General features: G+C 40.8%; 14 protein-coding genes across 18 annotated transcripts; 11 read left to right on the top strand and 3 right to left on the bottom strand.

The window, feature by feature from the left end:
* Positions 1–2,068: 2,068 nt before the first annotated feature.
* On the top strand, positions 2,069–3,471 carry LOC106600962 (interferon a3-like). Its single transcript, XM_014192769.2, has 5 exons — positions 2,069–2,218; positions 2,374–2,445; positions 2,874–3,026; positions 3,169–3,267; positions 3,385–3,471. The coding sequence occupies exons 1-5, from the start codon at positions 2,069–2,071 to the stop codon at positions 3,469–3,471; spliced, it is 561 nt and encodes a 186-aa protein (XP_014048244.2).
* Positions 3,472–6,221: 2,750 nt separating this feature from the next.
* On the top strand, positions 6,222–10,430 carry LOC106600865 (interferon a3). Of its 2 annotated transcripts, XM_045714987.1 has the most exons (6): positions 6,222–6,653; positions 6,827–6,914; positions 7,209–7,283; positions 7,414–7,563; positions 9,702–9,779; positions 10,111–10,429. In XM_045714987.1, the coding sequence occupies exons 2-6, from the start codon at positions 6,828–6,830 to the stop codon at positions 10,198–10,200; spliced, it is 480 nt and encodes a 159-aa protein (XP_045570943.1). In that variant the 5' UTR covers positions 6,222–6,653; position 6,827; the 3' UTR covers positions 10,201–10,429. The 2 variants fall into 2 exon arrangements, with proteins under 2 accessions (XP_045570943.1, XP_045570942.1); XM_045714986.1 differs by having other exon boundaries at positions 6,222–6,914; positions 10,111–10,430.
* Positions 10,431–24,067: 13,637 nt separating this feature from the next.
* On the top strand, positions 24,068–25,204 carry LOC123741840 (interferon alpha-3-like). The gene is made up of 5 exons (XM_045716051.1): positions 24,068–24,228; positions 24,387–24,458; positions 24,617–24,769; positions 24,908–25,006; positions 25,121–25,204. Exons 1-5 carry the CDS (start codon positions 24,079–24,081, stop codon positions 25,202–25,204), a joined length of 558 nt encoding a protein of 185 aa, XP_045572007.1. The 5' UTR covers positions 24,068–24,078.
* Positions 25,205–33,225: 8,021 nt separating this feature from the next.
* LOC106593350 (interferon a3-like) lies at positions 33,226–34,625 on the top strand. Its single transcript, XM_045716178.1, has 5 exons — positions 33,226–33,375; positions 33,532–33,603; positions 34,028–34,180; positions 34,323–34,421; positions 34,539–34,625. Exons 1-5 carry the CDS (start codon positions 33,226–33,228, stop codon positions 34,623–34,625), a joined length of 561 nt encoding a protein of 186 aa, XP_045572134.1.
* Positions 34,626–37,370: 2,745 nt separating this feature from the next.
* On the top strand, positions 37,371–41,581 carry LOC106590949 (interferon a3-like). Of its 2 annotated transcripts, XM_045714985.1 has the most exons (6): positions 37,371–37,802; positions 37,976–38,063; positions 38,358–38,432; positions 38,562–38,711; positions 40,851–40,928; positions 41,260–41,579. In XM_045714985.1, the coding sequence occupies exons 2-6, from the start codon at positions 37,977–37,979 to the stop codon at positions 41,347–41,349; spliced, it is 480 nt and encodes a 159-aa protein (XP_045570941.1). In that variant the 5' UTR covers positions 37,371–37,802; position 37,976; the 3' UTR covers positions 41,350–41,579. The 2 variants fall into 2 exon arrangements, with proteins under 2 accessions (XP_045570941.1, XP_045570940.1); XM_045714984.1 differs by having other exon boundaries at positions 37,371–38,063; positions 41,260–41,581.
* Positions 41,582–55,113: 13,532 nt separating this feature from the next.
* LOC106593349 (interferon alpha-3-like) lies at positions 55,114–56,238 on the top strand. The gene is made up of 5 exons (XM_014184681.1): positions 55,114–55,263; positions 55,422–55,493; positions 55,653–55,805; positions 55,944–56,042; positions 56,155–56,238. Exons 1-5 carry the CDS (start codon positions 55,114–55,116, stop codon positions 56,236–56,238), a joined length of 558 nt encoding a protein of 185 aa, XP_014040156.1.
* An 8,025-nt stretch (positions 56,239–64,263) lies between these two features.
* LOC106598185 (interferon a3-like) lies at positions 64,264–65,662 on the top strand. Its single transcript, XM_014189245.2, has 5 exons — positions 64,264–64,413; positions 64,569–64,640; positions 65,065–65,217; positions 65,360–65,458; positions 65,576–65,662. Exons 1-5 carry the CDS (start codon positions 64,264–64,266, stop codon positions 65,660–65,662), a joined length of 561 nt encoding a protein of 186 aa, XP_014044720.2.
* Positions 65,663–68,382: 2,720 nt separating this feature from the next.
* Positions 68,383–72,603, top strand: ifna2 (interferon alpha 2). 2 transcript variants are annotated; one of them, XM_045714233.1, is made up of 6 exons: positions 68,383–68,814; positions 68,988–69,075; positions 69,370–69,444; positions 69,575–69,724; positions 71,863–71,940; positions 72,268–72,603. In XM_045714233.1, the coding sequence occupies exons 2-6, from the start codon at positions 68,989–68,991 to the stop codon at positions 72,355–72,357; spliced, it is 480 nt and encodes a 159-aa protein (XP_045570189.1). In that variant the 5' UTR covers positions 68,383–68,814; position 68,988; the 3' UTR covers positions 72,358–72,603.
* Positions 72,604–88,596: 15,993 nt separating this feature from the next.
* LOC106596190 (interferon alpha-3-like) lies at positions 88,597–89,717 on the top strand. Its single transcript, XM_014187504.1, has 5 exons — positions 88,597–88,746; positions 88,905–88,976; positions 89,135–89,287; positions 89,426–89,524; positions 89,634–89,717. The coding sequence occupies exons 1-5, from the start codon at positions 88,597–88,599 to the stop codon at positions 89,715–89,717; spliced, it is 558 nt and encodes a 185-aa protein (XP_014042979.1).
* A 7,199-nt stretch (positions 89,718–96,916) lies between these two features.
* LOC123741679 (interferon a3-like) lies at positions 96,917–98,318 on the top strand. Its single transcript, XM_045714983.1, has 5 exons — positions 96,917–97,066; positions 97,223–97,294; positions 97,720–97,872; positions 98,015–98,113; positions 98,232–98,318. The coding sequence occupies exons 1-5, from the start codon at positions 96,917–96,919 to the stop codon at positions 98,316–98,318; spliced, it is 561 nt and encodes a 186-aa protein (XP_045570939.1).
* A 3,674-nt stretch (positions 98,319–101,992) lies between these two features.
* Positions 101,993–105,781, top strand: LOC123741678 (interferon a3-like). The gene is made up of 5 exons (XM_045714982.1): positions 101,993–102,262; positions 102,557–102,631; positions 102,762–102,911; positions 105,038–105,115; positions 105,451–105,781. Exons 1-5 carry the CDS (start codon positions 102,128–102,130, stop codon positions 105,538–105,540), a joined length of 528 nt encoding a protein of 175 aa, XP_045570938.1. The 5' UTR covers positions 101,993–102,127; the 3' UTR covers positions 105,541–105,781.
* Positions 105,782–115,375: 9,594 nt separating this feature from the next.
* On the bottom strand, positions 115,376–119,393 carry LOC106600963 (interferon a3). Of its 2 annotated transcripts, XM_014192771.2 has the most exons (6): positions 118,959–119,393; positions 118,698–118,785; positions 118,329–118,403; positions 118,049–118,198; positions 116,017–116,094; positions 115,376–115,685 (listed from the first exon to the last, which is right to left on the bottom strand). In XM_014192771.2, the coding sequence occupies exons 2-6, from the start codon at positions 118,782–118,784 to the stop codon at positions 115,596–115,598; spliced, it is 480 nt and encodes a 159-aa protein (XP_014048246.2). In that variant the 5' UTR covers position 118,785; positions 118,959–119,393; the 3' UTR covers positions 115,376–115,595. The 2 variants fall into 2 exon arrangements, with proteins under 2 accessions (XP_014048246.2, XP_014048245.2); XM_014192770.2 differs by lacking the exon at positions 118,959–119,393 and having other exon boundaries at positions 118,698–118,922.
* A 3,238-nt stretch (positions 119,394–122,631) lies between these two features.
* LOC123741675 (interferon a3-like) lies at positions 122,632–124,128 on the bottom strand. Its single transcript, XM_045714978.1, has 5 exons — positions 123,883–124,128; positions 123,654–123,725; positions 123,076–123,228; positions 122,836–122,934; positions 122,632–122,718 (listed from the first exon to the last, which is right to left on the bottom strand). The coding sequence occupies exons 1-5, from the start codon at positions 124,030–124,032 to the stop codon at positions 122,632–122,634; spliced, it is 561 nt and encodes a 186-aa protein (XP_045570934.1). The 5' UTR covers positions 124,033–124,128.
* Positions 124,129–130,958: 6,830 nt separating this feature from the next.
* LOC106593342 (interferon alpha-3-like) lies at positions 130,959–132,143 on the bottom strand. The gene is made up of 5 exons (XM_045714979.1): positions 131,994–132,143; positions 131,764–131,835; positions 131,452–131,604; positions 131,215–131,313; positions 130,959–131,105 (listed from the first exon to the last, which is right to left on the bottom strand). The coding sequence occupies exons 1-5, from the start codon at positions 132,141–132,143 to the stop codon at positions 131,022–131,024; spliced, it is 558 nt and encodes a 185-aa protein (XP_045570935.1). The 3' UTR covers positions 130,959–131,021.
* Between the last annotated feature and the right edge of the window lie 9,208 nt (positions 132,144–141,351).

Here is a 141,351-nt window from a genome sequence, read left to right as displayed (position 1 = left end):
GCGTAGCAGGCACAGGGTACACTGGGCCTTGGAGGCGCACTGGAGGTCTGGCGCTTAGGGCTGGCAGAACACGCCCTGGCTCGATCTTATCCATAGCCCAGCAAGGGCGGGGAGCTGGAATAGGCTGCACTGGGTTGAGCTGGCGAACTGGGGTTACCGTGCGTAGAGCTGGCGCAGGATAACCTTGGCCGAGGAGACGCACCGGAGACCAGATACGTTGAACCGGTGCACTTCTCCCTGGCTGCCGGCCAACTCTAGCACGGCAACGGTGAGGAGCTTGCACTGAGCGCACGGGGAGTTGGCTCAGGTCTTAACCTCACCTTTGCCAATCTATCCATGTGCCCCCCCCAAAAAAAAATGTTTTTGCTGCTGCCTCTCGGCCTCTTCTTGCCTACCGAGCTGTTCCTCCCAGTATCGTCGTTCTGCCTTCGCTGCCTCTATCTCCCACTGCGGACAGCGATACTCCCCAGGGCTTGTCCAGGGTCCTGCCCCATCTAAGATCTCCTCCCAGGTCCACTCCTCAGAACCATACTGCTGGGTCCTGCTCTTCCTCCCCGAGAATGCACGCTGCTTGGTCCGTTGGTGGTGGGTAGTTCTGTCACAGGGGTCGGGAAATGGAGACCAAGACGCAGCGTGGATAGTGCTCATTTTCAATCTTTTAATGATGACACTTGACTAAATAACAAAAACGACCAACACAGTCCCGTCAGGTACAAAGACTAAAACGGAAAACAACTACCCACAACCCCATAGAAAAACAGGCTGCTTAAGTATGGCTTCCAATCAGAGACAACGAAAGACACCTGCTTCTGATTGGAAACCATATCCCCGGCCGAACATGAAAACCAACACATAGAAAATGATAACTAGAACAAACCCACATAGAAAAAGAAAACCCAAAATACCTAAAAAAAAAATTAAAAACCCTGCCACTCCCTGACCACTCTACTATGGCAAATGACCTCTTTCACTGGTCAGGATGTGACAATACTGGATATTATGCAACATAATTATTATAATCATTTGAATATTAGTTCAATGGAGTATACCAATCGCTCTTCAAACCAAGCCTCTACTCTTCAGTCCCTGGAGAGGAAAGGAAATAGTTTCAGAGGTCCCTTCAACTTACATAACTGGATGAATAAATAAAATATGTATTTACAAGTCGATTAAAGACAAGAATATTGAATACTTTGACAGATGATCGACGTGAAAGACCTATTTTACACACACATTCCTATAGGCCCAGATTTAAAAGCCCCCGCAATATAGGCTCCAATTGAAGCAGTATTCCCAAGGTCTGTACTGTCTGTGCACTTCATAGGATACCAGTGTCTTTTTCTGAAATCCGGGAGCATATAGAAGGGGGTCTACCAAAATATTTCAGACCACCCAAACCTGTTTCTAAAACGTTATAAAGCCATGTTGAGTGTGTAATTCATTCAACCCATACAAGGTTGATCTGTATCTTTACATAAGCAGTTGGGGTCCACAAACCACAATTACCCTTTAAGCAGGTGGTTACAACGTAGTTGACACCAAAGTTGCTGTGTGCAAATGAAAAGGTGTTGCGTTTTCAAACATGAAATACTGTGGTTTTCGAAGTGAAAGGCCAAACAAAAATGTTCTATATGGTGATATTTATTTAGGCCATAGTCCGATGGATTCACATGTTTATTTTTTTATCAACAATATCCTGGTTAAAAGGCCAATATTTCATGATAAAACAGCAAATAACTCAAGATGTAACAATTCTTCGAGCGATACACCTTTCCTTTCCCTGCATTTTCTCCAGACGTAAAACAACACTCAGGTATGAAAGTGTAAGGGAACTTCCACCTTTCACTTTTGGAATACCTTGCAGACTCTTTGTATAAAGGATCGACACAGGTTGGAGCATGGCAGAACTCGGATATTCGAGAAATTGATCGATCAGGAAGAACACGTTATCTCTTTATCCGTTGCGGAAGACTCACTTTTGTCGGAATTAGACGAAGTAGGCTATCTTTCGGAAGGGCATTAACGTTGATTGCGGACAGAACGAGAACTACAGTTTACCAACTCTAAAATGGGTTCAATCAGCTTTTGGATGTGCTTGGTCATGACGATTTGCACCTGGAATAAAACCATCGGATGCACGTGGATGAAGACACTGCCTCGGTCTCCGAGCATGTTCCAAGTGTTCAGCAACAACATCATAACGATGCTTCAGAAAATGGTAGGATATAGGGTCATGTTTATACACTGCCTGGTCATTGAGCAGTTGTCATCTTTTCAACATTTCATGAGCTGCAATGTTTTATTTAAATTACCTGACTCCTTTTGGTACAGTAATAATAATGCAAGATTTTGTTAATATTTTTGGCAATTCAGGGTCATGAAGTCTCTCGAGATCCTCAGATCACTTTCCCTGACAAACAATACAGACAAGTCAATCATTTCAAGGTAAGAAATATGCATAAAAAGGGTTTTGTTCTATCCATAACCTTTCTTTCTGAGATTGGAATAAACACTGAATTCGGAAAGTATTCAGACCCTTTCACCTTTTCCACATTTTGTTACAAAAGTTACAGACCATTTCTAAAATGGCAAAAAAAGTATTTTGCTTTTAATAAGTTAGCCAAAAAGTCGAATAACATGTTTTGGCTTGGTCATTATGGGTTATTGTGTGTAGATTGATGAGAGAAATCATATTTATTCAATTTCAAAATGAGGCTGTAACGTACAAAATGTGCAGATAGTGAAGGATTCTGAACACTTCCCGAATGCAGCGTATATAATTAGGTTATAACGAATATGCAATTTGCTCAAATTTTCTGATATTTGCCATCAATTCACAAGGCATATGCTAATACAGTTCACTCTTCTTCTAGGCTGAGGAACAGATGGCCTTCATTTCGCATACTCTGAACGCTATAAAGAAATTGTACAGCAGTGGTAAATATGAGTCCACCGCCTGGGACCAGAAAGGAGTTGACAAGTTTATGAATGACCTCTATCGCCAGACCTCGGAGCTGGACCAATGCGTATGTCATTTGTGATTTTCGCCTCTTAAACATTAATGCAAAAAGGAAAAACATTATACTATCCTACTAGATTATAATATAAGTGGTTACATGTTAATCAAATCATAATATTAAATGAATTATTTGTATTTTGTTCTAACAGGTAAAGTCTATGAAAACTAGACTATCAAAATCTGTCAAAAGAGTGAACAAAAAGATGAGCCTTCACTTCAAGTTCCTGAAGAATTACTTGAAACGCGAGGTAGGTTGATCCATTTATCTTACAAAGAGAGTACATTCACCAAATCTGGATGTATTTATATGATGATACAGCATGTGTCTATTCTCAAATCTTAACAAGTCTATTTCATTTATGCAGGAATACAGCGCAAGCGGCTGGGAAGACATAAGGACAGTGGTGCTGGCACACCTACAAAGACTAGACACAACATTAAGTAGCCAATGAGCGTTATGTGTGTGTTGTGTAGATATTATTTATTTATTTATATATCTATTTATCTATTAATATATCTAACTATTTATTTACATGTTTACTTATCTGTTTTTTTATGCATTTATTTATTGTGTAGTAATGTATTCACTACTCTGTGGAGTAAATAATTCTTTATACTGAATAATTCTGTGATTGACTTAAGTTATACATAGCCTAATGTATCAATGTTTCCGTGCATTTTGTTTTGTATTCATGAAGGAGATTGCATACTATATTTATTATTGCAACATGATAGGAAATGTTTGTTATTGTAATAATGAAGTATATTTTCATTAAATAAATGTGTCCTCTACCGCTGTAATCTTTTTAATCAAATACATTTTAATTTATGGCATATACACATTTAGCAGATGTTTTAACGGGTGTAGCGATATGCTTGTATTTCTAGCTCTACCACTGCAGTAATATCTGACAATACACAACAATACACACAAATCTAAAAGTAAAATAATGGACATAAGAAACATAGAAATATGTCGTAGTCCAGAGTGTACATAAATACAGTACCAGTCAAAAGTTTGGACACATCTCAGGGTTTTTCTTTATTTTTACTATTTTCCACATTGTAGAATAATAGTGAAGACATCAACACTATGAAATAACACATATGGAATCATGTAGTAACCAAAAAAGTGTTAAACAAATCAAAATATATGTTGTATTTGAGATTCTTCAAAGTATCCACCCAGCTTTGACGTCAGCTTTGCACACTCTTGGCATTCTCTGAACCAGCTTCAGGAGGTAGTCACCTGGAATGCATTTCAATTAACAGGTGTGCCTTGTTAAAGAATTTCTTTCCTTCTAAATGCGTTTTAGCCAATCAGTTGTGTTGTGACAAGGTAGGGGTGGTATACTGAAGATAGCACTATTTGCTAAAATACCAAGTCCATATTTCTGGAAGGAACAGCTCAAATAAGCAAAGAGAAATGACAATCCATCATTACTTAAAGATATGAATGTCAGTCAATGCGGGAAATTTCTAGAACTTTGAATGTTTCTTCAAGTGCAGTTGCGAAAACCATCAAGCGCTGTGATGAAACTGCCTCTCATGAGGACAGACACAGGAAAGGAAGACACAGAGTTACATCTGCTGCAGAGGAGAAGTTCATTAGAGTTACCAGCTTCAGAAATTGCAGCCCAAATAAATGCTTCACAGAGTTGGAGTAACAGACACATCTCAACATCAAGTGTTCAGGGGAGACTGCCTGCCTTATGGTTGAATTGCTGCAAAGGAAACACTACTTGTGTGTGTGTGTGTGTGTGTGTGTGTGTGTGTGTGTGTGTGTGTGTGTGTGTGTGTGTGTGTGTGTGTGTGTGTGTGTGTGTGTGTGTGTGTGTGTGTGTGTGTGTGTGTGTGTGTGTGTGTGTGTGTGTGTGTGATGGGATGTATTTACATTATGGACAGTATGTGGTTAGAATTATGACCAAATAAAGAAGGCCGGTCCAGACAGCACCGTGCTCAGTGGGTAGGCACGATGTATCCTGTATACATTGGGATGATGTAGTTTAGACATTGTTTGTTCATTGACGTCTTACACATTCTAAATTCTACAGTTCTACATCCTTTATATGTCGGCTAGACATCAACATTCTATTATGATATCTTGGCGACATCTTCTCAATGTGCAAACGCTCTTCAAACTACATATTCCCTACCCAATTCGATACCTCAGCCAAAAGTGTCTATGGTTACTGGGGAGAAGACTCAGGTGAAACTGATGACATCACACAACTTGTGTAAAACAGCTGGGAAAACTCCAAAATGCTTCCACCACAGACGTGTCATGTGACATAAGAAGACGTTTCAGCACCATTGACATGTATCACTACTGGAGCTAAAACGCATGAAGACGTCAGCCGCTTCAGCACATTGGACGTTGCCACAATGTCAAAGATTCTATCAGTTGTCCTGTGCTGTGGCTGCAGCCCTGTTGCTAATGTTATTGCCATGCTTGTAAAACTATAGGCAATAAATGTATGATATATGTGAAGGGAAATATAGCTCTCTGACTCTTTGGTATCACGTTTCAAGTGTCACTATTATGATTCCTCACTGCTGATCCTATTAAGGCTATATCGAATAACACCAAGGCCAGTATTTATAAAGCATCTCAGAGAGTTAGAGTGTATAAATGCAGCAGAAAAATTAGGCTACATCTGACATTTTTGCCTATAACATGACATTTTCAATATGAAACCACCTATGACATCTTATCAAGACCCTGATGGAACAGGTGTGTTTGTACTGGGTTGGAACAAAAGCCTGCACCTCCTCCTGCTGTTCTCCAGGACTGTGCAGACAGTTTTGGTGACCACTTCTCTACACTATACGATCTTTACAGTTGAACAGGCTTTGTATATGATGAATTAATCCCAATATTATATAGAAAAAGGGAGAAATGAACCAATGCCAAGATTTGACCTTGTATAGTCAAAAACGTGCACAACACTATGACAAACACTCACACACAAAACACACACACAGCCCTGTCAAAACTATTGACTCTGTAGGGAAAATATCCCTGATATCGTAGCCTATACCAAGGAACTTTTGTCACATTCTTTTTCATTTTCCCCTTGTAAAATAAACGACAAATAGAAAGTTCCATAAAATCATGTTGTCGTTGCTTGTCAACGTTGCATCACCAGCAGACAACAGTAGGGTGAAAGTTGGTTACGTCATTGTGAAAATGAAAGTTGAGAGATATGGGTAGTGAAGCGACGTCTCCCATTCACTTTTCATTTGTAGCGCAACAGCAGAAGACTACGGAACAATATTTCGGACTAACTTTGAACGAAACCCACTAAATTAATGTCTAATATGGCTACATTTCTTAAGAAGTGTGGGTTTTATTTCGACTTCGACGATTTTGTTATCAGACTCATTTTATCGGTTCACGCGAAGTTATTAGCAGTTGAAAGCAAAGCTCGCGAATAGCCTTTTCTCGCTATAGTAATAGTCTAGCCGATATCTAAATGGAATAATCTTATCTTGTGGTTCAACTATAATTTAAAGCTGATTTCAAGGAGAATGTGTATAGATTTACTGTGATTTGTTCGTCCAGGAGAAGGAGCAGGCATGGAATTCATACTGCTGCATGTGCTAGTCTGGAAAATGAAAGTTCCCGCCTCCGGTAGGTTGATCAGGGGAAATTCTCCATACAGTTTTCTCTTTCCTAATTCCACATAAAACTACTTAACACAGCCAAGATGTTCAAACTCATCTGGAAAACTAACAGCGAAACAAACTGCTATTTACAATGTATACAATGCAGAGTTGGACGTGTATTTTTCTTATTATTTGCAGTATGCAGAGCGTGTGTCATTGCTGTGACTGGATCCGACACCACTACGGTCACTTGAGCTCAGAATACCTTTCCCTGCTGGACCAGATGGTGAGTTATCAGCACACTGTAAGAGGAGACTGAATGCATGTATTAAGGACAGCAAAACAACCAACCAAGTAAAATAGTCATATGTTTCATGTTTAGCATCTGTGTTAGAAAACTGTTAGCCTATATTCGAATATACATTGTAAAAGGGCGCTAAGGCTATAATGACAGCGATCAAGAGAGTATATCTACATTAGACCTACTGTACTTGCAGTATAAGCTATACTTTATGTCTGTCTTGATTGGTCTTGAAGTATTTGACACGTGACTTAACATACTATATTGGTTGTATTCCAGGGAGGAGATATCACAAAGCAGGATGCCCCAGTCTTTTTCCCAACATCCCTTTACAGACACATAGATGATGCCGAGGTAAAGACTAGAATTATGACTTATCATGTTCTGATATGCTTTGGTATGGCGGTCTTAACCCAATGTTATATTGATGCCATAACCAAAGCCTATACTGTTTCTAATCTTCTTTTTATATCTTCCTGTGTAGGTTGAGGACAAAGTCAGATTCCTGAAAGAGACCATCTATCAAATCACAAAACTGTTTGATGGGAATATGAAATCTGTCACCTGGGACAAGAAAAACCTGGACGATTTCCTCAACATTCTAGAACGCCAATTGGAGAACCTTAATTCCTGTGTAAGTAACGGGTCTATTTAAAGTATAATCCCTGTTTAGGTCAGGGCTCTCCAACCCTGTTCATGGAGAGTTACCTTTCTGTAGGTTTTCACTCCAACCCCAGTTGTAACTAACCTGATTCAGTTTATCAACCACCTAAGTAAGTTTTAATCAGGTGTGGTAGATTAGAGTTAGAGTGAAAACCTACAGGAAGGTAGTTCTCCAGGAACAGGGTTGGAGAGCCCTGGTTTAGGAGTAGCCTACTCCACTACAAGTGGAGAAATCTACTTATAAAGTACATATAAAGTATTCAACCCCTTGACATTTTCCACATTTTGTTACGTTACAGCCTTTTTCTATAATTGATTAAATAGATTTCCCCCCTCATCAATCGACACACAATACCCCATAATGACAAAGCAAAAACCGTGTTTTAGACAATTTTGCTAAATGAATTAACAATGAAAAACAGAAATATCACATTTACATAAGTATTCAGACCCTTTACTCAGTAATTTGTTGAAGCACCTTTGGCAGTGATTAGAGCCTTGAGTCTTCTTGGGTATCATGCTACAAGCTTGGCACATCTGTATTTGGGGAGTTTCTGCCATTCTCTGCAGATCCTCTCAAGATCTGTCAGGTTGGATAGGGAGCGTTGCTGCACAGCTAATTTCAGGTCTCTCCAGTAATGTTTGATCAGGTCAAGTCTGGGCTCTGGCTGGGCCAGTCAAGGACATTCAGAGACTTGTCCCAAAGCCACTCCTGTATTGTCTTGGCTGTATGCTTAGGGTCATTGTCCTGTTGGAAGGTGAACCTTCGCCCCAGTCTGAGGTCCTGAGCGCTCTGGAGCAGGTTTTCATCAAGGATGTCTCTGTACTTCGCTCCGTTCATCTTTCCCTCGATCCTGAAAAGTCTCCCAGTCTCTGCCAATAAAAAACATCCCCACAGCATGATGCTGCCACCACCATGCTTAACCGTAGGGATGGTGCAAGGTTTCCTCCAGACGTGATGCTTGGCATTCAGACCAAATAGGTTTCATAAGACCAGAAACACTTGTTTCTCATGGTCTGAGAGTCCTTTAGGTGCCTTTTAGCAAACTCCAAGTGGGCTGCAATGTGCCTTTTACCGAGGAGTGGCATATGTTTGGCCACTTTACCTTAAAGGCCTGATCGGTGGAGTACTGCAGAGATGGTTGTCTTTCTGGAAGGCTCTCCCATCCCCACAGAGGAAATCTGGAGCTCTGTCAGAGTGACCATCGGGTTCTGGGTCACCTCCCTGACCAAGGCCCTTCTCCACTGATTGCTCAGTTTGGCCGGGCGGCCAGCTATAGGAAGAGTCTTGGTGATTACAAAGTTCTTCCATTTAAGAATGATGGAGGCCACTGTTTTTTTGGGGAGCTTCAATGCTGCAGACATTTTTTGTTTCCCTTTCCCAGATCTGTGCCTCGACACAATCTTGTCTCTGAGCTCTACGGAGAATTTCTCAACTTCATGGCCTGGTTTTTGCTCTGACATGCACTGTCAACTGTAGGACCTTAAATATACAGGTTTGTGCCTTTCCAAATCAAGTCCAATCAGTTGATTTTACCTAATTTGGACTCCAATCAAAGTGTAGAAACATCTCAAGGATAATCAATGAAAACAGGATGCACCTGAGCTGAATTTTGCGTCTCATAGCAAAGGGTCTGAATTCGTATGTAAATAAGGTGTTTCTGTTTTTACATTGTCATTATTGGGTTTTGTGTGTTGATTGATGAGGATTTATTTTCTTTAATCCACTTTAGAATAAAGCTGTAACTTAACAAAATGTGGAAAAAGGGAAGGGGTCTGAATACTTTCCGAACGCACTGTATATGGGTTATAACAGATTTTGATCCAGTTCGCGACATCACATAAATAATACTGCAGCAATGAGAAATGTAAATTATTGTGGATTATAATTAATGGACATTTTTTGTATGCTTTGATACATTTTTCATTATGGCAAATCAAGTCTGATATTTTAAAGTGGAAATTACAATCTTTAGACTCCTTTTCAAACATTGAATACATGTTAAGGTTCCATTTCCTGCCGTGCAGGAAAATTCTCAGAAAAAAAGTGATCAAGTGAAGATCCTACATCTGTATGATGCTAATGTTTTGTTTAATTTTGTCCAACAGCTATCACCTGCCATGAAACCTGAGAGGAGACTGAAACGCTACTTCAAGAAGTTGAATAAGAATGTTCTGAGAAAAATGGTGAGTTTGGTTTCGTATGGAAACATGTTTAATACTTGTAATCAAATGAATATAAACTAGGCTAGGCTAAACAGGAGCAGTGTTCTTTAAAAAGAACGTGGGTTCTGGGGACATATGTATCAAACATCTCAGAGAAATGCTGATCTAGTATCAGGTCTCCTCTGTCCTTATAGTTGTCTAAAATACAAAACTGATCCTAAATCAGCACTCCTACTCTAAGAAGCTTAATACATACGGCACCAGTTCTTTCTTTGTTGTTCAAGACAACATGGTCATTATTTCGCCAAGAAAGTTCACCCCACTAATATTTCAAATGTTCTGTGTTTTTCAGAACTACAGTGCACAGGCGTGGGAGCTCATCAGGAAAGAGACAAAACGTCATCTGCAAAGATTGGATATCCTTGCAGCACAGATGTACTGATCATCCAGACTCATTTCAGAAGCTACGCCCTTACCAGTTTATAAAGCTTGAATACAATCATGTGGGACCCTGTCAGTCTATTTATTATATTTAAATCCATAAATTATTGTTTTTTATTTGTATAATTTATTATTTATATTTTGTATTTCCCTTTTGTACCTGTGTTGAACTGAACTGTATTGCCGGTCTACTATAAAAACCAATGAAAAAATTATATTCAAAATGTGAATAAAAACTTATTTTGTATAAAATGTCCAAATTTCGTTCTTGTCTGAAACCAATGAGAGTGGATTTATAAAATCTTATCTAACCATCAGAGGGGATGCACATTAAACCTGTTGCTGATCAGTCACATGATCATTTCTACTTTAAGTTGATGTATGCTTGTAGTTTTGTTTCTTTATGTAACTTATTTTTAATGTGTTTTTGTACTTTGTGAGGGTTGCTGTTCTTTTTGTTTTTCCTGTTTGTTTTTGTGTGGTAACCACACTGGGGCAGTGGGCTGAAGGGGGTGGGGAGATCTGGGTGAGGAGTAGAGGATAATCTGGGGGACCAGGAACATTTAGCTCCCACTTGACATTGTGGATGTTTATTTATAAAGTCTGTCCAATGTATTAAACACCTGTATGTCTTACTATGATTGGAGGAGAAATCACAAAAAGACATGGAAAGACAAAATGGAAAAAGAGACAAAAAACAAGCAATACCTTTAATGGATAATAGTTTAGTTCCCTGAATGAGGCAGGGTGCTGGTGGGCAAATAATAAAAACAAATCATTTATATAGCTTAGTTATATACATATAACTTTTTAAGTGGCATCGTGGGGATCCTCCAAATAATTCTCAATGGATTACTGAGGTCAGTAATTGAATGACATTTGACAAAGTGTGTATTATATAGGCCAATGTGGCAGTACACAGTCCTTTCATAAGACTGGGAAATCCTGGATAGAATAGAGTTATTGTAGATATACTGTATATCCATTTGTATAATGGTATGTGGTTATTATTTAACATCTATAATGGTGTGTATGTGTGTTTACACTGTATGGTAAAGTACTAAGAGACCCACCTGTTTCATGCCCCACCTGTTTAGCAAGAAATATAGTTTTATTGTTGTTGTTGTTGCCTGTTTTGCATGTCATTTTGGTATTAATACGTGTCACACATCACTTTGCAAACAATGTTAAAAAAAATCTTCATAAAGCTGCGTACAAACATGGTCTGTTGAGTAAGGCATCTCCAAGGTGCAGGTGTTTCAGCCTTGCTCAGTGCTTTCTGTGGTGGTGGGGCAGCCATCGGAGAATGCAGAGCATAGGGGTTGGTAATATTCTCTAGTTGTGCCTTGATTGTCTCAGTGTTCTGTCACTCATTGGGACACACCGCAAAATCTACATGGAGAGCTTGAAAATTCAAGAACATTTTGAAGATAAATAAACAACTCAGAGGATGAGAGGACAAAAAAATGTGAGTACCAATGTTCAATAGCGAATTGGAAATAGGAGTTGGGTTTCAGTTCAACATCTGTTCAGAATCTGTGGAATGTCACTCCTGAACTCAAAGTGACTTGTGCTACGTGTGCCACATTGTCATTGGTCTGTACATTGAGTCGGGGGCAGAAACTTGATTTTGCCATCATGACTCACGTTCACAATCTACTGTCAAATCCTTTTCAAGCCTTGTCATATGAAGAGATATTATAGATAAAACGTGTAAGTGCTCATCGGCCATTGGACATGAACATTACACAACAAGTTGGAAACTGCAAATTCAACAATGAGCGGTTTGGAAGGAATCAGTGGCTAATTTCAAATAACTAGCCTGCTATTCAGTAGACTTGTGTGTGTTCCAAGTCTGGGTTTAACCTGTTTGGGATAGGGGGCAGTATTTTCACGGCCGGATAAAAAACGTACCCCATTTAATCTGGTTACTACCCCTGCCCAGAAACTAGAATATTCATATAATTAGTCGATTTTGATAGAAAACACTCTAAAGTTTCTAAAACTGTTTGAATGGTGTCTGTGAGTATAACAGAACTCATATGACAGGCCAAAACCTGAGAAGATTCCATACAGGAAGTGCCCTGTCTGACAATTTGTTCTCCTTCTAGGGCATCTCTATCAAAAATACAGCATCTCTGCTGTAACGTGACATTTTCTAAGGCTTCCATTGGCTCTCAGAAGGCTCCAGAAAGCGGAATGACGTCTCTGCAGTCTCTGGGCGAAAAAAAGCAGGAGTTTTTGTGAGTGGTCAGGCAGGGAACAATGACAGTGGGGTGCGCGTGCACGAGACGACTCCATGTTTTTCTTTCAGTCTATGAATGAATATAACGTCGCCCGGTTGGAATATTAGCGCTATTTTACGAGAAAAATAGCATAAAAATTGATTTTAAACAGCGTTTGACATGCTTCGAAGTACGGTAATGGAATATTTTGAATTTTTTTGTCACGAAATGCGCCCGCGCGTCACCCTTCGGATACTGACATGAACGGACGAACAAAACGGAGCTATTTGGATATAACTATGTATTATTTCGAACCAAAACAACATTTGTTGTTGAAGTAGAAGTCCTGGGAGTGCATTATGACGAAGAACAGCAAAGGTAATCCAATTTGTCTTATAGTAAATCTGAGTTTGGTGAGCACCAAACTTGGTGGGTGTCAAATTAGCTAGCCTGTGATGGCCGAGCTATCTACTCAGAATATTGCAAAATGTGCTTTCGCCGAAAAGCTATTTTAAAATCTGACACCGCGATTGCATAAAGGAGTTCTGTATCTATAATTCTTAAAATAATTGTTCTGTTTTTTGTAAACGTTTATCGTGAGTAATTTAGTAAATTCACCGGAAGTTTGCGTTGGGTATGCTAGTTCTGAACATCACATGCTAATGTAAAAAGCTGTTTTTTGATATAAATATGAACTTGATTGAACAAAACATGCATGTATTGTATAACATAATGTCCTAGGAGTGTCATCTGATGACGATCATCAAAGGTTAGTGCTGCATTTAGCTGTGGTTTTGGTTTTTGTGACATATATGCTTGCTTTGAAAATGGCTGTGTGATTTATTTTTGGCAGGGTACTCTCCATATATAATCTAATGTTTTGCTTTCCTTTTTGAAATCGGACAATGTGGTTAGCTTAACGAGAGTCTTGTCTTTAAAATGGTGTAAAATAGTCATATGTTTGAGAAATTGAAGTTATAGCATTTTTAAGGTATTTGTATTTCGCGCCACGCTCTACCATTGGATATTGGTGAGGAGTTCTGCTAGCGGAACGTCTGTCCCTAACAGGTTTAAGGGTCTCTTTCCAAGATGAATAGGATAAACTTTTAACACCAAGGGCCAGAAAAGGTTGAATACATTTGGCATGTTGTCAATCCAGCATGGCGTTTGCCGTGTTCAAAACAACTGGAAATTCGGAACTGGGAAGTCTCAGACTTCAGTGAGTTCAAACAACTAGGAATTCTGGAAAATTAAACGAACTCCGACAGGGAAAATAAGTTTTGAACAGTCATCCAACTCGTAATTTCAAGTCGGGATCTCTAGAGTTCCGACCTGAAGACTACTGACGTCATTGTCACGTCCTGACCAGTAGAGGGAGTATTTGTATTGTAGTTTGTTCAGGACGTGGCAGAAGGGTATTTGTTTCATATGGTTCGGGTTGTGTGTGTAGTATTAACCTGTTATTGATAGGTGGCAGTATTTTCACAGCCGGATAAAAAACGTACCCGATTTAATCTGATTTTTACTCCTGCCCAGAAACTAGAATATGCATATAATTATTAGCTTTGGATAGAAAACACTCCAAAGTTTCTAAAACTGTTTGAATGGTGTCTGTGAGTATAACAGAACTCATTTGGCAGGCCAAAACCTGAGAAGATTCTGTACAGGAAGTACCCTGTCTGACCATTTCTTGGCCTTCTTTGCCATCTCTATCCATTACAAAGGATCTCTGCTGTTACGTGACACTTCCTACGGCTCCAATGGGCTCTCAGAAGGCGGCAAAAAGCTGAATCGTGGCTTTGCAGGCTCTGGCTGAAAAAAAGTAGCGCGTTTGGGTAGTGGCTGGTTACAGTACTGTGAGACTCAGGCGCGTGCCCGCCTCGACCGACTTCTTTGTTTTCTTTCCTCTGTTCACCTAAACGCAGATTCCCGGTCGGAATATTATCGCTTTTTTACGAGAAAAATGGCATAAAAATTGATTTTAAACAGCGGTTGACATGCTTCGAGGTACGGTAATTGGATATTTAGAAATCTTTTGTCACGAATTGCGCCATGCTCGTCACCCTTATTTGCCCTTTAGGATAGTGTCTAGAACGCACGAACAAAACGCCGCTATTTGGATATAACGATGGATTATTTTGGACCAAACCAACATTTGTTATTGAAGTAGCAGTCCTGGGAGTGCATTCTGACGAAGACAACAAAAGTAATCAAACTTTTGTAATAGTAAATCGGAGTTTGGTCAGGGCTAAACTTGGTCGGTGTCTAAATGGCTAGCCGTGATGGCTGGTCTATCTACTGAGAATATTGCAAAATGTTCTTTCACCGAAAAGCTATTTTAAAATCGGACATATCGAGTGCATAGAGGAGTTCTGTATCTATAATTCTTTAAAAAATTGTTATGTTTTTTGTGAACGTTTATCGTGAGTAATTTAGTAAATTCACCGGAGGTTTGCGGGGGGTATGCTAGTTCTGAACGTCACATGCTAATGTAAAAAAGCTGGTTTTTGATATAAATATGAACTTGATTGAACAAAACATGCATGTATTGTATAACATAATGTCCTAGGGTTGTCATCTGATGAAGATCATCAAAGGTTAGTGCTGCATTTATCTGTGGTTTTGTTTTTTGTGACATTATATGCTAGCTTGAAAAATGGGTGTCTGATTATTTCTGGCTGGGTACTCTGCTGACATAATCTAATGTTTTGCTTTCCCTGTAAAGCCTTTTTGAAATCGGACAGTGTGGTTAGATTAACGAGAGTCTTGTCTTTAAAATGCTGTAAAATAGTCATATGTTTGAAAAATTGAAGTTTTCGGATTTTAGAGGAGTTTGTATTTCGCGCCACGCCCATCATTGGATATTGGAGCAGGTGTTCCGCTAGCGGAACGTCTAGATGTAAGAGGTTAAAGGGGTGTTTGGTTTATGTATTCCGGGGTTTTGGTGTATGTTCTGGGTTTTTGTGTTCTAGGTTTCTAGTTTGTATATTTCTTTGGTCTGTGTTGCTCTCAATCAGGAACAGGTGTTCATCGTTGTTCCTGATTGTGAGTCATATTTAAAGTGCTTGTTTTCACCTGTTTAGTGGTGGGTAGTTGTATTTTGCACTGCTGCGTATAGCCTGTAAAACTGTCGTCTGCCGTTCTTTGTTTTGTTGTTTTTTTCGTGTTCTCTTTATTTAATAAATATAAAGATGAACATCCACATTCCCGCTGCGTTTTGGTCATCTCTACACAATGACACCAGTGACAGTCATGATTCAACCAGTTTTTTTTTCTTGAGTTCCCAGTTGTCTTGGAAGCACCATAAATCCAGAGAATGCCAGACTTTGATGACAAAGTTTGATGACAAGATGTGCCCAAAAGATGGACCACCGCGCCTCCTTCCAGTTCAATTGAGCATAGCACCACAAGGTGAGTTCAAAAATGTTTTGTATGCTGCTGCATAAATTATGTGATATGTATACTCTAGCTAAGAAAGTTATACTAAGTGTATGTTGTGTAGTAAGCTGTTAGTAGCCCATATGCCTCACCTTAATAAGTTGGTCCATTTCCCTGTAATAATTTTGCCTAATGTTCTGACTTGGTGGTGCATATGTAGCCTATAGCCTGTTGTAAAGAAACATAATCACTGAATATTGTAAGAGCTTTCAATGTCTGCTTACATGCTCTCTTTTTTTTATCCTACGGTTCTGACTTGGTGTACAGGGAGATTACTGTAAGAACGGCCCATGTTCTGAATTCTGTCACTGTACATTTCAAAAGTGCTGAACAAATAGTTATATTGACTATGTCCTTATAAGCTCGCTAATGAATGTCTTCATAAAAATTATGGATTGCCTCTTGGCCATTCGTAGTCCCCTTATTTTGTAGTTTGTACATCTCAATTATCAGTAGAAATCACATTTGTTTAAGCAAGTTAGCCATAACAGCTATGTTTTTTTAAGGCAGAAAATGAGGCTGAATTAACTGTTTCCCTGCCAGACAAGGCTCCGCTGATAGCCAGGTGTAGCAACGGTAAGGATTCACTCCATGGTGCTGAAAAGAAAGCTCTGCTGTTGGGACAGCTTTTTGTAGGCCCTAGCAGTTTGTGGGGACCGTTTGTCACCGTTAAAGTGCAATTACTGTACTGTTTAGTGTTGTGTTGTATTGGCTTTGCTGACATGCATAAACATTTTTGGGGGAGTTTGCCCCACCGAGATTTAGATGCTAAAAGCCGACCATCATGATAACCAGTTTGACTTGGTGGAGTGTTTCATTGTGCACATGTATGATTGGATGAACATGGAAGGACGCTCCTCTAAAATTCATAAATAAGCACAACATCAAACTTATTCAGGATTTTGTGAGTAGGCTGTTGTGGCTAGGGGGCAGTATTTTCACGGCCGGATGAAAAACGTACCAAATTTAAACAGGTTACTGCTCTGGCCCAGAAAACATAATAATCATATTTTTAGTAGATTTGGACAGAAAACACTCTGAAGTTTCTAAAACTGTTTGAATGGTGTCTGTGAGTACAACAGAACTCATATGGCAGGCCAACACCTGAGAAGATTCCATACAGGAAATTCCCTGTCTGACAATTTGTTATCCTTCTGTTGCATCTCTATCAAAAATACTGCATCTCTTTTGTAACGTGACATTATCTAAGGCTCCCATTGGCTCTTAGAAGGCACCAGAAAGTGGAATGATGTGTCTCCTGTCTCTGGGCGAAGAACAGCAGGAGATTTTGTGAGTGGTCAGGCTGGGGACAGTGACACTGGAGATGCGCGTTCATGAGAATTCTAAATTTTTTTCTTTCAGCCTTTGAATGAATACAACGTCGCGCGGTTGGAATATTATTGCTATTTTACGAGAAAAATAGCATAAAAATTGATTTTAAACAGCGTTTGACATGCTTCGAAGTATGGTATTGGAATATTTTTTTTAAATTTTGTCACGAAATGCGCTCGCGCGTCACCCTTCGGATTGTGAGCTGAACGCACGAACAAAACGGAGCTATTTGAATATAACTATGGATTATTTGGAACCAAAACAACATTTGTTGTTGAAGTAGAAGTCCTGGGAGTGCATTATGACGAAGGACAGCAAAGGTAATCAAATTTTTCTAATAGTAATTCTGAGTTTAGTGAGCACCAAACTTGGTGGGTGTCAAATTAGCTAGCCTGTGATGGCCGAGCTATCTACTCAGAATATTGCAAAATGTGCTTTCGCCGAAAAGCTATTTTAAAATCTGACACCGCGATTGCATAAAGGAGTTCTGTATCTATAATTCTTAAAAGAATTGTTCTGTATTTTGTGAACGTTTATCATGAGTAATTTAGTAAATTCACCAGAAGTTTGCGGTGAGTATGCTAATTCTGAACATCACATGCTAATGTAAAAAGCTGGTTTTTGATATAAATATGAACTTGATTGAAAAAAACATGCATGTATTCTATAACATAATGTCCTAGGAGTGTCATCTGATGAAGATCATCAAAGGTTAGTGCTGCATTTAGCTGTGGTTTTGGTTTTTGTGACATTATATGCTTGCTTTGAAAATGGCTGTGTGATTATTTTTAGCAGGGTACTCTCCTGACATAATCTAATGTTTTGCTTTCGCTGTAAAGCCTTTTTGAAATCGGACAGTGTGCTTAGATTAACGAGACTCTTTAAAATGCTGTAAAATAGTCATATGTTTGCGAAATTGAAGTTATATCATTTTTGAGGTATTAGTATTTCAAGCCACGCGATTCCACTGGCTGTTGACTAGGGTGGGACGCAAGTGTCCCACCTAGCCCATAGAAGATAACAGTGGCGTGCAGAACGGCATCTCAGAAATAACAATTAGTGGCTCCTTGTCATGGATGGGCTATTGCAACAGACGACCAAAAAGGGTTCTACTCCTACCAGCTAAAAACAAGAAGAAGCGGCTCCAGTGGGCACACAATCACCAAAACTGGACAATTGAGAAGTGGAAAAAGGTTGCTTGGTCTGATGAGTCCCGGTTCCTTTTACATCATGCTGATGGCAGTCAGGATTGGTGTACCTAATTAACTGACCGCTGAGTGTATTTTACATGTTGATTACTGTGAGGTTGGGGGCATCTCTAAATATAATGTCCAAATATATAAAACAATATTATTATACATTTTTTATTGCTTAATATTGTTATTATTATTTGTTTTGTTTTTTATAAATTTTTACCACTTTCCATAATGTTTGTGTTGTGTCACTAATTCTTATTTAACCAAAGTCCAAAGGGATGTTTTGATTTAGAGCTTTACACTTTAGTGGGGTTCACACTAAAATGTTAAATAGTGCTTCCTTCTGGTGGACGGTTAGGGTACATGAAATACTGGGAAATGAAATGTATTCCATAGACTAACTAAAAACAACAGCTTTAGTGAACTAATCATCTGGCAACCACAGCACGGTGTCAGCAGAAGGGGAAGGCCAGAGAACACATACTTGGACTAGCTAAGTACCAACACCAGACTGGAGGAGGAGATTGTATCTGCAATGGAGGACAGGCACCTCTGGAGGACCCACCTTTCATCCCGTCGACCCAAATCCACGAGGTGAAGACTGTATATATATAAATAATGTTGTTGGAGAAGAAAGGATGATGTTTTTTTTATCACACTCATGAATAACAAGTTGTTTGAATGGTTTCTATTACACAGATGAAGGACATTGCAATAAATGAGTCACACACCCATCTTTTAACCCCCCTGTGACAACGATTATGAAGCACTTGACTAACAAACCAATGTTTTAGCAGTGAGGAGATGCAGAAATAGGGAATATTACATACAGTAGATTCCATCAATAGATTTGTAAGTCAGACAAGGCACAGCAGTGGGCTGAATTCCATTAGGGAAAAGACGGCAGGTGGAAATGGCGGTCCTGTCCAGAAACAACCCCTACCCACTACACACATATAGATCTGAAAGGCTTGGATAGGTACAAGCTATGTTCCCTCAAAGCTGAGCACAGCTCCCCTCGGGCTGCCGAGCAGAAGAAATATCAGCCTGAGCAGAGAAGCACCAGATTGAACGTCCCTAAACTTTCTAGAATTTTCCATTTTAGTTACCACTATCAGCGTTTCACTCTACTGTGGGAATTCTCGAATCAACTGAGTATTATCCACTTCAATGTAACATACCGAAACACAACTAACTATGCAAGACTTAGTATGCAAAACCAACTGTGCAAGAGATGTTCTTGTAGGCAGAGCGCATTGGAGTAGGAATCTATTGTAAAGACAGGCACGACTCAGGACCATACACTACGCAGACCAGTGCGCCATAACCAATCAGAGCTGCAGTAGACCTATATGCAAATAGCTATTGCCATACATAGATCTGAGCCGTTCACTTTGAACTGGGGTAAATGCTCTTGCTTTGATATCAACGTGAGAGATGCAAGTAGCCACCTCTGTACATGTGTTCATATTATTTTTTAGTTATTGAGTTATTATCCCAGTTATAGACAATGTCTGGTCAACAAAGGCGGATTGGTTGCTTCCTACAGGAGCACAAAATGTTTGCATTTCTAGCCATCTTTGAAAATCCAGTCAGGCACAGAGATATTTGTACATTACATTTACATTTACGTCATTTAGCAGACGCTCTTATCCAGAGCGACTTACAAATTGGTGCATTCACCTTATGATATCCAGTGGAACAACCACTTTACAATAGTACATCTATATCTTAGTACATATACATCTAGATCTTTTTTTTTGGGGGGGGGGGGGTTAGAAGGATTACTTTATCCTATCCCAGGTATTCCTTAAAGAGGTGGGGTTTCAGGTGTCTCCGGAAGGTGGTGATTGACTCCGCTGTCCTGGCGTCGTGAGGGAGCTTGTTTGTATGCCTTGGGGCGGTGTTGTATTTTGAGACTGTCTTGAATAAGCTAAGTAGCCAATAGGCGGAGGGTAGCATAATTTGTCTGTTTCTCTCTAATAATGGTATGGGAATAATAATGCATTTTATTTTTTATGTAACAACACAACATTTTCAGTCACCTCCTTGTCTGATGGACATGTGGATTGATGTTAACGTCAAGCCTTGCATGCTTTTTTCAAAAGTCTCATGGAATGTTGTCCTACATTGAACACATTGGCTGCTACTAACAGAACATGCTTATACATGCAATAAGCATGTAATAATAATGTTGAGTGAGCTAGCCTAGCACGCAAGCAATGTTCTACCTGCTGTGGTAGATGGGATAGATGACGAAATGCAGTAATGTGTAAAAACGTTGGTTTTCGAAAGTGAAAGGGATTTATGGTGTGTAATTACAGACGTCATCATCTGCCGAGACAGAGGCTGACCCACAGTCACGGCTATAAGGGTTCCTAATTGTCAAATGAATGTACAACGTTTTGGGGGGCATTTTACCTATCCCTAACTCTTTTCCTAAACGTAACCTAATTATCCTAAACTGCTACGTTAATTATCCTAACCTGCTGCGTAATTTCGGTTAATCTGCTACGAAAAGTCAAAACGGACGTTATTTTGGCAAGAGCTGGGTCCCTTCTAGTCATGACCCTGTCCCACGTGCAGTTATACAAAATAACAAAGGACTTTAATCTGTATAGCAGCTCGCTGACAGTGAGCACTGAGCAGTCATTGTTCACGTTATTTTATTTGGCCTATAGAAACTGTAATAAAACACCTTCATGACATTGTATCTAGCTCTTAATAATAAATCAGGTCCACAACAAATGGTTTGAATTACCTTTTTATATTCCAATGTAACTTTGTTTTACAACAAATAATGAAATGCCATGGATGCTACATGTAGTACATTAAGATAACTGCAGTGGAGCAGCTGTGTGGAGTCCAACTATTATCATCGTGTTCTTCTTTCTGTAACAGAGTAGCTATGCAATTAGTTACACGTTCCATCCCTTGGGAGAGGATATAAAAAGTATGCCTTTAAACTCTTGTACTGTAGGCTATCAAGCCTACTCAATAAATATAACATTGAACTACAAAAATAGATAGGCTACTGTATTGAAAATACACTGCGTGAAGGGCATTGTGTATCTGCACACAGAAGACAAGAACGCAAAATGTCGTCAACAGCTATGCAAGGTGAAGGAATGAGTTTAACGCTCTTTCGCTTTCCCCACTTGAACTTTCCTTGTTTTACATATTACCTCATCCATGGCATATCAATGAGGGAGACTATACAGGTGGGGCACGTAGGACCATCGTTTAGAAGTAGTGTTCAGGGATTTATCAACTCACCGGACACATGGGAACTCTTAACGTGTCCTTTGTGGTACATCTTCTGTGTGTAATTGTTCTTTACCCGGTTGTCTATGCTAAATGCAGTGACCAAAAGGAGCAAATGTATTATCTTTCTCAAACTCGCCAGACCCTCAATGATCTTTCCATGGTAGGTCAATTTCTTTAACCTGTTACAAATTGATCATATAGGCAGAGACATATTTAGAAATATGGCTCTGAATCTAGGCTGTAGCATGCGTACTGTGATATCACAAGTTATTTATTCTAGTTGAAAATTAGAATAAATATATTCATATATTCAGTCGTTTTATTGAGATATGGTGTATTTTGTGTGTGGTATAGGAGAGGAGACCAAGAGGCTGTATCCCAGAGGCGGAAAGGTTAAGGGTCCAACGTCCAACGCTTTCATTAGAGGTGATGCTCAGGAGATCATGAGTGGATACAATTTCTGTGTTTGTCTAGTTCAATCGCATGGTTAAACGGGGTGTTATTGTGATTACAGGAGGGGGAAAGCTTTGGACACTGAGACTTGCGTTTCAACTAGCCAGCGAGCTCTTCCAACAAAACCTAACACTTGTGAAATGGAATTCCATCAAACTCAGGGATCTCCAAGACCTTCTTGCTCGACAAAATATGACCTATTCGGAATGTGTACGTTCTTGGTTATGTTTAATTTGTTAACTGTAACTTGGTAAACAATTGTGATTATTTATACTATTTGTATTCATGTAATCACGTGGATATTGATATTAATGTTGTTTGTTGTTTACAATTTCAGGTCAGAGACATGCGTCTGCGTCAAAACCTTCTGATTGGTGATATGGTTAAGAACTACTTCAAACAGCTGGACGACTTTCTTTCACGTGAGGTAAAGCATCTCATAGGTTGCATTTTGTTGAGAGGGGTGGAGTGGGCCTAGCCTATACCTATGGAGTATAATGTATTCTTTTCACCTAAAACATGTTATTTTTCCGTGTTGCAATGAATTTCCATGTAGGCTATAATATTTAAATGAAGATACAAACACGCCTTACATTGGTTGAAATTGTGATAGCAATTTTGTAAAATTCTGTGGTGTGATGCAACCTTGAAATACTACGACTTTTTCGTTTAAATGTTTTCCTAAATGAGATGTTATTCCTACTAACAATTACATATCAACATCATCTTCAATGAAAAACAATAAACTCCTTTACAATACTCTGAATTCCAGCCATACTTTCCCGCCCTTTAAGACATCATCATATCACTGTAAAACATTGTTGATTCGCATAGTTATTAATTCTATCAAGTACACATTTACTGGATACCATGCAGCATAATTATAACTCCACATTCTGAATGTTAGTTCAATGGAGTATAGCAATGCTAACCATGCTGTTACTCTTCAGTCTCTATAGTGGAAAGACAACAGATGAAGAGGTCCCATCAACTCACATATCTGGATAGAAGTCCAATAAAAGTCCAATAAAAACACACCAATATGGAATACTTTGACAAATGATCTATGTCATAGACCTATATTTTACTCACAAGTGCCTGTAGGCCCAGATTCAAAAGCACCCGAAATATAGGCTCCAATTTAAGCACTAATGTCAAGGTAAGCATTATTGCCAAGGTCTATACTGCCTGTGCGCTCCATAGGCTACGAGTGTCTTATTCTGAAAACCGGGAGCATAAAGGAGCGGGTCTACCAAAATAAATCAGACCACTTAAACCCGTTTCTAAAACGAAATACAGTCTTGTTGAGTGTGTAATTCATTCAACCCATACAACGTTGAAATGTATCTTTAAATAGGAAGTTGAGGTCCAGAAATGGTTTCAACGTAGTTGGATACCATAGTTTCCGGGTGTAAATGAAAAAGGTGTTGCGATTGCGAAGACGAGATTCAAACGCTATTGTTTCCGAAGTGAAAGGACAACGAAATGTTTGCAAATAAATGCATATCAATTTAAGCTGTCGTCTGACTAAAGTGGATTCACAAGTAAATGTTTTTCATCTCAAACATGTTCCTGGTTGGTAATCCAATATTTCAGAATAAAATAAGAAATTAGTTAAGGTTTTAACAAGTCTTCGAGAGATGCACCTGTCCTTTCCGTGCGTTGTCTCCAGGCCGAAAGATATACTGTCAGGTATGAAAGCGCCTGTCTACCGGGACTTCCACCTTTCACTTTCGGAACACCTTTCAACATCTTTGTATAAAATATCGACACAGATTGGAGCATGACAGAACTCTGGATTTCGAGAAGTGGATCGATCAGGAAGAACACTTTATCTCTTTATCCTTTGAGGACAACGTCTTCTTTTTCGGAATTCTACAAAGTATAGGCTGTCTTTCTGAAGTGTGCCTAATTTTGCACCTCGGTTGATAGTGAACAGACAGAGAACTACAGTAGACCTACGATAAAATGGGTTCAATAAGCTTTTGGATGTGCTTGATCCTGACGATTTGCACCTGGAATAAAACCATCGGATGCACGTGGATGAGGACACTGCCTCGGTCTCCGAGCATGTTCCAAGTGCTCAGCAACAACACCATAACGATGCTTCAGAAAATGGTAGGATACTGTAATGTTTATTTACTTGTTCCTGGTCATTGAGCAGTTGTCATCTGTTCAACATTTAATGTGCTGCTGTGTTTCATTTGATTCAGTTACTCTTATATGTATACAATAATAATATTGCAATCATTTGTTTCTATTTTTTGGCATCTCAGGGTCATGTGGTCTCTCGGAAATCTCAGATCACTTTCCCTAACGAGCAATACAGACAAGTCGATAATTTCACGGTAAGACATATGCATAGCCTACACTATTTTAAAAAAAGGTTTTGGTTCAACGTTTTTTCTAAGAGTGTAGGCCATATAATTCGTTTTTAACGAATACGCAATTTGCTATACTTTTCTGATATTCATAAGGCATGTACTAATACAAATCACTCTTCTAGGATAACGGCCGGATTGTCTTCATTTCGCAAACTCTGAACGCTATAGAGAAATTGTACAGCAGTGGTAAATATGATTCCACCGCCTGGGACCAGAAAGGAGTTGACGAGTTTATGATTGGTCTGCATCGCCAGACCTCGGAGCTGGACCAATGCGTAAGTCTATGTGATTTGTGATTTTCTCTGAACATTAATGCAAAAAGGCAAACATTATCCTATCATTTTAGATTGCCATATAATGTGATTTAAACGAATCATAATATAACATGATTACTTTATATTTTGTTCCAACAGGTAAAGACTATAAAACCTGGACCATCAACATCTGTCAAAAGAGTGAACAAAGGTATGAGCCTTCACTTCCAAATCCTGAAGAATTCCTTGAAACTCGAGGTAGGTCAATTTGTCTTACCAAGAGAGGGCATTGACCAAATAGGGATATATTCATATGTGTTTACACAACATGTGTCTATTCTAAAATATGACATGTGTGTTTCGTTCATGCAGGAATACAGCGCAAGCGGCTGGGAAGACATAAGGAACGTGGTGCTGTCACACATGTTAAGACTAGTCACGATACCAATTGACTAACCAATGAGTCTCATGTGTGTGTCTACAGATTATTTATTTATACGTCTATTTTTTCAACTATTTATTTACACGGTTATTTTTTATGTATGTTTTATTTATTTATTATGTGTATTCACAACTCTGCGAAGTAAAACACATTTTATACTGAATAATGAATTATGTGCTAGGTATTTTTAGGCTGTAGAAAATGTAACAATGTTTTCATGCATTGATTTTTGTATTTATGACGGCCATTGCGTACTGTATTTATTATTGCAACATGATTTTGTTATTGGAAGGATTAAATACATTTTAATTAAATAAATGTGACCTCTAACAGCTGAAATCTATTTTAATCTAACATATTTACCTATAGGCCTAATAAATATGTCCTTAGATAGTCCTGATAATGTCACACGGTGTTGTTGTGTCTTAACTTGAAGACTCACTGATGATATCACACAACCTGTGTAAAACGGCTGGGAAACCTTTAAAATGCGTCCGCAGTGGAGGCAAGAGAAGAAGACCTTTCAGCACCATGGCAAACAAACAGACCGGATCTGACAGGATTACAGCAATCCTGAATGAATCGTGAATAATGATTAGTGAGAAAGTTAAAGACGCACAAATATCATATCCCCAAGACATGCTAACCTCTCAGCATTACAGTAACTGCCGAGGTTTGCATTTTTTGGAGATGGGGTATGATATTTCAAATCAAATCAAACTTTATTTGTCACATGCACCGAATACAACAAGCGTAGACCTTACCGTGAAATGCTTACTTACAAGTCCTTAACCAACAGTGCAGTTCAAGAAGAGTTAAGAAGATATTTACCAAATAAACATAATTAAAAGCTACACAATAAAATAACAATAAGGGGGTACCGGTACCAGGGGTACAGGTTAGTTGAAGTAATTTGTACATGTAGGTAGGGCTGAAGTGACTATGCATAGATTTTAAACAGCGAGTAGCAGCAGTGTACAAAACAAATGGAGGAGGGGGTGTCAATGTAATTAGCACGGTGGCCATTTGATTAATTGTTCTTATGGCTTGGGGGTAGAAGCTGTTAAGGAGCCTTTTGGTCCTAGACTTGGCGCTCTGGTTCCACTTGCCCTCCTGTAGCAGAGAAAACAGTCGATGACTTGAGTGACTGGAGTCTCGGGCAATTTTATGGGCTTTCCTCTGACACTGCCTATTATTATTAGTCCATGATCAGCCCTTTGTCTTGCTCACATTGAGGGAGAGGTTGTTGTCTTGGCACCACACTGCCAGTACTCTGACCTCCTCCCTATTGGCTGTCTCATCGTTGTCGGTGATCAGGCCAACCACTTTGTGTCATCGGCAAACTTAATAATGGATTTGGAGTCGTGTTTGGCCACGCAGTTTTTGGGTGAACAGGGAGTACAGGAGGGGACTAAGTACACACCCCTGAGGGGCCCCAGTGTTGAGGATCAGCGTGACAGACGTTTTGTTGCCTACCCTTACCACCTGTCTCTCACTGTTCAAATAAACCTACCATTAAAATTATAGACTGATCCTTTCTTTATCAGTGGGCAAACGTACAAAATCAGCAGGGGATCAAATACTTTTTCCCCCACTGTATTATAATCGTCCGGATTAGTGTCCCGCTCCTTGAAAGAGGCAGCTCTAGGCTTTAGCTCGATGCTGATGTTGCCTGTAATCCATGGTTTCTGGTTGGGATATGTAGGTACGGTCACTGTGGGGACGACGTCGTCGACGCACTTATTGATGAAGCCGATGACTGAGGTGGTATACTCCTCAATGCCATTGGATGAATCCTGGAACATATTCCAGTCTGTGCTAGAAAAACAGTGCTGCAGCGTAGCATCCATGTCATCTGACCACTTCCGTATTAAGCGAGTCACTGGTACAACCTGCTGTAGTTTTTGTTTGTAAGCAGGAATCAGGAGGATAGAATTATGGTCAGATTTGTGAAATGGAAGGCATGGGAGAGCTTTGTATGCATCTCTGTGTGTGGAGTAAAGGTGGTCTAGAGCTTTTTTTCCTCTGGTTGCACATGTGACATGCTGGGAAAAATTTGGTCAAACTGATTTATGTTTCCCTGCATTAAAGTCCCCAGACACTAGGAGCACCGCTTCTGGATGAGCATTTTCTTGTATGCTTATGACCTTATAGAGTTGGTTGAGTGGCGTCTTAGTGCCAGCATCGGTCTGTGGTGGTAAATAGACAGCTACGAATTAAATAGATGAGAAGTCTCTTGGTACATAGTGTAGTCTACAGCTTATCATGAGGTACTCTACCTCAGGCGAGCAGTACCTCGAGACTTCTTTAATATTAGACATCGCGCACCAGCTGTTATTGACAAAAAGACACACACTCCCACCACTCGTCTTACCAGACATAGCTTCTTCTCTGTTCTGTCGGTGCATGGATAATCCCGCCAAATTCTATATTATCCGTGTTGTCGTTCAGCCACGACTCGGTGAAACATAAGATATTACAGTTTTTAATGTCCCATTGGTAGGATAATCATATAATAGGTCATCAATTTTATTTTACAATGATTGCATGTTAACCAGTAGAATGGATGACAGTGGGAGTTTACTCGCTCGTCTACGGATTATCAGAAGGCAGCCCGACCTGTGCCCCCTTTTTCTCCATCTTTTCTTCACGCAAATTAATGGGGATTTGGGCCGTTCCTGGGAAATCAGTATGTCTTTATCGTCAGACTCGATAAAGGAAAAAGCTTCTTCCAGTTCGTGGTGAGTAATCGCTGTTCTGATGTCCAGAAGACATTTTCAGTCGTAAGAGACGGTAGCAGCAACCTTACTAATAAAATTAATAAATAAATAAATTACAAACTACGCAAAAAAACAATCTATTTGTGCGTCTGGGTAGGCATATAACGCGAACGTCTAGCAACCGAAAGACAGCGAGTTCGTATCTCATCACAGACAACTTTATCATTTAAGGTAAAGTTGTAATGGTGAGAGTTTAGCATGTCCTGGTGGTATAATATTTGTGCTTCTGTAACTTTATCACTTATTATTCAAAGATTCATTCAGGATTATCAGAAATGATGGTAGAATCCACATGAATGTAGAAGTGCTTAGAAGCATATTCCTCTCTTGTTTACAATAAAAGTGACTCCAAAATGACACAAAACATAATCTACCATTAATTTGTATTGGACACAAAATAAATCTGAAACACAACCAAAACAAACAGCAAATGCATCCAACAAGTTTGTAGAGTCGCAAACTGGATTTCGTCATTGGGTGCTATCAAAATGGGACCAAATACTTGTTACTACTTCAATACACATATAAGTGAATTTCTCCCAATGCTTTTAGTCCCCTATCTACAAAAAGTGCTGTAATTTCAGTTCAACCGATATGGATGAAAATACCCTCAAATTAAACCTGACAGTCTGCACTTTAACCTCATAGTCATGTATCATTTCAAATCCAAAGTGCTGGACTACAGAGCCAAAACAACCTAACGTGTCACTGTCCCAATACTTTTGGAGCTCATGGTGTTTGTCAAATTTCTCAAGCTCAGTCAATTTGGTTGGGAACGACTGATAGATAACAGTATTCATACCTTGTCTCTAACTTGACCACCGAGGAACACTAAACACATGTTGGAAAGCCATTCTGGTGTGTCTCAAGCCTTAAAATGTGTGTAATTGTCCCACTGAAAAATGTAACAATAAGCCAGTGTCAGGTCTTCAAAGGACTAAGGCATGTTTTCCTCTCATTTTTCCTCTTGGCTTTGCTCCTTTCATATTTATTTTGATCCTGACAAACTCCTCAGTCCCTGCTGGTGACAAGTCTACCCATAACACTGTAAAACTTGAAAATACACACAGTTTCACTCTGTGATGTGTTGTGTTGGATTTGCCACAACATTTTTTATTTAGGCACAAAAGTTAATTAATTTGTCATGTTGTCTTGCAATATTACTTAACCGCCATGTTGCAACCTGAATGGATGTTTTAGAATGAGTTATTTTTGAATAGGTTTACAACTTTTCACTTTGTCATTCAGGCCTGTAATGTGGAGTGAATGCAATGGTGTTGATCAATGCAGAGTTTTCTATCAGTTCAGCAAATACACACTGTAGCTATTTTAAAATCATCTTTAGCCTCAAAGTGACATTCCTGAGTTTCCATTCACTCCCACAGCTCATTTAGGAAGGATGGCGATATATTTGCAGTGTCTGGTTGCTATTATACACCATCCAGAGATGAATTACCATACTTGACCATACTCAAAATATTAAAGAGTTAGGGATTATTTATTAACCTCACCTGATCTATGCCTGTCTAAAACAAAAAACAGTTAGTGCGCACGGGAGTCCTTGAGAGTTGAAATAGAGGGCATCCTGAGACATTTTCAGAAGAAATAAAAAAATGCCAAGAAAACACGTGTCATGGTAGTATATTGTAGTTACATTTTGCATAAAAGTTTATTAAAACATGTTTTATAAGTCATTTTGTTAAATATATTAATTAGGACACTCCTATGTGTTTATGTTATTCATCCATGTTGCAGCAAATTACCACGCACTCTTAGGAAAAAAGGTTCTAGATAGAACCAAAAAGGGTTTTATTGATTGCTTCATATATGGCACCCCTGAAGGTTCAATATAGAACCCTTTTCTAAGAGTGTGTATAATATTTGAATAAACACACACACACACAGCTTATATTTGATATAATATATTTTATATAAATATTTTTATATATTTTATATAAAAATGTGTGATGTGAATCAACCGATGAATGAAGACGAATTTCTCCATGAAATGTTAGCATAATTCCATTGCAACATAATCTCCAATGAAAAACAATAAACGCCTTTAGAATACACTTTTAGACAGTAAATCATATGACTGTGGCATCATATTACTGTAAAATGTTGTTTGTTCGTATAGTTATTAATAATACAAAGTACATACTTGTCACAGGGGTCGTGAAATGGAGACCAAGACGCAGCGTGGATAGTGCTCGTTTTCAATCTTTTAATGATGACACTTGACAAAGGTGCAGACCCCGACTGCACACCAAACCAAAACCCCACAAAAACAACCCTAAACAAAAAGGGAGGGAAGGGAGGCTGGCCACCGTCCGTGACGGCTCCTGTGCTACACCCAGACCCTCCGCCAATCCTCCAGCTATGGAGGTGGCTCCTCCTCTGGGCGTAGCCCCCGTTCTGACCGCAGATCCCTCTGCTTCTGGAACCCTGACCTGTGGATCATTACCAGAGGTTCTGCACTGCCGACCACCGCTGAAGGCTCTGGCTCCGGGCTGAGAAGCGTCGCCGGAGGCTCCGGGCTGAGAAGCGTCGCCGGAGGTTCCGGGCTGAGAAGCGTCACTGGAGGCTCTGGGCTGAGGAGCGTCGCCGGAGGCTCCGGACTGGAGAGCATCTCTGTAGGTTCCAGACTGGGGACCTTCGCTGCAGGCTCCGTGCCATGGATCATCAATACTGGTTCCGTGCCATGGATCATCACTGGAGGCTTTGTGCCATAGATCATCACTGGAGGCTCCGGGCCATGGATCATCACTGGAGGCTCCGAGCCATGGATCATCCCTACAGGCTCCGGGCCATGGATCATCACTGGAGGCTTCGTGCCATGGATCATCCCTACAGGCTCCGGGCCATGGATCATCACTGGAGGCTTCGGACCATTGATCATCACTGGAGGCTTCCTACAGGGAGCTGGAACCGGTCTCACCAGACTGGGGAGACGCACTGAGGACCGCGTGCTCAAAGCAGGCACCGGCCGTACTGGGCTATGGAGGCGTACTGGAGGAAGAGTGCGAGGAGCAGGCACAGGACATACTGGGCTATGGTGGCGCACTAGCGGGAGAGTGTGCGGAGCAGGCACAGGACGTACTGGGCTATGGTGGCGCACTGGCGGGAGAGTGTGCGGAGCAGGCACAGGACGTACTGGGCTATGGTGGCGCACTGGAGGGAGAGTGCGCGTAGCAGGCACAGGGTACACTGGGCCTTGGAGGCGCACTGGAGGTCTGGCGCTTAGGGCTGGCAGAACACGCCCTGGCTCGATCTTATCCATAGCCCAGCAAGGGCGGGGAGCTGGAATAGGCTGCACTGGGTTGAGCTGGCGAACTGGGGTTACCGTGCGTAGAGCTGGCGCAGGATAACCTTGGCCGAGGAGACGCACCGGAGACCAGATACGTTGAACCGGTGCACTTCTCCCTGGCTGCCGGCCAACTCTAGCACGGCAACGGTGAGGAGCTTGCACTGAGCGCACGGGGAGTTGGCTCAGGTCTTAACCTCACCTTTGCCAATCTATCCATGTGCCCCCCCCAAAAAAAAATGTTTTTGCTGCTGCCTCTCGGCCTCTTCTTGCCTACCGAGCTGTTCCTCCCAGTATCGTCGTTCTGCCTTCGCTGCCTCTATCTCCCACTGCGGACAGCGATACTCCCCAGGGCTTGTCCAGGGTCCTGCCCCATCTAAGATCTCCTCCCAGGTCCACTCCTCAGAACCATACTGCTGGGTCCTGCTCTTCCTCCCCGAGAATGCACGCTGCTTGGTCCGTTGGTGGTGGGTAGTTCTGTCACAGGGGTCGGGAAATGGAGACCAAGACGCAGCGTGGATAGTGCTCATTTTCAATCTTTTAATGATGACACTTGACTAAATAACAAAAACGACCAACACAGTCCCGTCAGGTACAAAGACTAAAACGGAAAACAACTACCCACAACCCCATAGAAAAACAGGCTGCTTAAGTATGGCTTCCAATCAGAGACAACGAAAGACACCTGCTTCTGATTGGAAACCATATCCCCGGCCGAACATGAAAACCAACACATAGAAAATGATAACTAGAACAAACCCACATAGAAAAAGAAAACCCAAAATACCTAAAAAAATAAATTAAAAACCCTGCCACTCCCTGACCACTCTACTATGGCAAATGACCTCTTTCACTGGTCAGGATGTGACAATACTGGATATTATGCAACATAATTATTATAATCATTTGAATATTAGTTCAATGGAGTATACCAATCGCTCTTCAAACCAAGCCTCTACTCTTCAGTCCCTGGAGAGGAAAGGAAATAGTTGCAGAGGTCCCATCAACTTACATAACTGGATGAATAAATAAAATATGCATTTACAAGTGCATTAAAGACAATAATATTGAATACTTTGACAGATGATCGACGTGAAAAACCTATCTTACACACACATGCCTATAGGCCCAGATTCAAAAGCCCCCGCAATATAGGCTCCAATTGAAGCAGTATTCCCACGGTCTATACTGCCTGTGCACTTCATAGGATACCGGTGTCTTTTTCTGAAATCCGGGAGCATATAGAAGGGGGTCTACCAAAATATTTCAGACCACCCAAACCTGTTTCTAAAACGTTATAAAGTAATGTTGAGTGTGTAATTCATTCAACCCATACAAGGTTGATCTGTATCTTTACATAAGCAGTTGGGGTCCACAAACCACAATTACCCTTTAAGCAGGTGGTTACAACGTAGTTGACACCAAAGTTGCTGTGTGCAAATGAAAAGGTGTTGCGTTTTCAAACATGAAATACTGTGGTTTTCGAAGTGAAAGGCCAAACAAAAATGTTCTATATGGTGATATTTATTTAGGCCATAGTCCGATGGATTCACATGTTTATTTTTTTATCAACAATATCCTGGTTAAAAGGCCAATATTTCATGATAAAACAGCAAATAACTCAAGATGTAACAATTCTTCGAGCGATACACCTGTCCTTTCCCTGCATTTTCTCCAGACGTAAAACAACACTCAGGTATGAAAGTGTAAGGGAACTTCCACCTTTCACTTTTGGAATACCTTGCAGACTCTTTGTATAAAGGATCGACACAGGTTGTAGCATGGCAGAACTTGTATATTCTAGAAATTGATCAGTCAGGAAGAACACGTTCTCTCTTTATCCGTTGCGGAAGACTTACTTTTGTCGGAATTATACGAAGTAGGCTGTCTTTCGGAAGGGCATTAACGTTGATTGCGGACAGAACGAGAACTACAGTTTATCTACGCTAAAATGGGTTCAATCAGCTTTTGGATGTGCTTGGTCATGACGATTTGCACCTGGAATAAAACCATCGGATGCACGTGGATGAAGACACTGCCTCGGTCTCCGAGCATGTTCCAAGTGTTCAGCAACAACATCATAACGATGCTTCAGAAAATGGTAGGATATAGGGTAATGTTTATTCACTTCCAGGTCATTGAGCAGTTGTCATCTTTTCAACATTTCATGAGCTGCAATGTTTCATTTAAATTACCTGACTCCTTTTGGTACAGTAATAATAATGCAAGATTTTGTTAATATTTTTTGGCAATTCAGGGTAATGAAGTCTCTCGAGATCCTCAGATCACTTTCCCTGACAAACAATACAGACAAGTCAATCATTTCAAGGTAAGAAATATGCATAAAAAGGGTTTTGTTCTATTCATAACCTTTCTTTCTGAGATTGGAATAAACACTGAATTCGGAAAGTATTCAGACCCTTTCACCTTTTCCACATTTTGTTACGTTACAGACCATTTCTAAAATGGCAAAAAAAGTATTTTGCTTTTAATAAGTTAGCCAAAAAGTCGAATAACATGTTTTGGCTTGGTCATTATGGGTTATTGTGTGTAGATTGATGAGAGAAATCATATTTATTCAATTTCAAAATGAGGCTGTAACGTACAAAATGTGCAGATAGTGAAGGATTCTGAACACTTCCCGAATGCAGCGTATATAATTAGGTTATAACGAATATGCAATTTGCTCAAATTTTCTGATATTTGCCATCAATTCACAAGGCATATGCTAATACAGTTCACTCTTCTTCTAGGCTGAGGAACAGATGGCCTTCATTTCGCATACTCTGAACGCTATAAAGAAATTGTACAGCAGTGGTAAATATGAGTCCACCGCCTGGGACCAGAAAGGAGTTGACAAGTTTATGAATGACCTCTATCGCCAGACCTCGGAGCTGGACCAATGCGTATGTCATTTGTGATTTTCGCCTCTTAAACATTAATGCAAAAAGGAAAAACATTATACTATCCTACTAGATTATAATATAAGTGGTTACATGTTAATCAAATCATAATATTAAATGAATTATTTGTATTTTGTTCTAACAGGTAAAGTCTATGAAAACTAGACTATCAAAATCTGTCAAAAGAGTGAACAAAAAGATGAGCCTTCACTTCAAGTTCCTGAAGAATTACTTGAAACGCGAGGTAGGTTGATCCATTTATCTTACAAAGAGAGTACATTCACCAAATCTGGATGTATTTATATGATGATACAACATGTGTCTATTCTCAAATCTTAACAAGTGTATTTCATTTATGCAGGAATACAGCGCAAGCGGCTGGGAAGACATAAGGACAGTGGTGCTGGCACACCTACAAAGACTAGACACAACATTAAGTAGCCAATGAGCGTTATGTGTGTGTTGTGTAGATATTATTTATTTATTTATATATCTATTTATCTATTAATATATCTAACTATTTATTTACATGTTTACTTATCTGTTTTTTTATGCATTTATTTATTGTGTAGTAATGTATTCACTACTCTGTGGAGTAAATAATTCTTTATACTGAATAATTCTGTGATTGACTTAAGTTATACATAGCCTAATGTATCAATGTTTCCGTGCATTTTGTTTTGTATTCATGAAGGAGATTGCATACTATATTTATTATTGCAACATGATAGGAAATATTTGTTATTGTAATAATGAAGTATATTTTCATTAAATAAATGTGTCCTCTACCGCTGTAATCTTTTTTAATCAAATACATTTTAATTTATGGCATATACACATTTAGCAGATGTTTTAACGGGTGTAGCGATATGCTTGTATTTCTAGCTCTACCACTGCAGTAATATCTGACAATACACAACAATACACACAAATCTAAAAGTAAAATAATGGACATAAGAAACATAGAAATATGTCGTAGTCCAGAGTGTACATAAATACAGTACCAGTCAAAAGTTTGGACACATCTCAGGGTTTTTCTTTATTTTTACTATTTTCCACATTGTAGAATAATAGTGAAGACATCAACACTATGAAATAACACATATGGAATCATGTAGTAACCAAAAAGTGTTAAACAAATCAAAATATATGTTGTATTTGAAATTCTTCAAAGTATCCACCCAGCTTTGACGTCAGCTTTGCACACTCTTGGCATTCTCTGAACCAGCTTCAGGAGGTAGTCACCTGGAATGCATTTCAATTAACAGGTGTGCCTTGTTAAAGAATTTCTTTCCTTCTAAATGCGTTTTAGCCAATCAGTTGTGTTGTGACAAGGTAGGGGTGGTATACTGAAGATAGCACTATTTGCTAAAATACCAAGTCCATATTTCTGGAAGGAACAGCTCAAATAAGCAAAGAGAAATGACAATCCATCATTACTTAAAGATATGAATGTCAGTCAATGCGGGAAATTTCTAGAACTTTGAATGTTTCTTCAAGTGCAGTTGCGAAAACCATCAAGCGCTGTGATGAAACTGCCTCTCATGAGGACAGACACAGGAAAGGAAGACACAGAGTTACATCTGCTGCAGAGGAGAAGTTCATTAGAGTTACCAGCTTCAGAAATTGCAGCCCAAATAAATGCTTCACAGAGTTGGAGTAACAGACACATCTCAACATCAAGTGTTCAGGGGAGACTGCCTGCCTTATGGTTGAATTGCTGCAAAGGAAACACTACTTGTGTGTGTGTGTGTGTGTGTGTGTGTGTGTGTGTGTGTGTGTGTGTGTGTGTGTGTGTGTGTGTGTGTGTGTGTGTGTGTGTGTGTGTGTGTGTGTGTGTGTGTGTGTGTGTGTGTGTGTGTGTGTGTGTGATGGGATGTATTTACATTATGGACAGTATGTGGTTAGAATTATGACCAAATAAAGAAGGCCGGTCCAGACAGCACCGTGCTCAGTGGGTAGGCACGATGTATCCTGTATACATTGGGATGATGTAGTTTAGACATTGTTTGTTCATTGACGTCTTACACATTCTAAATTCTACAGTTCTACATCCTTTATATGTCGGCTAGACATCAACATTCTATTATGATATCTTGGCGACATCTTCTCAATGTGCAAACGCTCTTCAAACTACATATTCCCTACCCAATTCGATACCTCAGCCAAAAGTGTCTATGGTTACTGGGGAGAAGACTCAGGTGAAACTGATGACATCACACAACTTGTGTAAAACAGCTGGGAAAACTCCAAAATGCTTCCACCACAGACGTGTCATGTGACATAAGAAGACGTTTCAGCACCATTGACATGTATCACTACTGGAGCTAAAACGCATGAAGACGTCAGCCGCTTCAGCACATTGGACGTTGCCACAATGTCAAAGATTCTATCAGTTGTCCTGTGCTGTGGCTGCAGCCCTGTTGCTAATGTTATTGCCATGCTTGTAAAACTATAGGCAATAAATGTATGATATATGTGAAGGGAAATATAGCTCTCTGACTCTTTGGTATCACGTTTCAAGTGTCACTATTATGATTCCTCACTGCTGATCCTATTAAGGCTATATCGAATAACACCAAGGCCAGTATTTATAAAGCATCTCAGAGAGTTAGAGTGTATAAATGCAGCAGAAAAATTAGGCTACATCTGACATTTTTGCCTATAACATGACATTTTCAATATGAAACCACCTATGACATCTTATCAAGACCCTGATGGAACAGGTGTGTTTGTACTGGGTTGGAACAAAAGCCTGCACCTCCTCCTGCTGTTCTCCAGGACTGTGCAGACAGTTTTGGTGACCACTTCCCTACACTATACGATCTTTACAGTTGAACAGGCTTTGTATATGATGAATTAATCCCAATATTATATAGAAAAAGGGAGAAATGAACCAATGCCAAGATTTGACCTTGTATAGTCAAAAACGTGCACAACACTATGACAAACACTCACACACAAACACACACACAGCCCTGTCAAAACTATTGACTCTGTAGGGAAAATATCCCTGATATCGTAGCCTATACCAAGGAACTTTTGTCACATTCTTTTTCATTTTCCCCTTGTAAAATAAACGACAAATAGAAAGTTCCATAAAATCATGTTGTCGTTGCTTGTCAACGTTGCATCACCAGCAGACAACAGTAGGGTGAAAGTTGGTTACGTCATTGTGAAAATGAAAGTTGAGAGATATGGGTAGTGAAGCGACGTCTCCCATTCACTTTTCATTTGTAGCGCAACAGCAGAAGACTACGGAACAATATTTCGGACTAACTTTGAACGAAACCCACTAAATTAATGTCTAATATGGCTACATTTCTTAAGAAGTGTGGGTTTTATTTCGACTTCGACGATTTTGTTATCAGACTCATTTTATCGGTTCACGCGAAGTTATTAGCAGTTGAAAGCAAAGCTCGCGAATAGCCTTTTCTCGCTATAGTAATAGTCTAGCCGATATCTAAATGGAATAATCTTATCTTGTGGTTCAACTATAATTTAAAGCTGATTTCAAGGAGAATGTGTATAGATTTACTGTGATTTGTTCGTCCAGGAGAAGGAGCAGGCATGGAATTCATACTGCTGCATGTGCTAGTCTGGAAAATGAAAGTTCCCGCCTCCGGTAGGTTGATCAGGGGAAATTCTCCATACAGTTTTCTCTTTCCTAATTCCACATAAAACTACTTAACACAGCCAAGATGTTCAAACTCATCTGGAAAACTAACAGCGAAACAAACTGCTATTTACAATGTATACAATGCAGAGTTGGACGTGTATTTTTCTTATTATTTGCAGTATGCAGAGCGTGTGTCATTGCTGTGACTGGATCCGACACCACTACGGTCACTTGAGCTCAGAATACCTTTCCCTGCTGGACCAGATGGTGAGTTATCAGCACACTGTAAGAGGAGACTGAATGCATGTATTAAGGACAGCAAAACAACCAACCAAGTAAAATAGTCATATGTTTCATGTTTAGCATCTGTGTTAGAAAACTGTTAGCCTATATTCGAATATACATTGTAAAAGGGCGCTAAGGCTATAATGACAGCGATCAAGAGAGTATATCTACATTAGACCTACTGTACTTGCAGTATAAGCTATACTTTATGTCTGTCTTGATTGGTCTTGAAGTATTTGACACGTGACTTAACATACTATATTGGTTGTATTCCAGGGAGGAGATATCACAAAGCAGGATGCCCCAGTCTTTTTCCCAACATCCCTTTACAGACACATAGATGATGGCGAGGTAAAGACTAGAATTATGACTTATCATGTTCTGATATGCTTTGGTATGGCGGTCTTAACCCAATGTTATATTGATGCCATAACCAAAGCCTATACTGTTTCTAATCTTCTTTTATATCTTCCTGTGTAGGTTGAGGACAAAGTCAGATTCCTGAAAGAGACCATCTATCAAATCACAAAACTGTTTGATGGGAATATGAAATCTGTCACCTGGGACAAGAAAAACCTGGACGATTTCCTCAACATTCTAGAACGCCAATTGGAGAACCTTAATTCCTGTGTAAGTAACGGGTCTATTTAAAGTATAATCCCTGTTTAGGTCAGGGCTCTCCAACCCTGTTCATGGAGAGTTACCTTTCTGTAGGTTTTCACTCCAACCCCAGTTGTAACTAACCTGATTCAGTTTATCAACCACCTAAGTAAGTTTTAATCAGGTGTGGTAGATTAGAGTTAGAGTGAAAACCTACAGGAAGGTAGTTCTCCAGGAACAGGGTTGGAGAGCCCTGGTTTAGGAGTAGCCTACTCCACTACAAGTGGAGAAATCTACTTATAAAGTACATATAAAGTATTCAACCCCTTGACATTTTCCACATTTTGTTACGTTACAGCCTTTTTCTATAATTGATTAAATAGATTTCCCCCCCTCATCAATCGACACACAATACCCCATAATGACAAAGCAAAAACCGTGTTTTAGACAATTTTGCTAAATGAATTAACAATGAAAAACAGAAATATCACATTTACATAAGTATTCAGACCCTTTACTCAGTAATTTGTTGAAGCACCTTTGGCAGTGATTAGAGCCTTGAGTCTTCTTGGGTATCATGCTACAAGCTTGGCACATCTGTATTTGGGGAGTTTCTGCCATTCTCTGCAGATCCTCTCAAGATCTGTCAGGTTGGATAGGGAGCGTTGCTGCACAGCTAATTTCAGGTCTCTCCAGTAATGTTTGATCAGGTCAAGTCTGGGCTCTGGCTGGGCCAGTCAAGGACATTCAGAGACTTGTCCCAAAGCCACTCCTGTATTGTCTTGGCTGTATGCTTAGGGTCATTGTCCTGTTGGAAGGTGAACCTTCGCCCCAGTCTGAGGTCCTGAGCGCTCTGGAGCAGGTTTTCATCAAGGATGTCTCTGTACTTCGCTCCGTTCATCTTTCCCTCGATCCTGAAAAGTCTCCCAGTCTCTGCCAATAAAAAACATCCCCACAGCATGATGCTGCCACCACCATGCTTAACCGTAGGGATGGTGCAAGGTTTCCTCCAGACGTGATGCTTGGCATTCAGACCAAATAGGTTTCATAAGACCAGAAACACTTGTTTCTCATGGTCTGAGAGTCCTTTAGGTGCCTTTTAGCAAACTCCAAGTGGGCTGCAATGTGCCTTTTACCGAGGAGTGGCATATGTTTGGCCACTTTACCTTAAAGGCCTGATCGGTGGAGTACTGCAGAGATGGTTGTCTTTCTGGAAGGCTCTCCCATCCCCACAGAGGAAATCTGGAGCTCTGTCAGAGTGACCATCGGGTTCTGGGTCACCTCCCTGACCAAGGCCCTTCTCCACTGATTGCTCAGTTTGGCCGGGCGGCCAGCTATAGGAAGAGTCTTGGTGATTACAAAGTTCTTCCATTTAAGAATGATGGAGGCCACTGTTTTTTTGGGGAGCTTCAATGCTGCAGACATTTTTTGTTTCCCTTTCCCAGATCTGTGCCTCGACACAATCTTGTCTCTGAGCTCTACGGAGAATTTCTCAACTTCATGGCCTGGTTTTTGCTCTGACATGCACTGTCAACTGTAGGACCTTAAATATACAGGTTTGTGCCTTTCCAAATCAAGTCCAATCAGTTGATTTTACCTAATTTGGACTCCAATCAAAGTGTAGAAACATCTCAAGGATAATCAATGAAAACAGGATGCACCTGAGCTGAATTTTGCGTCTCATAGCAAAGGGTCTGAATTCGTATGTAAATAAGGTGTTTCTGTTTTTACATTGTCATTATTGGGTTTTGTGTGTTGATTGATGAGGATTTATTTTCTTTAATCCACTTTAGAATAAAGCTGTAACTTAACAAAATGTGGAAAAAGGGAAGGGGTCTGAATACTTTCCGAACGCACTGTATATGGGTTATAACAGATTTTGATCCAGTTCGCGACATCACATAAATAATACTGCAGCAATGAGAAATGTAAATTATTGTGGATTATAATTAATGGACATTTTTTGTATGCTTTGATACATTTTTCATTATGGCAAATCAAGTCTGATATTTTAAAGTGGAAATTACAATCTTTAGACTCCTTTTCAAACATTGAATACATGTTAAGGTTCCATTTCCTGCCGTGCAGGAAAATTCTCAGAAAAAAAGTGATCAAGTGAAGATCCTACATCTGTATGATGCTAATGTTTTGTTTAATTTTGTCCAACAGCTATCACCTGCCATGAAACCTGAGAGGAGACTGAAACGCTACTTCAAGAAGTTGAATAAGAATGTTCTGAGAAAAATGGTGAGTTTGGTTTCGTATGGAAACATGTTTAATACTTGTAATCAAATGAATATAAACTAGGCTAGGCTAAACAGGAGCAGTGTTCTTTAAAAAGAACGTGGGTTCTGGGGACATATGTATCAAACATCTCAGAGAAATGCTGATCTAGTATCAGGTCTCCTCTGTCCTTATAGTTGTCTAAAATACAAAACTGATCCTAAATCAGCACTCCTACTCTAAGAAGCTTAATACATACGGCACCAGTTCTTTCTTTGTTGTTCAAGACAACATGGTCATTATTTCGCCAAGAAAGTTCACCCCACTAATATTTCAAATGTTCTGTGTTTTTCAGAACTACAGTGCACAGGCGTGGGAGCTCATCAGGAAAGAGACAAAACGTCATCTGCAAAGATTGGATATCCTTGCAGCACAGATGTACTGATCATCCAGACTCATTTCAGAAGCTACGCCCTTACCAGTTTATAAAGCTTGAATACAATCATGTGGGACCCTGTCAGTCTATTTATTATATTTAAATCCATAAATTATTGTTTTTTATTTGTATAATTTATTATTTATATTTTGTATTTCCCTTTTGTACCTGTGTTGAACTGAACTGTATTGCCGGTCTACTATAAAAACCAATGAAAAAATTATATTCAAAATGTGAATAAAAACTTATTTTGTATAAAATGTCCAAATTTCGTTCTTGTCTGAAACCAATGAGAGTGGATTTATAAAATCTTATCTAACCATCAGAGGGGATGCACATTAAACCTGTTGCTGATCAGTCACATGATCATTTCTACTTTAAGTTGATGTATGCTTGTAGTTTTGTTTCTTTATGTAACTTATTTTTAATGTGTTTTTGTACTTTGTGAGGGTTGCTGTTCTTTTTGTTTTTCCTGTTTGTTTTTGTGTGGTAACCACACTGGGGCAGTGGGCTGAAGGGGGTGGGGAGATCTGGGTGAGGAGTAGAGGATAATCTGGGGGACCAGGAACATTTAGCTCCCACTTGACATTGTGGATGTTTATTTATAAAGTCTGTCCAATGTATTAAACACCTGTATGTCTTACTATGATTGGAGGAGAAATCACAAAAAAGACATGGAAAGACAAAATGGAAAAAGAGACAAAAAACAAGCAATACCTTTAATGGATAATAGTTTAGTTCCCTGAATGAGGCAGGGTGCTGGTGGGCAAATAATAAAAACAAATCATTTATATAGCTTAGTTATATACATATAACTTTTTAAGTGGCATCGTGGGGATCCTCCAAATAATTCTCAATGGATTACTGAGGTCAGTAATTGAATGACATTTGACAAAGTGTGTATTATATAGGCCAATGTGGCAGTACACAGTCCTTTCATAAGACTGGGAAATCCTGGATAGAATAGAGTTATTGTAGATATACTGTATATCCATTTGTATAATGGTATGTGGTTATTATTTAACATCTATAATGGTGTGTATGTGTGTTTACACTGTATGGTAAAGTACTAAGAGACCCACCTGTTTCATGCCCCACCTGTTTAGCAAGAAATATAGTTTTATTGTTGTTGTTGTTGCCTGTTTTGCATGTCATTTTGGTATTAATACGTGTCACACATCACTTTGCAAACAATGTTAAAAAAAATCTTCATAAAGCTGCGTACAAACATGGTCTGTTGAGTAAGGCATCTCCAAGGTGCAGGTGTTTCAGCCTTGCTCAGTGCTTTCTGTGGTGGTGGGGCAGCCATCGGAGAATGCAGAGCATAGGGGTTGGTAATATTCTCTAGTTGTGCCTTGATTGTCTCAGTGTTCTGTCACTCATTGGGACACACCGCAAAATCTACATGGAGAGCTTGAAAATTCAAGAACATTTTGAAGATAAATAAACAACTCAGAGGATGAGAGGACAAAAAAATGTGAGTACCAATGTTCAATAGCGAATTGGAAATAGGAGTTGGGTTTCAGTTCAACATCTGTTCAGAATCTGTGGAATGTCACTCCTGAACTCAAAGTGACTTGTGCTACGTGTGCCACATTGTCATTGGTCTGTACATTGAGTCGGGGGCAGAAACTTGATTTTGCCATCATGACTCACGTTCACAATCTACTGTCAAATCCTTTTCAAGCCTTGTCATATGAAGAGATATTATAGATAAAACGTGTAAGTGCTCATCGGCCATTGGACATGAACATTACACAACAAGTTGGAAACTGCAAATTCAACAATGAGCGGTTTGGAAGGAATCAGTGGCTAATTTCAAATAACTAGCCTGCTATTCAGTAGACTTGTGTGTGTTCCAAGTCTGGGTTTAACCTGTTTGGGATAGGGGGCAGTATTTTCACGGCCGGATAAAAAACGTACCCCATTTAATCTGGTTACTACCCCTGCCCAGAAACTAGAATATTCATATAATTAGTCGATTTTGATAGAAAACACTCTAAAGTTTCTAAAACTGTTTGAATGGTGTCTGTGAGTATAACAGAACTCATATGACAGGCCAAAACCTGAGAAGATTCCATACAGGAAGTGCCCTGTCTGACAATTTGTTCTCCTTCTAGGGCATCTCTATCAAAAATACAGCATCTCTGCTGTAACGTGACATTTTCTAAGGCTTCCATTGGCTCTCAGAAGGCTCCAGAAAGCGGAATGACGTCTCTGCAGTCTCTGGGCGAAAAAAAGCAGGAGTTTTTGTGAGTGGTCAGGCAGGGAACAATGACAGTGGGGTGCGCGTGCACGAGACGACTCCATGTTTTTCTTTCAGTCTATGAATGAATATAACGTCGCCCGGTTGGAATATTAGCGCTATTTTACGAGAAAAATAGCATAAAAATTGATTTTAAACAGCGTTTGACATGCTTCGAAGTACGGTAATGGAATATTTTGAATTTTTTTGTCACGAAATGCGCCCGCGCGTCACCCTTCGGATACTGACATGAACGGACGAACAAAACGGAGCTATTTGGATATAACTATGTATTATTTCGAACCAAAACAACATTTGTTGTTGAAGTAGAAGTCCTGGGAGTGCATTATGACGAAGAACAGCAAAGGTAATCCAATTTGTCTTATAGTAAATCTGAGTTTGGTGAGCACCAAACTTGGTGGGTGTCAAATTAGCTAGCCTGTGATGGCCGAGCTATCTACTCAGAATATTGCAAAATGTGCTTTCGCCGAAAAGCTATTTTAAAATCTGACACCGCGATTGCATAAAGGAGTTCTGTATCTATAATTCTTAAAATAATTGTTCTGTTTTTTGTAAACGTTTATCGTGAGTAATTTAGTAAATTCACCGGAAGTTTGCGTTGGGTATGCTAGTTCTGAACATCACATGCTAATGTAAAAAGCTGTTTTTTGATATAAATATGAACTTGATTGAACAAAACATGCATGTATTGTATAACATAATGTCCTAGGAGTGTCATCTGATGACGATCATCAAAGGTTAGTGCTGCATTTAGCTGTGGTTTTGGTTTTTGTGACATATATGCTTGCTTTGAAAATGGCTGTGTGATTTATTTTTGGCAGGGTACTCTCCATATATAATCTAATGTTTTGCTTTCCTTTTTGAAATCGGACAATGTGGTTAGCTTAACGAGAGTCTTGTCTTTAAAATGGTGTAAAATAGTCATATGTTTGAGAAATTGAAGTTATAGCATTTTTAAGGTATTTGTATTTCGCGCCACGCTCTACCATTGGATATTGGTGAGGAGTTCTGCTAGCGGAACGTCTGTCCCTAACAGGTTTAAGGGTCTCTTTCCAAGATGAATAGGATAAACTTTTAACACCAAGGGCCAGAAAAGGTTGAATACATTTGGCATGTTGTCAATCCAGCATGGCGTTTGCCGTGTTCAAAACAACTGGAAATTCGGAACTGGGAAGTCTCAGACTTCAGTGAGTTCAAACAACTAGGAATTCTGGAAAATTAAACGAACTCCGACAGGGAAAATAAGTTTTGAACAGTCATCCAACTCGTAATTTCAAGTCGGGATCTCTAGAGTTCCGACCTGAAGACTACTGACGTCATTGTCACGTCCTGACCAGTAGAGGGAGTATTTGTATTGTAGTTTGTTCAGGACGTGGCAGAAGGGTATTTGTTTCATATGGTTCGGGTTGTGTGTGTAGTATTAACCTGTTATTGATAGGTGGCAGTATTTTCACAGCCGGATAAAAAACGTACCCGATTTAATCTGATTTTTACTCCTGCCCAGAAACTAGAATATGCATATAATTATTAGCTTTGGATAGAAAACACTCCAAAGTTTCTAAAACTGTTTGAATGGTGTCTGTGAGTATAACAGAACTCATTTGGCAGGCCAAAACCTGAGAAGATTCTGTACAGGAAGTACCCTGTCTGACCATTTCTTGGCCTTCTTTGCCATCTCTATCCATTACAAAGGATCTCTGCTGTTACGTGACACTTCCTACGGCTCCAATGGGCTCTCAGAAGGCGGCAAAAAGCTGAATCGTGGCTTTGCAGGCTCTGGCTGAAAAAAAGTAGCGCGTTTGGGTAGTGGCTGGTTACAGTACTGTGAGACTCAGGCGCGTGCCCGCGTCGACCGACTTCTTTGTTTTCTTTCCTCTGTTCACCTAAACGCAGATTCCCGGTCGGAATATTATCGCTTTTTTACGAGAAAAATGGCATAAAAATTGATTTTAAACAGCGGTTGACATGCTTCGAGGTACGGTAATTGGATATTTAGAAATCTTTTGTCACGAATTGCGCCATGCTCGTCACCCTTATTTGCCCTTTAGGATAGTGTCTAGAACGCACGAACAAAACGCCGCTATTTGGATATAACGATGGATTATTTTGGACCAAACCAACATTTGTTATTGAAGTAGCAGTCCTGGGAGTGCATTCTGACGAAGACAACAAAAGTAATCAAACTTTTGTAATAGTAAATCGGAGTTTGGTCAGGGCTAAACTTGGTCGGTGTCTAAATGGCTAGCCGTGATGGCTGGTCTATCTACTGAGAATATTGCAAAATGTTCTTTCACCGAAAAGCTATTTTAAAATCGGACATATCGAGTGCATAGAGGAGTTCTGTATCTATAATTCTTTAAAAAATTGTTATGTTTTTTGTGAACGTTTATCGTGAGTAATTTAGTAAATTCACCGGAGGTTTGCGGGGGGTATGCTAGTTCTGAACGTCACATGCTAATGTAAAAAAGCTGGTTTTTGATATAAATATGAACTTGATTGAACAAAACATGCATGTATTGTATAACATAATGTCCTAGGGTTGTCATCTGATGAAGATCATCAAAGGTTAGTGCTGCATTTATCTGTGGTTTTGTTTTTTGTGACATTATATGCTAGCTTGAAAAATGGGTGTCTGATTATTTCTGGCTGGGTACTCTGCTGACATAATCTAATGTTTTGCTTTCCCTGTAAAGCCTTTTTGAAATCGGACAGTGTGGTTAGATTAACGAGAGTCTTGTCTTTAAAATGCTGTAAAATAGTCATATGTTTGAAAAATTGAAGTTTTCGGATTTTAGAGGAGTTTGTATTTCGCGCCACGCCCATCATTGGATATTGGAGCAGGTGTTCCGCTAGCGGAACGTCTAGATGTAAGAGGTTAAAGGGGTGTTTGGTTTATGTATTCCGGGGTTTTGGTGTATGTTCTGGGTTTTTGTGTTCTAGGTTTCTAGTTTGTATATTTCTTTGGTCTGTGTTGCTCTCAATCAGGAACAGGTGTTCATCGTTGTTCCTGATTGTGAGTCATATTTAAAGTGCTTGTTTTCACCTGTTTAGTGGTGGGTAGTTGTATTTTGCACTGCTGCGTATAGCCTGTAAAACTGTCGTCTGCCGTTCTTTGTTTTGTTGTTTTTTTCGTGTTCTCTTTATTTAATAAATATAAAGATGAACATCCACATTCCCGCTGCGTTTTGGTCATCTCTACACAATGACACCAGTGACAGTCATGATTCAACCAGTTTTTTTTTTCTTGAGTTCCCAGTTGTCTTGGAAGCACCATAAATCCAGAGAATGCCAGACTTTGATGACAAAGTTTGATGACAAGATGTGCCCAAAAGATGGACCACCGCGCCTCCTTCCAGTTCAATTGAGCATAGCACCACAAGGTGAGTTCAAAAATGTTTTGTATGCTGCTGCATAAATTATGTGATATGTATACTCTAGCTAAGAAAGTTATACTAAGTGTATGTTGTGTAGTAAGCTGTTAGTAGCCCATATGCCTCACCTTAATAAGTTGGTCCATTTCCCTGTAATAATTTTGCCTAATGTTCTGACTTGGTGGTGCATATGTAGCCTATAGCCTGTTGTAAAGAAACATAATCACTGAATATTGTAAGAGCTTTCAATGTCTGCTTACATGCTCTCTTTTTTTTATCCTACGGTTCTGACTTGGTGTACAGGGAGATTACTGTAAGAACGGCCCATGTTCTGAATTCTGTCACTGTACATTTCAAAAGTGCTGAACAAATAGTTATATTGACTATGTCCTTATAAGCTCGCTAATGAATGTCTTCATAAAAATTATGGATTGCCTCTTGGCCATTCGTAGTCCCCTTATTTTGTAGTTTGTACATCTCAATTATCAGTAGAAATCACATTTGTTTAAGCAAGTTAGCCATAACAGCTATGTTTTTTTTAAGGCAGAAAATGAGGCTGAATTAACTGTTTCCCTGCCAGACAAGGCTCCGCTGATAGCCAGGTGTAGCAACGGTAAGGATTCACTCCATGGTGCTGAAAAGAAAGCTCTGCTGTTGGGACAGCTTTTTGTAGGCCCTAGCAGTTTGTGGGGACCGTTTGTCACCGTTAAAGTGCAATTACTGTACTGTTTAGTGTTGTGTTGTATTGGCTTTGCTGACATGCATAAACATTTTTGGGGGAGTTTGCCCCACCGAGATTTAGATGCTAAAAGCCGACCATCATGATAACCAGTTTGACTTGGTGGAGTGTTTCATTGTGCACATGTATGATTGGATGAACATGGAAGGACGCTCCTCTAAAATTCATAAATAAGCACAACATCAAACTTATTCAGGATTTTGTGAGTAGGCTGTTGTGGCTAGGGGGCAGTATTTTCACGGCCGGATGAAAAACGTACCAAATTTAAACAGGTTACTGCTCTGGCCCAGAAAACATAATAATCATATTTTTAGTAGATTTGGACAGAAAACACTCTGAAGTTTCTAAAACTGTTTGAATGGTGTCTGTGAGTACAACAGAACTCATATGGCAGGCCAACACCTGAGAAGATTCCATACAGGAAATTCCCTGTCTGACAATTTGTTATCCTTCTGTTGCATCTCTATCAAAAATACTGCATCTCTTTTGTAACGTGACATTATCTAAGGCTCCCATTGGCTCTTAGAAGGCACCAGAAAGTGGAATGATGTGTCTCCTGTCTCTGGGCGAAGAACAGCAGGAGATTTTGTGAGTGGTCAGGCTGGGGACAGTGACACTGGAGATGCGCGTTCATGAGAATTCTCAATTTTTTTCTTTCAGCCTTTGAATGAATACAACGTCGCGCGGTTGGAATATTATTGCTATTTTACGAGAAAAACAGCATAAAAATTGATTTTAAACAGCGTTTGACATGCTTCGAAGTATGGTATTGGAATATTTTTTTTAAATTTTGTCACGAAATGCGCTCGCGCGTCACCCTTCGGATTGTGAGCTGAACGCACGAACAAAACGGAGCTATTTGAATATAACTATGGATTATTTGGAACCAAAACAACATTTGTTGTTGAAGTAGAAGTCCTGGGAGTGCATTATGACGAAGGACAGCAAAGGTAATCAAATTTTTCTAATAGTAATTCTGAGTTTAGTGAGCACCAAACTTGGTGGGTGTCAAATTAGCTAGCCTGTGATGGCCGAGCTATCTACTCAGAATATTGCAAAATGTGCTTTCGCCGAAAAGCTATTTTAAAATCTGACACCGCGATTGCATAAAGGAGTTCTGTATCTATAATTCTTAAAAGAATTGTTCTGTATTTTGTGAACGTTTATCATGAGTAATTTAGTAAATTCACCAGAAGTTTGCGGTGAGTATGCTAATTCTGAACATCACATGCTAATGTAAAAAGCTGGTTTTTGATATAAATATGAACTTGATTGAAAAAAACATGCATGTATTCTATAACATAATGTCCTAGGAGTGTCATCTGATGAAGATCATCAAAGGTTAGTGCTGCATTTAGCTGTGGTTTTGGTTTTTGTGACATTATATGCTTGCTTTGAAAATGGCTGTGTGATTATTTTTAGCAGGGTACTCTCCTGACATAATCTAATGTTTTGCTTTCGCTGTAAAGCCTTTTTGAAATCGGACAGTGTGCTTAGATTAACGAGACTCTTTAAAATGCTGTAAAATAGTCATATGTTTGCGAAATTGAAGTTATATCATTTTTGAGGTATTAGTATTTCAAGCCACGCGATTCCACTGGCTGTTGACTAGGGTGGGACGCAAGTGTCCCACCTAGCCCATAGAAGATAACAGTGGCGTGCAGAACGGCATCTCAGAAATAACAATTAGTGGCTCCTTGTCATGGATGGGCTATTGCAACAGACGACCAAAAAGGGTTCTACTCCTACCAGCTAAAAACAAGAAGAAGCGGCTCCAGTGGGCACACAATCACCAAAACTGGACAATTGAGAAGTGGAAAAAGGTTGCTTGGTCTGATGAGTCCCGGTTCCTTTTACATCATGCTGATGGCAGTCAGGATTGGTGTACCTAATTAACTGACCGCTGAGTGTATTTTACATGTTGATTACTGTGAGGTTGGGGGCATCTCTAAATATAATGTCCAAATATATAAAACAATATTATTATACATTTTTTATTGCTTAATATTGTTATTATTATTTGTTTTGTTTTTTATAAATTTTTACCACTTTCCATAATGTTTGTGTTGTGTCACTAATTCTTATTTAACCAAAGTCCAAAGGGATGTTTTGATTTAGAGCTTTACACTTTAGTGGGGTTCACACTAAAATGTTAAATAGTGCTTCCTTCTGGTGGACGGTTAGGGTACATGAAATACTGGGAAATGAAATGTATTCCATAGACTAACTAAAAACAACAGCTTTAGTGAACTAATCATCTGGCAACCACAGCACGGTGTCAGCAGAAGGGGAAGGCCAGAGAACACATACTTGGACTAGCTAAGTACCAACACCAGACTGGAGGAGGAGATTGTATCTGCAATGGAGGACAGGCACCTCTGGAGGACCCACCTTTCATCCCGTCGACCCAAATCCACGAGGTGAAGACTGTATATATATAAATAATGTTGTTGGAGAAGAAAGGATGATGTTTTTTTTATCACACTCATGAATAACAAGTTGTTTGAATGGTTTCTATTACACAGATGAAGGACATTGCAATAAATGAGTCACACACCCATCTTTTAACCCCCTGTGACAACGATTATGAAGCACTTGACTAACAAACCAATGTTTTAGCAGTGAGGAGATGCAGAAATAGGGAATATTACATACAGTAGATTCCATCAATAGATTTGTAAGTCAGACAAGGCACAGCAGTGGGCTGAATTCCATTAGGGAAAAGACGGCAGGTGGAAATGGCGGTCCTGTCCAGAAACAACCCCTACCCACTACACACATATAGATCTGAAAGGCTTGGATAGGTACAAGCTATGTTCCCTCAAAGCTGAGCACAGCTCCCCTCGGGCTGCCGAGCAGAAGAAATATCAGCCTGAGCAGAGAAGCACCAGATTGAACGTCCCTAAACTTTCTAGAATTTTCCATTTTAGTTACCACTATCAGCGTTTCACTCTACTGTGGGAATTCTCGAATCAACTGAGTATTATCCACTTCAATGTAACATACCGAAACACAACTAACTATGCAAGACTTAGTATGCAAAACCAACTGTGCAAGAGATGTTCTTGTAGGCAGAGCGCATTGGAGTAGGAATCTATTGTAAAGACAGGCACGACTCAGGACCATACACTACGCAGACCAGTGCGCCATAACCAATCAGAGCTGCAGTAGACCTATATGCAAATAGCTATTGCCATACATAGATCTGAGCCGTTCACTTTGAACTGGGGTAAATGCTCTTGCTTTGATATCAACGTGAGAGATGCAAGTAGCCACCTCTGTACATGTGTTCATATTATTTTTTAGTTATTGAGTTATTATCCCAGTTATAGACAATGTCTGGTCAACAAAGGCGGATTGGTTGCTTCCTACAGGAGCACAAAATGTTTGCATTTCTAGCCATCTTTGAAAATCCAGTCAGGCACAGAGATATTTGTACATTACATTTACATTTACGTCATTTAGCAGACGCTCTTATCCAGAGCGACTTACAAATTGGTGCATTCACCTTATGATATCCAGTGGAACAACCACTTTACAATAGTACATCTATATCTTAGTACATATACATCTAGATCTTTTTTTTTGGGGGGGGGGTTAGAAGGATTACTTAATCCTATCCCAGGTATTCCTTAAAGAGGTGGGGTTTCAGGTGTCTCCGGAAGGTGGTGATTGACTCCGCTGTCCTGGCGTCGTGAGGGAGCTTGTTTGTATGCCTTGGGGCGGTGTTGTATTTTGAGACTGTCTTGAATAAGCTAAGTAGCCAATAGGCGGAGGGTAGCATAATTTGTCTGTTTCTCTCTAATAATGGTATGGGAATAATAATGCATTTTATTTTTTATGTAACAACACAACATTTTCAGTCACCTCCTTGTCTGATGGACATGTGGATTGATGTTAACGTCAAGCCTTGCATGCTTTTTTCAAAAGTCTCATGGAATGTTGTCCTACATTGGGATAGATGACGAAATGCAGTAATGTGTAAAAACGTTGGTTTTCGAAAGTGAAAGGGATTTATGGTGTGTAATTACAGACGTCATCATCTGCCGAGACAGAGGCTGACCCACAGTCACGGCTATAAGGGTTCCTAATTGTCAAATGAATGTACAACGTTTTGGGGGGCATTTTACCTATCCCTAACTCTTTTCCTAAACGTAACCTAATTATCCTAAACTGCTACGTTAATTATCCTAACCTGCTGCGTAATTTCGGTTAATCTGCTACGAAAAGTCAAAACGGACGTTATTTTGGCAAGAGCTGGGTCCCTTCTAGTCATGACCCTGTCCCACGTGCAGTTATACAAAATAACAAAGGACTTTAATCTGTATAGCAGCTCGCTGACAGTGAGCACTGAGCAGTCATTGTTCATGTTATTTTATTTGGCCTATAGAAACTGTAATAAAACACCTTCATGACATTGTATCTAGCTCTTAATAATAAATCAGGTCCACAACAAATGGTTTGAAGTACCTTTTTATATTCCAATGTAACTTTGTTTTACAACAAATAATGAAATGCCATGGATGCTACATGTAGTACATTAAGATAACTGCAGTGGAGCAGCTGTGTGGAGTCCAACTATTATCATCGTGTTCTTCTTTCTGTAACAGAGTTGCTATGCAATTAGTTACACGTTCCATCCCTTGGGAGAGGATATAAAAAGTATGCCTTTAAACTCTTGTACTGTAGGCTATCAAGCCTACTCAATAAATATAACATTGAACTACAAAAATAGATAGGCTACTGTATTGAAAATACACTGCGTGAAGGGCATTGTGTATCTGCACACAGAAGACAAGAACGCAAAATGTCGTCAACAGCTATGCAAGGTGAAGGAATGAGTTTAACGCTCTTTCGCTTTCCCCACTTGAACTTTCCTTGTTTTACATATTACCTCATCCATGGCATATCAATGAGGGAGACTATACAGGTGGGGCACGTAGGACCATCGTTTAGAAGTAGTGTTCAGGGATTTATCAACTCACCGGACACATGGGAACTCTTAACGTGTCCTTTGTGGTACATCTTCTGTGTGTAATTGTTCTTTACCCGGTTGTCTATGCTAAATGCAGTGACCAAAAGGAGCAAATGTATTATCTTTCTCAAACTCGCCAGACCCTCAATGATCTTTCCATGGTAGGTCAATTTCTTTAACCTGTTACAAATTGATCATATAGGCAGAGACATATTTAGAAATATGGCTCTGAATCTAGGCTGTAGCATGCGTACTGTGATATCACAAGTTATTTATTCTAGTTGAAAATTAGAATAAATATATTCATATATTCAGTCGTTTTATTGAGATATGGTGTATTTTGTGTGTGGTATAGGAGAGGAGACCAAGAGGCTGTATCCCAGAGGCGGAAAGGTTAAGGGTCCAACGTCCAACGCTTTCATTAGAGGTGATGCTCAGGAGATCATGAGTGGATACAATTTCTGTGTTTGTCTAGTTCAATCGCATGGTTAAACGGGGTGTTATTGTGATTACAGGAGGGGGAAAGCTTTGGACACTGAGACTTGCGTTTCAACTAGCCAGCGAGCTCTTCCAACAAAACCTAACACTTGTGAAATGGAATTCCATCAAACTCAGGGATCTCCAAGACCTTCTTGCTCGACAAAATATGACCTATTCGGAATGTGTACGTTCTTGGTTATGTTTAATTTGTTAACTGTAACTTGGTAAACAATTGTGATTATTTATACTATTTGTATTCATGTAATCACGTGGATATTGATATTAATGTTGTTTGTTGTTTACAATTTCAGGTCAGAGACATGCGTCTGCGTCAAAACCTTCTGATTGGTGATATGGTTAAGAACTACTTCAAACAGCTGGACGACTTTCTTTCACGTGAGGTAAAGCATCTCATAGGTTGCATTTTGTTGAGAGGGGTGGAGTGGGCCTAGCCTATACCTATGGAGTATAATGTATTCTTTTCACCTAAAACATGTTATTTTTCCGTGTTGCAATGAATTTCCATGTAGGCTATAATATTTAAATGAAGATACAAACACGCCTTACATTGGTTGAAATTGTGATAGCAATTTTGTAAAATTCTGTGGTGTGATGCAACCTTGAAATACTACGACTTTTTCGTTTAAATGTTTTCCTAAATGAGATGTTATTCCTACTAACAATTACATATCAACATCATCTTCAATGAAAAACAATAAACTCCTTTACAATACTCTGAATTCCAGCCATACTTTCCCGCCCTTTAAGACATCATCATATCACTGTAAAACATTGTTGATTCGGATAGTTATTAATTCTATCAAGTACACATTTACTGGATACCATGCAGCATAATTATAACTCCACATTGTGAATGTTAGTTCAATGGAGTATAGCAATGCTAACCATGCTGTTACTCTTCAGTCTCTATAGTGGAAAGACAACAGATGAAGAGGTCCCATCAACTCACATATCTGGATAGAAGTCCAATAAAAGTCCAATAAAAACACACCAATATGGAATACTTTGACAAATGATCTATGTCATAGACCTATATTTTACTCACAAGTGCCTGTAGGCCCAGATTCAAAAGCACCCGAAATATAGGCTCCAATTTAAGCATTAATGTCAAGGTAAGCATTATTGCCAAGGTCTATACTGCCTGTGCGCTCCATAGGCAACGAGTGTCTTATTCTGAAAACCGGGAGCATAAAGGAGCGGGTCTACCAAAATAAATCAGACCACTTAAACCCGTTTCTAAAACGAAATACAGTCTTGTTGAGTGTGTAATTCATTCAACCCATACAACGTTGAAATGTATCTTTAAATAGGAAGTTGAGGTCCAGAAATGGTTTCAACGTAGTTGGATACCATAGTTTCCGGGTGTAAATGAAAAAGGTGTTGCGATTGCGAAGACGAGATTGAAACGCTATTGTTTCCGAAGTGAAAGGACAACGAAATGTTTGCAAATAAATGCATATCAATTTAAGCTGTCGTCTGACTAAAGTGGATTCACAAGTAAATGTTTTTCATCTCAAACATGTTCCTGGTTGGTAATCCAATATTTCAGAATAAAATAAGAAATTAGTTAAGGTTTTAACAAGTCTTCGAGAGATGCACCTGTCCTTTCCGTGCGTTGGCTCCAGGCCGAAAGATATACTGTCAGGTATGAAAGCGCCTGTCTACCGGGACTTCCACCTTTCACTTTCGGAACACCTTTCAACATCTTTGTATAAAATATCGACACAGATTGGAGCATGACAGAACTCTGGATTTCGAGAAGTGGATCGATCAGGAAGAACACTTTATCTCTTTATCCTTTGAGGAATACGTCTTCTTTTTCGGAATTCTACAAAGTATAGGCTGTCTTTCTGAAGTGTGCCTAATTTTGCACCTCGGTTGATAGTGAACAGACAGAGAACTACAGTAGACCTACGATAATATGGGTTCAATAAGCTTATGGATGTGCTTGATCCTGACGATTTGCACCTGGAATAAAACCATCGGATGCACGTGGATGAGGACACTGCCTCGGTCTCCGAGCATGTTCCAAGTGCTCAGCAACAACACCATAACGATGCTTCAGAAAATGGTAGGATACTGTAATGTTTATTTACTTGTTCCTGGTCATTGAGCAGTTGTCATCTGTTCAACATTTAATGTGCTGCTGTGTTTCATTTGATTCAGTTACTCTTATATGTATACAATAATAATATTGCAATCATTTGTTTCTATTTTTTGGCATCTCAGGGTCATGTGGTCTCTCGGAAATCTCAGATCACTTTCCCGAACGAGCAATACAGACAAGTCGATAATTTCACGGTAAGACATATGCATAGCCTACACTATTTTAAAAAAAAGATTTTGGTTCAACGTTTTTTCTAAGTGTGTAGGCCATATAATTAGTTTTTAACGAATACGCAATTTGCTATACTTTTCTGATATTCATAAGGCATGTACTAATACAAATCACTCTTCTAGGATAACTGCCGGATTGTCTTCATTTCGCAAACTCTGAACGCTATAGAGAAATTGTACAGCAGTGGTAAATATGATTCCACCGCCTGGGACCAGAAAGGAGTTGACGAGTTTATGATTGGTCTGCATCGCCAGACATCGGAGCTGGACCAATGCGTAAGTCTATGTGATTTGTGATTTTCTCTGAACATTAATGCAAAAAGGCAAACATTATCCTATCATTTTAGATTGCCATATAATGTGATTTAAACGAATCATAATATAACATGATTACTTTATATTTTGTTCCAACAGGTAAAGACTATAAAACCTGGACTATCAACATCTGTCAAAAGAGTGAACAAAGATATGAGCCTTCACTTCAAATTCCTGAAGAATTACTTGAAACGCGAGGTAGGTCAATTTGTCTTACCAAGAGAGTGCATTGACCAAATAGGGATATATTCATATGTGTTTACACAACATGTGTCTATTCTAAAATATGACGTGTGTTTCGTTCATGCAGGAATACAGCGCAAGCGGCTGGGAAGACATAAGGAACGTGGTGCTGTCACACATGTTAAGACTAGTCACGATACCAATTGACTAACCAATGAGTCTCATGTGTGTGTCTACAGATTATTTATTTATACGTCTATTTTTTCAACTATTTATTTACACGGTTATTTTTTATGTATGTTTTATTTATTTATTATGTGTATTCACAACTCTGCGAAGTAAAACACATTTTATACTGAATAATGAATTATGTGCTAGGTATTTTTAGGCTGTAGAAAATGTAACAATGTTTTCATGCATTGATTTTTGTATTTATGACGGCCATTGCGTACTGTATTTATTATTGCAACATGATTTTGTTATTGGAAGGATTAAATACATTTTAATTAAATAAATGTGACCTCTAACAGCTGAAATCTATTTTAATCTAACATATTTACCTATAGGCCTAATAAATATGTCCTTAGATAGTCCTGATAATGTCACACGGTGTTGTTGTGTCTTAACTTGAAGACTCACTGATGATATCACACAACCTGTGTAAAACGGCTGGGAAACCTTTAAAATGCGTCCGCAGTGGAGGCAAGAGAAGAAGACCTTTCAGCACCATGGCAAACAAACAGACCGGATCTGACAGGATTACAGCAATCCTGAATGAATCGTGAATAATGATTAGTGAGAAAGTTAAAGACGCACAAATATCATATCCCCAAGACATGCTAGCCTCTCAGCATTACAGTAACTGCCGAGGTTTGCATTTTTTGGAGATGTGGTATGATATTTCAAATCAAATCAAACTTTATTTGTCACATGCACCGAATACAACAAGCGTAGACCTTACCGTGAAATGCTTACTTACAAGTCCTTAACCAACAGTGCAGTTCAAGAAGAGTTAAGAAGATATTTACCAAATAAACATAATTAAAAGCTACACAATAAAATAACAATAAGGGGGTACCGGTACCAGGGGTACAGGTTAGTTGAAGTAATTTGTACATGTAGGTAGGGCTGAAGTGACTATGCATAGATTTTAAACAGCGAGTAGCAGCAGTGTACAAAACAAATGGAGGAGGGGGTGTCAATGTAAATAGCACGGTGGCCATTTGATTAATTGTTCTTATGGCTTGGGGGTAGAAGCTGTTAAGGAGCCTTTTGGTCCTAGACTTGGCGCTCTGGTTCCACTTGCCCTCCTGTAGCAGAGAAAACAGTCGATGACTTGAGTGACTGGAGTCTCGGGCAATTTTATGGGCTTTCCTCTGACACTGCCTATTATTATTAGTCCATGATCAGCCCTTTGTCTTGCTCACATTGAGGGAGAGGTTGTTGTCTTGGCACCACACTGCCAGTACTCTGACCTCCTCCCTATTGGCTGTCTCATCGTTGTCGGTGATCAGGCCAACCACTTTGTGTCATCGGCAAACTTAATAATGGATTTGGAGTCGTGTTTGGCCACGCAGTTTTTGGGTGAACAGGGAGTACAGGAGGGGACTAAGTACACACCCCTGAGGGGCCCCAGTGTTGAGGATCAGCGTGACAGACGTTTTGTTGCCTACCCTTACCACCTGTCTCTCACTGTTCAAATAAACCTACCATTAAAATTATAGACTGATCCTTTCTTTATCAGTGGGCAAACGTACAAAATCAGCAGGGGATCAAATACTTTTTCCCCCCACTGTATTATAATCGTCCGGATTAGTGTCCCGCTCCTTGAAAGAGGCAGCTCTAGGCTTTAGCTCGATGCTGATGTTGCCTGTAATCCATGGTTTCTGGTTGGGATATGTAGGTACGGTCACTGTGGGGACGACGTCGTCGACGCACTTATTGATGAAGCCGATGACTGAGGTGGTATACTCCTCAATGCCATTGGATGAATCCTGGAACATATTCCAGTCTGTGCTAGAAAAACAGTGCTGCAGCGTAGCATCCATGTCATCTGACCACTTCCGTATTAAGCGAGTCACTGGTACAACCTGCTGTAGTTTTTGTTTGTAAGCAGGAATCAGGAGGATAGAATTATGGTCAGATTTGTGAAATGGAAGGCATGGGAGAGCTTTGTATGCATCTCTGTGTGTGGAGTAAAGGTGGTCTAGAGCTTTTTTTCCTCTGGTTGCACATGTGACATGCTGGGAAAAATTTGGTCAAACTGATTTATGTTTCCCTGCATTAAAGTCCCCAGACACTAGGAGCACCGCTTCTGGATGAGCATTTTCTTGTATGCTTATGACCTTATAGAGTTGGTTGAGTGGCGTCTTAGTGCCAGCATCGGTCTGTGGTGGTAAATAGACAGCTACGAATTAAATAGATGAGAAGTCTCTTGGTACATAGTGTAGTCTACAGCTTATCATGAGGTACTCTACCTCAGGCGAGCAGTACCTCGAGACTTCTTTAATATTAGACATCGCGCACCAGCTGTTATTGACAAAAAGACACACACTCCCACCACTCGTCTTACCAGACATAGCTTCTTCTCTGTTCTGTCGGTGCATGGATAATCCCGCCAAATTCTATATTATCCGTGTTGTCGTTCAGCCACGACTCGGTGAAACATAAGATATTACAGTTTTTAATGTCCCATTGGTAGGATAATCATATAATAGGTCATCAATTTTATTTTACAATGATTGCATGTTAACCAGTAGAATGGATGACAGTGGGAGTTTACTCGCTCGTCTACGGATTATCAGAAGGCAGCCCGACCTGTGCCCCCTTTTTCTCCATCTTTTCTTCACGCAAATTAATGGGGATTTGGGCCGTTCCTGGGAAATCAGTATGTCTTTATCGTCAGACTCGATAAAGGAAAAAGCTTCTTCCAGTTCGTGGTGAGTAATCGCTGTTCTGATGTCCAGAAGACATTTTCAGTCGTAAGAGACGGTAGCAGCAACCTTACTAATAAAATTAATAAATAAATAAATTACAAACTACGCAAAAAAACAATCTATTTGTGCGTCTGGGTAGGCATATAACGCGAACGTCTAGCAACCGAAAGACAGCGAGTTCGTATCTCATCACAGACAACTTTATCATTTAAGGTAAAGTTGTAATGGTGAGAGTTTAGCATGTCCTGGTGGTATAATATTTGTGCTTCTGTAACTTTATCACTTATTATTCAAAGATTCATTCAGGATTATCAGAAATGATGGTAGAATCCACATGAATGTAGAAGTGCTTAGAAGCATATTCCTCTCTTGTTTACAATAAAAGTGACTCCAAAATGACACAAAACATAATCTACCATTAATTTGTATTGGACACAAAATAAATCTGAAACACAACCAAAACAAACAGCAAATGCATCCAACAAGTTTGTAGAGTCGCAAACTGGATTTCGTCATTGGGTGCTATCAAAATGGGACCAAATACTTGTTACTACTTCAATACACATATAAGTGAATTTCTCCCAATGCTTTTAGTCCCCTATCTACAAAAAGTGCTGTAATTTCAGTTCAACCGATATGGATGAAAATACCCTCAAATTAAACCTGACAGTCTGCACTTTAACCTCATAGTCATGTATCATTTCAAATCCAAAGTGCTGGACTACAGAGCCAAAACAACCTAACGTGTCACTGTCCCAATACTTTTGGAGCTCATGGTGTTTGTCAAATTTCTCAAGCTCAGTCAATTTGGTTGGGAACGACTGATAGATAACAGTATTCATACCTTGTCTCTAACTTGACCACCGAGGAACACTAAACACATGTTGGAAAGCCATTCTGGTGTGTCTCAAGCCTTAAAATGTGTGTAATTGTCCCACTGAAAAATGTAACAATAAGCCAGTGTCAGGTCTTCAAAGGACTAAGGCATGTTTTCCTCTCATTTTTCCTCTTGGCTTTGCTCCTTTCATATTTATTTTGATCCTGACAAACTCCTCAGTCCCTGCTGGTGACAAGTCTACCCATAACACTGTAAAACTTGAAAATACACACAGTTTCACTCTGTGATGTGTTGTGTTGGATTTGCCACAACATTTTTTATTTAGGCACAAAAGTTAATTAATTTGTCATGTTGTCTTGCAATATTACTTAACCGCCATGTTGCAACCTGAATGGATGTTTTAGAATGAGTTATTTTTGAATAGGTTTACAACTTTTCACTTTGTCATTCAGGCCTGTAATGTGGAGTGAATGCAATGGTGTTGATCAATGCAGAGTTTTCTATCAGTTCAGCAAATACACACTGTAGCTATTTTAAAATCATCTTTAGCCTCAGAGTGACATTCCTGAGTTTCCATTCACTCCCACAGCTCATTTAGGAAGGATGGCGATATATTTGCAGTGTCTGGTTGCTATTATACACCATCCAGAGATGAATTACCATACTTGACCATACTCAAAATATTAAAGAGTTAGGGATTATTTATTAACCTCACCTGATCTATGCCTGTCTAAAACAAAAAACAGTTAGTGCGCACGGGAGTCCTTGAGAGTTGAAATAGAGGGCATCCTGAGACATTTTCAGAAGAAATAAAAAAAATGCCAAGAAAACACGTGTCATGGTAGTATATTGTAGTTACATTTTGCATAAAAGTTTATTAAAACATGTTTTATAAGTCATTTTGTTAAATATATTAATTAGGACACTCCTATGTGTTTATGTTATTCATCCATGTTGCAGCAAATTACCACGCACTCTTAGGAAAAAAGGTTCTAGATAGAACCAAAAAGGGTTTTATTGATTGCTTCATATATGGCACCCCTGAAGGTTCAATATAGAACCCTTTTCTAAGAGTGTGTATAATATTTGAATAAACACACACACACACAGCTTATATTTGATATAATATATTTTATATAAATATTTTTATATATTTTATATAAAAATGTGTGATGTGAATCAACCGATGAATGAAGACGAATTTCTCCATGAAATGTTAGCATAATTCCATTGCAACATAATCTCCAATGAAAAACAATAAACGCCTTTAGAATACACTTTTAGACAGTAAATCATATGACTGTGGCATCATATTACTGTAAAATGTTGTTTGTTCGTATAGTTATTAATAATACAAAGTACATACTTGTCACAGGGGTCGTGAAATGGAGACCAAGACGCAGCGTGGATAGTGCTCGTTTTCAATCTTTTAATGATGACACTTGACAAAGGTGCAGACCCCGACTGCACACCAAACCAAAACCCCACAAAAACAACCCTAAACAAAAAGGGAGGGAAGGGAGGCTGGCCACCGTCCGTGACGGCTCCTGTGCTACACCCAGACCCTCCGCCAATCCTCCAGCTATGGAGGTGGCTCCTCCTCTGGGCGTAGCCCCCGTTCTGACCGCAGATCCCTCTGCTTCTGGAACCCTGACCTGTGGATCATTACCAGAGGTTCTGCACTGCCGACCACCGCTGAAGGCTCTGGCTCCGGGCTGAGAAGCGTCGCCGGAGGCTCCGGGCTGAGAAGCGTCGCCGGAGGTTCCGGGCTGAGAAGCGTCACTGGAGGCTCTGGGCTGAGGAGCGTCGCCGGAGGCTCCGGACTGGAGAGCATCTCTGTAGGTTCCAGACTGGGGACCTTCGCTGCAGGCTCCGTGCCATGGATCATCAATACTGGTTCCGTGCCATGGATCATCACTGGAGGCTTTGTGCCATAGATCATCACTGGAGGCTCCGGGCCATGGATCATCACTGGAGGCTCCGAGCCATGGATCATCCCTACAGGCTCCGGGCCATGGATCATCACTGGAGGCTTCGTGCCATGGATCATCCCTACAGGCTCCGGGCCATGGATCATCACTGGAGGCTTCGGACCATTGATCATCACTGGAGGCTTCCTACAGGGAGCTGGAACCGGTCTCACCAGACTGGGGAGACGCACTGAGGACCGCGTGCTCAAAGCAGGCACCGGCCGTACTGGGCTATGGAGGCGTACTGGAGGAAGAGTGCGAGGAGCAGGCACAGGACATACTGGGCTATGGTGGCGCACTAGCGGGAGAGTGTGCGGAGCAGGCACAGGACGTACTGGGCTATGGTGGCGCACTGGCGGGAGAGTGTGCGGAGCAGGCACAGGACGTACTGGGCTATGGTGGCGCACTGGAGGGAGAGTGCGCGTAGCAGGCACAGGGTACACTGGGCCTTGGAGGCGCACTGGAGGTCTGGCGCTTAGGGCTGGCAGAACACGCCCTGGCTCGATCTTATCCATAGCCCAGCAAGGGCGGGGAGCTGGAATAGGCTGCACTGGGTTGAGCTGGCGAACTGGGGTTACCGTGCGTAGAGCTGGCGCAGGATAACCTTGGCCGAGGAGACGCACCGGAGACCAGATACGTTGAACCGGTGCACTTCTCCCTGGCTGCCGGCCAACTCTAGCACGGCAACGGTGAGGAGCTTGCACTGAGCGCACGGGGAGTTGGCTCAGGTCTTAACCTCACCTTTGCCAATCTATCCATGTGCCCCCCCCCCAAAAAAAAATGTTTTTGCTGCTGCCTCTCGGCCTCTTCTTGCCTACCGAGCTGTTCCTCCCAGTATCGTCGTTCTGCCTTCGCTGCCTCTATCTCCCACTGCGGACAGCGATACTCCCCAGGGCTTGTCCAGGGTCCTGCCCCATCTAAGATCTCCTCCCAGGTCCACTCCTCAGAACCATACTGCTGGGTCCTGCTCTTCCTCCCGAGAATGCACGCTGCTTGGTCCGTTGGTGGTGGGTAGTTCTGTCACAGGGGTCGGGAAATGGAGACCAAGACGCAGCGTGGATAGTGCTCATTTTCAATCTTTTAATGATGACACTTGACTAAATAACAAAAACGACCAACACAGTCCCGTCAGGTACAAAGACTAAAACGGAAAACAACTACCCACAACCCCATAGAAAAACAGGCTGCTTAAGTATGGCTTCCAATCAGAGACAACGAAAGACACCTGCTTCTGATTGGAAACCATATCCCCGGCCGAACATGAAAACCAACACATAGAAAATGATAACTAGAACAAACCCACATAGAAAAAGAAAACCCAAAATACCTAAAAAAAAAAAATTAAAAACCCTGCCACTCCCTGACCACTCTACTATGGCAAATGACCTCTTTCACTGGTCAGGATGTGACAATACTGGATATTATGCAACATAATTATTATAATCATTTGAATATTAGTTCAATGGAGTATACCAATCGCTCTTCAAACCAAGCCTCTACTCTTCAGTCCCTGGAGAGGAAAGGAAATAGTTGCAGAGGTCCCATCAACTTACATAACTGGATGAATAAATAAAATATGCATTTACAAGTGCATTAAAGACAATAATATTGAATACTTTGACAGATGATCGACGTGAAAAACCTATCTTACACACACATGCCTATAGGCCCAGATTCAAAAGCCCCCGCAATATAGGCTCCAATTGAAGCAGTATTCCCACGGTCTATACTGCCTGTGCACTTCATAGGATACCGGTGTCTTTTTCTGAAATCCGGGAGCATATAGAAGGGGGTCTACCAAAATATTTCAGACCACCCAAACCTGTTTCTAAAACGTTATAAAGTAATGTTGAGTGTGTAATTCATTCAACCCATACAAGGTTGATCTGTATCTTTACATAAGCAGTTGGGGTCCACAAACCACAATTACCCTTTAAGCAGGTGGTTACAACGTAGTTGACACCAAAGTTGCTGTGTGCAAATGAAAAGGTGTTGCGTTTTCAAACATGAAATACTGTGGTTTTCGAAGTGAAAGGCCAAACAAAAATGTTCTATATGGTGATATTTATTTAGGCCATAGTCCGATGGATTCACATGTTTATTTTTTTATCAACAATATCCTGGTTAAAAGGCCAATATTTCATGATAAAACAGCAAATAACTCAAGATGTAACAATTCTTCGAGCGATACACCTGTCCTTTCCCTGCATTTTCTCCAGACGTAAAACAACACTCAGGTATGAAAGTGTAAGGGAACTTCCACCTTTCACTTTTGGAATACCTTGCAGACTCTTTGTATAAAGGATCGACACAGGTTGTAGCATGGCAGAACTTGTATATTCTAGAAATTGATCAGTCAGGAAGAACACGTTCTCTCTTTATCCGTTGCGGAAGACTTACTTTTGTCGGAATTATACGAAGTAGGCTGTCTTTCGGAAGGGCATTAACGTTGATTGCGGACAGAACGAGAACTACAGTTTATCTACGCTAAAATGGGTTCAATCAGCTTTTGGATGTGCTTGGTCATGACGATTTGCACCTGGAATAAAACCATCGGATGCACGTGGATGAAGACACTGCCTCGGTCTCCGAGCATGTTCCAAGTGTTCAGCAACAACATCATAACGATGCTTCAGAAAATGGTAGGATATAGGGTAATGTTTATTCACTTCCAGGTCATTGAGCAGTTGTCATCTTTTCAACATTTCATGAGCTGCAATGTTTCATTTAAATTACCTGACTCCTTTTGGTACAGTAATAATAATGCAAGATTTTGTTAATATTTTTGGCAATTCAGGGTAATGAAGTCTCTCGAGATCCTCAGATCACTTTCCCTGACAAACAATACAGACAAGTCAATCATTTCAAGGTAAGAAATATGCATAAAAAGGGTTTTGTTCTATTCATAACCTTTCTTTCTGAGATTGGAATAAACACTGAATTCGGAAAGTATTCAGACCCTTTCACCTTTTCCACATTTTGTTACGTTACAGACCATTTCTAAAATGGCAAAAAAAGTATTTTGCTTTTAATAAGTTAGCCAAAAAGTCGAATAACATGTTTTGGCTTGGTCATTATGGGTTATTGTGTGTAGATTGATGAGAGAAATCATATTTATTCAATTTCAAAATGAGGCTGTAACGTACAAAATGTGCAGATAGTGAAGGATTCTGAACACTTCCCGAATGCAGCGTATATAATTAGGTTATAACGAATATGCAATTTGCTCAAATTTTCTGATATTTGCCATCAATTCACAAGGCATATGCTAATACAGTTCACTCTTCTTCTAGGCTGAGGAACAGATGGCCTTCATTTCGCATACTCTGAACGCTATAAAGAAATTGTACAGCAGTGGTAAATATGAGTCCACCGCCTGGGACCAGAAAGGAGTTGACAAGTTTATGAATGACCTCTATCGCCAGACCTCGGAGCTGGACCAATGCGTATGTCATTTGTGATTTTCGCCTCTTAAACATTAATGCAAAAAGGAAAAATATTATACTATCCTACTAGATTATAATATAAGTGGTTACATTTTAATCAAATCATAATATTAAATGAATTATTTGTATTTTGTTCTAACAGGTAAAGGCTATGAAAACTAGACTATCAAAATCTGTCAAAAGAGTGAACAAAAAGATGAGCCTTCACTTCAAGTTCCTGAAGAATTACTTGAAACGCGAGGTAGGTTGATCCATTTATCTTACAAAGAGAGTACATTCACCAAATCTGGATGTATTTATATGATGATACAACATGTGTCTATTCTCAAATCTTAACAAGTGTATTTCATTTATGCAGGAATACAGCGCAAGCGGCTGGGAAGACATAAGGACAGTGGTGCTGGCACACCTACAAAGACTAGACACAACATTAAGTAGCCAATGAGCGTTATGTGTGTGTTGTGTAGATATTATTTATTTATTTATATATCTATTTATCTATTAATATATCTAACTATTTATTTACATGTTTACTTATCTGTTTTTTTATGCATTTATTTATTGTGTAGTAATGTATTCACTACTCTGTGGAGTAAATAATTCTTTATACTGAATAATTCTGTGATTGACTTAAGTTATACATAGCCTAATGTATCAATGTTTCCGTGCATTTTGTTTTGTATTCATGAAGGAGATTGCATACTATATTTATTATTGCAACATGATAGGAAATATTTGTTATTGTAATAATGAAGTATATTTTCATTAAATAAATGTGTCCTCTACCGCTGTAATCTTTTTTAATCAAATACATTTTAATTTATGGCATATACACATTTAGCAGATGTTTTAACGGGTGTAGCGATATGCTTGTATTTCTAGCTCTACCACTGCAGTAATATCTGACAATACACAACAATACACACAAATCTAAAAGTAAAATAATGGACATAAGAAACATAGAAATATGTCGTAGTCCAGAGTGTACATAAATACAGTACCAGTCAAAAGTTTGGACACATCTCAGGGTTTTTCTTTATTTTTACTATTTTCCACATTGTAGAATAATAGTGAAGACATCAACACTATGAAATAACACATATGGAATCATGTAGTAACCAAAAAAGTGTTAAACAAATCAAAATATATGTTGTATTTGAAATTCTTCAAAGTATCCACCCAGCTTTGACGTCAGCTTTGCACACTCTTGGCATTCTCTGAACCAGCTTCAGGAGGTAGTCACCTGGAATGCATTTCAATTAACAGGTGTGCCTTGTTAAAGAATTTCTTTCCTTCTAAATGCGTTTTAGCCAATCAGTTGTGTTGTGACAAGGTAGGGGTGGTATACTGAAGATAGCACTATTTGCTAAAATACCAAGTCCATATTTCTGGAAGGAACAGCTCAAATAAGCAAAGAGAAATGACAATCCATCATTACTTAAAGATATGAATGTCAGTCAATGCGGGAAATTTCTAGAACTTTGAATGTTTCTTCAAGTGCAGTTGCGAAAACCATCAAGCGCTGTGATGAAACTGCCTCTCATGAGGACAGACACAGGAAAGGAAGACACAGAGTTACATCTGCTGCAGAGGAGAAGTTCATTAGAGTTACCAGCTTCAGAAATTGCAGCCCAAATAAATGCTTCACAGAGTTGGAGTAACAGACACATCTCAACATCAAGTGTTCAGGGGAGACTGCCTGCCTTATGGTTGAATTGCTGCAAAGGAAACACTACTTGTGTGTGTGTGTGTGTGTGTGTGTGTGTGTGTGTGTGTGTGTGTGTGTGTGTGTGTGTGTGTGTGTGTGTGTGTGTGTGTGTGTGTGTGTGTGTGTGTGTGTGTGATGGGATGTATTTACATTATGGACAGTATGTGGTTAGAATTATGACCAAATAAAGAAGGCCGGTCCAGACAGCACCGTGCTCAGTGGGTAGGCACGATGTATCCTGTATACATTGGGATGATGTAGTTTAGACATTGTTTGTTCATTGACGTCTTACACATTCTAAATTCTACAGTTCTACATCCTTTATATGTCGGCTAGACATCAACATTCTATTATGATATCTTGGCGACATCTTCTCAATGTGCAAACGCTCTTCAAACTACATATTCCCTACCCAATTCGATACCTCAGCCAAAAGTGTCTATGGTTACTGGGGAGAAGACTCAGGTGAAACTGATGACATCACACAACTTGTGTAAAACAGCTGGGAAAACTCCAAAATGCTTCCACCACAGACGTGTCATGTGACATAAGAAGACGTTTCAGCACCATTGACAGGTATCACTACTAGAGCTAAAACGCATGAAGACGTCAGCTGCTTCAGCACATTGGACGTTGCCACAATGTCAAAGATTCTATCAGTTGTCCTGTGTTGTGGCTGCAGCCCTGTTGCTAATGTTATTGCCATGCTTGTAAAACTATAGGCAATAAATGTATGATATATGTGAAGGGAAATATAGCTCTCTGACTCTTTGGTATCACGTTTCAAGTGTCACTATTATGATTCCTCACTGCTGATCCTATTAAGGCTATATCGAATAACACCAAGGCCAGTATTTATAAAGCATCTCAGAGAGTTAGAGTGTATAAATGCAGCAGAAAAATTAGGCTACATCTGACATTTTTGCCTATAACATGACATTTTCAATATGAAACCACCTATGACATCTTATCAAGACCCTGATGGAACAGGTGTGTTTGTACTGGGTTGGAACAAAAGCCTGCACCTCCTCCTGCTGTTCTCCAGGACTGTGCAGACAGTTTTGGTGACCACTTCCCTACACTATACGATCTTTACAGTTGAACAGGCTTTGTATATGATGAATTAATCCCAATATTATATAGAAAAAGGGAGAAATGAACCAATGCCAAGATTTGACCTTGTATAGTCAAAAACGTGCACAACACTATGACAAACACTCACACACAAACACACACACAGCCCTGTCAAAACTATTGACTCTGTAGGGAAAATATCCCTGATATCGTAGCCTATACCAAGGAACTTTTGTCACATTCTTTTTCATTTTCCCCTTGTAAAATAAACGACAAATAGAAAGTTCCAACAAATCATGTTGTCGTTGCTTGTCAACGTTGCATCACCAGCAGCCAACAGTAGGGTGAAAGTTGGTTACGTCATTGTGAAAATGAAAGTTGAGAGATATGGGTAGTGAAGCGACGTCTCCCATTCACTTTTCATTTGTAGCGCAACAGCAGAAGACTACGGAACAATATTTCGGACTAACTTTGAACGAAACCCACTAAATTAATGTCTAATATGGCTACATTTCTTAAGAAGTGTGGGTTTTATTTCGACTTCGACGATTTTGTTATCAGACTCATTTTATCGGTTCACGCGAAGTTATTAGCAGTTGAAAGCAAAGCTCGCGAATGGCCTTTTCTCGCTATAGTAATAGTCTAGCCGATATCTAAATGGAATAATCTTATCTTGTGGTTCAACTATAATTTAAAGCTGATTTCAAGGAGAATGTGTATAGATTTACTGTGATTTGTTCGTCCAGGAGAAGGAGCAGGCATGGAATTCATACTGCTGCATGTGCTAGTCTGGAAAATGAAAGTTCCCGCCTCCGGTAGGTTGATCAGGGGAAATTCTCCATACAGTTTTCTCTTTCCAAATTCCACATAAAACTACTTAACACAGCCAAGATGTTCAAACTCATCTGGAAAACTAACAGCGAAACAAACTGCTATTTACAATGTATACAATGCAGAGTTGGACGTGTATTTTTCTTATTATTTGCAGTATGCAGAGCGTGTATCATTGCTGTGACTGGATCCGACACCACTACGGTCACTTGAGCTCAGAATACCTTTCCCTGCTGGACCAGATGGTGAGTTATCAGCACACTGTAAGAGGAGACTGAATGCATGTATTAAGGACAGCAAAACAACCAACCAAGTAAAATAGTCATATGTTTCATGTTTAGCATCTGTGTTAGAAAACTGTTAGCCTATATTCGAATATACATTGTAAAAGGGCGCTAAGGCTATAATGACAGCGATCAAGAGAGTATATCTACATTAGACCTACTGTACTTGCAGTATAAGCTATACTTTATGTCTGTCTTGATTGGTCTTGAAGTATTTGACACGTGACTTAACATACTTTATTGGTTGTATTCCAGGGAGGAGATATCACAAAGCAGGATGCCCCAGTCTTTTTCCCAACATCCCTTTACAGACACATAGATGATGGCGAGGTAAAGACTAGAATTATGACTTATCATGTTCTGATATGCTTTGGTATGGCGGTCTTAACCCAATGTTATATTGATGCCATAACCAAAGCCTATACTGTTTCTAATCTTCTTTTTATATCTTCCTGTGTAGGTTGAGGACAAAGTCAGATTCCTGAAAGAGACCATCTATCAAATCACAAAACTGTTTGATGGGAATATGAAATCTGTCACCTGGGACAAGAAAAACCTGGACGATTTCCTCAACATTCTAGAACGCCAATTGGAGAACCTTAATTCCTGTGTAAGTAACGGGTCTATTTAAAGTATAATCCCTGTTTAGGTCAGGGCTCTCCAACCCTGTTCATGGAGAGTTACCTTTCTGTAGGTTTTCACTCCAACCCCAGTTGTAACTAACCTGATTCAGTTTATCAACCACCTAAGTAAGTTTTAATTAGGTGTGGTAGATTAGAGTTAGAGTGAAAACCTACAGGAAGGTAGTTCTCCAGGAACAGGGTTGGAGAGCCCTGGTTTAGGAGTAGCCTGCTCCACTACAAGTGGAGAAATCTACTTCTAAAGTACATATAAAGTATTCAACCCCTTGACATTTTCCACATTTTGTTACGTTACAGCCTTTTTCTATAATTGATTAAATAGATTTCCCCCCTCATCAATCGACACACAATACCCCATAATGACAAAGCAAAAACCGTGTTTTAGACAATTTTGCTAAATGAATTAACAATGAAAAACAGAAATATCACATTTACATAAGTATTCAGACCCTTTACTCAGTAATTTGTTTAAGCACCTTTGGCAGTGATTAGAGCCTTGAGTCTTCTTGGGTATCATGCTACAAGCTTGGCACATCTGTATTTGGGGAGTTTCTGCCATTCTCTGCAGATCCTCTCAAGATCTGTCAGGTTGGATAGGGAGCGTTGCTGCACAGCTAATTTCAGGTCTCTCCAGTAATGTTTGATCAGGTCAAGTCTGGGCTCTGGCTGGGCCACTCAAGGACATTCAGAGACTTGTCCCAAAGCCACTCCTGTATTGTCTTGGCTGTATGCTTAGGGTCATTGTCCTGTTGGAAGGTGAAACTTCGCCCCAGTCTGAGGTCCTGAGCGCTCTGGAGCAGGTTTTCATCAAGGATGTCTCTGTACTTTGCTCTGTTCATCTTTCCCTCGATCCTGAAAAGTCTCCCAGTCTCTGCCAATAAAAAACATCCCCACAGCATGATGCTGCCACCACCATGCTTAACCGTAGGGATGGTGCAAGGTTTCCTCCAGACGTGATGCTTGGCATTCAGACCAAATAGGTTTCATAAGACCAGAAACACTTGTTTCTCATGGTCTGAGAGTCCTTTAGGTGCCTTTTAGCAAACTCCAAGTGGGCTGCAATGTGCCTTTTACCGAGGGGTGGCTTACGTTTGGCCACTTTACCTTAAAGGCCTGATCGGTGGAGTACTGCAGAGATGGTTGTCTTTCTGGAAGGCTCTCCCATCCCCACAGAGGAAATCTGGAGCTCTGTCAGAGTGACCATCGGGTTCTGGGTCACCTCCCTGACCAAGGCCCTTCTCCACTGATTGCTCAGTTTGGCCGGGCGGCCAGCTCTAGGAAGAGTCTTGGTGATTACAAAGTTCTTCCATTTAAGAATGATGGAGGCCACTGTTTTTTTGGGGAGCTTCAATGCTGCAGACATTTTTTGTTTCCCTTTCCCAGATCTGTGCCTCGACACAATCTTGTCTCTGAGCTCTACGGAGAATTTCTCAACTTCATGGCCTGGTTTTTGCTCTGACATGCACTGTCAACTGTAGGACCTTAAATATACAGGTTTGTGCCTTTCCAAATAATGTCCAATCAGTTGATTTTACCTCAGTTGGACTCCAATCAAAGTGTAGAAACATCTCAAGGATGATCGATGAAAACAGGATGCACCTGAGCTGAATTTTCCGTCTCATAGCAAAGGGTCTGAATTCGTATGTAAATAAGGGGTTTCTGTTTTTACATTGTCATTATTGGGTTTTGTGTGTTGATTGATGAGGATTTATTTTCTTTAATCCACTTTAGAATAAAGCTGTAACTTAACAAAATGTGGAAAAAGGGAAGGGGTCTGAATACTTTCCGAACGCACTGTATATGGGTTATAACAGATTTTGAGCCAGTTTGCGACATCACATAAATAATACTGCAGCAATGAGAAATGTAAATTATTGTGGATTATAATTAATGGACATTTTTTGTATGCTTTGATACATTTTTCATTATGGCAAATCAAGTCTGATATTTTAAAGTGGAAATTACAATCTTTAGACTCCTTTTCAAACATTGAATACACATTAAGGTTCCATTTCCTGCCGTGCAGGAAAATTCTCAGAAAAAAAGTGATCAAGTGAAGATCCTACATCTGTATGATGCTAATGTTTTGTTTAATTTTGTCCAACAGGTATCACCTGCCATGAAACCTGAGAGGAGACTGAAACGCTACTTCAAGAAGTTGAATAAGAATGTTCTGAGAAAAATGGTGAGTTTGGTTTCGTATGGAAACATGTTTAATACTTGTAAATGAATATAAACTAGGCTAGGCTAAACAGGAGCAGTGTTATTTAAAAAGAACGTGGGTTCTGGGGACATATGTATCAAACATCTCAGAGAAATGCTGATCTAGTATCAGGTCTCCTCTGTCCTTATAGTTGTCTAAAATACAAAACTGATCCTAAATCAGCACTCCTACTCTAAGAAGCTTAATACATACGGCACCAGTTCTTTCTTTGTTGTTCAAGACAACATGGTCATTATTTCGCCAAGAAAGTTCACCCCACTAATATTTCAAATGTTCTGTGTTTTTCAGAACTACAGTGCACAGGCGTGGGAGCTCATCAGGAAAGAGACAAAACGTCATCTGCAAAGATTGGATATCCTTGCAGCACAGATGTACTGATCATCCAGACTCATTTCAGAAGCTACGCCCTTACCAGTTTATAAAGCTTGAATACAATCATGTGGGACCCTGTCAGTCTATTTATTATATTTAAATCCATAAATTATTGTTTTTTATTTGTATAATTTATTATTTATATTTTGTATTTCCCTTTTGTACCTGTGTTGAACTGAACTGTATTGCCGGTCTACTATAAAAACCAATGAAAAAATTATATTCAAAATGTGAATAAAAACGTATTTTGTATAAAATGTCCAAATTTCGTTCTTGTCTGAAACCAATGAGAGTGGATTTATAAAATCTTATCTAACCATCAGAGGGGATGCACATTAAACCTGTTGCTGATCAGTCACATGATCATTTCTACTTTAAGTTGATGTATGCTTGTAGTTTTGTTTCTTTATGTAACTTATTTTTAATGTGTTTTTGTACTTTGTGAGGGTTGCTGTTCTTTTTGTTTTTCCTGTTTGTTTTTGTGTGGTAACCACACTGGGGCAGTGGGCTGAAGGGGGTGGGGAGATCTGGGTGAGGAGTAGAGGATAATCTGGGGGACCAGGAACATTTAGCTCCCACTTGACATTGTGGATGTTTATTTATAAAGTCTGTCCAATGTATTAAACACCTGTATGTCTTACTATGATTGGAGGAGAAATCACAAAAAAGACATGGAAAGACAAAATGGAAAAAGAGACAAAAAACAAGCAATACCTTTAATGGATAATAGTTTAGTTCCCTGAATGAGGCAGGGTGCTGGTGGGCAAATAATAATAACAAATCATTTATATAGCTTAGTTATATACATATAACTTTTTAAGTGGCATCGTGGGGATCCTCCAAATAATTCTCAATGGATTACTGAGGTCAGTAATTGAATGACATTTGACAAAGTGTGTATTATATAGGCCAATGTGGCAGTACACAGTCCTTTCATAAGACTGGAAAATCCTGGATAGAATAGAGTTATTGTAGATATACTGTATATCCATTTGTATAATGGTATGTGGTTATTATTTAACATCTATAATGGTGTGTATGTGTGTTTACACTGTAAGGTAAAGTACTAAGAGACCCACCTGTTTCATGCCCCACCTGTTTAGCAAGAAATATAGTTTTATTGTTGTTGTTGTTGCCTGTTTTGCATGTCATTTTGGTATTAATACGTGTCACACATCACTTTGCAAACAATGTTAAAAAAAATCTTCATAAAGCTGCTTACAAACATGGTCTGTTGAGTAAGGCATCTCCAAGGTGCAGGTGTTTCAGCCTTGCTCAGTGCTTTCTGTGGTGGTGGGGCAGCCATCGGAGAATGCAGAGCATAGGGGTTGGTAATATTCTCTAGTTGTGCCTTGATTGTCTCAGTGTTCTGTCACTCATTGGGACACACCGCAAAATCTACATGGAGAGCTTGAAAATTCAAGAACATTTTGAAGATAAATAAACAACTCAGAGGATGAGAGGACAAAAAAATGTGAGTACCAATGTTCAATAGCGAATTGGAAATAGGAGTTGGGTTTCAGTTCAACATCTGTTCAGAATCTGTGGAATGTCACTCCTGAACTCAAAGTGACTTGTGCTACGTGTGCCACATTGTCATTGGTCTGTACATTGAGTCGGGGGCAGAAACTTGATTTTGCCATCATGACTCACGTTCACAATCTACTGTCAAATCCTTTTCAAGCCTTGTCATATGAAGAGATATTATAGATAAAACGTGTAAGTGCTCATCGGCCATTGGACATGAACATTACACAACAAGTTGGAAACTGCAAATTCAACAATGAGCGGTTTGGAAGGAATCAGTGGCTAATTTCAAATAACTAGCCTGCTATTCAGTAGACTTGTGTGTGTTCCAAGTCTGGGTTTAACCTGTTTGGGATAGGGGGCAGTATTTTCACGGCCGGATAAAAAACGTACCCCATTTAATCTGGTTACTACCCCTGCCCAGAAACTAGAATATTCATATAATTAGTCGATTTTGATAGAAAACACTCTAAAGTTTCTAAAACTGTTTGAATGGTGTCTGTGAGTATAACAGAACTCATATGACAGGCCAAAACCTGAGAAGATTCCATACAGGAAGTGCCCTGTCTGACAATTTGTTCTCCTTCTAGGGCATCTCTATCAAAAATACAGCATCTCTGCTGTAACGTGACATTTTCTAAGGCTTCCATTGGCTCTCAGAAGGCTCCAGAAAGCGGAATGACGTCTCTGCAGTCTCTGGGCGAAAAAAGCAGGAGTTTTTGTGAGTGGTCAGGCAGGGAACAATGACAGTGGGGTGCGCGTGCACGAGACGACTCCATGTTTTTCTTTCAGTCTATGAATGAATATAACGTCGCCCGGTTGGAATATTATCGCTATTTTACGAGAAAAATAGCATAAAAATTGATTTTAAACAGCGTTTGACATGCTTCGAAGTACGGTAATGGAATATTTTGAATTTTTTTGTCACGAAACGCGCCCGCGCGTCACCCTTCGGATACTGACATGAACGGACGAACAAAACGGAGCTATTTGGATATAACTATGTATTATTTCGAACCAAAACAACATTTGTTGTTGAAGTAGAAGTCCTGGGAGTGCATTATGACGAAGAACAGCAAAGGTAATCCAATTTGTCTTATAGTAAATCTGAGTTTGGTGAGCACCAAACTTGGTGGGTGTCAAATTAGCTAGCCTGTGATGGCCGAGCTATCTACTCAGAATATTGCAAAATGTGCTTTCGCCGAAAAGCTATTTTAAAATCTGACACCGCGATTGCATAAAGGAGTTCTGTATCTATAATTCTTAAAATAATTGTTCTGTTTTTTGTAAACGTTTATCGTGAGTAATTTAGTAAATTCACCGGAAGTTTGCGGTGGGTATGCTAGTTCTGAACATCACATGCTAATGTAAAAAGCTGTTTTTTGATATAAATATGAACTTGATTGAACAAAACATGCATGTATTGTATAACATAATGTCCTAGGAGTGTCATCTGATGACGATCATCAAAGGTTAGTGCTGCATTTAGCTGTGGTTTTGGTTTTTGTGACATATATGCTTGCTTTGAAAATGGCTGTGTGATTTATTTTTGGCAGGGTACTCTCCATATATAATCTAATGTTTTGCTTTCCTTTTTGAAATCGGACAATGTGGTTAGCTTAACGAGAGTCTTGTCTTTAAAATGGTGTAAAATAGTCATATGTTTGAGAAATTGAAGTTATAGCATTTTTAAGGTATTTGTATTTCGCGCCACGCTCTACCATTGGATATTGGTGAGGAGTTCTGCTAGCGGAACGTCTGTCCCTAACAGGTTTAAGGGTCTCTTTCCAAGATGAATAGGATAAACTTTTAACACCAAGGGCCAGAAAAGGTTGAATACATTTGGCATGTTGTCAATCCAGCATGGCGTTTGCCGTGTTCAAAACAACTGGAAATTCGGAACTGGGAAGTCTCAGACTTCAGTGAGTTCAAACAACTAGGAATTCTGGAAAATTAAACGAACTCCGACAGGGAAAATAAGTTTTGAACAGTCATCCAACTCATAATTTCAAGTCCGGATCTCTAGAGTTCCGACCTGAAGATTACTGACGTCATTGTCACGTCCTGACCAGTAGAGGGAGTATTTGTATTGTAGTTTGTTCAGGACGTGGCAGAAGGGTATTTGTTTCATATGGTTCGGGTTGTGTGTGTAGTATTAACCTGTTATTGATAGGTGGCAGTATTTTCACAGCCGGATAAAAAACGTACCCGATTTAATCTGATTTTTACTCCTGCCCAGAAACTAGAATATGCATATAATTATTAGCTTTGGATAGAAAACACTCCAAAGTTTCTAAAACTGTTTGAATGGTGTCTGTGAGTATAACAGAACTCATTTGGCAGGCCAAAACCTGAGAAGATTCTGTACAGGAAGTACCCTGTCTGACCATTTCTTGGCCTTCTTTGCCATCTCTATCCATTACAAAGGATCTCTGCTGTTACGTGACACTTCCTACGGCTCCAATGGGCTCTCAGAAGGCGGCAAAAAGCTGAATCGTGGCTTTGCAGGCTCTGGCTGAAAAAAAGTAGCGCGTTTGGGTAGTGGCTGGTTACAGTACTGTGAGACTCAGGCGCGTGCCCGCGTCGACCGACTTCTTTGTTTTCTTTCCTCTGTTCACCTAAATGCAGATTCCCGGTCGGAATATTATCGCTTTTTTACGGGAAAAATGGCATAAAAATTGATTTTAAACAGCGGTTGACATGCTTCGAGGTACGGTAATGGGATATTTAGAAATCTTTTGTCACGAATTGCGCCATGCTCGTCACCCTTATTTACCCTTTAGGATAGTGTCTAGAACGCACGAACAAAACGCCGCTATTTGGATATAACGATGGATTATTTTGGACCAAACCAACATTTGTTATTGAAGTAGCAGTCCTGGGAGTGCATTCTGACGAAGACAACAAAAGTAATCAAACTTTTGTAATAGTAAATCGGAGTTTGGTCAGGGCTAAACTTGGTCGGTGTCTAAATGGCTAGCCGTGATGGCTGGTCTATCTACTGAGAATATTGCAAAATGTGCTTTCACCGAAAAGCTATTTTAAAATCGGACATATCGAGTGCATAGAGGAGTTCTGTATCTATAATTCTTTAAAAAATTGTTATGTTTTTTGTGAACGTTTATCGTGAGTAATTTAGTAAATTCACCGGAGGTTTGCGGGGGGTATGCTAGTTCTGAACGTCACATGCTAATGTAAAAAAGCTGGTTTTTGATATAAATATGAACTTGATTGAACAAAACATGCATGTATTGTATAACATAATGTCCTAGGGTTGTCATCTGATGAAGATCATCAAAGGTTAGTGCTGCATTTAGCTGTGGTTTTGTTTTTTGTGACATTATATGCTAGCTTGAAAAATGGGTGTCTGATTATTTCTGGCTGGGTACTCTGCTGACATAATCTAATGTTTTGCTTTCGCTGTAAAGCCTTTTTGAAATCGGACAGTGTGGTTAGATTAACGAGAGTCTTGTCTTTAAAATGCTGTAAAATAGTCATATGTTTCAAAATTGAAGTTTTCGGATTTTAGAGGAGTTTGTATTTCACGCCACGCCCATCATTGGATATTGGAGCAGGTGTTCCGCTAGCGGAACGTCTAGATGTAAGAGGTTAAAGGGGTGTTTGGTTTATGTATTCCGGGGTTTTGGTGTATGTTCTGGGTTTTTGTGTTCTAGGTTTCTAGTTTGTATATTTCTTTGGTCTGTGTTGCTCTCAATCAGGAACAGGTGTTCATCGTTGTTCCTGATTGTGAGTCATATTTAAAGTGCTTGTTTTCACCTGTTTAGTGGTGGGTAGTTGTATTTTGCACTGCTGCGTATAGCCTGTAAAACTGTCGTCTGCCGTTCTTTGTTTTGTTGTTTTTTCGTGTTCTCTTTATTTAATAAATATAAAGATGAACATCCACATTCCCGCTGCGTTTTGGTCATCTCTACACAATGACACCAGTGACAGTCATGATTCAACCATTTTTTTTTTTCTTGAGTTCCCAGTTGTCTTGGAAGCACCATAAATCCAGAGAATGCCAGACTTTGATGACAAAGTTTGATGACAAGATGTGCCCAAAAGATGGACCACCGCGCCTCCTTCCAGTTCAATTGAGCATAGCACCACAAGGTGAGTTCAAAAATGTTTTGTATGCTGCTGCATAAATTATGTGATATGTATACTCTAGCTAAGAAAGTAATACTGTGTAATATGTTGTGTAGTAAGCTGTTAGTAGCCCATATGCCTCACCTTAATAAGTTGGTCCATTTCCCTGTAATAATTTAGCCTAATGTTCTGACTTGGTGGTGCATATGTAGCCTATAGCCTGTTGTAAAGAAACATAATCACTGAATATTGTAAGAGCTTTCAATGTCTGCTTACATGCTCTCTTTTTTTTATCCTACGGTTCTGACTTGGTGTACAGGGAGATTACTGTAAGAACGGCCCATGTTCTGAATTCTGTCACTGTACATTTCAAAAGTGCTGAACAAATAGTTATATTGACTATGTCCCTATAAGCTCGCTAATGAATGTCTTCATAAAAATTATGGATTGCCTCTTGGCCATTCGTAGTCCCCTTATTTTGTAGTTTGTACATCTCAATTATCAGTAGAAATCACATTTGTTTAAGCAAGTTAGCCATAACAGCTATGTTTTTTTTAAGGCAGAAAATGAGGCTGAATTAACTGTTTCCCTGCCAGACAAGGCTCCGCTGATAGCCAGGTGTAGCAACGGTAAGGATTCACTCCATGGTGCTGAAAAGAAAGCTCTGCTGTTGGGACAGCTTTTTGTAGGCCCTAGCAGTTTGTGGGGACTGTTTGTCACCGTTAAAGTGCAATTACTGTACTGTTTAGTGTTGTGTTGTATTGGCTTTGCTGACATGCATAAACATTTTTGGGGGAGTTTGCCCCACCGAGATTTAGATGCTAAAAGCCGACCATCATGATAACCAGTTTGACTTGGTGGAGTGTTTCATTGTGCACATGTATGATTGGATGAACATGGAAGGACGCTCCTCTAAAATTCATAAATAAGCACAACATCAAACTTATTCAGGATTTTGTGAGTAGGCTGTTGTGGCTAGGGGGCAGTATTTTCACGGCCGGATGAAAAACGTACCAAATTTAAACAGGTTACTGCTCTGGCCCAGAAAACATAATAATCATATTATTAGTATATTTGGACAGAAAACACTCTGAAGTTTCTAAAACTGTTTGAATGGTGTCTGTGAGTATAACAGAACTCATATGGCAGGCCAACACCTGAGAAGATTCCATACAGGAAATGCCCTGTCTGACAATTTGTTATCCTTCTGTTGCATCTCTATCAAAAATACAGCATCTCTGCTGTAACGTGACATTATCTAAGGCTCCCATTGGCTCTTAGAAGGCACCAGAAAGTGGAATGATGTGTCTCCTGTCTCTGGGCGAAGAACAGCAGGAGATTTTGTGAGTGGACAGGCTGGGGACAGTGACACTGGAGATGCTCGTTCATGAGAATTCTCAATTTTTTTCTTTCAGCCTTTGAATGAATACAACGTCGCGCGGTTGGAATATTATTGCTATTTTACGAGAAAAATAGCATAAAAATTGATTTTAAACAGCGTTTGACATGCTTCGAAGTATGGTATTGGAATATTTTTTTTAAATTTTGTCACGAAATGCGCTCGCGTGTCACCCTTCGGATTGTGAGCTGAACGCACGAACAAAACGGAGCTATTTGAATATAACTATGGATTATTTGGAACCAAAACAACATTTGTTGTTGAAGTAGAAGTCCTGGGAGTGCATTATGACGAAGAACAGCAAAGGTAATCCAATTTTTCTAATAGTAATTCTGAGTTTAGTGAGCACCAAACTTGGTGGGTGTCAAATTAGCTAGCCTGTGATGGCCGAGCTATCTACTCAGAATATTGCAAAATGTGCTTTCGCCGAAAAGCTATTTTAAAATCTGACACCGCGATTGCATAAAGGAGTTCTGTATCTATAATTCTTAAAAGAATTGTTCTGTATTTTGTGAACGTTTATCATGAGTAAATTAGTAAATTCACCAGAAGTTTGCGGTGAGTATGCTAATTCTGAACATCACATGCTAATGTAAAAAGCTGGTTTTTGATATAAATATGAACTTGATTGAAAAAAACATGCATGTATTCTATAACATAATGTCCTAGGAGTGTCATCTGATGAAGATCATCAAAGGTTAGTGCTGCATTTAGCTGTGGTTTTGGTTTTTGTGACATTATATGCTTGCTTTGAAAATGGCTGTGTGATTATTTTTAGCAGGGTACTCTCCTGACATAATCTAATGTTTTGCTTTCGCTGTAAAGCCTTTTTGAAATCGGACAGTGTGCTTAGATTAACGAGACTCTTGTCTTTAAAATGCTGTAAAATAGTCATATGTTTGAGAAATTGAAGTTATATCATTTTTGAGGTATTTGTATTTCACGCCACGCGATTCCACTGGCTGTTGACTAGGGTGGGACGCAAGTGTCCCACCTAGCCCATAGAAGATAACAGTGGCGTGCAGAACGGCATCTCAGAAATAACAATTAGTGGCTCCTTGTCATGGATGGGCTATTGCAACAGACGACCAAAATGGGTTCTACTCCTACCAGCTAAAAACAAGAAGAAGCGGCTCCAGTGGGCACACAATCACCAAAACTGGACAATTGAGAAGTGGAAAAAGGTTGCTTGGTCTGATGAGTCCCGGTTCCTTTTGCATCATGCTGATGGCAGTCAGGATTGGTGTACCTAATTAACTGACCGCTGAGTGTATTTTACATGTTGATTACTGTGAGGTTGGGGGCATCTCTAAATATAATGTCCAAATATATAAAACAATATTATTATACATTTTTTATTGCTTAATATTGTTATTATTATTTGTTTTGTTTTTTATAAATTTTTTCCACTTTCCATAATGTTTGTGTTGTGTCACTAATTCTTATTTAACCAAAGTCCAAAGGGATGTTTTGATTTAGAGCTTTACACTTTAGTGGGGTTCACACTAAAATGTTAAATAGTGCTTCCTTCTGGTGGACGGTTAGGGTACATGAAATACTGGGAAATGAAATGTATTCCATAGACTAACTAAAAACAACAGCTTTAGTGAACTAATCATCTGGCAACCACAGCACGGTGTCAGCAGAAGGGGAAGGCCAGAGAACACATACTTGGACTAGCTAAGGACCAACACCAGACTGGAGGAGGAGATTGTATCTGCAATGGAGGACAGTGTCACGTCCTGGCCAGTATAAGGTTAATTGTTTTTGTAGTTTGGTCAGGACGTGGCAGAGGGTATTTGTTTTATGTGGTTCGGGGTGTTGTGTTTGTGTAAAGGGTGTTTGATTTAGTATTTCCGGGTTTTGGTTTATGTTTAGTTAATTCTATGGTTAGTCTAGTGTGTGTGTTTCTATGTTTGATTGATTGGGGTTGGGACTCTCAGTTGAAGGCAGGTGTTGTCTATCTGCCATTGATTGAGAGTCCCATATATTAGGGTGTGTTTGTATGTGTTATTTGTGGGTGATTATTCTGTGTATAGCCTTGTGCCTTACCAGACTGTTTATTTGTCGAGTGTTCGTTTTTTTCGTTATTTTGTATGTTCATTTTTGAGAGTAATTAAAAATCAAGATGAGCATTCACGTACCTGCTGCGTTTTGGTCCTCATTCACCGACAACAACCGTGACAGAATCACCCACCACTCAAGGACCAAGCAGCAGAAGAAGGAGCAGAGGGAATTCGAGTTGGACTGGCGGGAGAAATGGACCTGGGAGGAAGTTCTGGACGGGGCCGGACCTTGGCACCAGGCTGGGGATTATCGACGCCCGCAGTGGGAAATTGAGGCAGCCAAGGCGGAGAGGCGGTGGTACGAGGCCAAGTACGCGCTGAAGGAGAAGCACGAGAGGCACCCCCAAGAAAATTTTGGGGGGGGGGCACACGGGTAGTTTGGCTAGGCGTAAGAAGAGCCGGAAGCCAGCTACCCGTGGTTATATGGAGGAGCGTATGGGGTGGAGAGCGCTATGTTTCGCTGAGGAGCGCACTATCTCACCCATACGCACGCACAGTCCGGTGCGCGTTATTCCAGCCCCTCGCAGGTGCCGTGCTAGAGCGGGCATCCAGCCTGATAGGAGGATGCCTGCGCAGCGCATCTGGTCGCCGGTACGCCTCCGAGGACCAGGCTACCCAACTCCCGCTCTACGCACGGCTACCATCAGGCCCCTGCACAGCCCAGTCTGCCCTGTACGGGCACCCCGCTCGTACAGGGCTACTAGTTCCATCCAGCCAAGACGGGTTGTGCAGGAGGTAAGATCGAGACCGACTGTGCGCCTCCATAGCCCTGGGTTTCCAGCTCCTGTCTCTCGTGCGGACCCGGAAGTGCGTCAACCCAGTCCGACTCGTCCTGTTCCCGCTCCCCGCACTAGCCTGGAGGTGCGTGTACATAATCTGGTAAGCCCAGTACCAGCACCACGCACCAGGCTACAAGTGCGTCAACCCAGCCTCGCCAGTCAACAGTCTTCATCAGAGCTGCCCGCCAGTCAACAGTCATCATCAGAGCTGCCCGCCAGTCAACAGTCATCATCAAAGCTGCCCGCCAGTCAACAGTCATCATCAGATCTGCCCGCCAGTCAACAGTCATCGTCAGAGCTGCCCGCCAGTCAACAGTCATCGTCAGAGCTGCCCGCCAGTCAACAGTCATCGTCAGAGCTGCCCGCCAGTCAACAGTCATCGTCAGAGCTGCCCGCCAGTCAACAGTCATCGTCAGAGCTGCCCGCCAGTCAACAGTCATCGTCAGAGCTGCCCGCCAGTCAACAGTCATCGTCAGAGCTGCCCGCCAGTCAACAGTCGTCAGAGCTGCCCGCCAGTCAACAGTCGTCAGAGCTGCCCGCCAGTCAACAGTCGCCAGAGAGGTCAGACTGCGCTGAACTGCCGGAGTGGTCAGACTGCGCTGAACTGCCGGAGTGGCCAGACTGCGCTGAACTGCCGGAGTGGCCAGACTGCGCTGAACTGCCGGAGTGGCCAGACTGCGCTGAACTGCCGGAGTGGTCAGACTGCGCTGAACTGCCGGAGTGGTCAGACTGCGCTGAACTGCCGGAGTGGTCAGACTGCGCTGAACTGCCGGAGTGGTCAGACTGCGCTGAACTGCCGGAGTGGCCAGACTGCGCTGAACTGCCGGAGTGGCCAGACTGCGCTGAACTGCCGGAGTGGCCAGACTGCCCTGAACTGCCGGAGTGGCCAGACTGCCCTGAACTGCCGGAGTGGCCAGACTGCCCTGAACTGCCGGAGTGGCCAGACTGCCCTGAACTGCCGGAGTGGCCCGAGTGGCCAGACTGCCCAGACTGTCCCGAATTGCCAGACTGCCCAGACTGTCCCGAATTGCCAGACTGCCCAGACTGTCCCGAATTGCCAGACTGCCCAGACTCTCCCGAATTGCCAGACTGCCCAGACTCTCCCGAATTGCCAGACTGCCCAGACTGTCCCGAATTGCCAGACTGCCCCGACTGCACCCCGGCGATGCCAGACTGGCCCGACTGCCCCTCGGCGATGCCAGAGTGGCCCGACAGCCTGGAACGGCCGGAACCAGAGCCACCTCCAGAAATAGGTGGGTTGGGGAGGGGGGGTGTAGCACAGTGCCGTCGTTGACGGCAGCCACCCTCCCTTCCCTCCCATTAGAAAAAAGGGGAAACATTTTTTTTGGGTGTTGCTTGGGGTTAATTTTTAAGGTGCTTCTGGGGTAGCACCTTTAAGGGGGGGGTACTGTCACGTCCTGGCCAGTATAAGGTTAATTGTTTTTGTAGTTTGGTCAGGACGTGGCAGAGGGTATTTGTTTTATGTGGTTCGGGGTGTTGTGTTTGTGTAAAGGGTGTTTGATTTAGTATTTCCGGGTTTTGGTTTATGTTTAGTTAATTCTATGGTTAGTCTAGTGTGTGTGTTTCTATGTTTGGTTGATTGGGGTTGGGACTCTCAGTTGAAGGCAGGTGTTGTCTATCTGCCTTTGATTGAGAGTCCCATATATTAGGGTGTGTTTGTATGTGTTATTTGTGGGTGATTATTCTGTGTATAGCCTTGTGCCTTACCAGACTGTTTATTTGTCGAGTGTTCGTTTTTTTCGTTATTTTGTATGTTCATTTTTGAGAGTAATTAAAAATCAAGATGAGCATTCACGTACCTGCTGCGTTTTGGTCCTCATTCACCGACAACAACCGTGACAGACAGGCACCTCTGGAGGACCCACCTTTCATCCCGTCGACCCAAATCCACGAGGTGAAGACTGTATATATATAAATAATGTTGTTGGAGAAGAAAGGAGGATGTTTTTTTATCACACTCATGAATAACAAGTTGTTTGAATGGTTTCTATTACACAGATGAAGGACATTGCAATAAATGAGTCACACACCCATCTTTTAACCCCCCTGTGACAACGATTATGAAGCACTTGACTAACAAACCAATGTTTTAGCAGTGAGGAGATGCAGAAATAGGGAATATTACATACAGTAGATTCCATCAATAGATTTGTAAGTCAGACAAGGCACAGCAGTGGGCTGAATTCCATTAGGGAAAAGACGGCAGGTGGGAATGGCGGTCCTGTCCAGAAACAACCCCTACCCACTACACACATATAGATCTGAAAGGCTTGGATAGGTACAAGCTATGTTCCCTCAAAGCTGAGCACAGCTCCCCTCGGGCTGCCGAGCAGAAGAAATATCAGCCTGAGCAGAGAAGCACCAGATTGAACGTCCCTAAACTTTCTAGAATTTTCCATTTTAGTTACCACAATCAGCGTTTCACTCTACTGTGGGAATTCTCGAATCAACTGAGTATTAGCCACTTCAATGTAACATACCGAAACAAAACGAACTATGCAAGACGTAGTATGCAAAACCAACTGTGCAAGAGATTTTCTTGTAGGCAGAGCGCATTGGAGTAGGAATCTATTGCATTGACAGACACGACTCAGGACCATACTCCACGCAGATCAGTGCGCCATAACCAATCAGAGCTGCAGTAGACCGATATGCAAATAGCTATTGCCATACATGGATCTGAGCCGTTCCACTTTGAACTGGGGTAAATGCGTTTGCTTTGATATCAACGTGAGAGATGCATGTAGCCACCTGTGTACATTTTGTTCATACTCTTTGCTAGTTATTGAGTTATTATCCCAGTTATAGACAATGTCTGGTCAACAAAGGCGGATTGGTTGCTTCCTACAGGAGCACAAAATGTTTGCATTTCTAGCCATCTTTGAAAAGCCAGTCAGGCACAGAGATATTTGTACATTACATTTACATTTACGTCATTTAGCAGACGCTCTTATCTAGAGCGACTTACAAATTGGTGCATTCACCTTATGATATCCAGTGGAACAACCACTTTACAATAGTACATCTATATCTTAGTACATATACATCTATATCTTTTTTTTTAGGGGGGGGGGGGGTTAGAAGGATTACTTTATCCTATCCCAGGTATTCCTTAAAGAGGTGGGGTTTCAGGTGTCTCCGGAAGGTGGTGATTGACTCCGCTGTCCTGGCGTCGTGAGGGAGCTTGTTTGTATGTCTTGGGGCGGTGTTGTATTTTGAGACTGTCTTGAATAAGCTAAGTAGCCAATAGGCGGAGGGTAGCATAATTTGTCTGTTTCTCTCTAATAATGGTATGGGAATAATAATGCATTTTATTTTTTATGTAACAACACAACATTTTCAGTCACCTCCTTGTCTGATGGACATGTGGATTGATGTTAACGTCAAGCCTTCCATGCTTTTTTCAAAAGTCTCATGGAATGTTGTCCTACATTGAACACATTGGCTGCTACTAACAGAACATGCTTATACATGCAATAAGCATGTAATAATAATGTTGAGTGAGCTAGCCTAGCACGCAAGCAATGTTCTACCTGCTGTGGTAGATGGGATAGATGACGAAATGCAGTAATGTGTAAAAACGTTGGTTTTCGAAAGTGAAAGGGATTTATGGTGTGTAATTACCGATGTCATCATCTGCCGAGACAGAGGCTGCCCCACCGTCATGGCTATAAGGGTTCCTAATTATCAAATGAATGTACAAGGTTTTGGGGGGCATTTTACCTATCCCTAACTCTTTTCCTAAATTTAACCTAATTATCCTCAACTGCTACGTTAATTATCCTAACCTGCTGCGTAATTTTGGTTAATCTGCTACGAAAAGTCAAAAAGGACGTTAATTTGGCCAGAGCTGGGTCCCTTCTAGTCATGACCCTGTCCCACGTGCAGTTATACAAAATAACAAAGGACTTTAATCTGTATAGCAGCTCGCTGACAGTGAGCACTGAGCAGTCATTGTTCACGTTATTTTATTTGGCCTATAGAAACTGTAATAAAACACCTTCATGACATTGTATCTAGCTCTTAATAATAAATCAGGTCCACAACAAATTGTTTGATTTACCTTTTTATATTCCAATGTAACTTTGTTTTACAACAAATAATGAAATTCCATGGATGCTACATGTAGTACATTAAGATAACTGCAGTGGAGCAGCTGTGTGGAGTCCAACTATTATCATCGTGTTCTTCTTTCTGTAACAGAGTAGCTATGCAATTAGTTACACGTTCCATCCCTTGGGAGAGGATATAAAAAGTATGCCTTTAAACTCTTGTACTGTAGGCTATCAAGCCTACTCAATAAATATAACATTGAACTACAAAAATAGATAGGCTACTGTATTGAAAATACATTGCGTGAAGGGCATTGTGTATCTGCACACAGAAGACAAGAACGCAAAATGTCGTCAACAGCTATGCAAGGTGAAGGAATGAGTTTTCAACGCTCTTTCACTTTCCCCACTTGAACTTTCCTTGTTTTACATATTACCTCATCCATGGCATATCAATGAGGGAGACTATACAGGTGGGGCACGTAGGACCAACGTTTAGAAGTAGTATTCAGGGATTTATCAACTCACCGGACACATGGGAACTCTTAACGTGTCCTTTGTGGTACATCTTCTGTGTGTAATTGTTCTTTACCGGGTTGTCTATGCTAAATGCAGTGACCAAAAGGAGCAAATATATTATCTTTCTCAAACTCGCCAGACCCTCAATTATCTTTCCATGGTAGGTCAATTTCTTTAACCTGTTACAAATTGACCATATAGGCAGAGACATATTTAGAAATATGGCTCTGAATCTAGGCTGTAGCATGCGTACTGTGATATCACAAGTTATTTATTCTAGTTGAAAATTAGAATAAATATATTCATATATTCAGTAGTTTTATTGAGATATGGTGTATTTTGTGTATGGTGTAGGAGAGGAGACCAAGAGGCTGTATCCCAGAGGCGGAAAGGTTAAGGGTCCAACGTCCAACGCTTTCATTAGAGGTGATGCTCAGGAGATCATGAGTGGATACAATTTCTGTGTTTGTCTAGTTCAATCGAATGGTTAAACGGGATGTTATTGTGATTACAGGAGGGGGAAAAGCTTTGGACACTGAGACTTGCGTTTCAACTAGCCAGTGAGCTCTTCCAACAAAACCTAACACTTGTGAAATGGAATTCCATCAAACTCAGGGATCTCCAAGACCTTCTTGCTCGACAAAATATGACCTATTCGGAATGTGTACGTTCTTGGTTATGTTTCATTTGTTAACTGTAACTTGGTACACAATTGTGATTATTTATACTATTTGTATTCATGTAATCACATGGATATTGATATTAATGTTGTTTGTTGTTTACAATTTCAGGTCAGAGACATGCGTCTGCGTCAAAACCTTCTGATTGGTGATATGGTTAAGAACTACTTCAAACAGCTGGACGACTTTCTTTCACGTGAGGTAAAGCATCTCATAGGTTGCATTTTGTTGAGAGGGGTGGAGTGGGCCTAGCCTATACCTATGGTGTATAATAATAGGCTCCAATTTAAGCACTTATGTCAAGGTAAGCAGTATTGCCGAGGTCTATACTGCCTGTGCGCTCCATAGGCTACGAGTGTCTTATTCTGAAAACCGGTAGCATAAAGGAGCTGGTCTACCAAAATAAATCAGACCACTTAAACCCGTTTCTAAAACGAAATACAGTAATGTTGAGTGTGTAATTCATTCAACCCATACAACGTTGAAATGTATCTTTAAATAGGAAGTTGACGTCCAGAAATGGTTTCAACGTAGTTGTATACCATAGTTTCCGGGTGTAAATGTAAAAGGTGTTGCGATTACGAAGACGAGATTTAAACGCTATTGTTTCCGAAGTGAAAGGACAACGAAATGTTTGCAAAAAAATGCATATTAATTTAGGCTGTCGTCTGACTAAAATGGATTCACAAGTAAATGTTTTTCATCTCAAACATGTTCCTGGTTGGTAATCCAATATTTCAGAATAAAATAAGAAATTAGTTAAGGTTTTAACAAGTCTTCGAGAGATGCACCTGTCCTTTCCGTGCGTTGTCTCCAGGCCGAAAGATATACTGTCAGGTATGAAAGCGCCTGTCTACCGGGACTTCCACCTTTCACTTTCGGAACACCGTTCAACATCTTTGTATAAAATATCGACACAGATTGGAGCATGACAGAACTCTGGATTTCGAGAAGTGGATCGATCAGGAAGAACACTTTATCTCTTTATCCTTTGAGGACAACGTCTTCTTTTTCGGAATTCTACAAAGTATAGGCTGTCTTTCTGAAGTGTGCCTAATTTTGCACCTCGGTTGATAGTGAACAGACAGAGAACTACAGTAGACATACGATAAAATGGGTTCAATAAGCTTTTGGATGTGCTTGATCCTGACGATTTGCACCTGGAATAAAACCATCGGATGCACGTGGATGAGGACACTGCCTCGGTCTCCGAGCATGTTCCAAGTGCTCAGCAACAACACCATAACGATGCTTCAGAAAATGGTAGGATACTGTAATGTTTATTTACTTGTTCCTGGTCATTGAGCAGTTGTCATCTGTTCAACATTTAATGTGCTGCTGTGTTTCATTTGATTCAGTTACTCCTATATGTATACAATAATAATATTGCAATCATTTGTTTCTATTTTTTGGCATCACAGGGACATGTGGTCTCTCGGAAATCTCAGATCACTTTCCCTAACGAGCAATACAGACAAGTCGATCATTTCACGGTAAGATATATGCATAGCCTATACTATTTTAAAAAAAGGTTTTGGTTCAACGTTTTTTCTAAGAGTGTAGGCCATATAATTCGTTTTTAACGAATACGCAATTTGCTATACTTTTCTGATATTCGTAAGGCATGTACTAAAACAAATCACTCTTCTAGGATAACGGCCGGATTGTCTTCATTTCGCAAACTCTGAACGCTATAGAGAAATTGTACAGCAGTGGTAAATATGATTCCACCGCCTGGGACCAGAAAGGAGTTGACGAGTTTATGATTGGTCTGCATCGCCAGACCTCGGAGCTGGACCAATGCGTAAGTCTATGTGATTTGTGATTTTCTCTGAACATTAATGCAAAAAGGCAAACATTATCCTATCATTTTAGATTGCCATATAATGTGATTTAAACGAATCATAATATAACATGATTACTTTATATTTTGTTCCAACAGGTAAAGACTATAAAACCTGGACCATCAACATCTGTCAAAAGAGTGAACAAAGATATGAGCCTTCACTTCAAATTCCTGAAGAATTACTTGAAACGCGAGGTAGGTCAATTTGTCTTACCAAGAGAGTACATTCACCAAATAGGGATATATTTATATGTGTTGACACATGTGTCTATTCTAAAATATGACGTGTGTTTCGTCCATGCAGGAATACAGCGCAAGCGGCTGGGAAGACATAAGGAACGTGGTGCTGTCACACATGTTAAGACTAGTCACGATACCAATTGACTAACCAATGAGCCTCATGTGTGTGTAGAGATGATTTATTTATACGTCTATTTTTTCAACTATTTATTTACACGGTTATTTTTTATGTATGTTTTATTTATTTATTTATTATGTGTATTCACAACTCTGCGAAGTAAAACACATTTTATACTGAATAATGAATTATGTGCTAGGTATTTTTAGGCTGTAGAAAATGTAACAATGTTTTCATGCATTGATTTTTGTATTTATGACGGCCATTGCGTACTGTATTTATTATTGCAACATGATTTTGTTATTGTCAGGATTAAATACATTTTAATTAAATAAATGTGACCTCTAACAGCTGAAATCTATTTTAATCTAACATGTTTACATATAGGCCTAATAAAAATGTCCTTAAATAGTCCTGATAATGCCACACAGTGTTGTTGTGTCTTAACTTGAAGACTCACTGATGATATCACACAACCTGTGTAAAACGGCTGGGAAACCTTTAAAATGCGTCCGCAGTGGAGGCAAGAGAAGAAGACCTTTCAGCACCATGGCAAACAAACAGACCGGATCTGACAGGATTACAGCAATCCTGAATGAATCGTGAATAATGATTAGTGAGAAAGTTAAAGACGCACAAATATCATACCCCCAAGACATGCTAGCATCTCAGCATTACAGTAACTGCCGAGGTTTGCATTTTTTGGAGATGTGGTATGATATTTAAAATCAAATCAAACTTTATTTGTCACATGCACCGAATACAACAAGCGTAGACCTTACCGTGAATTGCTTACTTACAAGTCCTTTAACCAACAGTGCAGTTCAAGAAGAGTTAAGAAGATATTTACCAAATAAACAAAAGTCAAAAATAATTAAAAGCAACACAATAAAATAACAATAAGGGGGTACCGGTGCCAGGGGTACAGGTTAGTTGAAGTAATGTGTACATGTAGGTAGGGCTGAAGTGACTATGCATAGATATTAAACAGCGAGTAGCAGCAGTGTACAAAACAAATGAAGGAGGGGGTGTCAATGTAAATAGCACGGAGGCCATTTGATTAATTGTTCAGCAGTCTTATGGCTTGGGGGTAGAAGCTGAGCCTTTTGGTCCTAGACTTGGCGCTCTGGTTCCACTTTCCCTCCTGTAGCAGAGAAAACAGTCGACTTGAGTGACTGGAGTCTCGGACAATTTTATGGGCTTTCCTCTGATACTGCCTATTATCATATAGGTCTCGGACGACAGGAAGCTTTGCCCCAGGGATGTACTGGGCCGTACCAACTACTCTCTGTAGCGCCTTATGGTTAGATAACGAGCAGTTGCCATACCAGGCGGTGATGCAACCGGTCAGAATGCTCTCGATGGTGCAGCTGTAGACATTTTTGAGGTTCTGTGAACCCATGCCAAATCTTTTCAGTCTCCTGAGGGGGAAAAGGTTTTGTCGTACCCTTCTCAGGACTGTCTTTGTGTGTTTGGACCATGATAGTTTGCTGGTGATGTGGACACCAAGGAATTTGAAACTGTCGACCCGCTCCACTGCAGCCCCGTAGATGTTAATGGGAGCCTGTTGGGCCCACCTTTTCCTGTAGTCCATGATCAGCCCTTTGTCTTGCTCACATTGAGGGAGAGGTTATTGTCTTGGCACCACACTGCCAATTCTCCGACCTCCTCCCTATAGGCTGTCTCATCGTTGTCGGTGATCAGGCCAACCACTTTGTGTCATCAGCAAACTTAATAATGGTGTTGGAGTCGTGTTTGGCCATGCAGTTTTTGGGTGAACAGGGAGTACAGCAGGGGACTAAGTACACACCCCTGAGGGGCCCCAGTGTTGAGGATCAGCGTGACAGACGTTTTGTTGCCTACCCTTACAACCTGGGGGAGGCCCATCAGGAAGTCCAGGATCCAGTTGCGGAGGGAGGTGTTTAGGTCCAGGGTCCTTAGCTTAGTGATGAGCTTCGTGGGCACTATGGTGTTGAACGCTGAGCTGTAGTCAGTGAATAGCATTCTCATATAGGTGTCCTTTGTTGTAGGTGGGAAAGTGCAGTGTGGAGTGCGTTTGAGATTGTGTCATCTGTGGATCTGTTGGGGCGATATGCGTATTGGAGTGGGTCTAGAGTATCTGGGAGGATGCTGTTGATGTGAGACATGACCAGCCGTTCAAAGCACTTCATGGCTCCCGACGTGAGTGCTACGGGGCGGTAATCATTTAGGCAGGTTACCTTCGCTTCCTTGGGCACAGGGACTATGGTGATCTGCTTGAAACATGTAGCTATTACACACTCGGTCAGGGAGAGGTTGAAAATGTCATTGAAGACACTTACCAGTTGTTCCGCGCATGCTTTGAGTACCTGTCCTGGTAATCCGTCTGGCCCCGCGGCTTTGTGAATGTTGACCTGTTTAAAGGTCTTGCTCACATCGGCTACCGAGAGCATTATCACACAGTCATCCAGAACAGCTGGTGCTCTAGTACATGCTTCGGTGTTGCTTGCCTCGAAGCGAGCATAAAAGGCATTTAGTTCGTCACTGGGCATCTCTGGTCTGGGTTTCCCTTTGTTGTCCGTAATAGTTTTCAAGCCCTGCCACATCCGACGAGCGTCAGAGCCGGTGTAGTAGGATTCAATCTTAATCCTGTATTGACGCTTTGCTTGTATGATGGTTCGTCTGAGGGCATAGCGGGACTTACAGTGGGGGAAAAAAGTATTTGATCCCCTGCTGATTTTGTACGTTTGCCCACTTACAAAGAAATGATCAGTCTTTAATTTTAATGGTAGGGTTATTTGAACAGTGAGAGACAGAATAACAACATAAAAATCCAGAAAAACGCATGTCAAAAATGTTATAAAATGATTTGCATTTTAATGAGGGAAATTTATTTAGGCACAAAAGTTAATTAATTTGTCATGTTGTCTTGCAATATTACTTAACAGCCATGTTGCAACCCCGAATGGATGTTTTAGAATGAGTTATTTTTTAATAGGTTTACAACTTTTCACTTTGTCATTCAGGCCTGTAATGTGGAGTGAATGCAATGGTGTTGATCCATGCAGAGTTTTCTATCAGCTCAGCCAATACACACTGTAGCTATTTTAAAATCATCTTTAGCCTCAGAGTGACATTCCTGAGTTTCCATTCACTCACCCCAGCTCATTTAGGAAGGATGGCGATATATTTGCAGTGTCTGGTTGCTATTATACACCATCCAGAGATTAATTACCATACTTGACCATACTCAAAATATTAAGGCGTTAGGGATTATTTATTAACCTCACCTGATCTATGCCTGTCTAAAGAAAAATCAGTTAGTGCGCACGGGAGGCCTTGAGAGTTGAAATAGACGGCATCCTGAGACATTTTCAGAAGAAATAAAAAAATGCCAAGAAAACACGTGTCATGGTAGCATATTGTAGTTACATTTTGCATAAAAGTTTATTAAAACATGTTTTATAAGTAATTTTGTTAAATATATTAATTATGACACTCCTATGTGTTTATGTTATTCCTCCATGTTGCAGCAAATTACCACGCACTCTTAGGAAAAAAGGTTCTAGATAGAACCAAAAAGGGTTTTATTGATTGTTTCATATATGGCACCCCTGAAGGTTCAATATAGAACCCTTTTCTAAGAGTGTGTATAATATTTGAATAAACACACACACACACACAGCTTATATTTGATATAATATATTTTATATAAATATTTGTATATATTTTATATAAAAATGTGTGATGTGAATCAACCGATGAATGAAGACGAATTTCTCCATGAAATGTTAGCATAATTCCATTGCAACATAATCTCCAATGAAAAACAATAAACGCCTTTAGAATACACTTTTAGACAGTAAATCATATGACTGTGGCATCATATTACTGTAAAATATTGTTTGTTCGTATAGTTATTAATAATACAAAGTACATACTTGTCACAGGGGTCGTGAAATGGAGACCAAGATGCAGCGTGGATAGTGCTCATTTTCAATCTTTTAATGATGACACTTGACAAAGGTGCAGACCCCGACTGCACACCAAACCAAAACCCCACAAAAACAACCCTAAACAAAAAGGGAGGGAAGGGAGGCTGGCCACCGTCCGTGACGGCTCCTGTGCTACACCCAGACCCTCCGCCAATCCTCCAGCTATGGAGGTGGCTCCTCCTCTGGGCGTAGCCCCCGTTCTGACCGCAGATCCCTCTGCTTCTGGAACCCTGACCTGTGGATCATTACCAGAGGTTCTGCACTGCCGATCACCGCTGAAGGCTCTGGGTTGCAGACCACCGCTGAAGGCTCTGGGCTGCAGACCACCGCTGAAGGCTCCGGGCTGAGCGGTGTCGCCGAAGGCTCCGGGCTGAGAAGCGTCGCCGGAGGCTCCGGACTGAGAGGTGTCGCCGAAGACTCCGGGCTGAGAAGCGTCGCCGGAGGCTCCGGGCTGAGAAGCGTCACTGGAGGCTCCGGGCTGAGGAGCATCGCCGGAGGCTCCGGACTGGAGAGCGTCTCTGTAGGTTCCGGACTGGGGACCTTCGCTGCAGGCTCCGTGCCATGGAACATCACTACTGGTTCTGTGCCATGGATCATCACTGGAGGCTTTGTGCCATGGATCATCACTGGAGGCTCCGAGCCATGGATTGTCACTGGAGACTTCGTACCATGGATCATCCCTACTGGCTCCGGGCCATGGATCATCACTGGAGGCTTCGTGCCATGGATCATCCCTACAGGCTCCGGGCCATGGATCATCACTGGAGGCTTCGTGCCATGGATTATCACTGGAGGCTTCGGACCATCGATCATCACTGGAGGCTTCCTACGGGGAGCTGGAACCGGCCTCACCAGACTGGGGAGTCGCACAGAGGACCGCGTGCTCAAAGCAGGCACCGGCCGTACTGGGCTATGGAGGCGTACTGGAGGAAGAGTGCGAGGTGCAGGCACAGGACATACTGGGCTATGGTGGCGCACTAGCGGGAGAGTGTGCGGAGCAGGCACAGGACGTACTGGGCTATGGTGGCGCACTGGCGGGAGAGTGTGCGGAGCAGGCACAGGACGTACTGGGCTATGGTGGCGCACTGGAGGGAGAGTGCGCGTAGCAGGCACAGGGTACACTGGGCCTTGGAGGCGCACTGGAGGTCTGGCGCTTAGGGCTGGCACAACACGCCCTGGCTCGATCTTAACCATAGCCCAGCAAGGGCGGTGAGCTGGAATAGGCTGCACTGGGTTGAGCTGGCGAACTGGGGTTACCGTGCGTAGAGCTGGCGCAGGATAACCTTGGCCGAGGAGACGCACCGGAGACCAGATACGTTGAACCGGTGCACTTCTCCTGGCTGCCGGCCAACTCTAGCACGGCAACGGTGAGGAGCTTGCACTGAGCGCACCGGGCTGTGAGTGCGCATGGGCGACACCGTGCGCACCACCGCATAACACGATGCTTCTACCGTCACTCGCTCCCCACGGTAAGCACGGGGAGTTGGCTCAGGTCTTAACCTCACCTTTGCCAATCTATCCATGTGCCCCCCCCCCCAAAAAAAAATGTTTTTGCTGCTGCCTCTCGGCCTCTTCTTGCCTACCGAGCTGTTCCTCCCAGTATCGTCGTTCTGCCTTCGCTGCCTCTATCTCCCACTGCGGACAGCGATACTCCCCAGGGCTTGTCCAGGGTCCTGCCCCATCTAAGATCTCCTCCCAGGTCCACTCCTCAGAACCATACTGCTGGGTCCTGCTCTTCCTCCCCGAGAATGCACGCTGCTTGGTCCGTTGGTGCTGGGTAGTTCTGTCACAGGGGTCGGGAAATGGAGACCAAGACGCAGCGTGGATAGTGCTCATTTTCAATCTTTTAATGATGACACTTGACTAAATAACAAAAACGACCAACACAGTCCCGTCAGGTACAAAGACTAAAACGGAAAACAACTACCCACAACCCCATAGAAAAACAGGCTGCTTAAGTATGGCTTCCAATCAGAGACAACGAAAGACACCTGCTTCTGATTGGAAACCATATCCCCGGCCGAACATGAAAACCAACACATAGAAAATGATAACTAGAACAAACCCACATAGAAAAAGAAAACCCAAAATACCTAAAAAAAAATAAAAAAAACCCTGCCACTCCCTGACCACTCTACTATGGCAAATGACCTCTTTCACTGGTCAGGATGTGACAATACTGGATATTATGCAACATAATTATTATAATCATTTGAATATTAGTTCAATGGAGTATACCAATCGCTCTTCAAACCAAGCCTCTACTCTTCAGTCCCTGGAGAGGAAAGGAAATAGTTGCAGAGGTGCCATCAACTTACATAACTGGATGAATAAATAAAATATGCATTTACAAGTGCATTAAAGACAATAATATTGAATACTTTGACAGATGATCGACGTGAAAAACCTATCTTACACACACATGCCTATAGGCCCAGATTCAAAAGCCCCCGCAATATAGGCTCCAATTGAAGCAGTATTCCCACGGTCTATACTGCCTGTGCACTTCATAGGCTACCAGTGTCTTTTTCTGAAATCCGGGAGCATATAGAAAGGGGTCTACCAAAATATTTCAGACCACCCAAACCTGTTTCTAAAACGTTATAAAGTCATGTTGAGTGTGTAATTCATTCAACCCATACAAGGTTGATCTGTATCTTTACATAAGCAGTTGGGGTCCACAAACCACAATTACCCTCTAAGCAGGTGGTTACAACGTAGTTGACACCAAAGTTGCTGTGTGCAAATGAAAAGGTGTTGCGTTTTCAAACATGAAATACTGTGGTTTTCGAAGTGAAAGGCCAAACAAAAATGTTCTATATGGTGATATTTATTTAGGCCATAGTCCGATGGATTCACATGTTTATTTTTTTATCAACAATATCCTGGTTAAAAGGCCAATATTTCATGATAAAACAGCAAATAACTCAAGATGTAACAATTCTTCGAGCGATACACCTGTCCTTTCCGTGCATTTTCTCCAGACGTAAAACAACACTCAGGTATGAAAGTGTAAGGGAACTTCCCCCTTTCACTTTTGGAATACCTTGCAGACTCTTTGTATAAAGGATCGACACAGGTTGGAGCATGGCAGAACTTGTGTATTCTAGAAATTGATCAGTCAGGAAGAACACGTTCTCTTTATCCGTTTCGGTAGACTTACTTTTGTCGGAATTATACGAAGTAGGCTATCTTTCGGAAGGGCATTAACGTTGATTGCGGACAGAACGAGAACTACAGTTTATCTACGCTAAAATGGGTTCAATAAGCTTTTGGATGTGCTTGGTCATGACGATTTGCACCTGGAATAAAACCATCGGATGCACGTGGATGAGGACACTGCCTCGGTCTCCGAGCATGTTCCAAGTGTTCAGCAACAACACCATAACGATGCTTCAGAAAATGGTAGGATATAGGGTCATGTTTATTCACTTCCTGGTCATTGAGCTCTTGTCATCTTTTCAACATTTCATGAGCTGCAATGTTTCATTTAAATTAGCTGACTCCTTTTGGTACAGTAATAATAATGCAAGATTTTGTTAATATTTTTGGGCAATTCAGGGTCATGAAGTCTCTCGAGATCCTCAGATCACTTTCCCTGACAAACAATACAGACAAGTCAATAATTTCAAGGTAAGAAATATGCATAAAAAGGGTTTTCTTCTATCCATAACCTTTCTTTTTGACATTGGAATAAACAATGAATTCGGAAAGTATTCAGACCCTTTCACCTTTTCCACATTTTGTTACGTTACAGACCATTTCTAAAATGGCAAAAACAGTCTTTTGCTTTTAATAAGTTAGCCAAAATGTCGAATAACATGTTTTGACTTGGTCATTATGGGTTATTGTGTGTAGATTGATGAGAGAAATCATATTTATTCAATTTCAAAATGAGGCTGTAACGTAACAAAATGGGCAGATAGTGAAGGATTCTGAACACTTCCCGAATGCAGCGTATATAATTAGGTTATAACGAATATACAATTTGCTCTAATTTTCTGATATTTGCCATCAATTCACAAGGCATATACTAATACAGTTCACTCTTCTTCTAGGCTGAGGAACAGATGGCCTTCATTTCGCATACTCTGAACGCTATAAAGAAATTGTACAGCAGTGGTAAATATGAGTCCACCGCCTGGGACCAGAAAGGAGTTGACAAGTTTATGAATGACCTCTATCGCCAGACCTCGGAGCTGGACCAATGCGTATGTCATTTGTGATTTTCGCCTCTTAAACATTAATGCAAAAAGGAAAAACATTATACTATCCTACTAGATTATAATATAAGTGGTTACATGTTAATCAAATCATAATTTTAAATTAATTATTTGTATTTTGTTCTAACAGGTAAAGTCTATGAAAACTAGACTATCAAAATCTGTCAAAAGAGTGAACAAAAAGATGAGCCTTCACTTCAAGTTCCTGAAGAATTACTTGAAACGCGAGGTAGGTTGATCCATTTATCTTACAAAGAGAGTACATTCACCAAATCTGGATGTATTTATATGATGATACAACATGTGTCTATTCTTAAATTTTTAACAAGTGTATTTCATTTATGCAGGAATACAGCGCAAGCGGCTGGGAAGACATAAGGACAGTGGTGCTGGCACACCTACAAAGACTAGACACAACATTAAGTAGCCAATGAGCGTTATGTGTGTGTTGTGTACATATTATTTATTTATATATCTATTTATTCACCTATTTATTTACATGTTTACTTATTTGTTTTTTTATGCATTTATTTATTGTGTAGTAATGTATTCACAACTCTGTGGAGTAAATAATTCTTTATACTGAATAATTCTGTGATTGACTTAAGTTATACATAGCCTAATGTATCAATGTTTCCGTGCATTTTGTTTTGTATTCATGAAGGCCATTGCATACTATATTTATTATTGCAACATGATAGGAAATGTTTGTTATTGTAATAATGAAGTATATTTTCATTAAATAAACGTGTCCTCTACAGCTGTAATATTTTTTAATCAAATACATTTTAATTTATGGCATACACACATTTAGCAGATGTTTTAACGGGTGTAGCGATATGCTTGTAGTTCCAGCTCTACCACTGCAGTAATATCTGACAATACACAACAATACACACAAATCTAAAAGTAAAAGAATGGACATAAGAAACATAGAAATATGTCGTAGTCCAGAGTGTACATAAATACAGTACCAGTCAAAAGTTTGGACACATCTCAGGGTTTTTCTTTATTTTTTACTATTTTCCACAATGCAGAATAATAGTGAAGACATCAACACTATGAAATAACACATATGGAATCATGTAGTAACCAAAAAAGTGTTAAACAAATCAAAATATATGTTATATTTGAGATTCTTTAAAGTATCCACCCAGCTTTGACGTCAGCTTTGCACACACTTGGCATTCTCTGAACCAGCTTCAGGAGGTAGTCACCTGGAATGCATTTCAATTAACAGGTGTGCCTTGTTAAAAGTTAATTTGTAGAATTTCTTTCCTTCTTAATGCGTTTTAGCCAATCAGTTGTGTTGTGACAAGGTAGGGGTGGTATACTGAAGATAGCACTATTTGCTAAAATACCAAGTCCATATTTCTGGCAGGAACAGCTCAAATAAGCAAAGAGAAATGACAGTCCATCATTACTTTAAGACATGAATGTCAGTCAATGCGGGACATTTCTAGAACTTTGAATGTTTCTTCAAGTGCAGTTGCGAAAACCATCAAGCGCTGTGATGAAACTGGCTCTCATGAGGACAGACACAGGAAAGGAAGACACAGAGTTACATCTGCTGGAGAGGAGTAGTTCATTAGAGTTACCAGCTTCAGAAATTGCAGCCCAAATAAATGCTTCACAGAGTTCAAGTAACAGACACATCTCAACATCAAGTGTTCAGGGGAGACTGCCTGAATCAGGCCTTTATGGTTGAATTGCTGCAAAGAAAACACTACTTGTGTGATGGGATGGATTTACATTATGGACAGTATGTGGTTAGAATTATTATTTTTTATAAACTTGCAAACATTTCTGAAAACCATGCTTTGTCATTATGGGGTATTGTTTCAACATTGAAGAAGATTCTTAAAATAAAACTATTTTAGAATAAAGCTGTAACGTAGTGTATGGTATGGCACAGTTCAATACAATAGAGCACAGTAGAGTACAATAAAGTATAGGATAGTACAGTACAGTAGATATTAATTCAGTGCAGTACAGTATAGTTCAATTCAGTAGAGTACAGTACAGTTTAGTAAATTAGTGTAAGGTAGGCTACACTCTACCGTGCTGTACTCTACTGTACGTTACTTTACTTTACTGTACTGTACACTGTACTGTAATGAACTATACTCTACTGTACTCTTCTGTATTGTAATGTACTGTACACTCCACTGGAAAGTACTCTACTGTACACTCCACTGTAATGAATTGTACTCTGTTGTTCTCTACTGTACTGTGCTGTCCAAATTTATACATGGACAATGAAATTAACAAACAAACCAAAAATCTGACCAAATAAAGAAGGCCGGTCCAGTCAGCACCGTGCTCAGTGGGTAGGCACGATGTGTCCTGTATACATTGGGATGATGTAGTTTAGACATTGTTTGCTCATTGACGTCTTACACATTCTAAATTCTACAGTTCTACATCGTTGATATGTCGGCTAGACATCAACATTCTATCATGATGTCTTGGAGACGTCTTCTCAATATGCAAACGCTCTTCAAACTACATATTCCCTACCCAATTCGATACCTGAGCCAAAGGTGTCTATTATTACTAGGGAGAAGACTCAGGTGAAACTGATGACATCACACAACTTGTGTAAAACAGCTGGGAAAACCCCAAAATGCTTCCACCGCAGACGTGTCATGTGACATAAGACGTTTCAGCACCATTGACATGTATCACTACTAGCGCTAAAACGCATGAAGACGTCAGTCACTTCAGCACATTGGACGTTGCCACAAGGTCAGCGATTCTATCAGTGGTCCTGTGTTGTGGCCGCAGACCTGTTGCTAATGTTATTGCCATGCCTGTAAAACTATAGGCAATAAATGTATGATATATGTGATGGGAAATATAGCTCTCTGACTCTTTGGAATCATGTTTCAAGTGTCACTATTATGATTCCTCACTGCTGATCCTATTAAGGCTATATCGAATAACACCAAGGCCAGTATTTATAAAGCATCTCAGAGAGTTAGAGTGTATAAATGCAGCAGAAAAATTAGGCTACATCTGACATTTTTGCCTATAACATGACATTTCCATATGAAACCACCTATGACATCTTATCAAGACCCTGATGGAACAGGTGTGTTTGTACTGGGTTGGAACAAAAGCCTGCACCATCTCCTGCTGTTCTCCAGGACCGTGCAGACAGTTTTGGTGACCACTTCTCTACACTATACGATCTTTACAGTTGAACAGGCTTTGTATATGATGAATTAATCCCAATATTATATAGAAAAAGGGAGAAATGAACCAATGCCAAGATTTGACCTTGTATAGTCAAAAACGTGCACAACACTATGACAAACACATACACACACACACGCACACGCACACGCACACGCACAGGCACACACACACACACACACACACACACACACACACACACACACACACACACACACACACACACACACACACACACACACACACACACACACACACACACACAGCCCTGTCAAAACTATTGACTCTGTAGGGAAATATCCCTGATATCGTAGCCTATACCAAGGAACTTTTGTCACATATTATTTTTAATTTCCCCTTGTAAAATAAACGACAAATAGAAAGTTCCAACAAATCATGTTGTCGTTGCTTGTCAACGTTGCATCACCAGCAGCCAATAGTAGGGTGAAAGTTGGTTACGTCATTGTGAAAATGAAAGTTGAGAGATATGGGTAGTGAAGCGACGTCTCCCATTCACTTTTCATTTGTAGCGCAACAGCAGAAGACTACGGAACAATATTTCGGACTAACTTTGAACGAAACCCACTAAATGAATGTCTTATATGGCTACATTTCTTAATTAAGAAGTGTGGGTTTTATTTCGACTTCGACGATTTTGTTATCAGACTTATTTTATCGGTTCACGCGAAGTTATTAGCAGTTGAAAGCAAAGCTCGCGAATAGCCTTTTCTCGCTATAGTAATAGTCTAGCCGATATCTAAATGGAATAATCTTATCTTGTGGTTCAACTATAATTTAAAGCTGATTTCAAGGAGAATGTGTATAGATTTACTGTGATTTGTTCGTCCAGGAGACGGAGCAGGCATGGAATTCATACTGCTGCATGTGCTAGTCTGGAAAATGAAAGTTCCCGCCTCCGGTAGGTTGATCAGGGGAAATTCTCCATACAGTTTTCTCTTTCCAAATTCCACATAAAACTACTTAACACAGCCAAGATGTTCAAACTCATCTGGAAAACTAACAGCGAAACAAACTACTATTTACAATGTATACAATGCAGAGTTGGACGTGTATTTTTCTTATTATTTGCAGTGTGCAGAGCGTGTGTCATTGCTGTGACTGGATCCGACACCACTACGGTCACTTGAGCTCAGAATACCTTTCCCTGCTGGACCAGATGGTGAGTTATCAGCACACTGTAAGAGGAGACTGAATGCATGTATTAAGGACAGCAAAACAACCAACCAAGTAAAATAGTCATTTGTTTCATGTTTAGCATCTGTGTTAGAAAACTGTTAGCCTATATTCGAATATACATTGTAAAAGGGCGCTAAGGCTATAATGACAGCGATCAAGAGAGTATATCTACATTAGACCTACTGTACTTGCAGTATAAGCTATACTTTATGTCTGTCTTGATTGCTCTTGAAGTATTTGACACGTGACTTAACATACTATATTGGTTGTTTTCCAGGGAGGAGATATCACAAAGCAGGATGCCCCAGTCTTTTTCCCAAGATCCCTTTACAGACACATAGATGATGCCGAGGTAAAGACTAGAATTATGACTTATCACGTTCCGATATGCTTTGGTATGGCAGTCTTAACCCAATGTTATATTGATGCCATAACCAAAGCCTATACTGTTTCTAATCTTCTTTTTATATCTTCCTGTGTAGGTTGAGGACCAAGTCAGATTCCTGAAAGAGACCATCTATCAAATCACAAAACTGTTTGATGGGAATATGAAATCTGTCACCTGGGACAAGAAAAACCTGGACGATTTCCTCAACATTCTAGAACGCCAATTGGAGAACCTTAATTCTTGTGTAAGTAACGGGTCTATTTAAAGTATAATCCCTGTTTAGGTCAGGGCTCTCCAACCCCGTTCATGGAGAGATACCTTCCTGTAGGTTTTCGCTCCAACCCCAGTTGTAACTAACCTGATTCAGTTTATCAACCAGCTAATTAATCAGGTGTGGTAGATTAGAGTTAGAGTGAAAACCTACAGGAAGGTAGTTCTCCAGGAACAGGGTTGGAGAGCCCTGGTTTAGGAGTAGCCTGCTCCACTACAAGTGGAGAAATCTACTTATAAAGTACATATAAAGTATTCAACCCCTTGACATTTTCCACATTTTGTTACGTTACAGCCTTTTTCTATAATTGATTAAATAGATTTCCCCCCTCATCAATTGACACACAATAACCCATAATGACAAAGCAAAAACCGTGTTTTAGACAATTTTGCTAAATGAATTAACAATGAAAAACAGAAATATCACATTTACATAAGTATTCAGACCCTTTACTCAGTACTTTGTTGAAGCACCTTTGGCAGTGATTACAGCCTTGAGTCTTCTTGGGTATCATGCTACAAGCTTGGCACATCTGTATTTGGGGAGTTTCTGCCATTCTTCTCTGCAGATCCTCTCAAGATCTGTCAGGTATGATAGGGAGCGTCGCTGCACAGCTAATTTCAGGTCTCTCCAGTAATGTTCGATCAGGTCAAGTCTGGGCTCTGGCTGGGCCACTCAAGGACATTCAGAGACTTGTCCCAAAGCCACTCCTGTGTTGTCTTGGCTGTATGCTTAGGGTCATTGTCCTGTTGGAAGGTGAACCTTCGCCCCAGTCTGAGGTCCTGAGCGCTCTGGAGCAGGTTTTCATCAAGGATGTCTCTGTACTTTGCTCCGTTCATCTTTCCCTCGATCCTGAAAAGTCTCCCAGTCCCTGCCAATAAAAAACATCCCCACAGCATGATGCTGCCACCACCATGCTTAACCGTAGGGATGGTGCAAGGTTTCCTCCAGACGTGATGCTTGGCATTCAGGCCAAATAGGTTTCATAAGACCAGAGACACTTGTTTCTCATGGTCTGATAGTCCTTTAGGTGCCTTTTAGCAAACTCCAAGTGGGCTGCAATGTGCCTTTTACCGAGGAGTGGCTTACGTTTGGCCACTTTACCTTAAAGGCCTGATCGGTGGAGTACTGCAGAGATGGTTGTCTTTCTGGAAGGCTCTCCCATCCCCACAGAGGAAATCTGGAGCTCTGTCAGAGTGACCATCTGGTTCTTGGTCACCTCCCTGACCAAGGCCCTTCTCCCCTGATTGCTCAGTTTGGCCAGCTATAGGAAGAGTCTTGGTGATTACAAAGTTCTTCCATTTAAGAATGATGGAGGGCGCTGTTTTTTTGGGGAGCGTCAATGCTGCAGACATTTTTGGTACCCTTTCCCAGATCTGTGCCTCGACACAATCTTGTCTCTGAGCTCTACGGACAATTTCTCAACTTCATGGCCTGGTTTTTGCTCTGACATGCACTGTCAACTGTAGGACCTTAAATATACATGTTTGTGCCTTTCCAAATCAAGTCCAATCAGTTGATTTTACCTCAGTTGGACTCCAATCAAAGTGTAGAAACATCTCAAGGCTGATCAATGAAAACAGGATGCACCTGAGCTGAATTTTGCGTCTCATAGCAAAGGGTCTGAATTCGTATGTAAATAAGGTGTTTCTGTTTTTACATTGTCATTATTGGGTTTTGTGTGTTGATTGATGAGGATTTATTTTCTTTAATCCACTTTAGAATAAAGCTGTAACTTAACAAAATGTGGAAAAAGGGAAGGGGTCTGAATACTTTCCGAAAGCACTGTATATGGGGTATAACAGATTTTGAGCCAGTTTGCGACATCACATAAATAATACTGTAGCAATGAGAAATGTAAATTATTGTGGATTATAATTAATGGAAATTTTTTTGTATGCTTTGATACATTTTTCATTATGGCAAATCAAGTTTGATATTTTAAAGTGGAAATTACAATCTTTAGACTCCTTTTCAAACATTGAATACACATTAAGGTTCCATTTCCTGCCGTGCAGGAAAATTCTCTGAATAAAAGTGATCAAGTGAAGATCCTACATCTGTATGATGCTAATGTTTTGTTTAATTTTGTCCAACAGGTATCACCTGCCATGAAACCTGAGAAGAGACTGAAACGATACTTCAAGAAGTTGAATAAGAATGTTCTGAGAAAAATGGTGAGTTTGGTTTCGTATGGAAACGTGTTTAATACTTGTAATCAAATGAATATAAACTAGGCTAGGCTAAACAGGAGCAGTGTTCTTTAAAAATAAAGTGGGTTCTGGGGACATATGTATCAAACATCTCAGAGAAGTGCTGATCTAGTATCAGGTCTCCTCTGTCCTTATTTATAGTGGTCTAAAATACAAAACTGATCCTAAATCAGCACTCCTACTCTAAGAAGCTTAATACATACGGCACCAGTTCTTTCTTTGTTGTTCAAGACAACATGGTCATTATTTCGCCAAGAAAGTTCACCCCACTAATATTTCAAATGTTCTGTGTTTTTCAGAACTACAGTGCACAGGCGTGGGAGCTCATCAGGAAAGAGACAAAACGTCATCTGCAAAGATTGGATATCCTTGCGGCACAGATGTACTGATCATCCAGACTCATTTCAGAAGCTACGCCCTTACCAGTTTATAAAGCTTGAATACAATCATGTGGGACCCTGTCAGTCTATTTATTATATTTAAATCCATAAATTATTGTTTTTTATTTGTATAATTTATTATTTATATGTTGTATTTCCCTTTTGTACCTGTGTTGAACTGAACTGTATTGCCGGTCTACTATAAAAACCAATGAAAAAATAATATTGAAAATGTGAATAAAAACGTATTTTGTATAAATTGTCCAAATTTCGTTCTTGTCTGAAACCAATGAGAGTGGATTTATACTATATTTTCTACCCATCAGAGGGGATGCACATTAAACCTGTTGCTGATCAGTCACATGATCATTTCTACTTTAAGTTGATGTATGCTTGTAGTTTTGTTTCTTTATGTAACTTATTTTTAATGTGTTTTTGTACTTTGTGAGGGTTGCTGTTCTTTTTGTTTTTCCTGTTTGTTTTTGTGTGGTAACCACACTGGGGCAGTGGGCTGAAGGGGGTGGGGAGATCTGGGTGAGGAGTAGAGGATAATCTGGGGGACCAGGAACATTTAGCTCCCACTTGACATTGTGGAGGTTTATTTATAAAGTCTGTCCAATGTATTAAACACCTGTATGTCTTACTATGATTGGAGGAGATATCAGAAAAAATACATGGAAAGACAAAATGGAAAAAGACACAAAAAACAAGCAATACCTTTAATGGATAATAGTTTAGTTCCCTGAATGAGGCAGGGTGCTGGTGGGCAAATAATAAAAACAAATCATTTATATAGCTTAGTTATATACATATAACTTTTTAAGTGGCATCGTGGGGATCCTCCAAATAATTCTCAATGGATTACTGAGGTCAGTAATTGAATGACATTTGACAAAGTGTGTATTATATAGGCCAATGTGGCAGTACACAGTCCTTTCATAAGACTGGGAAATCCTGGATAGAATAGAGTTATTGTAGATATACTGTATATCCATTTGTATAATGGTATGAGGTTATTATTTAACATCTATAATGGTGTGTATGTGTGTTTACATTGTATGGTAAAGTACTAAGAGACCCACCTGTTTCATGCCCCACCTGTTTAGCAAGAAATATAGTTTTATTGTTGTTGTTGTTGCCTGTTTTGCATGTCATTTTGGTATTAATACGTGTCACACATCACTTTGCAAACAATGTTAAAAAAAATCTTCATAAAGCTGCATACAAACATGGTCTGTTGAGTAAGGCATCTCCAAGGTGCAGGTGTTTCAGCCTAGCTCAGTGCTTTCTGTGGTTGTGGGGCAGCCATCGGAGAATGCAGAGCATAGGGGTTGGTAATATTCTCTAGTTGTGCCTTGATTGTCTCAGTGTTCTGTCACTCATTGGGACACACTGCAAAATCTACATGGAGAGCTTGAAAATTCAAGAATATTTTGAAGATTACATTACATTACAACGTAACGACTTGATTAGTGTGGTGTTAGTGTTAGTTAGCCAGCTACATAGTTGTCTTTGCTGTCTCTGTATCTAAGATAATTGTGTAGTTTGAGTAATTATCGAGGTGAGCTAGCCAGCCGCGGCGCCAGACTTAGTCAACACACCTAGTCATCATTAACCCACTGCTAGCTAGCCAACCGTTACCGACTAGCAGCGCTGTAGATACTAATAATTTACAACGGAACGATTTGACTAGTGCAGTGTTAGCTAGCTAGCTACTTAGTTGTCTTTGTCATAGCTTGATAATTGTGTAGTTTAGTAATTACCGAGGTTAGCTAGCCAGCCATCGAGGTCAGCTAGCCAGCTATTTCCGTCCCCCGCGACGCCATTTTTCCTAACCCAGCCAACTATTACCGACGAGCAGCATTGTAGAAACTAAATACATTACAAGGAACGTCTTGATTAGTGTTATGTTAGCTAGCTAGCTATAAAGTTGCTTTGTATCATGACAAGGGGTAGTACTGAAACTATCGAGGTTACCTAGCCAGCTACACGTTCAAAGTCAACAACGCAGCCACTGCTAGCTAGCCTACTCCACCAGCCAGCAGTACTGTATCATTTTCGTCATTTTAGTCAATAAGATTTTTGCAACGTAAGCTTAACTTTCTGAACATTCGAGACGTGTAGTCCACTTGTCATTCCAATCTCCTTTGCATTAGCGTAGCCTCTTCTGTCGCTTGTCTACTATGTGTCTGTCTATCCCTGTTCTCTCCCCTCTGCACAGGCCATACAAACGCTCCACACCGCGTGGCCGCTGCCACTCTAACCTGGTGGTCCCAGCGCGCACGACCCACGTGGAGTTCCAGGTCTCCTGCAGCCTCTGGAACTGCCGGTCTGCGGCCAACAAGGCTGAGTTCATCTCAGCCTATGCTACCCTCCAGTCCCTAGACTTCCTGGCGCTGACGGAAACATGGATTACCACAGAGAACACTGCTACTCCTACTGCTCTCTCCTCGTCTGCCTACGTGTTCTCGCATACCCCTAGAGCATCGAGCCAGCGGGGTGGTGGCACTGGAATCCTCATCTCTCCCAAGTGGACATTCTCTCTTTCTCCCCTGACCCATCTGTCTATCTCCTCATTTGAATTCCATGCTGTCACAGTTACCAGCCCTTTCAAGCTTAACAACCTTATCATTTATCGCCCTCCAGGTTCCCTTGGAGAGTTCATCAATGAGCTTGACGCTTTGATAAGTTCCTTTCCTGAGGATGGCTCACCTCTCACAGTTCTGGGTGACTTTAACCTCCCCACGTCTACCTTTGACTCATTCCTCTCTGCCTCCTTCTTTCCACTCCTCTCCTCTTTTGACCTCACCCTCTCACCTTCCCCCCCTACTCACAAGGCAGGCAATACGCTTGACCTCATCTTTACTAGATGCTGTTCTTCTACTAATCTCATTGCAACTCCCCTCCAAGTCTCCGACCACTACCTTGTATCCTTTTCCCTCTCGCTCTCATCCAACACTTCTCACTCTGCCCCTACTCGGATGGTATTGCGCCGTCCCAACCTTTGCTCTCTCTCTCCCGCTACTCTCTCCTCTTCCATCCTATCATCTCTTCCCTCTGCTCAAACCTTCTCCAACCTATCTCCTGATTCTGCCTCCTCAACCCTCCTCTCCTCCCTCTCTGCATCCTTTGATTTCCTCTGTCCCCTATCCTCCAGGCCGGCTCGGTCCTTCCCTCCTGCTCCGTGGCTCGACGACTCACTGCGAGCTCACAGAACAGGGGCTCCGGGCAGCCGAGCGGAAATGGAGGAAAACTTCGCCTCCCTGCGGACCTGGCATCCTTTCACTCCCTCCTCTCTACATTTTCCTCTTCTGTCTCTGCTGCTAAAGCCACTTTCTACCACTCTAAACTCCAAGCATCTGCCTCTAACCCTAGGAAGCTCTTTGCTACCTTCTCCTCCCTCCTGAATCCTCCCCCCCCTCCTCCCTCTCTGCGGATGACTTCGTCAACCATTTTGAAAAGAAGGTTGACGACATCCGATCCTCGTTTGCTAAGTCAAACGACACCGCTGGTCCTGCTCACACTGCCCTACCCTGTGCTTTGACCTCTTTCTCCCCTCTCTCTCCAGATGAAATCTCGCGTCTTGTGACGGCCGGCCGCCCAACAACCTGCCCACTTGACCCTATCCCCTCCTCTCTTCTCCAGACCATTTCCGGAGACCTTCTCCCTTACCTCACCTCGCTCATCAACTCATCCTTGACCGCTGGCTACGTCCCTTCCGTCTTCAAGAGATCGAGAGTTGCACCCCTTCTGAAAAAACCTACACTCGATCCCTCCGATGTCAACAACTACAGACCAGTATCCCTTCTTTCCTTTCTCTCCAAAACTCTTGAACGTACCGTCCTTGGCCAGCTCTCTTGCTATCTCTCTCAGAATGACCTTCTTGATCCTAATCAGTCAGGTTTCAAGACTGGGCATTCAACTGAGACTGCTCTTCTCTGTGTCACGGAGGCTCTCCGCACTGCTAAAGCTAACTCTCTCTCCTCTGCTCTCATCCTTCTAGACCTATCTGCTGCCTTTGATACTGTGAACCATCAGATCCTCCTCTCCACCCTCTCCGACCTGGGCATCTCCGGCGCGGCCCACGCTTGGATTGCGTCCTACCTGACAGGTCGCTCCTACCAGGTGGCGTGGCGAGAATCTGTCTCCGCAGAACGTGCTCTCACCACTGGTGTCCCCCAGGGCTCTGTTCTAGGCCCTCTCCTATTCTCGCTATACACCAAGTCACTTGGCTCTGTCATATCCTCACATGGTCTCTCATATCATTGCTATGCAGATGACACACAATTAATCTTCTCCTTTCCCCCTTCTGACAACCAGGTGGCGAATCGCATCTCTGCATGTCTGGCAGACATATCAGTGTGGATGACGGATCACCACCTCAAGCTGAACCTCGGCAAGACGGAGTTGCTCTTCCTCCCGGGGGAGGACTGCCCGTTCCATGATCTCGCCATCACGGTTGACAACTCCCTTGTGTCCTCCTCCCAGAGTGCTAAGAGCCTCGGCGTGACCCTGGACAACACCCTGTCGTTCTCCACAAACATCAAGGCGGTGACCCGATCCTGTAGGTTCATGCTCTACAACATTCGCAGAGTACGACCCTGCCTCACACAGGAAGCGGCGCAGGTCCTAATCCAGGCACTTGTCATCTCCCGTCTGGATTACTGCAACTCGTTGTTGGCTGGGCTCCCTGCTTGTGCCATTAAACCCCTACAACTCATCCAGAACGCCGCAGCCCGTCTGGTGTTCAACCTTCCCAAGTTCTCTCACGTCACCCCGCTCCTCCGCTCTCTCCACTGGCTTCCAGTCGAAGCTCGCATCCGCTACAAGACCATGGTGCTTGCCTATGGAGCTGTGAGGGGAACGGCACCTCCGTACCTTCAGGCTCTGATCAGGCCCTACACCCAAACAAGGGCACTGCGTTCATCCACCTCTGGCCTGCTCGCCTCGCTACCTCTGAGGAAGCACAGTTCCCGCTCAGCCCAGTCAAAACTGTTCGCTGCTCTGGCACCCCAATGGTGGAACAAGCTCCCTCACGACGCCAGGACAGCGGAGTCAATCACCACCTTCCGGAGACACCTGAAACCCCACCTCTTTAAGGAATACCTGGGATAGGATAAAGTAATCCTTCTAACCCCCCCTTAAAAGATTTAGATGCACTATTGTAAAGTGGTTGTTCCACTGGATATTATAAGGTGAATGCACCAATTTGTAAGTCGCTCTGGATAAGAGCGTCTGCTAAATGACTTAAATGTAAATGTAAATGAAGATAAATACACAACTCAAAAAAATGTGAGTACTAATGTTCAATAGCGAATTGGAAATAGGAGTTGGGTTTCAGTTCAACATCTGTTCAGAATCTGTGGAATGTCACTCCTGAACTCAAAGTGACTTGTGCTACGTGTGCCACATTGTCATTGGTCTGTACATTGAGTCGGGGGCAGAAACTTGATTTTGCCATCATGACTCACATTCACAATCTACTGTCAAATCCTTTTCAAGCCTTGTCATATGAAAAGATATTATAGATAAAACGTGTAAGTGCTCATCGGCCATTGGACATGAACATTACACAACAAGTTGGAAACTGCAAATTCAACAATGAGCGGATTGGAAGGAATCAGTGGCTAATTTCAAATAACTAGCCTGCTATTCAGTAGACTTGTGTGTGTTCCAAGTCTGGGTTTAACCTGTTTGGGATAGGGGGCAGTATTTTCACGGCCGGATAAAAAAACGTACCCGATTTAATCTGGTTACTACTCCTGCCCAGAAACTAGAATATGCATATAATTAGTAGATTTGGATAGAAAACACTCTAAAGTTTCTAAAACTGTTTGAATGGTGTCTGTGAGTATAACAGAACTCATATGGCAGGCCTAAACCTGAGAAGATTCCATACAGGAAGTGCCCTGTCTGACAATTTGTTCTCCTTCTAGGGCATCTCTATCAAAAATACAGCATCTCTGCTGTAACGTGACATTTTCTAAGGCTTCCATTGGCTCTCAGAAGGCGCCAGAAAGTGGATTGACGTCTAAGTACAGCAGCTCTGTTTGTTAGTGGTCAGGCAGGGAACAATGACACTGGAGTTCGCGTGCACGAGACGACTCCATGTTTTTCTTTCAGTCTATGAATGAATATAACGTCTGACGAAGTGCATTCTGACGAAGGACAGCAAAGGTAATCCAATTTTTCTTATAGTAATTCTGAGTTTAGTGAGCACCAAACTTGGTGGGTGTCAAATTAGCTAGCCTGTGATGGCCGAGCTATCTACTCAGAAAATTGTAAAATGTGCTTTCGCTGAAAAGCTATTTTAAAATCTGACACCGCGATTGCATAAAGGAGTTCTGTATCTATAATTCTTAAAATAATTGTTAGGTTTTTTGTAAACGTTTATCGTGAGTAATTTAGTAAATTCACCGGAAGTTTGCGGTGGGTATGCTAGTTCTGAACATCACATGCTAATGTAAAAAGCAGTTTTTTGATATAAATATGAACTTGATTGAACAAAACATGCATGTATTGTATAACATAATGTACTAGGATTGTCATCTGATGAAGATCATCAAAGGTTAGTGCTGCATTTAGCTGTGGTTTTGGTTTTTGTGACATATATGCTTGCTTTGAAAATGGCTCTGTGCTAATTTTTGGCAGGGTACTCTCCTGACATGATCTAATGTTTTGCTTTCGCTGTAAAGCCTTTTTGAAATCGGACAATGTGGTTAGATTAACGAGAGTCTTGTCTTTAAGATGGTGTAAAATAGTAATATGTTTGAGAAATTGAAGTTATAGCATTTTTAAGGTATTTGTATTTCGCGCCATGCTCTACCATTTAACGTACAGGTCATGCTCCAGCAGTCGCCCAAGCACCTTGCGCACCAGGGAGACATGCGCGGCGCGTGTGGCGGAATAGATCAGGATGTCATCCATATACACCACCAAACTCTGCCCGTGCAGGTCCCTGAGAATCTCGTCGACAAAGGATTGAAAAACGGCTGGAGCATTCTTTAACCCATTCGGCATGACGAGGTACTCATAGTGGCCCGATGTGGTACTAAACGCGGTTTTCCACTCGTCTCCTCCCCGAATACGCACCAGATTGTACACGCTCCTGAGGTCCAGTTTCGTGAAAAAACGTGCTCCGTGAAATGATTCCACCACGGTAGCGATGAGAGGTAGCGGGTAACTAAACCCCACTGTGATGGAATTTAGACCTCGATAATCAATGCACGGACACAGACCTCCCTCCTTTTTCTTCACGAAATAGAAACTTGAGGAGACAGGGGTGACATGGAGGGCCGAATGAACCCCTGTCTCAGAGATTCCGTGACATATGTCTCCATAGCCAGCATTTCCTCTTGTGACAATGGGTACACGTGACTCCTGGGAAGTGTAGCGTTTACCTGGAGGTTTATCGCGCAATCCCCTCGTCGATTAGGTGGATGTGGAAAGGTTGGTCCAACGACACCAGGGGATTCCCTAGCCTTAATGCGAGCCCACAATCCATAAAGTTTCCAGCTGCGCCTGAATCGACTAGCGCCTTATGCTGAAAAGAGGGGGAAAACTCAGGAAAAGTTATAAGCACAAACATATGGCCAACAGGGAGCTCTGGGTGAGGCTGGTGCTTACTCACCTGGGGTGAACGAGGAGTGCTCTGTCTGCCATCCCGATTCCCAGAGGAGCTCCTCCAGCACCGGTCGGCAGTGTGTCCTCTCCGACCACACCGGGTACAGGAGGAGCCTCCTCCTCCAGTCCCCCTCGATGCGGCCCCCCCTAGCTCCATGGGGATGGGAGCCAGAGGGCCTGGAGGTGGAACCAATAGGGCCCGTTCTGGACGCCCGCGGGCAGCCAGCAGGTTGTCGAGACGAATGGACATGTCAATGAGCTCGTCTAGGGAGAGGGTCGTGTCCCGACAGGCTAGCTCCCGGCAGACATCCTCCTGGAGGCTACAACGATAGTGGTCCATCAGGGCTCTGTCGGTCCACCCCGCCCCAGCAGCCAAGGTCCGGAACTCCAGAGCAAAGTCCTGTGCGCTCCTCTTCTCCTCCGTTCACCCGCCACCGTTCACCCGCCACCCGGCCTTCTGGTGGGTGGTCGAACACGGCCCGGAAACGGCGGGTGAACTCAGGGTAGTGATCCCTCGCCGAGTCTGGGCCATACCACACTGCGTTGGCCCACACCAGGGCACGACCCATTAAGCAGGAGACAAGGAAGCTCACGCTCTCCTCTCCCGAGGGAGTTGGACGAACGGTAGCCAGGTACAACTCCAGCTGTAGCAGGAACCCCTGGCACCCAGCCGCCGCTCCATCGTACTCCCTGGGGAGAGCCAGGCGTAGGGCCCTGTATCTGGACGAAGGAGGAGGGGTAGTAGGTGGAGGGGGAAGAGGAGCTGGGAATGAGGTAGGGAGGTCACTCCTCTCCCATCGGTCCATCCTCTCCATCATTTGGTCCATGGCCGAACCAATCCAGTGGAGAATGCTGGTATGATGGAGGACCCGTTCCTCCATCGATGGGAGAGGGGGCGCAGCTGCTCCTGCTGACTCCATAAGCTGGTGCAGGATTCTGTCACGAGTTACTAGGAGTGGTGGTAGAGTTAAGTGCAGAGAGCAGTGGTGAAGATAAACAACCTTTATTCTTCCCGGCACAAAACGGTCAACGCCAAAACCAACGGGCGCGTAAAACAAATGACCAACCCAATACAACGGGCAAAACAGTCCGGAAGAGAAAATAACAATTCGTAAGCCAGCACATCCAAAAATAAACACAACAGTAAACGTAATCCCGCACAAACCTGGGCGGGCTAAACAGGCTTAAATAAAACACAAATCAAGAACACAATAGAGAACAGGTGCAACCAATAAGACTAAACAAACAGAAAAGGAAAAAGGGATCAGCGGTGGCTAGTAGGCCGGCAATGACGACCGCCGAGCACCGCTCAAGCAGGCAGGGGAGCCCCCTTCGGTGGGATTCGTGACAGGGGAATGAAACAGGTGGGGCTCTGAGTATTATACCATACAGTGTAAACATGCATACACACCATTCCAGATGTTAAATAATAACCTCATATAACCTAATAGCATTATACAAATGGATATACAGTATATCTACAATAAATCTATTCTATCCAGGAATTCCATGAAAGGACTGTGTACTGCCACATTGGCCTATATAATACACACTTTTGTCTAATGTTACACAACAATTGACTTCATTTATCCATTGAGAATTATTAGGAGGATCCCCATGATGCCACTTAAAAAGTTATATGTATATAACTAAGCTGTATAAATGATTTGTTTTTATTATTTGCCCACCAGCACCCTGCCTCATTCAGGGAACTAAACTATTATCCATTAAAGGTATTACTTGTTTTTTGTCTCTTTTTCCATTTCGTCTTTCCATGTCTTTTTTCTTATTTCTCATCCAATCATAGTAAGACATACAGGTGTTTAATACATTGGACAGACTTTATAAATAAACCTCCACAATGTCAAGTGGGAGCTAAATGTTCCTGGTCCCCCAGATTATCCTCTACTCCTCACCCAGATCTCCCCACCCCCTTCAGCCCACTGCCCCAGTGTGGTTACCACACAAAAACAAACAGGAAAAACAAAAAGAACAGCAACCCTCACAAAGTACAAAAACACATTAAAAATAAGTTACATAAAGAAACAAAACTACAAGCATACATCAACTTAAAGTAGAAATGATCATGTGACTGATCAGCAACAGGTTTAATGTGCATCCCCTCTGATGGTTAGATAAGATTTTATAAATCCACTCTCATTGGTTTCAGACAAGAACGAAATTTGGACATTTTATACAAAATCCATTTTTATTCACATTTTCAATACTATTTTTTCACTGGTTATTCAAGTAGACCAGCAATACAGTTCAGTTCATCACAGGTACAAAAGGGAAATACAAAATATAAATAATAAATTATACAAATAAAAAACAATAATTTATGGATTTAAATATAATAAATAGACTGACAGGGTCCCACATGATTGTATTCATGCTTATTAAACTGGTAAGGGCGTAGCTTCTGAAATGAGTCTGGATGATCAGTACATCTGTGCTGCAAGGATATCCAATCTTTGCAGATGACGTTTTGTCTCTTTCCTGATGAGCTCCCACGCCTGTGCACTGTAGTTCTGAAAAACACAGAACATTTGCAATATTAGTGGGGTGAACTTTCTTGGCAAAATAATGACCATATTGTCTTGAACATCAAAGTAGGACTGGTGCCAAATGTATTAAGCTTCTCAGAGTAGGAGTGCTGATTTAGGATCAGTTTTGTCTTTTAGATCACTATAAGGATAGAGGAGACCTGATACTAGATCAGCACTTCTCTGAGATGTTTGATACATATGGCCCTAGAACCCACTTTTTTTTTAAATGAACACTGCTACTGTTTAGCCTAGCCTAGTTTATATTCATTTGATTACATGTAAAAAACATTTTTCCATACGAAACCAAACTCACCATTTTTCTCAGAACATTCTTATTCAACTTCTTGAAGTAGCGTTTCAGTCTCCTCTCAGGTTTCATGGCAGGTGATACCTGTTGGACAAAATTAAACAAAACATTAGCATCATACAGATGTAGGATCTTCATTTGATCTCTTTTTTCCTGAGTATTTCCTGCACGGCAGGAAATGGAAACTTAATGTGTATTCAATGTTCTAAATAGATTCTAAAGATTGTAATTTCCACTTTAAAATATCAAACTTGATTTGCCATAATGAAAAATGCATCTAAGCATACAAAAAAGAGCAATAATTATAATCCACATTAATTTACATTTCTCATTGCTGCAGTGTTATTTATGTGACGTCGCAAACTGGCTCAAAATCTGTAATAACCCAAATACAGTGCGTTCGGAAAGTATTGAGACCCCTTCCCTTATTCCAAATTTTAAGTTACAGCTTTATTGTAAAATGGATTAAAGAGTAAAAAATCCTCATCAATCTACACACAATACCCAATAACGACAACGCAAAAACAGAAATAACTTATTTACATATGAATTCAGACCCTTTGCTATGAGACTCAAAATTAATCTCAGGTGCATCCTGTTTCCATTGATCAGTTGACAGTGCATGTCAGAGCAAAAACCAGGCCATGAAGTTGAGGAAATCGTCCGTAGAGCTCCGAGACAAGATTGTGTCGAGATACAGATCTGGGAAAGGGTACTTTGATAACACCAAGACTCTTACTAGAGCTGGCCGCCAAGCCAATCTGAGCAATTAGGGGAGAAGGGCCTTGGTCAGGGAGGTGACCAAGAACCCGATGGTCACTCTGGCAGAGCTCCAGATATCCTCTGTGGGGATGGGAGAGCCTTCCAGAAAGACAACCATCTCTGCAGTACTCCACCGATCAGGCCTTTAAGGTAAACTGGCGAAACGTAAGCCACTCCTCAGTAAAAGGCACATTGCAGCCCACTTGGAGTTTGCCAAAATGCACCTAAAGGACTCTCAGACCATGAGAAACAAGTGTCTCTGGCCTTATGAAACCTATTTGGCCTGAATGCCAAGCATCACATCTGGAGGAAACCTTGCACCATCCCTACGTTTAAGCATGGTGGTGGCAGCATCGTGCTGTGGGGATGTTTTTTATTGGCAGGGACTGGGAGACTAGTCAGGATTGAGGGAAAGATGAACGGAGCAAAGTACAGAGACATCCTTGATGAAAAACTGCTCCAGATCGCACAGGACCTCAAACTGGAGCGAAGGTTCACCTTCCAACAGGACAATGACCCTAAGCATACAGCCAAAACAACGCAGGAGTAGCTTTGGGACAAGTCTCTGAATGTCCTTGAGTGGCCCAGCCAGAGCCCGGACTTGACCTGATCGAACATCACTGGAGAGACCTGAAAATAGCAGTGTAGCGACGCTCCCTATCCAACCTGACAGATGTTGAGAGTATCTGCAGAGAAGAATGGCAGAAACTCCCCAATACAGATGTGCCAAGCTTGTAGCATGATACCCAAGAAGACTCAAGGCTGTAATCACTGCCAAATGTGCTTCAACAAAGTACTGAGTAAAGGGTCTGAATACTTATATATTTCTGTTTTTTATTGTTAATTCATTTGCAAAAATGTCTAAAACACGGTTTTTGCTTTGGCATTATGGGGTATTGTTTGTCGATTGATGAGGGGGGAATCTATTTAATCAATTATAGAAAAAGGTTGTAACGTAACAAAATGTGGAAAATGTCAAGGGGTTGAATACTTTATATGTACTTTCTAAGTAGATTTCTCCACTTGTAGTGGAGTAGGCTACTCCTAAACCAGGGCTCTCCAACCCTGTTCCTGGAGAACTACCTTCCTGTAGGTTTTCACTCTAACTCTAATCTACCACACCTGATTAAAACTTACTTAGGTGGTTGATAAACTGAATCAGGTTAGTTACAACTGGGGTTGGAGTGAAAACCTACAGGAAGGTAACTCTCCATGAACAGGGTTGGAGAGCCCTGACCTAAACAGGGATTATACTTTAAATAGACCCGTTACTTACACAGGATTTAAGGTTCTCCAATTGGCGTTCTAGAATGTTGAGGAAATCGTCCAGCTTTTTCTTGTCCCAGGTGACAGATTTCATATTCCCATCAAACAGTTTTGTGATTTGATAGATGGTCTCTTTCAGGAATCTGACTTTGTCCTCAACCTACACAGGAAGATATAAAAAGAAGATTAGAAACAGTATAGGCTTTGGTTATGGCATCAATATAACATTGGGTTAAGACCGCCATACCAAAGCTTATCAGAACATGATAAGTCATAATTCTAGTCTTTACCTCGGCATCATCTATGTGTCTGTAAAGGGATGTTGGGAAAAAGACTGGGGCATCCTGCTTTGTGATATCTCCTCCCTGGAATACAACCAATATAGTATGATAAGTCACGTGTCAAATACTTCAAGACCAATCAAGACAGACATAGAGTATAGCTTATACTGCAAGTACAGTAGGTCTAATGTAGATATACTCTCTTGATCGCTGTCATTATAGCCTTAGCGCCCTTTTACTATGTATATTCGAATATAGGCTAACAGTTTTCTAACACAGATGCTAAACATGAAACAAATGACTATTTTACTTGGTTGGTTGTTTTGCTGTCCTTAATACATGCATTCAGTCTCCTCTTACAGTGTGCTGATAACTCACCATCTGGTCCAGCAGGGAAAGGTATTCTCTGCTCAAGTGACCGTAGTGGTGTTGGATCCAGTCACAGCAATGATACACGCTCTGCATACTGCAAATAATAAGAAAAATACACGTCCAACTCTGCATTGTATACATTGTAAATAGCAGTTTGTTTCGCTGTTAGTTTTCCAGTTGAGTTTGAACATCTTGGCTGTGTTAAGTAGTTTTATGTGGAATTTGGAAAGAGAAAACTGTATGGAGAATTTCCCCTGATCAACCTACCGGAGGCGGGAACTTTCATTTTCCAGACTAGCACATGCAGCAGTATGAATTCCATGCCTGCTCCTTCTCCTGGACGAACAAATCACAGTAAATCTATACACATTCTCCTTGAAATCAGCTTTAAATTATAGTTGAACCACAAGATAAGATTATTCCATTTAGATATCGGCTAGACTATTACTATAGCGAGAAAAGGCTATTCGCGAGCTTTGCTTTCAACTGCTAATAACTTCGCGTGAACCGATAAAATGAGTCTGATAACAAAATCGTCGAAGTCGAAATAAAACCCACACTTCTTAAGAAATGTAGCCATATTAGACATTAATTTAGTGGGTTTCGTTCAAAGTTAGTCCGAAATATTGTTCCGTAGTCTTCTGCTGTTGCGCTACAAATGAAAAGTGAATGGGAGACGTCGCTTCACTACCCATATCTCTCAACTTTCATTTTCACAATGACGTAACCAACTTTCACCCTACTGTTGTCTGCTGGTGATGCAACGTTGACAAGCAACGACAACATGATTTGTTGGAACTTTCTATTTGTCGTTTATTTTACAAGGGGAAAATGAAAAAGAATGTGACAAAAGTTCCTTGGTATAGGCTACGATATCAGGGATATTTTCCCTACAGAGTCAATAGTTTTGACAGGGCTGTGTGTGTGTGTGTTTGTGTGTGTGTGTGTGTTTGTCATAGTGTTGTGCACGTTTTTGACTATACAAGGTCAAATCTTGGCATTGGTTCATTTCTCCCTTTTTCTATATAATATTGGGATTAATTCATAATATACAAAGCCTGTTCAACTGTAAAGATCGTATAGTGTAGGGAAGTGGTCACCAAAACTGTCTGCACAGTCCTGGAGAACAGCAGGAGGAGGTGCAGGCTTTTGTTCCAACCCAGTACAAACACACCTGCTCCATCAGGGTCTTGATAAGATGTCATAGGTGGTTTCATATTGAAATGTCATGTTATAGGCAAAAATGTCAGATGTAGCCTAATTTTTCTGCTGCATTTATACACTCTAACTCTCTGAGATGCTTTATAAATACTGGCCTTGGTGTTATTCGATATAGCCTTAATAGGATCAGCAGTGAGGAATCATAATAGTGACACTTGAAACGTGATACCAAAGAGTCAGAGAGCTATATTTCCCATCACATATATCATACATTTATTGCCTATAGTTTTACAAGCATGGCAATAACATTAGCAACAGGGCTGCAGCCACAACACAGGACAACTGATAGAATCTTTGACATTGTGGCAACGTCCAATGTGCTGAAGCGGCTGACGTCTTCATGCGTTTTAGCTCTAGTAGTGATACCTGTCAATGGTGCTGAAACGTCTTATGTCACATGACACGCCTGCGGTGGACGCATTTTGGGGTTTTCCCAGCTGTTTTACACAAGTTGTGTGATGCCATCAGTTTCACCTGGGTCTTCTCCCCTGTAATCATAGACACTTTTGGCTGAGGTATCGAATTGGGTAGGGAATATGTAGTTTGAAGAGCGTTTGCACATTGGGAAGATGTCGCCAAGATATCATAATAGAATGTTGATGTCTAGCCGACATATCAACGATGTAGAACTGTAGAATTTAGAATGTGTAAGACGTCAATGAGCAAACAATGTCTAAACTGCATCATCCCAATGTATACAGGATACATCGTGCCTACCTACTGAGCACGGTGTTGTCTGGACCGGCCTTCTTTATTTGGTCAGATTTTTGGTTTGTTTGTTAATTTCAATGTCCATGTATAAATTTGGACAGCACAGTACAGTAGAGAACAGCAGAGTACAATTCATTACAGTGGAGTGTACAGTAGAGTACTTTACAGTGGAGTGTACAGATCAGTACAATACAGAAGAGTACAGTAGAGTATAGTTCATTACAGTACAGTGTACAGTACAGTAAAGTAAAGTAACGTACAGTAGAGTACAGCACAGTAGAGTGTAGCCTACCTTACACTAATTTACTAAACTGTACTGTACTCTACTGAATTGAACTATACTGTACTGTACTGAATTAATATCTACTGTACTGTACTATCCTATACTTTATTGTACTCTACTGTGCTCTATTGTATTGAACTGTGCCATACCATATACTACGTTACAGCTTTATTCTAAAATTGTTTTTTTTTAAGAATCTTCTTCAATCTTGAAACAATACCCCATAATGACAAAGCATGGTTTTCAGAAATGTTTGCAAGTTTATAAAAATAATCATTCTAACCACATACTGTCCATAATGTAAATACATCCCATCACACACACACACACACACACACACACACACACACACACACACACACACACACACACACACACACACACACACACACACACACACACACAGACACACACACACACACACAAGTAGTGTTTCCTTTGCAGCAATTCAACCATAAGGCAGGCAGTCTCCCCTGAACACTTGATGTTGAGATGTGTCTGTTACTCCAACTCTGTGAAGCATTTATTTGGGCTGCAATTTCTGAAGCTGGTAACTCTAATGAACTTCTCCTCTGCAGCAGATGTAACTCTGTGTCTTCCTTTCCTGTGTCTGTCCTCATGAGAGCCAGTTTCATCACAGCGCTTGATGGTTTTCGCAACTGCACTTGAAGAAACATTCAAAGTTCTAGAAAATTCCCGCATTGACTGACATTCATGTCTTAAAGTAATGATGGACTGTCATTTCTCTTTGCTTTTTTGAGCTGTTCCTGCCAGAAATATGGACTTGGTATTTTAGCAAATAGTGCTATCTTCAGTATACCACCCCTACCTTGTCACAACACAACTGATTGGCTAAAACGCATTAAGAAGGAAAGAAATTCTACAAATTAACATTTAACAAGGCACACCTGTTAATTGAAATGCATTCCAGGTGACTACCTCCTGAAGCTGGTTCAGAGAATGCCAAGAGTGTGCAAAGCTGACGTCAAAGCTGGGTGGATACTTTGAAGAATCTCAAATATAACATATATTTTGATTTCTTTAACACTTTTTTGGTTACTCCCTGATTCCATATGTGTTATTTCATAGTGTTGATGTCTTCACTATTATTCTACAATGTGGAAAATAGTAAAAATAAAGAAAAACTCTGAGATGTGTCCAAACTTTTGACTGGTACTGTATTTATGTACACTCTGGACTACGACATATTTCTATGTTTCTTATGTCCATTATTTTACTTTTAGATTTGTGTGTATTGTTGTGTATTGTCAGATATTACTGCAGTGGTAGAGCTAGAACTACAAGCATATCGCTACACCCGTTAAAACATCTGCTAAATGTGTATATGCCATAAATTAACATTTATTTGATTAAAAAAGATTACAGCTGTAGAGGACACATTTATTTAATGAAAATATACTTCATTATTACAATAACAAACATTTCCTATCATGTTGCAATAATAAATATAGTATGCAATGGCCTTCATAAATACAAAACAAAATGCACGGAAACATTGATACAGTAGGCTATGTATAACTTAAGTCAATCACAGAATTATTCAGTATAAAGAATTATTTACTCCACAGAGTTGTGAATACATTACTACACAATAAATAAATGCATAAAAAAACAAATAAGTAAACATGTAAATAAATAGTTAGATATATGAATAGATAAATAGATATATAAATAAATAATATCTACACAACACACACATAACGCTCATTGGCTACTTAATGTTGTGTCTAGTCTTTGTAGGTGTGCCAGCACCACTGTCCTTATGTCTTCCCAGCCGCTTGCGCTGTATTCCTGCATAAATGAAATAGACTTGTTAAGATTTGAGAATAGACACATGCTGTATCATCATATAAATACATCCAGATTTGGTGAATGTACTCTCTTTGTAAGATAAATGGATCAACCTACCTCGCGTTTCAAGTAATTCTTCAGGAACTTGAAGTGAAGGCTCATCTTTTTGTTCACTCTTTTGACAGATTTTGATAGTCTAGTTTTCATAGACTTTACCTGTTAGAACAAAATACAAATAATTCATTTAATATTATGATTTGATTAACATGTAACCACTTATATTATAATCTAGTAGGATAGTATAATATTTTCCTTTTTGCCTTAATGTTTAAGAGGCGAAAATCACAAATGACATACGCATTGGTCCAGCTCCGAGGTCTGGCGATAGACGTCATTCATAAACTTGTCAACTCCTTTCTGGTCCCAGGCGGTGGACTCATATTTACCACTGCTGTACAATTTCTTTATAGCGTTCAGAGTATGCGAAATGAAGGCCATCTGTTCCTCAGCCTAGAAGAAGAGTGAACTGTATTAGTATATGCCTTGTGAATTGATGGCAAATATCAGAAAATTTGAGCAAATTGCATATTCGTTATAACCTAATTATATACGCTGCATTCGGGAAGTGTTCAGAATTCTTCAATATCTGCACATTTTGTTACGTTACAGCCTCATTTTGAAATTGAATAAATATGATTTCTCTCATCAATCTACACACAATAACCCATAATGACCAAGCCAAAACATGTTATTCGACTTTTTGGCTAACTTATTAAAAGCAAAAGACTGTTTTTGCCATTTTAGAAATGGTCTGTAACGTAACAAAATGTGGAAAAGGTGAAAGGGTCTGAATACTTTCCGAATTCAGTGTTTATTCCAATCTCAGAAAGAAAGGTTATGGATAGAACAAAACCCTTTTTATGCATATTTCTTACCTTGAAATGATTGACTTGTCTGTATTGTTTGTCAGGGAAAGTGATCTGAGGATCTCGAGAGACTTCATGACCCTGAATTGCCAAATAAATATTAACAAAATCTTGGATTATTATTACTGTACCAAAAGGAGTCAGGTAATTTAAATAAAACATTGCAGCTCATGAAATGTTGAAAAGATGACAACTGCTCAATGACCAGGAAGTGAATAAACATTACCCTATATCCTACCATTTTCTGAAGCATCGTTATGATGTTGTTGCTGAACACTTGGAACATGCTCGGAGACCGAGGCAGTGTCCTCATCCACGTGCATCCGATGGTTTTATTCCAGGTGCAAATCGTCATGACCAAGCACATCCAAAAGCTTATTGAACCCATTTTAGCGTAGATAAACTGTAGTTCTCGTTCTGTCCGCAATCAACGTTAATGCCCTACCGAAAGATAGCTTACTTCGTATAATTCCGACAAAAGTAAGACTTCCGCAACGGATAAAGAGCTAACGTGTTCTTCCTAACTGATCAATTTCTAGAATACACAAGTTCTGCCATGCTCCAACCTGTGTCGATCCTTTATACAAAGAGTCTGCAAGGTATTCCAAAAGTGAAAGGTGGAAGTTCCCTTACACTTTCATACCTGAGTGTTGTTTTACGTCTGGAGAAAATGCACGGAAAGGACAGGTGTATCGCTCGAAGAATTGTTACATCTTGAGTTATTTGCTGTTTTATCATGAAATATTGGCCTTTTAACCAGGATATTGTTGATAAAAAAATAAACATGTGAATCCATCGGACTATGGCCTAAATAAATATCACCATATAGAACATTTTTGTTTGGCCTTTCACTTCGAAAACCACAGTATTTCATGTTTGAAAACGCAACACCTTTTCATTTGCACATAGTAACTATGGTGTCAACTACGTTGTAACCACCTGCTTAAAGGGTAATTGTGGTTTGTGGACCCCAACTGCTTATGTAAAGATACAGATCAACCTTGTATGGGTTGAATGAATTACACACTCAACATGACTTTATAACGTTTTAGAAACAGGTTTGGGTGGTCTGAAATATTTTGGTAGACACCCTTCTATATGCTCCCGGATTTCAGAAAAAGACACTGGTATCCTATGAAGTGCACAGGCAGTATAGACCGTGGGAATACTGCTTCAATTGGAGCCTATATTGCGGGGGCTTTTGAATCTGGGCCTATAGGCATTTGTGCATATGATAGGTCTTTCACGTAGATCATCTGTCAAAGTATTCAATATTCTTGTCTTTAATGGACTTGTAAATGCATATTTTATTTATTTATCCAGTTATGTAAGTTGATGGGACCTCTGAAACTATTACCTTTTCTCTCCAGAGACTGAAGAGTAGAGGCTTGGTTTGAAGAGCGATTGGTATACTCCATTGAACTAATATTCAAATGATTATAATAATTATGTTGCATAATATCCAGTATTGTCACATCCTGACCAGTGAAAGAGGTCATTTGCCATAGTAGAGTGGTCAGGGCGTGGCAGGGTTTTTTTTAAATTTTTTTAGGTATTTTGGGTTTTCTTTTTCTATGTGGGTTTGTTCTAGTTATCATTTTCTATGTGTTGGTTTTCATGTTCGGCCGGGGATATGGTTTCCAATCAGAGGCAGGTGTCTTTCGTTGTCTCTGATTGGAAGCCATACTTAGGCAGCCTGTTTTTCCTATGGGGTTGTGGGTAGTTGTTTTCCGTTTTAGTCTTTGTACCTGACGGGACTGTGTTGGTCGTTTTTGTTATTTTGTCAAGTGTCATCATTAAAAGATTGAAAATGAGCACTATCCACGCTGCGTCTTGGTCTCCATTTCCCGACCCCTGTGACAGAACTACCCACCACCAACGGACCAAGCAGCGTGCATTCTCGGGGAGGAAGAGCAGGACCCAGCAGTATGGTTCTGAGGAGTGGACCTGGGAGGAGATCTTAGATGGGGCAGGACCCTGGACAAGCCCTGGGGAGTATCGCTGTCCGCAGTGGGAGATAGAGGCAGCGAAGGCAGAACGACGATACTGGGAGGAACAGCTCGGTAGGCAAGAAGAGGCCGAGAGGCAGCAGCAAAAACATTTTTTTCGGGGGGCACATGGATAGATTGGCAAAGGTGAGGTTAAGACCTGAGCCAACTCCCCGTGCTTACCGTGGGGAGCGAGTGACGGTAGAAGCATCGTGTTATGCGGTGGTGCGCACGGTGTCGCCCATGCGCACTCACAGCCCAGTGCGCTCAGTGCAAGCTCCTCACCGTTGCCGTGCTAGAGTTGGCCGGCAGCCAGGGAGAAGTGCACCGGTTCAACGTATCTGGTCTCCGGTGCGTCTCCTCGGCCAAGGTTATCCTGCGCCAGCTCTACGCACGGTAACCCCAGTTCGCCAGCTCAACCCAGTGCAGCCTATTCCAGCTCACCGCCCTTGCTGGGCTATGGTTAAGATCGAGCCAGGGCGTGTTGTGCCAGCCCTAAGCGCCAGACCTCCAGTGCGCCTCCAAGGCCCAGTACGTCCTGTGCCTGCTCCGCACACTCTCCCGCCAGTGCGCCACCATAGCCCAGTACGTCCTGTGCCTGCTCCGCACACTCTCCCGCTAGTGCGCCACCATAGCCCAGTATGTCCTGTGCCTGCTCCTCGCACTCTTCCTCCAGTACGCCTCCATAGCCCAGTACGGCCGGTGCCTGCTTTGAGCACGCGGTCCTCAGTGCGTCTCCCCAGTCTGGTGAGACCGGTTCCAGCTCCCCGTAGGAAGCCTCCAGTGATGATCAATGGTCCGAAGCCTCCAGTGATGATCCATGACCCGGAGCCTGTAGGGATGATCCATGGCACGAAGCCTCCAGTGATGATCCATGGCCCGGAGCCTGTAGGGATGATCCATGGCTCGGAGCCTCCAGTGATGATCCATGGCCCGGAGCCTCCAGTGATGATCTATGGCACAAAGCCTCCAGTGATGATCCATGGCACAGAACCAGTAGTGATGATCCATGGCACGGAGCCTGCAGCGAAGGTCCCCAGTCCGGAGCCTCCGGCGACGCTCCTCAGCCCAGAGCCTCCAGTGACGCTTCTCAGCCCGGAACCTCCGGCGACGCTTCTCAGCCCGGAGCCTCCGGCGACGCTTCTCAGCCCGGAGCCAGAGCCTTCAGCGGTGGTCGGCAGTGCAGAACCTCTGGTAATGATCCACAGGTCAGGGTTCCAGAAGCAGAGGGATCTGCGGTCAGAACGGGGGCTACGCCCAGAGGAGGAGCCACCTCCATAGCTGGAGGATTGGCGGAGGGTTTGGGTGTAGCACAGGAGCCGTCACGGACGGTGGCCAGCCTCCCTTCCCTCCCTTTTTGTTTAGGGTTGTTTTTGTGGGGTTTTGGTTTGGTGTGCAGTCGGGGTCTGCACCTTTGTCAAGTGTCATCATTAAAAGATTGAAAATGAGCACTATCCACGCTGCGTCTTGGTCTCCATTTCACGACCCCTGTGACAAGTATGTACTTTGTATTATTAATAACTATACGAACAAACAACATTTTACAGTAATATGATGCCACAGTCATATGATTTACTGTCTAAAAGTGTATTCTAAAGGCGTTTATTGTTTTTCATTGGAGATTATGTTGCAATGGAATTATGCTAACATTTCATGGAGAAATTCGTCTTCATTCATCGGTTGATTCACATCACACATTTTTATATAAAATATATAAAAATATTTATGTCAAATATATTATATCAAATATAAGCTGTGTGTGTGTGTGTGTTTATTCAAATATTATACACACTCTTAGAAAAGGGTTCTATATTGAACCTTCAGGGGTGCCATATATGAAACAATCAATAAAACCCTTTTTGGTTCTATCTAGAACCTTTTTTCCTAAGAGTGCGTGGTAATTTGCTGCAACATGGATGAATAACATAAACACATAGGAGTGTCATAATTAATATATTTAACAAAATTACTTATAAAACATGTTTTAATAAACTTTTATGCAAAATGTAACTACAATATGCTACCATGACACGTGTTTTCTTGGCATTTTTTATTTCTTCTGAAAATGTCTCAGGATGCCGTCTATTTCAACTCTCAAGGCCTCCCGTGCGCACTAACTGATTTTTCTTTAGACAGGCATAGATCAGGTGAGGTTAATAAATAATCCCTAACGCCTTAATATTTTGAGTATGGTCAAGTATGGTAATTAATCTCTGGATGGTGTATAATAGCAACCAGACACTGCAAATATATCGCCATCCTTCCTAAATGAGCTGGGGTGAGTGAATGGAAACTCAGGAATGTCACTCTGAGGCTAAAGATGATTTTAAAATAGCAACAGTGTGTATTGGCTGAGCTGATAGAAAACTCTGCATGGATCAACACCATTGCATTCACTCCACATTACAGGCCTGAATGACAAAGTGAAAAGTTGTAAACCTATTAAAAAATAACTCATTCTAAAACATCCATTCGGGGTTGCAACATGGCTGTTAAGTAATATTGCAAGACAACATGACAAATTAATTAACTTTTGTGCCTAAATAAATTTCCCTCATTAAAATGCAAATCATTTTATAACATTTTTGACATGCGTTTTTCTGGATTTTTATGTTGTTATTCTGTCTCTCACTGTTCAAATAACCCTACCATTAAAATTAAAGACTGATCATTTCTTTGTAAGTGGGCAAACGTACAAAATCAGCAGGGGATCAAATACTTTTTTCCCCCACTGTAAGTCCCGCTATGCCCTCAGACGAACCATCATAAAAGCAAAGCGTCAATACAGGATTAAGATTGAATCCTACTACACCGGCTCTGACGCTCGTCGGATGTGGCAGGGCTTGAAAACTATTACGGACAACAAAGGGAAACCAGACCCGAGATGCCCAGTGACGAACTAAATGCCTTTTATGCTCGCTTCGAGGCAAGCAACACCGAAGCATGTACTAGAGCACCAGCTGTTCTGGATGACTGTGTGATAATGCTCTCGGTAGTCGATGTGAGCAAGACCTTTAAACAGGTCAACATTCACAAAGCCGCGGGGCCAGACGGATTACCAGGACAGGTACTCAAAGCATGCGCGGAACAACTGGTAAGTGTCTTCAATGACATTTTCAACCTCTCCCTGACCGAGTGTGTAATAGCTACATGTTTCAAGCAGATCACCATAGTCCCTGTGCCCAAGGAAGCGAAGGTAACCTGCCTAAATGATTACCGCCCCGTAGCACTCACGTCGGGAGCCATGAAGTGCTTTGAACGGCTGGTCATGTCTCACATCAACAGCATCCTCCCAGATACTCTAGACCCACTCCAATACGCATATCGCCCCAACAGATCCACAGATGACACAATCTCAAACGCACTCCACACTGCACTTTCCCACCTACAAAAAAGGACACCTATGTGAGAATGCTATTCACTGACTACAGCTCAGCGTTCAACACCATAGTGCCCACGAAGCTCATCACTAAGCTAAGGACCCTGGACCTAAACACCTCCCTCCGCAACTGGATCCTGGACTTCCTGATGGGCCTCCCCCAGGTGGTAAGGGTAGGCAACAAAACGTCTGTCACGCTGATCCTCAACACTGGGGCCCCTCAGGGGTGTGTACTTAGTCCCCTGCTGTACTCCCTGTTCACCCAAAAACTGCATGGCCAAACACGACTCCAACACCATTATTAAGTTTACTGATGACACAAAGTGGTTGGCCTGATCACCGACAACGATGAGACAGCCTATAGGGAGGAGGTCGGAGAACTGGCAGTGTGGTGCCAAGACAATAACCTCTCCCTCAATGTGAGCAAGACAAAGGGCTGATCATGGACTACAGGAAAAGGTGGGCCCAACAGGCTCCCATTAACATCTACGGGGTTGCAGTTGAGCGGGTCGACAGTTTCAAATTCCTTGGTGTCCACATCACCAGCAAACTATCATGGTCCAAACACACAAAGACAGTCCTGAGAAGGGTACGACAAAACCTTTTCCCCCTCAGGAGACTGAAAAGATTTGGCATGGGTTCACAGAACCTCAAAAATGTCTACAGCTGCACCATCGAGAGCATTCTGACCGGTTGCATCACCGCCTGGTATGGCAACTGCTCGTTATCTAACCATAAGGCGCTACAGAGAGTAGTTGGTACGGCCCAGTACATCCCTGGGGCAAAGATTCCTGTCGTCCGAGACCTATATGATAATAGGCAGTATCAGAGGAAAGCCCATAAAATTGTCCGAGACTCCAGTCACTCAAGTCATCGACTGTTTTCTCTGCTACAGGAGGGCAAGTGGAACCAGAGCGCCAAGTCTAGGACCAAAAGGCTCAGCTTCTACCCCCAAGCCATAAGACTGCTGAACAATTAATCAAATGGCCTCCGTGCTATTTACATTGAAACCCCCTCCTTCATTTGTTTTGTACACTGCTGCTACTCGCTGTTTAATATCTATGCATAGTCACTTCAGCCCTACCTACATGTACACATTACTTCAACTAACCTGTACCCCTGGTACCGGTACCCCCTTATTGTTATTTTATTGTGTTGCTTTTAATTATTTTTGACTTTTGTTTATTTGGTAAATATCTTCTTAACTCTTCTTGATCTGCACTGTTGGTTAAAGGACTTGTAAGTAAGCAATTCACGGTAAGGTCTACGCTTGTTGTATTCGGTGCATGTGACAAATAAAGTTTGATTTGATTTGAAATATCATACCACATCTCCAAAAAATGCAAACCTCGGCAGTTACTGTAATGCTGAGAGGTTAGCATGTCTTGGGGGATATGATATTTGTGCGTCTTTAACTTTCTCACTAATCATTATTCACGATTCATTCAGGATTGCTGTAATCCTGTCAGATCCGGTCTGTTTGTTTGCCATGGTGCTGAAAGGTCTTCTTCTCTTGCCTCCACTGCGGACGCATTTTAAAGGTTTCCCAGCCGTTTTACACAGGTTGTGTGATATCATCAGTGAGTCTTCAAGTTAAGACACAACAACACTGTGTGGCATTATCAGGACTATTTAAGGACATTTTTATTAGGCCTATATGTAAATATGTTAGATTAAAATAGATTTCAGCTGTTAGAGGTCACATTGATTTAATTAAAATGTATTTAATCCTGACAATAACAAAATCATGTTGCAATAATAAATACAGTACGCAATGGCCGTCATAAATACAAAAATCAATGCATGAAAACATTGTTACATTTTCTACAGCCTAAAAATACCTAGCACATAATTCATTATTCAGTATAAAATGTGTTTTACTTCGCAGAGTTGTGAATACACATAATAAATAAATAAATAAAACATACATAAAAAATAACCGTGTAAATAAATAGTTGAAAAAATAGACGTATAAATAAATCATCTCTACACACACATGAGGCTCATTGGTTAGTCAATTGGTATCGTGACTAGTCTTAACATGTGTGACAGCACCACGTTCCTTATGTCTTCCCAGCCGCTTGCGCTGCATTCCTGCATGAACGAAACACACGTTATATTTTAGAATAGACACATGTGTCAACACATATGAATATATCCCTATTTGGTGAATGTACTCTCTTGGTAAGACAAATTGACCTACCTCGCGTTTCAAGAAATTCTTCAGGAATTTGAAGTGAAGGCTCATATCTTTGTTCACTCTTTTGACAGATGTTGATGGTCCAGGTTTTATAGTCTTTACCTGTGGGAACAAAATATAAAGTAATCATGTTATATTATGATTCGTTTAAATCACATTATATGGCAATCTAAAATTATAGGATAATGTTTGCCTTTTTGCATTAATGTTCAGAGAAAATCACAAATCACATAGACTTACGCATTGGTCCAGCTCCGAGGTCTGGCGATGCAGACCAATCATAAACTCCTCAACTCCTTTCTGGTCCCAGGCGGTGGAATCATATTTACCACTGCTGTACAATTTCTCTATAGCGTTCAGAGTTTGCGAAATGAAGACAATCCGGCCGTTATCCTAGAAGAGTGATTTGTATTAGTACATGCCTTATGAATATCAGAAAAGTATAGCAAATTGCGTATTCGTTAAAAACGAATTATATGGCCTACACTCTTAGAAAAAACGTTGAACCAAAACCTTTTTTTTTAAATAGTGTAGGCTATGCATATGTCTTACCGTGAAATTATCGACTTGTCTGTATTGCTCGTTAGGGAAAGTGATCTGAGATTTCCGAGAGACCACATGACCCTGAGATGCCAAAAAATAGAAACAAATGATTGCAATGTTATTATTGTATACATATAGGAGTAACTGAATCAAATGAAACACAGCAGCACATTAAATGTTGAACAGATGACAACTGCTCAATGACCAGGAACAAGTAAATAAACATTACAGTATCCTACCATTTTCTGAAGCATCGTTATGGTGTTGTTGCTGAGCACTTGGAACATGCTCGGAGACCGAGGCAGTGTCCTCATCCACGTGCATCCGATGGTTTTATTCCAGGTGCAAATCGTCATGACCAAGCACATCCAAAAGCTGATTGAACCCATTTTATCGTCGGTCTACTGTAGTTCTCTGTCTGTTCACTATCAACCGAGGTGCAAAATTAGGCACACTTCAGAAAGACAGCCTATACTTTGTAGAATTTCGAAAAAGAAGACGTTGTCCTCAAAGGATAAAGAGATAAAGTGTTCTTCCTGATCGATCCACTTCTCGAAATCCAGAGTTCTGTCATGCTCCAATCTGTGTCGATATTTTATACAAAGATGTTGAACGGTGTTCCGAAAGTGAAAGGTGGAAGTCCCGGTAGACAGGCGCTTTCATACCTGACAGTATATCTTTCGGCCTGGAGACAACGCACGGAAAGGACAGGTGCATCTCTCGAAGACTTGTTAAAACCTTAACTAATTTCTTATTTTAATCTGAAATATTGGATTACCAACCAGGAACATGTTTGAGATGAAAAACATTTACTTGTGAATCCATTTTAGTCAGACGACAGCCTAAATGAATATGCATTTTTTGCAAACATTTCGTTGTCCTTTCACTTCGGAAACAATAGGGTTTAAATCTCGTCTTCGCAATCGCAACACCTTTTACATTTACACCCGGAAACTATGGTATCCAACTACGTTGAAACCATTTCTGGACCTCAACTTCCTATTTAAAGATACATTTCAACGTTGTATGGGTTGAATGAATTACACACTCAACAATACTGTATTTCGTTTTAGAAACGGGTTTAAGTGGCCTGATTTATTTTGGTAGACCCGCTCCTTTATGCTCCCGGTTTTCAGAATAACAAACTCGTAGCCTATGCAGCGCACAGGCAGTATAGACCTTGACAATACTGCTTACCTTGACATAAGTGCTTAAATTGGAGCCTATATTTCGGGTGCTTTTGAATCTGGGCCTACAGGCACTTGTGAGTAAAATATAGGTCTATGACATAGATCATTTGTCAAAGTATTCCATATTGGTGTGTTTTTATTGGACTTTTATTGGACTTCTATCCAGATATGTGAGTTGATGGGACCTCTTCATCTGTTGTCTTTCCACTATAGAGACTGAAGAGTAACAGCATGGTTAGCATTGCTATACTCCATTGAACTAACATTCAGAATGTGGAGTTATAATTATGCTGCATGGTATCTAGTAAATGTCTACTTGATAGAATTAATAACTATGCGAATCAACAATGTTTTACAGTGCTATGATGATGTCTTAAAGGGCGGGGAAGTATGGCTGGAATTCAGAGTATTGTAAAGGAGTTTATTGTTTTTCATTGAAGATGATGTTGATATGTAATTGTTAGTAGGAATAACATCTCATTTAGGAAAACATTTAAACGAAAAAGTCGTAGTATTTCAAGGTTGCATCACACCACAGCATTTTATAAAATTGCGAGCACAATTTCAACCAATGTAAGGCGTGTTTGTATCTTCATTTAAATATTATAGCCTACATGGAAATTCTTTGCAACACGGAAAAATAACATAAACATATGAAGCTTACAGTGGCACATTTCATTTATTCAACAAAAGTACATGTTTTGCAGAAATGAACTAAAAGTAATGCTACTATCACACGTGTTTGGACGTTGGACCCTTAACCTTTCCGCCTCTGGGATACAGCCTCTTGGTCTCCTCTCCTACACCACACACAAAATACACCATATCTCAATAAAACTACTGAATATATGAATGAATCAAACTCCAATAATCAGTTTTCAACTAGATTAAATAACTTGTGATATCACAGTATATATGCTACAGCCTAGATTCAGAGCCATATTTCTAAATATGTCTCTGCCTATATGGTCAATTTGTTACAGGTTAAAGAAATTAACCTACCATGGAAAGATCATTGAGGGTCTGGCGAGTTTGAGAAAGATAATACATTTGCTCCTTTTGGTCACTGCATTTAGCATAGACAACCCGGTAAAGAACAATTACACACAGAAGATGTACCACAAAGGACAAGTTAAGAGTTCCCATGTGTCCGGTGAGTTGATAAATCCTTGAACACTACTTCTAAACGTTGGTCCTACGTGCCCCACATTGGAATATAAAAAGGTAAATCAAACAATTTGTTGTGGACCTGATTTATTATTAAGAGCTAGATACAATGTCATGAAGGTGTTTTATTACAGTTTCTATAGGCCAAATAAAATAACGTGAACAATGACTGCTCAGTGCTCACTGTCAGCGAGCTGCTATACAGATTAAAGTCCTTTGTTATTTTGTATAACTGCACGTGGGACAGGGTCATGACTAGAAGGGACCCAGTTTTGGCCAAAATAACGTCAGATTTGACTTTTCGTAGCAGATTAAACGAAATTACGCAGCAGGTTAGGATAATTAACGTAGCATGTTAGGATTATTAGGTTACATTTAGGAAAAGAGCCAGGGATAGGTAAAATGCCCCCCCAAACTTTGTACATTCATTTTACAATTACGAACCCTTATAGCCGTGACGGTGGGTCAGCCTCTGTCTCGGCAGATGATGACGTCTGTAATTACACACCATAAATCGCTTTCACTTTCGAAAACCAAAGTTTTTACATATTACTGCATTTCGTCATCTATCCCATCTACCACAGCAGGTAGAACATTGCTTGCGTGCTAGGCTAGCTCACTCAACATTATTATTACATGCTTATTGCATGTATAAGCATGTTCTGTTAGTAGCAGCCAATGGGTGGTGTTCAGTGTAGGACAACATTCCATGAGACTTTTGAAAAAAGCATGCAAGGCTTGACGTTAACATCAATCCACATGTCCATCAGACAAGGAGGTGACTGAAAATGTTGTGTTGTTACATAAAAAATAAAATGCATTATTATTCCCATAGCATTATTAGAGAGAAACAGACAAATTATGCTACCCTCCGCCTATTGGCTACTTAGCTTATTCAAGACAGTCTCAAAATACAACACCGCCCCAAGACATACAAACAAGCTCCCTCACGACGCCAGGACAGCGGAGTCAATCACCACCTTCCGGAGACACCTGAAACCCCACCTCTTTAAGGAATACCTGGGATAGGATAAAGTAATCCTTCTAACCCCCCCCCCCCCCCAAAAAAGATCAAGATGTATATGTACTAAGATATAGATGTACTATTGTAAAGTGGTTGTTCCACTGGATATCATAAGGTGAATGCACCAATTTGTAAGTCGCTCTGGATAAGAGCGTCTGCTAAATGACGTAAATGTAAATGTAATGTACAAATATCTCTGTCCCTGACTGGCTTTTCAAAGATGGCTAGAAATGCAAAAATGTTGTGCTCCCGTAGGAAGCAACCAATCCGCCTTTGTTGACCAGACATTGTCTATAACTGGGATAATAACTCAATAACTAAAAAATAATATGAACACATGTACAGAGGTGGCTACTTGCATCTCTCACGTTGATATCAAAGCAAGAGCATTTACCCCAGTTCAAAGTGAACGGCTCAGATCTATGTATGGCAATAGCTATTTGCATATAGGTCTACTGCAGCTCTGATTGGTTATGGCGCACTGGTCTGCGTAGTGTATGGTCCTGAGTCGTGCATGTCTTTACAATAGATTCCTACTCCAATTCGGTCTGCCTACAAGAAAATCTCTTGCACAGTTGGTTTTGCATACTAAGTCTTGCATAGTTCGTTTTGTTTCGGTATGTTACATTGAAGTGGCTAATACTCCGTTGATTCGAGAATTCCCACAGTAGAGTGAAACGTTGATAGTGGTAACTAAAATGGAAAATTCTAGAAAGTTTATTGATGTTCAATCTGGTGCTTCTCTGCTCAGGCTGATATTTCTTCTGCTCGGCAGCCCGAGGGGAGCTGTGCTCAGCTTTGAGGGAACATTGCTTGTACCTATCCAAGCCTTTCAGATCTATATGTGTGTAGTGGGTAGGGGTTGTTTCTGGACAGGACCGCCATTTCCACCTGCCCTCTTTTCCCGAATGGAATTCAGCCCACTGCTGTGCCTTGTCTGATTTACAAATCTATTGATGGAATCTACTGTATGTAATATTCCCTATTTCTGCATCTCCTCACTGCTAAAACATTGGTTTGTTAGTCAAGTGCTTCATAATCGTTGTCACAGGGGGGTTAAAAGATGGGTGTGTGACTCATTTATTGCAATGTCCTTCATCTGTGTAATAGAAACCATTCAAACAACTTGTTATTCATGAGTGTGATAAAAAAAACATCATCCTTTCTTCTCCAACAACATTATTTATATATATACAGTCTTCACCTCGTGGATTTGGGTCGACGGGATGAAAGGTGGGTCCTCCAGAGGTGCCTGTCCTCCATTGCAGATACAATCTCCTCCTCCAGTCTGGTGTTGGTCCTTAGCTAGTCCAAGTATGTGTTCTCTGACCTTCCCCTTCTGCTGACACCGTGCTGTGGTTGCCAGATGATTAGTTCACTAAAGCTGTTGTTTTTAGTTAGTCTATGGAATACATTTCATTTCCCAGGATTTCATGTACCCTAACCGTCCACCAGAAGGAAGCACTATTTAACATTTTAGTGCGAACCCCACTAAAGTCTAAAGCTCTAAATCAAAACATCCCTTTGGACTTTGGTTAAATAAGAATTAGTGACACAACACAAACATTATGGAAAGTGGTAAAAAAATTATAAAAACAAAACAAATAATAATAACAATATTAAGCAATAAAAAAATGTATAATAATATTGTTTTATATATTTGGACATTATATTTAGAGATGCCCCCAACCTCAAAGTAATCAACATGTAAAATACACTCAGCGGTCAGTTTATTAGGTACACCAATCCTGACTGCCATCAGCATGATGCAAAAGGAACCGGGACTCATCAGACCAAGCAACCTTTTTCCACTTCTCAATTGCCCAGTGTTGGTGATTGTGTGCCCACTGGAGCCGCTTCTTCTTGTTTTTAGCTGGTAGGAGTAGAACCCATTTTGGTCGTCTGTTGCAATAGCCCATCCATGACAAGGAGCCACAAATTGTTATTTCTGAGATGCCGTTCTGCACGCCACTGTTATCTTCTATGGGCTAGGTGGGACACTTGCGTCCCACCCTAGTCAACAGCCAGTGGAATCGCGTGGCGCGAAATACAAATACCTCAAAAATGATATAACTTCAATTTCTCAAACATATTACTATTTTACAGCATTTTAAAGACAAGACTCTCGTTAATCTAACCACACTGTCCGATTTCAAAAAGGCTTTACAGCGAAAGAAAAACATTACATTATGTCAGCAGAGTACCCAGCCAGAAATAATCAGACTCCCATTTTTCAAGCTAGCATATAATGTCACAAAAAACAAAACCACAGCTAAATGCAGCACTAACCTTTGATGATCTTCATCAGATGACAACCCTAGGACATTATGTTATACAATGTATGCATGTTTTGTTCAATCAAGTTCATATTTATATCAAAAACCAGTTTTTTTACATTAGCATGTGACGTTCAGAACTAGCATACCCCCCGCAAACCTCCGGTGAATTTACTAAATTACTCACGATAAACGTTCACAAAAAACATAACAATTATTTTAAGAATTATAGATACAGAACTCCTCTATGCACTCGAAATGTCCGATTTTAAAATAGCTTTTTGGTGAAAGCACATTTTGCAATATTCTAAGTACATAGCCCAGGCATCATGGGCTAGCTATTTAGACACCCGGCAAGTTTAGCACTCACCAATATCAGCTTTACTATTATAAAAGTTTCATTACCTTTTGTTGTCTTCGTCAGAATGCACTCCCAGGACTGCTACTTCAATAACAAATGTTGGTTTGGTCCAAAATAATCCATCGTTATATCCGAATAGCGGCGTTTTGTTCGTGCGTCCCAGACACTATCTGAAATGGTAAATCAGGGTCGTGCGCATGGCGCAATTCATGACAAAAAAAATCTAAATATTCCATTACCGTACTTCGAAGCATGTCAACCGCTGTTTAAAATCAATTTTAATGCCATTTTTCTCGTAAAAAAGCGATAATATTCCGACCAGGAATCTCCTTTTAGCTAAACTGAGGAAAGTAAACAAAGCTTTCGGTCGATGCGGGCACGAGCCTGAGTCTCACAGTACTGTAACCAGCCACTACCCAAACGCGCTACTTTGTTTCAGCCAGAGCCTGCAAAGCCACGATTCAGCTTTTTACCGCCTTCTGAGACCCTATGGCAGCCGTAGGAAGTGTCACGGGACAGCTAAGATCCTCACTCTTCAATAAACAGAGACAAGAAGAACGACACCTTGTCAGACATGCCACTTCCTGCCTGAAACCTTGTCAGGTTTTTGCCTGCCAAATGAGTTCTGTTATACTCACAGACACCATTCAAACAGTTTTAGAAACTTTGGAGTGTTTTCTATCCATATGTAATAAGTATATGCATATTCTAGTTACTGGGTAGGAGTGGTAACCAGATTAAATCGGGTATGTTTTTTATCCAGCCATGAAAATACTGCCCCCTAGCCATAACAGGTTAGAATCCATTTTTATGCCATTTTTCTCGTAAAAAAACGATAATATTCCGACCGGGAATCTGCGTTTAGGTGAACAGAGGAAAGAAAACAAAGCATTCGGTCGACGTGGGCACGCGCCTGAGTCTCACAGTACTGTAACCAGCCACTACCCAAACGCACTACTTTTTTTCAGCCAGAGCCTGCAAAGCCACGGTTCAGCTTTTTGCCGCCTTCTGAGAGCCCATTGGAGCCGTAGGAAGTGTCACGTAACAGCAGAGATCCTTTGTAATGGATAGAGATGGCAAAGAAGGCCAAGAAATGGTCAGACAGGGTACTTCCTGTACAGAATCTTCTCAGGTTTTGGCCTGCCAAATGAGTTCTGTTATACACACAGACACCATTCAAACAGTTTTAGAAACTTTGGAGTGTTTTCTATCCAAAGCTAATAATTATATGCATATTCTAGTTTCTGGGCAGGAGTAATAATCAGATTAAATCGGGTACGTTTTTTATCCGGCTGTGAAAATACTGCCCCCTATCAATAACAGGTTAATACTACACACACAACCCGAACCATATGAAACAAACACCCTTCTGCCACGTCCTGAACAAACTACAATACAAATACTCCCTCTACTGGTCAGGACGTGACAATGACGTCAGTAATCTTCAGGTCGGAACTCTAGAGATCCCGACTTGAAATTACGAGTTGGATGACTGTTCAAAACTTATTTTCCCTGTCGGAGTTCGTTTAATTTTCCAGAATTCCTAGTTGTTTGAACTCACTGAAGTCTGAGACTTCCCAGTTCCGAATTTCCAGTTGTTTTGAACACGGCAAACGCCATGCTGGATTGACAACATGCCAAATGTATTCAACCTTTTCTGGCCCTTGGTGTTAAAAGTTTATCCTATTCATCTTGGAAAGAGACCCTTAAACCTGTTAGGGACAGACGTTCCGCTAGCAGAACTCCTCACCAATATCCAATGGTAGAGCGTGGCGTGAAATACAAATACCTTAAAAATGCTATAACTTCAATTTCTCAAACATATGACTATTTTACACCATTTTAAAGACAAGACTCTCGTTAAGCTAACCACATTGTCCGATTTCAAAAAGGAAAGCAAAACATTAGATTATATATGGAGAGTACCCTGCCAAAAATAAATCACACAGCCATTTTCAAAGCAAGCATATATGTCACAAAAACCAAAACCACAGCTAAATGCAGCACTAACCTTTGATGATCGTCATCAGATGACACTCCTAGGACATTATGTTATACAATACATGCATGTTTTGTTCAATCAAGTTCATATTTATATCAAAAAACAGCTTTTTACATTAGCATGTGATGTTCAGAACTAGCATACCCACCGCAAACTTCCGGTGAATTTACTAAATTACTCACGATAAACGTTTACAAAAAACAGAACAATTATTTTAAGAATTATAGATACAGAACTCCTTTATGCAATCGCGGTGTCAGATTTTAAAATAGCTTTTCGGCAAAAGCACATTTTGCAATATTCTGAGTAGATAGCTCGGCCATCACAGGCTAGCTAATTTGACACCCACCAAGTTTGGTGCTCACCAAACTCAGATCTACTATAAGACAAATTGGATTACCTTGGCTGTTCTTCATCAGAATGCACTCCCAGGACTTCTACTTCAACAACAAATGTTGTTTTGGTTCGAAATAATACATAGTTATATCCAAATAGCTCCGTTTTGTTCGTCCGTTCATGTCAGTATCCGAAGGGTGACGCGCGGGCGCATTTCGTGACAAAAAAATTCAAAATATTCCATTACCGTACTTCGAAGCATGTCAAACGCTGTTTAAAATCAATTTTTATGCTATTTTTCTCGTAAAATAGCGCTAATATTCCAACCGGGCGACGTTATATTCATTCATAGACTGAAAGAAAAACATGGAGTCGTCTCGTGCACGCGCACCCCACTGTCATTGTTCCCTGCCTGACCACTCACAAAAACTCCTGCTTTTTTTCGCCCAGAGACTGCAGAGACGTCATTCCGCTTTCTGGAGCCTTCTGAGAGCCAATGGAAGCCTTAGAAAATGTCACGTTACAGCAGAGATGCTGTATTTTTGATAGAGATGCCCTAGAAGGAGAACAAATTTTTAGACAGGGCACTTCCTGTATGGAATCTTCTCAGGTTTTGGCCTGTCATATGAGTTCTGTTATACTCACAGACACCATTCAAACAGTTTTAGAAACTTTAGAGTGTTTTCTATCAAAAACAACTAATTATATAAATATTCTAGTTTCTGGGCAGGAGTAGTAACCAGATTAAATGGGGTACGTTTTTTATCCGGCCGTGAAAATACTGCCCCCTATCCCAAAGAGGTTAAACCCAGACTTGGAACACACACAAGTCTACTGAATAGCAGGCTAGTTATTTGAAATTAGCCACTGATTCCTTCCAAACCACTCATTGTTGAATTTGCAGTTTCCAACTTGTTGTGTAATGTTCATGTCCAATGGTCGATGAGCACTTACACGTTTTATCTATAATATCTCTTCATATGACAAGGCTTGAAAAGGATTTGATAGTAGATTGTGAACGTGAGTCATGATGGCAAAATCAAGTTTCTGCCCCCGACTCAATGTACAGACCAATGACAATGTGGCACACGTAGCACAAGTCACTTTGAGTTCAGGAGTGACATTCCACAGACTCTGAACAGATGTTGAACTGAAACCCAACTCCTATTTCCAATTCGCTATTGAACATTGGTACTCACATTTTTTTGTCCTCTCATCCTCTGAGTTGTTTATTTATCTTC

This window comes from Salmo salar, chromosome ssa03 (genome assembly GCF_905237065.1).
Source record: "Salmo salar chromosome ssa03, Ssal_v3.1, whole genome shotgun sequence".
NCBI classification, from domain to species: Eukaryota; Metazoa; Chordata; class Actinopteri; order Salmoniformes; family Salmonidae; genus Salmo; species Salmo salar.
Note: the sequence above shows the minus strand (reverse complement) of the source record. Positions and strands in the feature narration are given on the sequence as shown.

Coding starts and splice junctions, on each gene's coding strand:
- ifna2 (XM_045714233.1), top strand. CDS start 68,989: ATGCAGAGCGTGTATCATTGCTGTGACTGGATCCGACACCACTACGGT. Junction 69,445..69,574: donor GACACATAGATGATGGCGAG/GTAAAGACTAGA, acceptor CTTCCTGTGTAG/GTTGAGGACAAAGTCAGATT. Junction 71,941..72,267: donor AGAATGTTCTGAGAAAAATG/GTGAGTTTGGTT, acceptor TGTGTTTTTCAG/AACTACAGTGCACAGGCGTG.
- LOC106600963 (XM_014192770.2), bottom strand. CDS start 118,832: ATGTATACAATGCAGAGTTGGACGTGTATTTTTCTTATTATTTGCAGT. Junction 118,404..118,697: donor TTTCCCTGCTGGACCAGATG/GTGAGTTATCAG, acceptor GTTGTATTCCAG/GGAGGAGATATCACAAAGCA. Junction 115,686..116,016: donor AGAATGTTCTGAGAAAAATG/GTGAGTTTGGTT, acceptor TGTGTTTTTCAG/AACTACAGTGCACAGGCGTG.
- LOC106600865 (XM_045714986.1), top strand. CDS start 6,780: ATGTATACAATGCAGAGTTGGACGTGTATTTTTCTTATTATTTGCAGT. Junction 6,915..7,208: donor TTTCCCTGCTGGACCAGATG/GTGAGTTATCAG, acceptor GTTGTATTCCAG/GGAGGAGATATCACAAAGCA. Junction 7,564..9,701: donor TGGAGAACCTTAATTCCTGT/GTAAGTAACGGG, acceptor TTTGTCCAACAG/CTATCACCTGCCATGAAACC.
- LOC123741678 (XM_045714982.1), top strand. CDS start 102,128: ATGTATACAATGCAGAGTTGGACGTGTATTTTTCTTATTATTTGCAGT. Junction 102,263..102,556: donor TTTCCCTGCTGGACCAGATG/GTGAGTTATCAG, acceptor GTTGTTTTCCAG/GGAGGAGATATCACAAAGCA. Junction 102,912..105,037: donor TGGAGAACCTTAATTCTTGT/GTAAGTAACGGG, acceptor TTTGTCCAACAG/GTATCACCTGCCATGAAACC.
- LOC106600962 (XM_014192769.2), top strand. CDS start 2,069: ATGGGTTCAATCAGCTTTTGGATGTGCTTGGTCATGACGATTTGCACC. Junction 2,219..2,373: donor TAACGATGCTTCAGAAAATG/GTAGGATATAGG, acceptor TTGGCAATTCAG/GGTCATGAAGTCTCTCGAGA. Junction 3,027..3,168: donor CCTCGGAGCTGGACCAATGC/GTATGTCATTTG, acceptor TTGTTCTAACAG/GTAAAGTCTATGAAAACTAG.
- LOC123741675 (XM_045714978.1), bottom strand. CDS start 124,032: ATGGGTTCAATAAGCTTTTGGATGTGCTTGGTCATGACGATTTGCACC. Junction 123,726..123,882: donor TAACGATGCTTCAGAAAATG/GTAGGATATAGG, acceptor TTGGCAATTCAG/GGTCATGAAGTCTCTCGAGA. Junction 122,935..123,075: donor CCTCGGAGCTGGACCAATGC/GTATGTCATTTG, acceptor TTGTTCTAACAG/GTAAAGTCTATGAAAACTAG.
- LOC106593342 (XM_045714979.1), bottom strand. CDS start 132,143: ATGGGTTCAATCAGCTTTTGGATGTGCTTGGTCATGACGATTTGCACC. Junction 131,836..131,993: donor TAACGATGCTTCAGAAAATG/GTAGGATACTGT, acceptor TTGGCATCTCAG/GGTCATGTGGTCTCTCGGAA. Junction 131,605..131,763: donor GACAAGTCGATAATTTCACG/GTAAGACATATG, acceptor TCACTCTTCTAG/GATAACGGCCGGATTGTCTT.
- LOC106596190 (XM_014187504.1), top strand. CDS start 88,597: ATGGGTTCAATAAGCTTTTGGATGTGCTTGATCCTGACGATTTGCACC. Junction 88,747..88,904: donor TAACGATGCTTCAGAAAATG/GTAGGATACTGT, acceptor TTGGCATCACAG/GGACATGTGGTCTCTCGGAA. Junction 89,288..89,425: donor CCTCGGAGCTGGACCAATGC/GTAAGTCTATGT, acceptor TTGTTCCAACAG/GTAAAGACTATAAAACCTGG.
- LOC106593350 (XM_045716178.1), top strand. CDS start 33,226: ATGGGTTCAATCAGCTTTTGGATGTGCTTGGTCATGACGATTTGCACC. Junction 33,604..34,027: donor GACAAGTCAATCATTTCAAG/GTAAGAAATATG, acceptor CTCTTCTTCTAG/GCTGAGGAACAGATGGCCTT. Junction 34,181..34,322: donor CCTCGGAGCTGGACCAATGC/GTATGTCATTTG, acceptor TTGTTCTAACAG/GTAAAGTCTATGAAAACTAG.
- LOC123741840 (XM_045716051.1), top strand. CDS start 24,079: ATGGGTTCAATAAGCTTTTGGATGTGCTTGATCCTGACGATTTGCACC. Junction 24,770..24,907: donor CCTCGGAGCTGGACCAATGC/GTAAGTCTATGT, acceptor TTGTTCCAACAG/GTAAAGACTATAAAACCTGG. Junction 25,007..25,120: donor AGAATTCCTTGAAACTCGAG/GTAGGTCAATTT, acceptor TCGTTCATGCAG/GAATACAGCGCAAGCGGCTG.
- LOC106590949 (XM_045714984.1), top strand. CDS start 37,929: ATGTATACAATGCAGAGTTGGACGTGTATTTTTCTTATTATTTGCAGT. Junction 38,064..38,357: donor TTTCCCTGCTGGACCAGATG/GTGAGTTATCAG, acceptor GTTGTATTCCAG/GGAGGAGATATCACAAAGCA. Junction 40,929..41,259: donor AGAATGTTCTGAGAAAAATG/GTGAGTTTGGTT, acceptor TGTGTTTTTCAG/AACTACAGTGCACAGGCGTG.
- LOC106598185 (XM_014189245.2), top strand. CDS start 64,264: ATGGGTTCAATCAGCTTTTGGATGTGCTTGGTCATGACGATTTGCACC. Junction 64,641..65,064: donor GACAAGTCAATCATTTCAAG/GTAAGAAATATG, acceptor CTCTTCTTCTAG/GCTGAGGAACAGATGGCCTT. Junction 65,218..65,359: donor CCTCGGAGCTGGACCAATGC/GTATGTCATTTG, acceptor TTGTTCTAACAG/GTAAAGGCTATGAAAACTAG.
- LOC106593349 (XM_014184681.1), top strand. CDS start 55,114: ATGGGTTCAATAAGCTTATGGATGTGCTTGATCCTGACGATTTGCACC. Junction 55,494..55,652: donor GACAAGTCGATAATTTCACG/GTAAGACATATG, acceptor TCACTCTTCTAG/GATAACTGCCGGATTGTCTT. Junction 55,806..55,943: donor CATCGGAGCTGGACCAATGC/GTAAGTCTATGT, acceptor TTGTTCCAACAG/GTAAAGACTATAAAACCTGG.
- LOC123741679 (XM_045714983.1), top strand. CDS start 96,917: ATGGGTTCAATAAGCTTTTGGATGTGCTTGGTCATGACGATTTGCACC. Junction 97,295..97,719: donor GACAAGTCAATAATTTCAAG/GTAAGAAATATG, acceptor CTCTTCTTCTAG/GCTGAGGAACAGATGGCCTT. Junction 97,873..98,014: donor CCTCGGAGCTGGACCAATGC/GTATGTCATTTG, acceptor TTGTTCTAACAG/GTAAAGTCTATGAAAACTAG.